The following is a 144,179-nucleotide window of genomic DNA, read 5'->3' as shown; positions in this document are numbered from 1 at the left end:
ATTTTAATTAACAACAACTTCATATAATACGTTTCTCCTATTTTATTTAACTGTAAACTTATAAACTCCTCTAGTACCATAATTATGTACATCTTATCCTCCTGCAAATACAAAATACTATTAAAATTACATTTTTTTATCTATGTAGCTTATATATAAAGACCATACATACTTTCAGATTATCCCTAATATTTATTCAATTAATTACTTAATGTCTTATAAAATTAATTAAGGCCCAACTGGAACCCTGAATAAAGACTTCTATTCCAGTCAATCTTGATGCTTTAAAAGAACAGTATTAATTTTGTTGAAGTTTTGCTTTGACAATGTAATTTTTGACTGATGTTTTTAATTAAGTTTTGTACGTAATAATTTTAATAGATTTAAAGACAGATGCAGTTTCATAGTAAAATGGTATTTATACAAATCTGTACGGATTATATTAAATTTCAAATTATAACGCATTCAACTATTCGTACACTCGTTAAGCGTGTATATAAAATGCATATTTGAACATATTTATATAGCTTTTGGTCTATGCTAGTTGAAATTGAGTAATAAATATGTCAAACGACTATTTTACTTTAAAATTCTAAACAAAAGGTTTTAAATTTTATCTCTGAAAAACTTTCTAATTTATTACACATACATACATACAAAGGATTGCGATTTACGACATGCATTCTCAAATATTTTATTCACACAAGAATAGTTTCAATTTTAAATTATAGTATGGCACATTATGTACGTTTATTCAATTATTGGAGAAAATTATATTTCACATAAATAAGTTAAAGATTTTAATCACGGTCTGCGACGCGTATAATCTATGTAAAAGAAAATCTCATTGATTCTATTTAAATTTAAATTTAATATAAAATATCCCGAGAGCAGGCATGTCGAGTTTGATTTCTTTGAATTACCGAACTTGACAAATCAATTTATAAATGGAGACTTCTATCGTATTGATCCTTATGTGTATGCACGCACGTACAATATTTTATGTGAATACACTTTTCGTTTTGAAACTGACAGTGACAGTTTTCTCAGCTGTAATAACACGTTAGTTCGGCGATTAAAAGCGTGCTCCGAAACTGTCAATCAATCGTATTTACAAGTAAAGACCCATTTAATAATAATCTGATAAGGGAAATAAACGACGCCATTAAATATACGATTATTTTAATGTGTATTTTTCTTATACTAATGGATATAGCATTCATGTGAAATTCTACAACATCTTGGGTTATAATAATGTAATTTTTCAAATCAGAATACAATTCTGAAAAATTCTTCAGAATATAAAATCGATCGAAAAACGTAAGAACAGCAATATTGGTCAATCGTTTTATTATGTCTATCCGAAGCGCAAACGCTCCGAGAGTGGATGCAAATTTCTCAGAACTCGGAACACTCTCTTTTAGAGAGATCGGTTTTGTTTCGGAATAATATAGTCCGTATTTGAAACGAGCACTCTATACCATTCGTCTGAATGAATAAAAAAACAGAAATTGATAGTCGATGAAAAATTCATACGCAAATCTAATAAAACGGGCGCGAAGTTTCGCATCAGCGAGAAATATGGGGACAGTAAATAAATTATCCCGTATCAAAAAACCGGGACTGAAACCGGTCTTCCCGAGATGACCGATGGGGATGCTAATGTAAACATATCAAATATTTTCTGCGTATCGTCATCTTTGTGTAGTAAAATTTAAGCAAACTTACCTCTACTAAACTTCCCCACTGATGGTTTTATGTCATTTATTTTAAAATTACTGTATAACTCATATCCAATTTTTTTTTTTTTTTTTTAATTTGGTACATAAAACAATACATTTTTTTTAATGAAACGAACATAACCTAGTATAAAAAATCAAAAACCAAAAGTCTTTACTGTATCTGTAAATCTTATTTACATACATACATATGCTTCCTTATATACATTACAGGCAATCATCTGAATAAAGCCTCATTGAATTGTATTAATAATTTCATGGATCAAAATTAATAAAATGGATGTGAATCAGTATCAAGTCATCAAACAAACATACAAGTTATCTAGAGACAATTAGGATTTAGAGGTTACATTGTTGTCCATTTGGAGAGGTTGTGGACCTATTTATATAAATATGTGCTCTAGTAATACGAAATTTTTGCTCGCAAATTAACCGGTTTAAAATTTACCACACATCCAATTAATCCTTTTAAACGAAATCAAAAAATAGTGTGGCCAGAACACTATTCTAATAAACATTTTTCAATAGAAAATACTCAATATAATATAGTATTAACAGTGGGAAAAAATCCCAAGTGAAAATACGTAATTTTGACTTTTGATTTGAACTGGACGACTACTTAGAGAGATTTGAAAGCTGAAAAGTACTACAAATGAAAGATAAAATACCCGACTATAGATTCTAATATTCATTTTGAACAGGAAATTAACAGATTTTGTGAAATCGACCGAACAACACCAAGATATAGAAAAATCGCGCGATTTAAAAAACACATGTATATCCCCGAATCTTGAGCCAATCAACACTTTTTATTACCAGATTCGTGTTCACTGGGCATTGATCTATAAGAAAAGTCGTATCTCGTCTCTGAAACATTTTACAAATCGTCATTTGTCGAACAGTGTTATTTAAGTTTAATTAATATAAACATCGTTCATTTTATTCTTCTTCTTCTTACATAATGCCCTCTCCGTATCCGGATGTTGGCGATTCATTCATTCGTTCATTTTATACTATACATATATACATATTTGTGTTGAAACGATACATTACACGTTCAAAATGACAATTACAAAATAAATTTGTAAATACATCTATATCAAAATAAAACACGTATATTCTATTATCAAAAAGGGCTTTTATTTCTATAGTGGATATGTGATGACCCTGACTTTATTCCGTGCGTGTATTAGAAGTGTACGTGTATATGCATATGTAGTTTTATGACACAGTACTTTTATTATTGTTACATTTCTTTGTTTATTGCGTTTAAAGTTTAACCATAAATTTTTTATACATACATAGATCCATTGGTTTCTAAAATCATGCGAATCATATAATTTGCGTTCCTTTATTTAATTTAAATTGAGGTGTTATGTAAGAATCCAAAAAAACTTCAACACCTGATAGACAACATAACATTAAGCTGCTATAATTATGAAAAATATATTTAAAAACTTCTGATGATTGCTTGTATATGAAGTTAAAACCAGAGAAATGTTATAATAATACATATAGAAGTGCCTTTACGAATAAATAAATTGTATTGTTACGTATACTAAAAAGAGCTGCCGAGTAGTTGCAAACAGATTAAGCCGAGGCGCATCCCTGAACCCCGTGCAACCATGATAATTGGTTTCAAGGATTATATCTAAACCCTAAGTGCATGTAGGCTAAACAATGGCGACCGAGTTGGCTGTTATTGGTCCTTTCTCAGAATTGACCTGTACCGTGGGACCGAATGTCGTGGGAAGACATATCCACCATAACAATAGGTAAACAAATTAGACGTCGAAGATGTCCTGAGAGATCTATCCCTTATGAGACGATACTTAGGCGATATCATGTCATTCTGGACTGAGCACTGCCAGTGTGTGTATCTCATTAATCATCAATAAATGCTGTGAATCAACTTTGACCTTTTACTTGGATCCTCCACCCACCCCTACGCAACAGTATCAATAATACGTGGTATGTCTCCATAACTAAGCTACAATGCACGGAATATGATCAGGGTCATCACATATTCACTACAGAAATTAAAGTTTTATTTTGATGTAGATTTATTTACAATTTGAGTATATGGTGGTGTTGGGCATTGGTGGCCAATCCGTTTCTTTTCCCAGTTGGCGGATTATTTTTATCCACCTTTTTGTATTTGTCTGTCCGTGGGAACTCTTAAATTAACGCGTAATGTATAGTTTCAACAAAAATATGTATAATATAAAGTTAACGATTTTTATATTAATTAAACTCAAATAATTGGTTAATAATATAATTGAGTATTCGGCGCCACAGAGAGAAATATTTTTTACATTTATTTAAAAATATTTTTTAATATTTCTATGGTTCCACCCCTGAAACTTTATGTAGAATGCGGGCGATCGCCGTGACACTTTTAAAAACTGTCAAACTATGTACGATATTAATTGAATAATATGTTGCCTAAATGATCAATTTACTTATAAAAATGTATTCCACGTTGTTTATTGTGTGTTTTTGAATGCATTTTTAACAATGCACTTGCCCATCTTGCGAGTAATATAAACAAACAGAGAAGTTTTTATCGGACATACATATGCATACATACATAAATATATACAAATATACCAGGAAGGCTTAACAGGTAAACCCTAAATGCGCCTTCCTGGTCCACATAATTATTACATAGATACATGTAAATCTAAATATCTGACATCTATGGTCAGTATACATATATTACAAACATCGTATTAATTCGATAAATAACGATGAATAACTTTCATGTAACAATACGAATTTTATATTCGATAAACAACCACAGAGACATCTAAGGTGAGCAATTTGGCGAAACCTAAGATATAACAATAACTAAAGGTTCGCAACAGAAAATTGGGAAGGAAACGCCAATTTTACAGGAGTCGTTTCAATGAAAATCAGAAAAATTGGCAAATTCTGATAAGAAACGATCGACTTAGACAAATAAGGTCTGGCCAACAACGAGACTTAGCGGGGAATCAAACTCGTAACATCAAGTACGAAATAATTCAACATTCACCACTAGACCACGCTGCTGGTTAATACGTATAATATACGTATAATATAATATACGTCGAATACCAAGCATCAAATACGACTGATGTTAAAATTATTTGGAAATGTTTGTGGATATTCTTCACTTGACAACAATAAAGTCACTTCTATTATTATAACATTTCTCTGGCTACAACTGTTTGAATGATATTTTGTTCTACGTACGTACTCATTAAACGTTCAGATGAAGATTTCGAAGGTTCATTCGTGAAATGTGATTTTTACTCCCAACCTGACCTTTTTAACATGTAAACAATAGGTTTTGATACATGAATGCATTTATACATTTGATATTTGAATAGAAAACGTGGTAGTTTTGTGCGCTGAAACATACTTGTATCCACTACACTTGTTCGAAGTCGAGTTTTTTTTTCCAGTGCCCCTGCTTCGTCTATATAAAGTGTGTCACGTCCCATTTTGCTATTCTGCTTACCTTATGCTTTCAGCGAGAGACAGAAAGAGCAGTTTTCAGAACAGGCTTTCATGTCATTAGGCACGTCGTTGAGTCTGTGCCATTAAATAGGCAACAGTTGTCAACAGTACATATTACACGCGAGGTCTGAGCTAAACGGCCATAGTTACCAGAACGCGTTCGACTATAAAAATATATTAGATATAAAAAATATATATATGGTGTCGAATTTTCACATCATCCGTATGGAAAAATTGCCCAAAATAAATGTACCGAGATATATCGATTGATAAATTAAACACAATTTGTATATAAGTATGTTCGACAGAAGTAATTTCGCATATATAAATAAATGGCATATTTAAATAAAAGCAGCGGAAACGATTAAATACATTTTTTTCTACGCATCGCTATGGGGAAATTTCATCATAATTACTCGAATGATGAAATATTCATCGCAAGACAAATTCAATTGATCATCGGACGCGCTCGCGATCGGGAAGTTTATTTCATTTTAATTTAATATTCAATAATATATTGAATCATACTATCGAATAATGATTTTTGTGCAGTGTTGTGAATAGTTTTTTGTGGGAATATATATGCATATGTATGTGAGTCGATTTATTCGATTATTTGTTGGGTGTGTGATAATTTGTTCGGTGCAGTGGAGGTTTCATCCAATTTGTGAGTACATATGTATTTTTTATCTTCTTTGTTATGTTGCAAATGTACCATATAATTTTACGCCCGATGGACATGCAATTATATATTTTGAAAAATAATTTGATTTGACAATTGAAATACTGCTCTTTTGTCTCTTCATATATGAGACAGGAATGCAATTTTTTGAAGCGGTTCGTGGGCAAAAAATGTTAGGAGCCACTACCTTACATATTTTCTTAATTAGTATGATACAAAAGTGTTTGTATCTATCTTGTCTTTGTGCGAATACCTTTGGTCAGATTTAAATCCCTATTTATTTCAACAAATAAATAATAGATTGATGAATAGATAGACGGACTTTTTTGTTTGGTAAAAATACGTTCGAATGAATTCGCAATGAAATAAGTCTGTCGGCGAAGTTCGTATCTATTTAATTTAGAGCATGGAAAAGAAGGTCAGAAAAATAAACAAAATTATTTAAGGAAATGTCTCAGACGTGTATTTCAACTAAATTTGAAGATTAATTTTATTAATCAATTTCCCGTAAATATAATGCAATTTATGTACATAAAACTACATATATCTATGCCTAGATAGAGATTAAGTATATGTGATTACACGTTAATGCATATGAGTTTATATAATATTAAATTTAATGGAAGTTTAAAGTTATCTAAACTACGTAACTGTTAGTTATATAGTATTAACATATAGTTATGTTTAATTGAAAGTTTAAATTGGAATTAAAAACGGAATTTCTGTAGAATTTCTTTATACGTATGTATGTATGCGTCTGTAGGGAGAGTTTGTAGTGAACTTGTCCAGTGGGGCGCAAAATTCGGCAAAACAATGATAAAAACTCTGGCACGAACTTGGACGCGCTTTAAAAATTCCAACGTTTGAAAAAGCTTAAAAGCTATTTGTGAGAATGAAACGTTCAGTTTTAAAGTGGGTAAGAAATTTCAAAGTAACGCGCTCGCGCAAACTTTTGCACGCGGCCCACGTCAAAAACTTCAACGGGCGAATAAATTCCGTAAAAATAAGACATAACACTTTGATATTATTTCAGTAAGGTTGGAGAGAATGAAACGGGAGGGAATAGGGGTGAAAACACGCTGAAAAGGTGGACGATAGTGGCGGAAACGAAAAAGGAAAATAATCGCGAAAACGAAAAAGCGCTCGGAAAAGCGCTCCCTAACGACGCGCGCTCAGTTCGGCGTAATATTACGCATTCCGCGAGTAACTTACGACAACGGTTTTACCCGCATGTAATAGGTGAGGATACGTGTAAAGTTTCACGCTTTCTAAAATTTTTCAAAAAGCAATTTGCGCTGAAGAGAGGGACGATCGAAAAAAGGGCGCGACAAAGACGACGCTGCTATTTTTCCTATGCAATGTGCGAGAAACTCCGAAGCAGATGGTCAAGGAATCAATATAAAAGCTTGAAAAAGAAGGCTTTAACTTTCGATGCGTATTTTGTCTAATATATCTGTCTAGCGACAAAGTTTTTCCATCGTATTCGAATAAAGAGGGGGTCGGTTTTCTGATTTTTTTTTCTTTAACTTGTCGCAGCCCGGCCATAGAGGAATATTGCTTTTGTTTTACGATACGATACGAGATGCTCTCGCGTTACAAACTTTGCCGTTTCCAAAAACAAATTGTTTTAAAAAAAGAGATTTGGAAGTTGACGAATAAATTCTATCGAAAAGAGTATGCGAATACGCTTCGATTTGAATTCGAATCTTATTGTGCGCATTTTGATATTCTACATACATAAATACGTGTACACATGTACATAAACGAAAATCTAAAAATTTAATTATTATTATATTAATTGTAATAAGACTTAAACCTTTGTAGTATAATTTAATTCAAAAATTGTGAGGTAGATTGTATTTTTTAGATGTACATATTAAATTGACAAACCTAAAACGAAAAACCTGTCATGCGTAAAAAGCTCTAATGTTACATTAAAATTTCCTAGCACATCAATCATTTAATATATAATTTTCAAAGAGACTTTGTATGTATGTATGTAATTTTGGGTTCGTAGAATCCGTGATGTTAAATTTAATAAAAATACAATAGAATATTCAAATAAATTTAATAAAATGTTTACTATAAGATTAGCTATTTTAAAGCGGTTTATATTACAGGTACCGAGTAAAGTCGGGTAAACCATTAGTTATTCATATACAAAAGCCTTACTTTCAAATTACTTTCAAAAGTCAAATTTTCAACGATTTTAAAGTAAATTAACATTGAAATATTGAAAATGAGTGATCATTATACAGTTGAATAAAAATTATGTATACAAACATATGTATGTTTTATATATTAAATATACTACACACATATATTCATTTGGATTTATAAAATTCAATGAAATCGTATATGCGTAGAAAATAATCTATATCTTTATATTAGCGTTGGTGGGATTGTTAAAGATAAGTAAGTAAAAAAAAATCAAAACCATTCAAATATAAATTTTATATTCGACGAATAATATTCCGTATATGTATGTACTTTCTGATGGGACTAAAATCTCATTTAAAAAGACATATTGGAAAATCTATATTATTATGCGAAAATGTTTTGTGCGTCATGGGTGTATGTATGTTAAAATACACTCACAAGGAAAAATCCTAGATATCTGCGAGATGAGAGAGAGAAAAGTGGCGCCAAAAATAACGTTAAAGCTCCTTCGAAGATAAGCCTGAAAGCTTTCACAAAGACGATATTAACAAAGTCTCGAAACGAAACAGAAAGGTCATACATAATCAGGGGAAAATTTATAATTACATGAAGTACTTGAAAGAAAATGTACTACAAAATGTGCACGCGTAATATAAAATACACTTTCCGAGAATCGCGCCACATTCGCGTTCAGTAAACAGGGGTAATTAATTCGACGGAAATTTCCGACAGTGGAATTTTTAGCATTTTCAAACACTGCCAGATGTGTGTGAATTTTTCAAGTTGCACAACTTTGAATGAAACGTATCTGACTTAACAATAAGTGAGATGAAAGATTGTAGAGTTGCGTGCCGAAAAGCTATCGCGTAATCCCCCTATAAGCCGGTAAAGCTTTAACAACCACGGTTTTTGAACTTTTTTTTTCAATTGAAGGCACCTTTTCGCGAAAATCCTCTACATTTATCGCACACACGCTATCGCAGAAGTATTTGATGAGAAGAATTCACATTTTTTTAAGTGCTATAGATATGTACGTACATATTTACAAAGTATTTTTATAAGCTTATAGAGATTATAGTTTACTCATTAGATCCAAATTTGTAAGAAAAATTGATTATAAAACAATACGAACAATAAAACGCCTGCCCTTTATCTTAAAATTCCCAAATTATTACTTTATTGGTAAATAATAAATCAATTTATTTATGATATGTACATTCATATGATGTATTATATCAGTCAGCCAAAAATTATTGTACGTTTAATGTTAAAAATTAAAAAACCTACTCTTTTATTTGGAAACCTGATTTAATTCCAAATATTATTTATTTAATTATTTAAAAGTTTTGTTTCATTGTGACATTACAGAAAGAACCTAATGCGCCACAATGGCCTAGCAATAATAAGATTGCTATTACGATGTGAAAATTCAAATAATGTTTATTGATACCTACGTATAAGAACGTAAATATTATAAACAGCCATATATTCAGTGGACCTAAATATTACATATTTCATATTGAGTTATTGACTATTTTGATATCAATCTTCTTTTTTAATGTGACTTATTGTATATATTTGAATGTGACGAAATTCCAAGTATCAAAAATATTATATTTAAATAAATATTATTTTAGGATTTATTACTTGCATATTCATACTCAATATGCCTGAATTATTTTCTACAAAAATAACTACAATAGGGTTTATACAAAAACCGACTTTTGAAAAAAGCGGTTATCGGTTTCGGATATTCCAGTAAAACCGGTTTAAGCCGATTGTGGGTGTAACTCTAATATTTGTACATAATTAATAATTTGTATATAACAACATCTAATAGACGTCTTATTAAATCCAATGAAAACTATTCAATAAACGTATTTCATCCATTTGAAACATCTGCATTGAATAATATGTGATTGTCTTTTTGTATTAATATTCCATCTTAAAGATGATGCTTAAAATAATATAATTTTAATCTTTATTTATTATAGAAAATCATGAAATTTTGCCGAAACTCTTTGATTTTTGATTTTTAAATGCTTTTTATTATTACGAAATTATGTTCACAATACATGTGATATCTATTTTAATAGCTACTGATCTACTGATCATTGATCTATTTTACAATTTAATTTAATTTGGTTAGTAATCATAGTATTATATTATTCTAATGTTAATCTACAGCATAATAGAAAAAAGAGCTCAAAAACCTATTAACAATCCTTATAAATGTTCATAATATATCTAATACATACTATTAATTAAAGATTCTCTAACGTAGGTGACCTAAAACAGATTGTGTTTAGATAATCTGTGAATCCGAAACTCTTTGGTTACTACATACGTTTGTAAATAAATAATAAAAAAAGTATATTTTTAAGCGTTAATTATTTAATACAGGCATGTATTACCTTTTTTGGAGTTCTGGTCACACCACTTACCTTTTGAGCATCTCTGTTCTTTCTTTGAAAATCTCTCTTTCTGTTCTTTTGAGCATCTCTGTTGAGCATTTTTGTTCAATCAAGATTTTTGAATGCATTTAAAAGACTGAAATTTATATCAAATTTGAAACATCTACGTAGGTACATACACGAACATTTTAACCTACATAAAACGCAATTTAAAACTTATTAATTACCAAAAAATTATACTGCGGCTTTTAGAAATTGGTAATTTCGCCAACTTTTCCCGAGTTGGCTCTTTGCAATAAAAATGATTGAACGACTTCTGTAAAGTTTGACTTGAATTTGTCAAAGAGCGGCATGGTAATAGTATAATATATACCTACATATACATTAGTATGAAAAACATACGAGTTAATAAACCAGCAGCGTAATGGTCTAATATCGAAAAGTTATATAAGCTTTATGTCGAATTTACAATCAATCGACATAAAAGAAAGTGCCGAAGTTCGAACAATTTACGATCGGTCGGCGGATTTACATTCAAACTTTATCACCATGGTGTGTGCCATTGACTGTATACACACGACAATACATTCTTCTTACATTCTTCCCTTACAAAACTCCTCAACGGCAAACGAAACGGCATTGTGCGTTGAAAAATGACTCTGAGCGAATCTTTTGCACGTTGCGGCCATCTTGTCGTTCACGAAATGGCGGAACGACCGCCATTTTGCCTGCGCCGGAACGCTGATAACAACGCACACCCATCTATATTATAATATACGCACTTCGCACTCCCTGCGGGCCTGTAATCATGAAAAATGACGTATTGTGAATTCAATACCCAATACCTATGTACGTAACGGACGCTCTTTCCGACGCGAAAGCATGACCCGCACTGTGGGACAATATGGCGCCCTTGGGCAATTTTTTCTAAGCCCCATAGATTTAAAAAAAAAAAATGGTTTACCATCAAAGTGAGCAGCAAAGTGGTTAACAAGATTCCCCTACCCCAGGTAGAGTAAAAATAAAAATAAATAAATAAATAGAGTTGGATAATCTTCATACTTTTATGGTTGCTCCCCACCAGATATATAGTATATATATATATATATATATATATATATATATATATATATATATTTGTATAAATAGAGGGCTACCGAGAGTATACGGAGTCTAATAGCATAGTGTCAATTTAACATTAATTGGTGATGTGCCAATCACCATACACCAGCCGGCAGTCCCTCTTCCGCAATCTCAAATAAAGGAAAGTAAAAACAAACAGAAAGGAGTAATTATTAACAACATCAAATATACATTTTTCCATGGTCCTTCGAACCGGATCGCATAGCAACCCAAATGTTCGAATATAAATCTTGTAAATTATGGTGTTTTATAAAATTTAATACAATGAGTGGATTAATTTTACCTTGAACTTTATTTGAAAGGAAGGCTTTTAAATTAACAGGTTCTTCGTGAGTTCATTACTAATAATATCAGATTTTGAATTCGCGGTGAGCTTAATTTGAAAAGCGGCTCTTTCCGGTACATTGTTTACAAAACACACAAAACCCCCACGTCTCTGAATATTTTGTTTCATTGACACTAATTACTTACCTCTTATTAAGTTCACATGGTTTTCGTGTTAGTGGTCATTTTTTATATCTCTTATCTCTTATCCGATCGTTTTCATACTTTGCCATATTGCTCATTTTGGTCATCAATATACGTTAATGTATTGTCTGCCATTACGTTGGATATAAAATATCGTATTCAATGCGTATCAAATATCCAGAATCTCGGGTACGGTGACATCTATGACGGTACGGCAAGCTACCATAATCTATCTTCAACTTTTTCGCCTTGATATAGCCATTTCAGATTTGAATTGTTTAAACGCCTATAATTCACTCTATATTTTATAAAATTTGCTCTATAGGTTCTCGTTATCTCTAATATTTAAATATTTATAGTTTTAATTCTCATATGTATATATAAATTTCATATTTGGCGTCTAGCTTCATGTAATGTAATACACGATATATATTGATTTATGACCAAATATGTCAAAACTGACATTTCACGGCTAAAAGTATATCTCTTCACTGGGTTTTATCTGCGAGATAAGTATTCAATAAGAAGTTATGTTGTATCTAATTGTTATGTTGTATCTAAGAATTAAAAATTAATTTAATTGAAAAAAAACATTGTACCAAACAATTCATGAAACAAGAAAGCTGAAATATTTTAATTGTTCCAGTAATGTGGTTGCTTCATGAGTTACACCTGGATTCTTTCTTTCAGTTTTAGATAAAGAAATTATCCCTGCGCTACAAATGATTGCAAACCAAGCGGGCGCATGCTTATTTCGCTGCATGCTCATTTCATACTTTGTTCTCGGCTTTTGCCATTTTAAACTTGCCAGAAAGATCCAACTCAATTTTGAGAATTTCCAATCATCAATGTATGTCGAAATGTCATCTAAGCAACCCCATGAATATCTCTTCTTTCGCACATGCTGAAATTCAAACAGTTAAAATTCAATTGAAATGAGCATGCAGCCGGGTGGTTTGCGATCATTTGTAGCAAACCCAGAAATTAAAGCATCATGAACGTCAAAAATTTGATTACGAACCATTATATCAGCTTATCTTGTATTAGTTTCTAGATATATAGAAAATTAAGCCAATGAAAAAACATCTAGTTTGACATTCTTAAATCGGAGACCGAGTCTTGTTTTTTACTTACCTCCTTTACGTTTCATTAACGGGTCCACAGCCATGATTAGCACACACAATGTACACGTGCATATTCACCTGTTTCAATATATATGTATACTGGGATCTTACCAGGTTACATGATAAATTGAAAATAATCAAACAAATTATAGGTTTTTCAATCCAAATTGACCCTTTTTCATTTCAAATTAAACCTTTTTCATTGGAAAAGGGGTAAATTTGATATTGAAAAGGTTTAATTTTAAATGAAAAAGGTTTAATTTCAAATGAAAAGGTTTAATTTCAAATGAAAAAGGTTTAAAATGAAATGAAAAAGGTTTAAATGAAATGAAAAAGGTTTAAAATGAAATGAAAAAGGGTGAATTTGGAATGAAAAACCTGTAAAAATTATGCATAGTAATCTGAAATCTTTAGATATCTCTATAGACATCTCTATAATTTCATGTTTATTATATGTATAAAAATTGTAATAATAATTGTACACAAAAATCTAAAAAAAAATAATCCATAGATGTCTTTATGATTATTATTTCTGTACTGATTAGTTGTTATATGCTATGTATTCTGATTGTATATGTATTATTGTATTTCTGACCGTTATCGTACACTCGTCGCATTGGAGCGATCTATAACGACGAGTGTATATTGATAGTAACAATAAAATATTATAAATAAAATAAAATATAGTTTTTTTGGCATCTATCACAACAAGTTAAAAAATCCTCTCATATTTTGCTGAGGAAAAAATCATACAGTCCGATCTTTAAATAACAACTAAGTACAATAAAACTCAAAAACTATTAAAAATTTTATTTCTATTTTCAGCCTTAGACTTTAAAGCTTACAAAAAAAATATATACACGGAATTATTTCTGCAACGTAGATCACCATTTGGATCCATAGTGCGTTGTCCCGCTTAAATATTAACATTTCGATAGAACGCGAATAATACGCGCGTATCGCTAACGTTTCTCGCCGCACACGCCAGATTTATTTATTTATTCCTCATTTCACGCACAGCCCGTCGGAAAAAAGGAGTCATAATATATGAATTTATGTCTTGCGAACCGGTAAAATATGTTTTGTGTTGTTTTGTATTTTTTCCCCCTCTCTTTGCACTCGTCCGGGAATGGGTTAAGAACGTGCCTTTGCTATCTCACACGCCTCGCTCGAGGAAATGGTAATTTTAAATAATATAAATGGCGGCGATGACATTCGAGGCGATTTTTTACGACGAAAGTAACGCCACCCCTGTCGTTTTTATTTTCGATTTACATTCATATCTCTTTGTCGGGACACAAAAGAGCGACGACACACACATTATGAAAGTGTGGTATATTTTCATTTTTTTTTTTTCAAAAAAAATTTTCATGCACGTACGCGATTTCGCATCGCGAGTTCATTCTTCGGAAAAATAAGATCGGCTATCGTGAAAAAATGTGGTCGAAAAAAAAATGGAAAAATTCGTCGAAAATACATTTTCCATAATATTACAATAATGCCAGTAGTGAAAGTTGCTTGTTCACCGCAGCGTGTATAACAAGTGTCGATTTTTCACTTATCCTATTATGTATCGCCATTATAATACGCCATTAGAATCGCATACATTACAGCTTTTCAAATTGTTATACATAAAAGCATCAAAATACCACTTTTGATCTTTTTTAAAAAATTCAGACTCATGTTTAACCAGTGTTGATTATTTTCCTTGTATAAGTAACAGTGCTACCGTTCAATGGATAAAATGTTAAAATTCCGGAGACTTGTATTTCAATATCTTAACAAATAATCATAGCAATACGTTTTTCAAATATTAAAATAGACAAAATTTAAATATAAGTGCGCTTACATCTTTGTGCACATCGATAAATAATAAGTAGTATTTTTATTTTTATTGTCATATTAGGTGAAAATTTTTGAAGAATTGTTAAAAAAAATTATAGCTATAGTATATATTAGAAGAAATCTTCGTTAAAAACCAGTTGTTACAGAAATCGGATGACTCTTTGTAACACGATCTATGTAATTTGGGAATAATTCAAATTATTTTGCAAATCAATAGACTTTTCATAGACTTCTTTCTAATTGATTTTACATTCAAAATACTTCAAGGTGGTTCGTCGTATTTTTTATAAGGCTTTTATATGCTTCACTTCGCTAATGGTTCAGGCAATATTTCCTAGATTCTTCCCATCGGTTTGAATCTTTGCTATTTACGCGGTTTGGTCACTGATAGAAATTTAAATCGCTTCTGATAGTTCATGGTGAAAAATAATCGTAATAAATACGTTTAAAAATGCAAAAATTTATCCAGTAAATATATTTTACTCTCCTCCATCCACTCGTTTTGTCAGATTTTAATTGTTTAAACGCCTATAACTTTATCTTTTTCACATTATATCTAATAAAATTTACATTATATATATATATATATATATATATATATATATATATATATATATATATATATATATATATATATATATATATATATATATATATATATATATATATATATATATATATATATATATATATATATATATATATATATATATATATATATATATATATATATATATATATATATATATATATATATATATATATATATATATATATATATATATATATATATATATATATATATATATATATATATATATATATATATATATATATATATATATATATATATATATATATATATATATATATATATATATATATATATATATATATATATATATATATATATATATATATATATATATATATATATATATATATATATATATATATATATATATATATATATATATATATATATATATATATATATATATATATATATATATATATATATATATATATATATTTGTCCCAAAAAATAACTGAGGGTTTTGTAAGGCTAAAACTTTAGAATCAAATTGATTTTGGCTTTAAATTGTAACCCCATTTAATACATGCTTTGTTAACTTTAAATTGGCAGCTTGGCATTATCAATGTTATACATATAATATTTTTGAATAAAAATTCACTGTCAAATAAAATATAAGTCACATTTTATAATTACAATTTCAAACAACTTAAAATAATGACACATAAATAACATCTGATATTCATCAAAAAGGCAAATATTTTTCCATATAAGTTTCTCGAGTGTTCGAGACGTCGACGAGGACAAAAACAATTTTCTTCGAGACACTTTTATTACTGAGAGTATCAAGATTAGTTTTCTTATAAAAACACGCCAGAACGATAAACTCGTCTCAACAAAAACACTCACAATACAGTCCGCTTTCAAGTCTAATTGAAATTTTAAACGCTGCCATTAAATTCTCATCAATATCCAAACACACTTTTCGGCACTTGCATTTTATACAACTTATCACGTTTCCACCCTCAGAATACAGCCTTCGTTCCACAAATGACCAATTTGCTTACCGGGTATATATGTATAATATAAGTCAAATTTAAAATTAAATTCAGCGATCCGTTTCACAATACGCGTCCTACTAATTAGCAGATCATTTCGGTCCGCTGATTGAGTTACGCTCGTCTCTCGCCGGCTATTGTATGTATGTATGTTTATAAGTGAGATTCAAAAGCGTCGAGGGTGGAAAAACCACTCCAAGAATCAAGAATCATGAATCAAGAATCAAGAATCGGGCAATCAGGAGGTTGACAGTCTGAAGAGAGGCGGAAAGAGCAACTTCACAGTCCGGATTTATTTCGTGTCGTTGAAAAGTTTCGTTTCAAAAGGCGGACGCCAATTGAAAAGCTCAAGTTTCGAAACACTCACTGCAGTGGATGTAATTGTACGTATCGAGCAATGGGAATGTAAAGGGAAATATAAAAAAAATATGTCGACGACAATGCTGAAGTAATTCGTGGCCTAAATTTCGCGTATAATATGTAGGTATGAATGCACATCAAGAATTAACGTAGATCGTCGACTTTAAAGTCTTTAATTAATATTATGTATTAGATGTACTATGAGCATTTATAAGAACTGTTAATAAGTTTTTGAACTGTTTTTTCTATTATGCTGTACATTAACATTAGAAAAAATTAAATTAAAATTGTAAAATAGAAAATGATCAGTAGATCAGTAGCTATTAAAATAGATATAAGATTTATTGTGAACATAATTTCGTAATAATAAAAAGCATTTGAAAATCAAAAATGAACATGGTAAAAGTGCGCATATGTTGAGGTATTTTTATAACGATTGTGTTTTTTTACAAGGTTAATATTAGCTTCACTTCATCCTTTAGTATGGACGAACTTCCTACACTCTTTCAATCGCTTTAAAACTTTGCCATTTTGCAAGGTTTGGAGTCCGCTAAATCGATAGTGAAATATATTCGTAATAAACACATTTAAAAATTCAAAAAGTTTGGAGACGGTGACAGCTAACGCATTGCCAATTGCCAGTGGCCGTTTTTTTATTTATTTAACATATTTGGAAGAGGCGGAAAATTTGATAGACCCAACGGGTTTGATTTATACATGAATGAGAAAAAATAAAATATATTAAAAATGAAAATATTAAAATAAAAATAAGAGAAATAAGATTTTGGGAAAGAAGAATTACAGAAATCCTTTAGTTTTAAAAAATTTATCAAGCTTTTTCTTAAAAATATTAACGTTATCAGAGATAACTATATCATTGGGAAGACTATTCCAAACTGAAACCACTGACTTTATTTGTTTGACTTTCCGCCCTCACTCGCTTTGTCAGATTTTAATTGTTTAAACGTCTATAAATTCAACTTTTTCACTTTATCTACAATATACCTTGTATATATAAAAATTAATGTTTGTCTGTCTATCTGTCTGTCACGTATGCGTTCCTATACCATTCAACTGATTGCAATGAAACTTACATGAGTTATTGTGTGTATGCCCACGATGGTTTCTGTAAAAAAAATGCCCAAAAACGGGAACGGAAAAACAGGAATGAGTGGCATTACAACGCAATCATTTCAAATGTTTTCACATCGCCACCTGCTTTGTTAGGGTAAAATAAACAAACAATTGAATAATTTCAAATGTGTTTCGCCGCCTGCGTTTTTCCGACAAATTATCATTACTTTAATTTAATTTGATTATAAAGCATTAATTTGAAACTGAAACATTTACTGAAGCACGAGCCAAAACGCTGGATAAGTGAGATTACCACGAGGTTAACTCGGGAACGGGAAAAACGGGAACGGGAACGGGAATTGCACGCGTTATTGTGGCATACATCTCATGCCGGGTTCAGCTAGTATCTTAAAAAATTTGCATTATAGGCTCTCATATATGTATATTTTTACAATTCGCTAATAGATTACATATATGATGAATGATAAAAACATGTTTTTATAAAATTGAAATAGGTGTTCATTATTTGGCTAAGGCGTTCTCGCTGCTTGTTTGACGTCTCTATTTTCGATCTCATCTTTGTTTTCAACTCTCTGATTTCGACTTTTTAGATTGATTTTTTTAGATGAGAGCGTCTATTCCGATCTGCGATATTTTACAAACCTTTTATCGCTTTTGTCATCCCACAGTTGAAGGTTAGAGATGTCAAAACTTCGTTGTTTAAATAGTGAAATAGAAAATAGAAAGTACATCCACACATTTTGCAATAAAACTTGCGAGGTAAACGATGTTATTCAAACCAGGCCCAGATATTAGTTTTAGTATTGTGTCATCGATTTCGTTTGACAGTCATCGGCAAATACATACATTACCTCAAGTTTTTAAATCGATCTGTTTCTTCAGTTTCTGATTGCATTGATCACTTTCAATTTTTTCCAGCATATTTATATGCTGCGTTGACCCAGAAATTAGTTTTAGTATTAGAGTATTTTTAGTATTAAATTAAAAAAATGGTATTTTAAAAACAAGGATCTTAAATTAAATATTCTAATAAGCAGATTTGTTCCTAAGCTAAATCTCAAGATTTGATTAATGAAACTACATAGAAAGGTATTTAAATTTGCCATTGAAGGCCGATTGTTATTTTATGTTTTTATAAGATTTTCAAAGAATGTCGAATATAAATACAAATAATTGTAAAAAATTATACATATTTGATTTAGTCCTCTTAAAACCATTTAAGTCACATTTTTTACAACCCAAATTCTGTTTGCTTCCAAATGTAATTAAAACTTCTGTACTTATTTGAGAAGAAAAGCATCCTGTTTACCTACAAATGAAACGTGACTCATAATAACGGCAGATTTTTTCAAACCTTATATTATTTACCGTTCAATGGATCTTAAGATTTCAAACAAAATAACCTATTTTCTACTATTAAAACATAAGAACCACAACCTTTTAAATAGATTTATGTTGATACATTTTGTTTTCTTTCAATTTTCTTTCGACAAATCCATCCAATACACACAAAGTGAACATCTGAGCGCAAACAGACATACATTCAATGTTTAGACGTACAAGCAAGCAATACAAACACAATTTTTATTCAAAAAAGTATTCTCAAAAGACAGTTCAGCCAGTTCGAAGTGACATTGTCATCATTCTGTTGCCATTTGGAATATTAAAACAGTACAAGGAAACAGTTGGAACGGTGCGGCATACATTTTTAACATCTCCATACAGAGGAGAGGCGCGGCCTTGTTTGACTTCCCATTATACTCATTAGGTCTCAGTTTATATATTTTTTATATAAAATATAGCGAAAACTCACACGTGTATAATATACACATGTGTACATATAACAATAGCATAGCGAAAACAACTTAAAACGATTTTCCAGAGCGCGCGTGTTTGTCCCCCGTGCATTGTTTTAATACCCCGCCCAGTGGCGCGCGTTAATGAATATTTATATTAGTGGTCGAGCAAACCTCTGCGATTTACGATTTTCCGACGTGAAAATCTCCGTAGGTAACTTTAAACTTTACTGGCGAGGTTCTCGTGTAAAATTTATAACCGCGTTTGCTCTCATGGGCATCGAACCGAGGCTTCAATTTCGAACACGGTTGCATCCAAGCTGTTTTTCTATGTTTTCATCTCTCGAAGCGGGCTAGATTTGTTATTTTTGATCATTTTGAATGCCATAACTTGTACAAAATCAACATTTCAAATAATTTGTGAACGTAGTGAGCAAAAACACGAATATGTTACTCCCAATTCGTGAAATTCTACAGGTCATGAACTTGTAAAAATGCTCAATTCATGAAACTCAATGCTTTTTTTAATGAATTCGACAAAAATATTTACTGCTTCAATGAAATAATGCATGATTTTTCAAGGTTTCATGAAATGGACGAAATAGACACATATAAACAATAATAATAATATTAGTATCTTTTATTCCAGACGATACGGAGAATAATGCAGTCTCTATCAGCCATATACTTAAAATATAGATAGATCAAACAAATTTTGAATAAATAAACAAATAAACATAATATAATAATATAAGAATAATGACTACACAATATATGTATATAAAATAACACAATAATCAATAAATAATAATAACAATTAATCAATCAATTAAATGTCTTTATAAGTTAAAATATTTTATTTGTGGTTAGACATGTACGACATGAAAAATTTTTATTTAATAAAATAATACATTATACATACCTATCCTATTATTTATACTAAAGTATTTCTTCTGAAGAATAATTTAAATACAATATATTTTCAATTTTTCACAATGGATGATATATTTGAGCAGCACTTTGTACGATTGTGTACAAAGTGCTGCACAAATATAAGAACAGCGTTTATTTTAGTACACAAACCACCATGGCTTTGAATCTATATTTTATAGTATAAAAATAATGTATTATAAAATTAAATTATATAATTATAAAATACTTAAAAATGTTTAAATATGTATATAGCCAGCAGAGAAGACTACTTAGTATATTATATATAATGTTTTGAACAAAGTGGTCACGGATTCAAATCTCACTGGTTTCTGCTGACCAGACTTTGGATTTGCGACTCCAGATTGATCGTTTCCTGTCAGAGTGTGCCGATTTATATAATTTTCATTGAAACGGTTACTAGAAATTGTCAACCTTACTCATTTTATTGCAAATCTCGAGTTTTCAGCAATGCCAAATTTCGCTGAATTGTATAAAATGCTGCAAAATTACATAATTGACCATACTTACAATGTTTCTGTCCAGGAAGGTGCATTGGGGTTACCTGGAAGGTGCATGGCCTTCCATGTATAAACTAAAATAAAATAACGCTCCACAATTTTCTAAGAATTCGTATGATCAATACATAGCACACAATGTGCATTGATTGTTTCACTTATTATGAAATAAATTTCTGTAGTATTTAGAATAAACATGAGTTTGAACTTAAAATTTTAGATGTATAAAATCAAAAATTTTATAATTTTAAAGAAACTGTATAATTATTAGGAAATATTTTTATTTTTTTATGATCACCCAAATATCTGCCGTGCTATGCAAAATATGGGTATATAACAATAGCGTCGAAAAATTAGATGATAACTAAAAATAATTGTATGTGATTTACATATGTATGTAAGCTTATTGTAAAAAACTAAATGTATGGAAGCTTATTGTAAATCATATTAACAATTAGATACAACATAACTTCTTATTGAATAATTATCTCGCAGATAAAACCCAGTGAAGAGATGTACTTTTAGTCGTGAAATGTCAGATCTGACATATTTGGCCAAAAATCAATATATATCGTGTATTACCTTACAAGAAGCTACACGCCAAATTTGAAATTTATATATACATATGAGAGTTAAAACTATAAATATTTATATATTAGAGATAACGAGAACCTATAGAGCAAATTTTATAAAATATAGAGTGAATTATAGGCGTTTAAACAATTAAAATTTGATATGGCCATATCAAGGCAAAAAAGTTAAACTTCAAGAAGGTCTACGTGCCCCGTTTTTAAAACGCGTTGTATACGATATTTTATCTCCAACGTAATGGCAGACGATACATTAACGTATATTGATGACCAAAATGAGTAATATGGCAAAGTATGAAAACGATCGGATAAGAGATAAGAGATATAAAAAATGACCACTAACACGAAAGCCATGTGAAATGCAAAGGAGGTATGTAAAAATTGTAACTGTAGCCTTTAAATCAATTTAAAGACATCAAAAATCTTTAAAACACCTAAAAGTAGGAGAATTGTATGCTACTTGTGTATACGAGATGAATTATATATGATTTTTCTGGCCGTAGCACTTTTGATCTTTATCAAAAATTTGAATATTCCATTCTGAAAAAGGTAGATATAAAAATTTCTATTCCGAGTTTCATACACCAGTACGTGCGTATATTATCAAATATTGATTCTGGAATCTGGCAACTCTGATTAATTTCACAGGGGGAGGGAAAGAGACGAAATGGGAGGGTTTTTTGAGGAAATCGGAAGCCCACTCTACACGGTCGTGGCGAATCTACGAAAAATTTAATTAAAACTTCAACGTCATAATAAATTGTAACAATGGCCGAAAGGCAATTCAATTTGAGCGCCCGGCAAGATTGTAGCATTAATCTATTTATCTCGAAAAACGTACGGTGCCGCCCGCGGTTTCAATAAATCGAGGGAAAATTAACTGGAGATACAATTTCAAGACACTTTTGTATTTTATATCACATTCTGAGTATATAATATAGATTATAAAATAAATTCAAAGAATACAGTTACACATAAAATATCAATGAAGTAAGTTTTCACATAAAAACTTCATACTCAATAGAATTTTTTAATGCCATTCAATTTATTGTACTTTTAAAATATATACATAAATAGAAATATTAATTTTAATTACATAAATATTAAAAATATTGGTTCAAATAGTGCTAATACTATATTATAATACGTACTAATACTTAACTCACCTTTCACAACCAAATCAAAACAGTCGCTAACATTTCCTTTCGTCGACTTGGATTTGTCTTGAGATATACTAGGTTATTCTCCAACCCTTTGCATTTTTAAATGCTTTTTATTATTACTAAATTATGTACACAATGCATCTTATATCTATTTTAATAGCTACTGATCTACTAATCATTTTCTAATTTACAACTTTAATTTAATTTTGTTAGTAATCATAGTATTATATTATTCTAATGTTAATGTACAGCATAATACGAAAAAGAGCTCAAAAACTTACTTACAGTTTTTATAAACGCTCATAATACATCTAATACATAATATTAATTAAAGACTCTCTAAAGTTGACGTTCTACGTTCATTTTTGATGATCTACACGTGCATTCATACTTACATTATTAACGTATTATATTATTCTAATGTTAATGTGTAGCATAATAATAAGAGCTCAAATACCTATTTAAAATACATCTTATACATTATATTGTCTAAAGACTCTCCAAAGTCGACGATCTAAAGCAGATTGTGTTTAGGTAATCTGTGTTTATAACCTGAAGGGTATAGACATTTCGTTATAATCACTGAGACTCTTTACAAGTGTTAAAGTATCGTTATTAGTGATTCTGTCATAAATTTACTGGTTAGTTTGTTAGTAATGTCTGTGACTAACGGAATTTATGGCATGCAGTTTTTTCAGGTTATTTTTCACTTGCTTTTCAACTGGTTTGTGAGAAGAAAGCTAGAGTATAATGCGATTGTGTGGTATCCGAGTGAAGTAAATTACTATCTGATGATTGACCCATATCTGTACCCAACTCCTTTATTTTTGGGCATGCTTAGGTATAATTCCCTAGAACTTGGGAGAAACTTCTCATTCGTTTTATGTATTCTCCAGCTACTACGTGGTAATACGTCATGCTCATTATTGCTAGATCAGTTTGGACTTTATATCCCTAATAAATTATGTGCGTAGTAGACATCATCATCTGATGGTTGTATGTACCCAAGAGATATTATACTTATCAATGAAATCGTTGCTGCTGAGCCTGATACGATATTATCCACCTTAGTGAGCGTAAATTATCGGATATTATTCTTACCTATTTATCTGGTAGCCTGCGCTCATCATTAATTTCATAATTTAATGTGATGTGTGAGTGGAATTTGATCTTCTCTCTTCCATTTTAGCCTCGCATGGATGTTATGTATTTGCAGCTGGTTCTTATTTATTGGAACTATGTAGCTGTAGGTGCAAGACATTCCCTACTTTGTATTTTATCACTTGATTTTTTTATTTATTCGCTAATATTATAATGCTTTAGTTTTTTTTATGATTGTGTATAAATGTATTTTTGTTTGTGTACATATATGTATATAATTTTATTTTTCTCATCTCTCTGTATTTGACCATTGGTGGTGCATTAGGGATTCCTTTAATGCCACAATGGTCCAAACTTAAAATATAAATAAAAATAAATTAATAAAAAAGCTTGTAAAAAATATATAATCATATATAAAGTACTTACAAGGGTGTGCGAAGCTTAAGTAAAACTACTTATGTATGTTTTATTATTAAAAAAATATTTAAATATAAGTTCAAGATAATTAGTGTATAACGCACTATTTACTAATTTGTTTTAAATAAAACAATATTTTTTTGCCAAACCTGCATGAGCAAGTATGTATACAGAAAAGTCATACTAATTAGAGTTAATTTTTCGAGTATAATGTTATGAATTTGTTATATTTAAAATACACGTAAAAATAAGCATAATACTGCTAATTATATTATACATATATTATTATGAATATCGTGTCAAATAGTGCTGATAACGTTTTATACAAAAATTTAAACACAGATAAAGTAGTGTGCGAGGTTTGCGATTGGATATACATATTTTACAAAATTTGTATATGTTTTTAAAATCGCAATTTGCCACTGAAAATTATGTAAATATAATTTTAAAAACCCATAATAATCTATAATTGCAATCGTCGAACGAAAATTGCTCCAATTAAACCTAATTATATCGCCACAAAGTGTACGCCGTGTGCTAATTTGGCGCGCGAATATCGCTCGAAATCTCTCAATTTTCAAACAACACACAATATAGGCATACATATGTATATATAGGTATGTAAATGTATTTTTAATTTTAAATTAAACATGTGTAGGGCGTTTAAATAGTTCCAAAAAAGTCGTTATTATACGCCAACAGAAATCCTATGTATATTTATGATTTTATTCTTGACATTCGGCTGGTCTGAATGTACTGATTGTTGCAAACATTATTTTTTTTTTTTTTTTTTATATATATACCAGGAAGGCCTTACAGGTAACCCCAATGCGCCTTCCTGGTCAATTTCAAACAATGCAGCATTTACCGAAAACTCGCAAATTAACGAGACATCTACGAATTTTACATAAATTTTATTGTACATTAATCATACTCAAATAGTGGTGACAAAGTTGGTAGGAAGGATTTTTAGCCAATTTTAATCGGGAACCGTTTCAACAATGAAATCAGAGAAATTGGAAACTCTGATAGGAATCTGACCAGCAGCACTACAGATATACTCAGAAAAATTCTCAGATATACTCAGAGGTCAGCTCGTGTGATCGAACCCGGCGCCTCTCAGTGTTAAGCAGAAGCTTAACCACCGACCTATGCTGCTGGCTATATTATATATGGTTTTGTTGTTTATTTTTTTACAAATATTTGTATACCATCAAATAGTGTGATTTGCGTTAACAACTAGCCATAATATCGATTTAGGGCGACAACAAAAGGCTTTCAGCTTGAATGAAACACACTTTTTGAATATTAAACCAATTTGAACATAAATTGAAAATAAAACCGAAAAATCCAAGCTAATGAATCTGAAAATGAAAATAAACAATCGTTCAGCGGTATCATCACGCCTCGGCCACGTAACACACCCACATACAGTTGAAACCGAGGGAATAACAACGAGTTAATCTAATAAACGTACCGTTTGACCCGTCTCTCCTCTGCACAATCGAGCTGAGTGAGTGCGTATGGAAAGGGATACGGAAATGGACCCCAGGGGGAGGAAAGTGGGTGGTGGGAGGGGAAAAAAAAACCGCCGCCTGCGAAATAAGATCCGAACCGTAAAGTCGGCCAAGGAATAATTCATGATCCCCTTATCCCTGCGAGTTAAATATTTAGCAGTGTCGAGTGGTCCTTGAGACCTGGCCAGGAGGTTCCAAGTGGTTCCCAACGTGTCGTTACCGCGATCCGTGAAAGAAAGGGTGGTCCAGGAATCTCAAAAAGGACCCCCCCTATCCCTCCCCCCACCACCCCCGCCCCTCGCCTCACCGTATTCATTTATATCAATACCTCTTAGGATCGGAATTTTTTTCCCCGGGACTTTGGAATTTTTATGCGTCGCCTCAAACACCGATGTAAGGATCGGTGGGTGTGATTTATTGGATAATTTTAGAGAAAGGAAGGGACGTGTCTGGATGTGAGGAATTGATAAATATGCGTGCAGTTTTCAAAATACAATTCAAACCGTAAGGTGATCTAAGAATTAATAAATAAGCTTCGAACTCTTCATCCAAGTTTCGTTTCATCCAAGAAGATAAAACTTAATATACTGTTTAATACAAAATAGAACTTTTTGAATTTCAAATTTGAAACCAACACACATATTTGTATTTTGTGTTTTCCTCAACTTATTTCCACATTTCCATGTTCCAATAATTATTTCATGATTATTACTATCCGCTATTATTTTATTGCTAAATTCCAAGCATTCTCAACAATTTATATAAATGATTTTTTGGGTCCAAAAAGCTCATTTAAGGGATGAAGCTTTGAACTACACTGAACCCCTCTATGAACTAACATATGCGTCAATGCTTAGACTACATACGAAACATATCTGCTAAAGGAAATATGTACGAGTGAACAAATGATTCTAAAATAAGTTATCGGAGATTATTTTAACCTATTTGTCTGGTAGTCTGCGCTCATCATTATTTTCATAATTGAACGTGATGTATGATTGGAGTTTTGATCTTTTATCTTCCATTTGGGCCTTCCACGGATGTTTTGTATTTGCGGTTGGTTCTTATTGTTGCTTCTTATATTGTTGATGGTTATACATAGGTGCAAGATATTCCCTACTTTTTATTTTATTATTTGATATTATTACTTTATCTGTTATTATTATAATGCTATTATATTTTATTATTATGTATAAATGTATATATTGTCTGTGTGTATATGTATATATTTTTATTTTTCTCATTTCATAGGTGCAAGATATTCCCTACTTTTTATTTTATTATTTGATATTATTACTTTATCTGTTATTATTATAATGCTATTATATTTTATTATTATGTATAAATATTGTCTGTGTGTATATGTATATATTTTTATTTTTCTCATCTCTCTGTATTTTTTGATCACTGTGGCGAATTGGGACTCTTGTAATGCCACAATGGTCCAAACTTTAACTTAAAATATAATAAAGTAAGAAATGTCCACACCAGAAAAAGATTTGACCTATCATAAATGAAATGATAAATTTCAAATTTAAAAAAATGAACTGTTATAAAATATTGTAATTCCTTGAACAGCAAATATTCAAAAATTCAAATAGACATTTGTGTTAAAAATAAATAGCAAAATGAAAAGAAATGCTCCTCTCGGGAAAATATCCTTTTACGCGCACATCTTCTGTGATAGAAAATTTTTCAAATCTGGGCATCAAGGGCACTGGATATTGGCACTATTCAATATCCAGTCGCAACAGATGTTGGCCATTTATATATTTATACTATCCACTATGCTTCTCTGGTAGGAAACGAGAGCAACTCCTTTCTGAAACGAATACGAAGCGATATGTGTGGATAAATACGAGTATGTGCCAACAACGTTGGAACATATTCCTAGCCAAATAACAAAATATATAAAAAAATAAACATCTCCAATAACCGTGTATATAAAATTTATATTATTTATACATGAAAGCTTCAATAAATTTCAAATAAATAATTCAATACATATAACTGTCAAGTCGCTTAACGTATTCCGCTAAGAAAATAGAGATCTCTAAACAAATTTTGAATTTGAATTTCTTTTACATATGTACAAAGTAATAAAATTTTATACAACACACCAGAGGGCGCCACAGTCGCCACAAAATTTTCCACACAAACCAATTGGAAATGAACCGCTAAAACATTTCATGGCGACTATCGCTCTTCTCACACTCCGATAACTTTTCGCACCGAATCGCAAATAGCTCCACGGCCTTTTAACCCCGAAGTTGCCTGAAAAGGGTTGTCAAAGTGTGGCTCGAGTTACCACACTGAGTGTGTGTTTTGTATTCGATAGCACCTCAAGTATGATACGTTGCAACGGGTTAGTTTAAATTTGCCTTTCATTGCTTGGAACAAATAAACATAAAAACACTTACTCTTATATAAGACACTTTATTAAAAAGGTCATATAAATCTTAGCCAAGTATTTTTATAAATTAAAAGTTTTTTTAAATTATATCATACATATTATATTATATATTACTAATACACGTTTACAAGTACGCATGTTCGAATTTGTTCCCCCGAGTGGCAATCTAAGGGTTAATCTCTCGCTATATCAACCCTTTTCTAGGGCTTAGTCTGGAAACAAAGTCTTAGAACCCCAAAGGATACTCCCTGTTTCAAATATTAATGAAGATTGCATTAACAGTACGCGGGATAAATATAGGTACATATGTACAAGATTTAAAATAAAGTTACAATACGTTTGTAGTGATCATTAATCGAAATCGTAACTGAAACAGAAATCGGGAATTGGGAATCGGAACTGAAACAGGGATCGAGAATCGGGAATCGGAACTGAAACAGGGATCGGGAATCGCAATTGAAATCGCATTAGATATTGATATATAATAATAATTAATAATATATCCATACATAAAAACATACAACTCGTCCGTTATTATATACAAGTGGTTTTGCCCGGCTTCACTCAGTATTTGTAATATAAACCGCTTAACCCTTTGAGTGCTGATGTCTTTTTTGTTGAAAGCCCGCCACGTTGAAAATTTCGCCAACATTTCCAGCTAGAATTGTTTAAAAATCCAATAGAAAGCAGGTATAAAAACCCTAGATCACAACTCTAGATAACTGCCGCCGAGGATTTCAAGTTTTGTAACGGTGTGTATAGACTTTCTAATATATCTTGCAACAATATAAAATAAACAAAAGAATGAATTTATTTTTCCAAAACTAGTTCCTTCTTCTTCATTGTTGTTAAAATGTAATGCTCACAATCTAAATGCCAAGCCACAATCGAAAATACTCAGCTGTTAGGGATTTCCATCGATAAATTCTGCTGTGGTTGTAAGTTCAGAAATTCCGGTGTAAACCAGTCTTTATAAACATTGACACGGATTACACGACCCATGCATTTTTTTTCAATGCTGCCTGGAAACGCTTAGCCGATAGTATTTTCACATATTTAAAAAATAACTGAAATGAATGAAACAATAAAATAAAATGCATTTAACATTTTTAAAAATCAAAAAAATTAAGATTTTATTTAAATTTCACTGAACGTCATTGATTTTATGAACCAAACAAACATATGTACAAAGTTTCTCTTTCGAAATTATATATTAAATATCTACAACCCGTTCGCCCGTTTGAAATGATGAATGAATGTATGTGTGTGTGTGTGTACGCTTCCCCGCGTCTCCTCGACATGATCGTTCATCACCCCACATTCATATAGCGGATGCTTAAAATGCACCCATTGGCCAGAATGACGATACATTCCTCTTATTGGTCCAGAGGTTTTAGTTCACGTGGACCACTTCACTCTGATTGGCTGTGCGCCATGTTCGCGTGTATTTATTTTATTAGATATCTCTAGGCACAACATATGCTTCTGGTATACTAAAATTTGTTTTTTTGAAATCTCCATACTTGTCGATGCACCGCACATACTCACAACCATACCCACAAATATAAATCGCATCCGATTTTATATATATTTTATACACATGTACATATACATATGTAAAATTGGCAAAAATGTATAATTTCTATATGTAATAGTTGCTTTCGACGGTACGTTTTTCATAATTAATACGTTTCCGAATCGGGAGTGGATCATTATTACTCTTTACTTACATAAATTAAACGAAAGGTCTGGCATATTTGCGCAAACTGGGGAATTTCCCCCAGTTTATAATATAGCACGTTCCGCAAATGTTATTTGCATTCAATTTGCCGCGTTTAAACAACGCCGAAAGAATATTGAATTTGCGTGTTAACACGGAAAAGTTCTTATTTTTATTTCGTTCCGGTAAGAAAATTATAGAAAATCGCTTAATACCAACAGCGGTTGCCGCGTCTCATGAGATGAAGATTTCCCGGGGAAAACTTCCGCGGCCTTTCGTTAGCCGTGTGCTCTGTTTGCAAAACGCTATGCATACGTATGCAACAGAAATGCACTCGCAAAAGAATATTCGTATTTTCAAATTAAACTTTCAAGCATAGCAGATGGTGCCTGAGAGCCTCGGAATGCAATATTTATCGGAGTCATTAAAAGTTTTCCGGCCAACTTTCCCTCCATTCTTTTCCCGCCTCCGGAAAATGACTGGCAGTCTTAAATTCAGCTCTACTCTTAAAAAACTTACCGACACAAAGTATTACAAGAATATTATAAATAACAAAGCATACTATTTCTAGTTAAGGTGGATTATAAGGATCGCAATACCGTGCAATGAGTCCTACTCGATTAACCATGGTTAGAGGCGCGTATTTTGGGCATCAATTTTTGTCAATTCTAGCATTTTCATTTTGCATTTTAGCGTTTTAGGGCATTAAAAGTGTTCAATTTTAGCATCTATTTTTATGAAGAGTTTAATTTTAAATAATAAACAATTTCGATGAATTTTAATAAAATTTATATACATATATATAATTTAAAGACAACACAACAATTAAAAAATAATAGAAAAATTCAAAAATGTTATGGAATTAAAATTACAATGAAAAAAACATGAATATAAAAATACAAAGACAAAAAATATGATTATAAAAATATAATACCGATTAAAATGTATTAAAACTCAACATGGAGCATATTTATACAGATTCTTTTTTGAGATTCGTGCGACGATTGGTAACAATTATATTGTATTTACTAAAATACCTTTCAGCATCCACACTATTGACAGGACACCAAATAGATTTTAGACCTGCACAACCTAATTCTTCATATTTAATTTTTGTTGCCATCAATAATAGCAATATATCCGGCGTGGATTCACTTTTTATATTCTCTATTAATTGTCTAAAAAAGTGCTGATATCCTTCCAAACATTGAACCTCTGTTAATACATTAAAAAATGGCAGGTTTCTAAAAAACAAAACTGTTTCTTTAACATTAATATTAGATTTTGTACCTGTCACAGATGGATTGAATTTACTCAATTTACTCAATGTTTGGAGGAATAGCCTTTTGGATACACAGCTCCAATTGTGTTCTTTTGTTTACAGCAGTTGCTTGGTTTCGACAGGAAAAAATACCGTCTATGGTAAACTTCAAGCTCTGTTTTATCCTCTCAATTTCTTCACATAATAAATAGGCAAAGGCACAGGAAGACCCTTCTAAATAGTCTATTTATTTTATAAATTTTATACAAATTTCACCTTTGTTTATTATTTTAGCATCTATTCGCATATTTTACGAATTTAGCATCTATTCCGAATTTTAGCATTTATGGCAAAATGCCCAATATATGTGTCTCTAACCATGCTTAATAGTTACCTTAACTTATATACATACATATGTATGTGCATGTATGCAGAGATCCTCCAAATAAAACGAATGCTTAATTTCCAGAGAAAGTAGTTTTTTCGATAGACATCACATAAGATTTATCAAACATTTTTCGGACGAAATAAATGTATTAAGGTGTATACCAGGTGACGAAAGACCGACTTTTGTAATCGAATGTTTTGAATGTGTTGAATTTGGTTGCATGGTGTTGAATATTCAAAATTTAAATAAAGGCATAAGATAAGTTATAAAATAACATGAATATAAATAAAAAAAGTTTTTAAAAACAAGTCTCTTCTATATTTTGTATATAAAATTAAGACAATATATAATAATATATCGCAAACGTCAAAACGAATATCTCGACGGGCACAGGGGAAGAGCGCACAAGTAGCGATTTTCATTTACAGAATTTCCATTTTTATTTTATTATTTCATTTAATTTAATTTTTATTTTATATTTTTTTATTTCAGTTTCCATTTTTAAAAAAGCAGCATACAAGATAAAATCAATTTTCGGTTCCACATAAGTTTTCGAATCATTGTTTTCAAACATGAATGTAATAAAATCAAAATATACATACATAGATTTCGACTCACCGATAAGCATCTTTATGATTGTTTACTAACAGGAACATCATCATACTCTCGTAAATAACTATAAAATTATACGAAATATCAGATCGATTGACGATCGGAAGTGTCCAACATCTTTAATAAAAGCTCTTAAAAACATAATCCACGGTGACGTGTTAGAGCTCTCTGTAATGTCACTGTGGCTAATATGTTAAAAATAAAATAAAATAAAAATCCTTGATAGTCTAGAGTAAGGATAGTACTTCTGGTTTGAGTAAAAATATTAAAAAAAATTGAAATATGAGTGTATAAAATCATTTTTATAGTATTGTTACGTAAACTTAAAAGAGTTAAATAAAGGACAATTTCTGTTTTTATAAAAATATAAAAGGTAGATTATTAAATAAATGCTTTATATAATATGCACAAGTATCTAATTTGGAATTCATAAAATTAAATTATACAAAACGGGTTTAGTAAAAATTAAATAATTTTTTTTTTGATTTTTGATTTTTAAATGCTTTTTATTATTACGAAATTATGTTCACAATACATCTTATATCTATTTTAATAGCTACTGATCTACTGATCATTTTCTATTTTACAATTTAATTTAATTTGGTTAGTAATCACAGTATTATATTATTCTAATGTTAATCTAAAGCATAATAGGAAAAAGAGCTCAAAAACCTATTTACAATCCTTATAAATGTTCATAATACATCTAATACATAATATTAATTAAAGACTCTCTAAAGTAGATGACCTAAAGCAGATTGTGTTTAGGCAATCTGTGTTTATACCTGAAGGGTATAGACATTTTGTTGTAATCACCGAGACTCTTCACAAGTGTGTTAGTATGGTTATTAGTGATTCTGTCATAGAATCTACTGGTTAGTTTGTTATTAATGTCTGTAACAAACGGAATATTATATATGGCATGCAGTTTTTTCAGGTTAGTATATATGGGTGTATTATAAATTATTTTTAGGGATTTATTTTGTATTACTTGGAGCTTGGAAAGGTTAGTATTCGAAGCGTTATTCCATACAGGTGAAGCATAGGTTAATAATGGTAATATGAGCGCGCGATATAATGTTATTTTATTTTTTTTTTTTGATTTTTAAATGCTTTTTATTATTACGAAATTATGTTCACAATACATCTTATATCTATTTTAATAGCTACTGATCTACTGATCATTTTCTATTTTACAATTTTAATTTAATTTGGTTAGTAATTACAGTATTATATTATTCTAATGTTAATCTAATCTAAAGCATAATAGGAAAAAGAGCTCAAAAACCTATTTACAATCCTTATAAATGTTCATAATACATCTAATACATAATATTAATTAAAGACTATCTAAAGTCGATGACCTAAAGCAGATTGTGTTTAGGTAATCTGTGTTTATACCTGAAGGGTATAGACATTTTGTTGTAATCACTGAGACTCTTCACAAGTGTGTTAGTATGGTTATTAGTGATTCTTTCATAGAATCTACTGGTTAGTTTGTTAGTAATGTCTGTAACAAACGGAATATTATATATAGCATGCAGTTTTTTCAGGTTAGTATATATGGGTGTATTATAAATTATTTTAAAGGATTTATTTTGTATTACTTGGAGCTTGGAAAGGTTAGTATTCGAGGCGTTATTCCATACAGGTGAAGCATAGGTTAATAATGGTAATATGAGCGCGCGATATAATTTTATTTTATTTAGCGTTGATAAAGAACTATGGCGATTAAATATTGGATATATTGAGGATATACCCCGCATCGCCTTGCATTTCGCTGCCTCAATGTGAGGTGCCCATCTCATTCTTTTATCAAACGTTACTCCTAAATATTTTATTACTGACTGCCATTTCAGACTTTCTCCAGAGGGGATTTTCAGATCTGAACTTGGCTTATGTTTTCTAACACTAAAGAATATGGCGTCTGTTTTGGTTTGATTAATTTGAATTTTCCACTTAGTGAAGTGTTCAGTCATTTTTTTAATTGCAAATTCAAGATTTTTAAGAATAGTGTCTGGTTTTTTGCTACTTGTGAAGCAAGCTGTATCATCTGCATATAGGGCTATGTGACAGTTTTTTGGAATAGGTATGTCATTTATATATATGGAGAACAAGAGTGGGCCAAGCAAGCTCCCCTGCGGAACGCCAGCTGCGATTATTTTTGGAGACGATAATTCATTATTTACGCTAACCACTAGCTTTCTACGAGTTAAGTACGATTTGATGATGAGAATTAGGTAGTTTGGTATTTTGTTAATAAGGAGCTTATGAATGAGTCCATCGTGCCAAACCGTGTCGAAGGCCTTTTCTATGTCGAGACATACCATTCCGGTACTTCTCTTCATATTAAAGTTCTTCGTCACGTGTTCAGTTAGTCTTGTTAGTTGTTGGGTCGTGGAATGTCCAGTGCGAAATCCAAATTGTTCATTTATTAATTTCTTATTTACGACTTTAAGTAAACGTGTGTAGATTATTTTTTCCAGAATTTTTGAAAGCGTGCAAAGTAAGCTAATGGGTCGATAATTGGCCGGGTTTTTTGAGCTTTTATCGGGCTTAAGTATGGGAATTACGTTGGCTGTTTTCCAGTATTCTGGGAAATACCCGGTGAGTAAACATGCGTTGAATATTTTAGATAGTGAGACTAAAGCTTTAAATGGAAGTTGTTTGATTGTGATGTTATCTATTGAATCTCGCCCAGGTGCCTTTTTATTTTTTAAATTACGTATTATATTTTGGATTTCACACGGATGCACCAATTTTATATTTTTAGTACTGTTAGTGGGAGTTTTTGTGATGATTTTAATGGACCGGTTGACTTTATTATGCGTTGGTATGTGATTGTAATGTTGTGTGAGTGTGTGATGTTTTTGGAAGGATTTTGATAATAGTTCTGCTTTGTCGCAATCACGCGTCACTGAGATTCCTGCATCATCTAATTGAGGAATCGAGTTTTTTGTCCTGCGAATCGCTTTAGCTAATTTCCATAGAGAGCCATCAACTGAGCTCAATTTTTCTAATTTTTTAGACCAAGCTTCATTTTTGATTTCTTTGATTCTAATTTTAATTTGATATGTGAGCTTATTAATTAATGTTTTCAATGCTGGATTTTTTGATGTTTGCCAAATTTTACGGAGTTTATTTTTACTTTTAATTAGATTTGCAACAAAGTCAGTTATCTCTAATTTGTGTTCAATGTATTGTGTCTTAGGTATGTGAAGGTGTTTGGATCGAGTTATTGATTCCGTTAGGTGTATTATGGAGCTGTCGATTTCGGTTTTGTTTGTGAGTGTGGTAGAAGTTAGAATGGTTTGGTCATTTATGTATGACTTGAACTCTCGCCAGTTAGCTCTCCCGTAATCCCAACTATGCTTGATGATTTCCTCGGGTTTCCCGTCGATTGAGAAGATTATCGGGAGATGATCAGACGACAGGGTTTGAAGGGCATTTGGTGTCGATATTTTTGGGCAGTTCTTGACGAGGACAAGATCTAGTGTGGATGGTTGTGAGTTATTTGTGGGATAGTGTGTGTATGTATCCGGATGAAGTAAGATTGTATCTGTTAGTTGAATGTATTTATAAAGAGTTGTGCCTTGTAGGTCAGTGTTTACGCAACTCCATAACGGATGTTTGGCATTAAAGTCACCAGCTACCACTACCGAACTACCAATGTTAAATATTTTGTTAAGATCGGATGCCAATAATCGTTTTTGGGGAGGATTGTAAGCGGATGCTACTATGTGATGGGTGTTGTTAATTGTTAGTTCGATGGCGGTTAGTTCTAAATTTTTTAGTGGCGGAGTTATTACGCGACAATGTTTAATTGACGATTTTATAAAAATGGCAACTCCCCCTCCATGCTGTTCTCGGTCTTCGCGATAGCAGTTAAAGTTAGGTAGGTTAATACGGATATGAGGTTTTAAGAAGGTCTCGGAGATTAAAACTATGTCAACACAGTACTCACCGATCGCCGACTCTAGTTCGTCAATCTTATTCTTAAGTCCACGAGCATTCCAAGCTAGAATGTTCAGGCGCCTCCCGTTAATCAAAGACATCGAGATATTCGACAAGCATGAGTGCCAGCTCTAGTTTGTCGGTGCAACCGCTGGCCTTGGCACGAATCTCCTGGAGGATCTTCAACATCTTCGTCATAGACGCCATGGAAGTTAGGTCTGTTGTTGGTTGAATGTTGGGATTGGTTGGTTGTTGGGGTTTTTTAGGGATATTTGGGATATTTGGTGAAGGAGTTTTAATGGTCGGTAGCTTTGGGAAGTTATGATCGTTAACGACCGGGATATTTTGTGGCTGCGCCACTGGGAGTTTCCAAGGGTTGGCTTTGACAATTGATGCTCGATTCTTCCTCGATTCCAGCATTTTCAGATAGCTCTGTCTTTTTGGACAGTCTTTGAAGTTAGCGGGGTGAGATCCTGAACAGCCTGAGCAGACAGCAGGGGTAACTATTCCTTGATTGCATTGTGCGGTGAGGTGAGTGCCGGCACATTTGACGCACTTGGCCTGCCGATTGCAGTTTTTCGCAGCGTGTCCATATTCTTGGCATCTGAAACATTGAGTAATATTTTGTGATTTACTAGTATATTTAACGACACTGACCTTTGTGTAACAGATGTACCGGATTTCTTTAATCTTCTTTGCCGATACCGATGGCTCGAAGAACACCAAGTATAGCTCGGTGGCGTTGCTCCTAGGCTCCTTCGTCTTCATCTGTATGACTTTGGTTACAGGGAATCCCTGTCTGATGATGTCATCTTTAATATCAGCTTCCGGCAATTTCGGCAAGCCACGTACGACACTTTTTATTTCCTTTTCCTCCTTCCTGGAAAAGGTATGGAATTGTCGGTCTGGTGTCAATCCATCCCGAAGTTTTTTAAAGTCTTCAAGACTTTTACATTGTATCTTGACATTATTTTGACCAATGTAAGTCATTGTGAAGTCTTTTATAAACTTCTTGATCGACTCGATCATGCTGCCGTGAGTGCCAGTAGCTGTCATGATGATGGGCGGGATTCTTCCACCGCTTCTGGGGACATCGGAAACTTCCAAGAGCCCTTCAAATTTGTTTTTCTCCTGAATTTTAAATTCAGGAGCAACATCTTTCACGTTCTTTGCCGTATGTTTTGGAAACTGCCACTCGGTCTCCATCTGAGCGGTCTGAGAGCAGCCTGGTTGAGGAGCTTCGGTTGTAGTTATCAGTGTCTTCTTAATTCGCTTTTTCAGGTTGGATCCTCGCATGGTGCCAACATGTGTTCGTTTGGTGTTCGTTTTGTGGGGGGTGTTTGTTTTGTATGTTAAAAGGTGTGGGTTTTTTGACGGTATGGCGTATCGCTGTATTATGAGCGCTCGCACAGAGAGTACGTCTTCGGCACGTCCGTTCTCACGGAGCGTCGAGTGACGAGTCCATTTTATTTGGCGTTGATAAAGAACTATGGCGATTAAATATTGGATATATTGAGGATATACCCCCCATCGCCTTGCATTTCGCTGCCTCAATGTGAGGTGCCCATCTCATTCTTTTATCAAACGTTACTCCTAAATATTTTATTACTGACTGCCATTTAAGACTTTCTCCAGAGGGGATTTTCAGATCTGAACTTGGCTTATGCTTTCTAACACTAAAGAATATGGCGTCTGTTTTGGTTTGATTAATTTGAATTTTCCACTTAGTGAAGTGTTCAGTCATTGTTTTAATTGCAAATTCAAGATTTTTAAGAATAGTGTCTGGTTTTTTGCTACTTGTGAAGCAAGCTGTATCATCTGCATATAGGGCTATGTGACAGTTTTTTGGAATAGGTATGTCATTTATATATATGGAGAACAAGAGTGGGCCAAGCAAGCTCCCCTGCGGAACGCCAGCTGCGATTATTTTTGGAGACGATAATTCATTATTTACGCTAACCACTAGCTTTCTACGAGTTAAGTACGATTTGATGATGAGAATTAGGTAGTTAGGTATTTTGTTAATAAGGAGCTTATGAATGAGTCCATCGTGCCAAACCGTGTCGAAGGCCTTTTCTATGTCGAGACATACCATTCCGGTACTTCTCTTCATATTAAAGTTCTTCGTCACGTGTTCAGTTAATCTTGTTAGTTGTTGGGTCGTGGAATGTCCAGTGCGAAATCCAGAAAAGAAGATGATATGTATGAACATAAAACAATTTAAACAGTATTACTTTAAAAATACCCGATTAAGAGAGGAGTAAGTAAAATATTATCCAAACATATATATATGTATATGAACATATGTACACATGTAGGTATACATTTATAATAAAATCGTGTCTTTTCATAGATTAAGAAAAAAATTGTAAAAATCAATAAAATGTTATGAAAATTAAATTGTTATTTATGATGCAAATTTCAGATTGCATTTCATATTCTATTGATCATTATATAAAAAAAAAAACAAATATAAGTCAATAAAACAAATAAAGATAGGTTTCAAATTGAAAAAATTAAAATACATGATATATGGCAAGTGATAACAAATACACAAACTGAGTGATTAATGATTTTGCTTGCATAAATAAAATAAAAATTTGATAATTAAATTATTCAATTTGTTTAAATTGAGTGTATATTTGATTACATGACATGACGAGATCTCTACATGAAAACTTAACAAAGTTTTAATTAGATTTATGCAATAATTAGCAATTTACGTAGAGTAAATTGAAATAAATAAACATAAAAAAAATATTTGGCATGCATTTGGAGAATGTAATCTAGTTATTTGGATAAAACAAACATTATTTTGTGTACTTGGGTACTTTCGACCGCATATTCGTATATATTATATGCGTTTGGCACACATTGCGAAACAATTTGTGTATTTATGATATGACGAAGTTCACTGGAAAGGTTCCTTGCGTTTATCATTTGCTTCATGGTTGGAAAATCTGGTTCTCCGTGACAACAAAAGCCTATAAACGACATCTGAAAAGTTTTTACATCTACATCATTGTTTGTATTGGAATTTTGCCACTGTAGTAAAAGATCATTCCCTTTGCCGACACATATTACACAAATAAATAAATCATTAAATATATTATATTATGTCTGGGTATGGAATATAATAATATGTGAACGTACATACATTTGTACAAACATATACATAAGTTATACAAAAGTAAATTCACAATGAATATAAATACAATGAAATAATATTACAACGTATAGATAAAAATATAAATTAAATAGTCTTAATTAAAAATTTTGAATAATAAAAATTGAATGCCATATAATTCAAAATATTAAATTTGGATTTTTTATTGCGTAAAATGTATGTACATGATGTATTTTATTTTAATTTAAATAAATTTTTCACTTCCAATGTACAGTCATATGTTATAAATTATAGATAGATAAAGTACAATGAGCAAATATAAACAAACACATATGGCTTTATAATAGTGCATATACGACAGAAACTCAATTTCTGCATTTTTGCGAGATCTTCATTTTAAGAATCGTTTAAATTTTGCAATTGTTTATAAATCATCACTGTATTTTCATGTTGTTCACCATAAAATGACACATAAACTTTCAAAGCCTTTTCGTAATGCATTTTGGCTGACGTGTAATTTTTGAAACAATATTCCAAACTTCCCAAATTAAAAATAGCTGTGGCCGTTTTCACATGATCTTCGCCGTAAATTTTCTCTGTCGCGGCAAAAACTTCGGAGAAATGAGATTTTGCGATAGTGTAATTTCCCAAATGACTTTCTGCTGTAGCCAAATTCATTCGAGCTGAGAGCGTTTCCACATGATCTTCGCCGTAAATTTTCTCTCTCGCAGCAAAAACTTCGGCGTAATGAAATTTTGCGATGGGGTAATTTTTCAAATCGCTTTCTGCGGTAGCCAAATTCATCCGAGCTGTGATCGTGTTCACATGATCTTCGCCGTAAATTTTCTTGAACGCGACAAAAATTTCGGCGTAATGAGATTTTGCGATTGCGTAATTTCCCAAATTACGTTCGGCGTTAGCCAAAACAATCCGAGCTGAGAGCGCTTCTACATGATTTTCGCCGTAAATTTTCTCTCTCGCGGCAAAAACTTCGGTGTAATGAGATTTTGCGAACGCGTAATTTCCCAAATCGCTTTCTGTGGAAGCCAAATTCATCCGAGCTGTGAGCGTTTTCACATGATCATCGCCGTAAATTTTCTCTCTCGCAGCAAAAATTTCGGCATAATGAGATTTTGCGATAGCGTAATTTCCCAAATCGCTTTCTGCCGTAGCCAAATTCATCCGGGCTGTGAGCGTTTCCACATGATCTTCGCCGTAAATTTTCTTGAACGCGACAAAAACTTCGGCGTAGTGAGATTTTGCGATAGCGTGATTTCCAAAATTGAGTTCAGCATTAGCCAAATTCATCCGCGCTGTGAGCGTATTCACATGATCTTCGCCAAAAATGTTCTTGAACGAGGCAAAAACTTCGGCGCAATGAGATTTTGCGAATGTGTAATTTCCCAAATCGTTTTCTGTGGTAGCCAAATTCATCCGAGCTGTGAGCGTTTTCACATGATATTCACCGTAAATTTTCGTAAACGCGGCAAAAACTTCCGCGTAATGAGATTGTGCGCTAGCATAATTTCCCAAATCGCTTTCTGCCGTAGCCAAATTCATCCGGGCTGTGAGCGTTTCCAAATGATTTTCGACATAAATTTTCTCTCTTACAGCAACAACTTTGGCGTAATGAGATTTTGCGATAGCGTAATTTCCCAAATTAAGTTCAGCATTAGCCAAATTCATCCGAACTGTGAGCGTGTTCACATGATCTTCGCCAAAAATTTTCTTGAACGAGGTTAAAACTTCAGCGTATTCAGATTTTGCGATAGCGTAATTTCCCAAATCGCTTTCTGCATTAGATAAATTCATCCGAGCTGTGAGCGTTTCCACATGCTCTTTGCCGTAAATTTTCTCTCTCGCGACAGAAACTTCGGCGTAGTGAGATTTTGCGAAAGCGTAATTTCCCAAGTCGCTCTCTGCGGTAGCCAAATTCATTCGAGCTGTGAGCGTTTCCACATGATCTTTGCCATAAATTTTCTCTCTCACGGCAAAAACTTCGGTGAAATGAGATTTTGCGATAGTGTAATTTCCCAAATGACTTTCTGCTGTAGCCAAATTCATTCGAGCTGAGAGCGTTTCCACATGATCTTCGCCGTAAATTTTCTCTCTCGCAGCAAAAACTTCGGCGTAATGAAATTTTGCGATGGGGTAATTTTTCAAATCGCTTTCTGCGGTAGCCAAATTCATCCGAGCTGTGATCGTGTTCACATGATCTTCGCCGTAAATTTTCTTGAACGCGACAAAAATTTCGGCGTAATGAGATTTTGCGATTGCGTAATTTCCCAAATTACGTTCGGCGTTAGCCAAAACAATCCGAGCTGAGAGCGCTTCTACATGATTTTCGCCGTAAATTTTCTCTCTCGCGGCAAAAACTTCGGTGTAATGAGATTTTGCGAACGCGTAATTTCCCAAATCGCTTTCTGTCGTAGCCAAATTCATCCGGGCTGTGAGCGTTTCCACATGATCTTCGCCGTAAATTTTCTTGAACGCGACAAAAACTTCGGCGTAGTGAGATTTTGCGATAGCGTGATTTCCAAAATTGAGTTCAGCATTAGCCAAATTCATCCGCGCTGTGAGCGTATTCACATGATCTTCGCCAAAAATGTTCTTGAACGAGGCAAAAACTTCGGCGCAATGAGATTTTGCGAATGTGTAATTTCCCAAATCGTTTTCTGTGGTAGCCAAATTCATCCGAGCTGTGAGCGTTTTCACATGATATTCACCGTAAATTTTCGTAAACGCGGCAAAAACTTCCGCGTAATGAGATTGTGCGCTAGCATAATTTCCCAAATCGCTTTCTGCCGTAGCCAAATTCATCCGGGCTGTGAGCGTTTCCAAATGATTTTCGACATAAATTTTCTCTCTTACAGCAACAACTTTGGCGTAATGAGATTTTGCGATAGCGTAATTTCCCAAATTAAGTTCAGCATTAGCCAAATTCATCCGAACTGTGAGCGTGTTCACATGATCTTCGCCAAAAATTTTCTTGAACGAGGTTAAAACTTCAGCGTATTCAGATTTTGCGATAGCGTAATTTCCCAAATCGCTTTCTGCATTAGATAAATTCATCCGAGCTGTGAGCGTTTCCACATGCTCTTTGCCGTAAATTTTCTCTCTCGCGACAGAAACTTCGGCGTAGTGAGATTTTGCGAAAGCGTAATTTCCCAAGTCGCTCTCTGCGGTAGCCAAATTCATTCGAGCTGTGAGCGTTTCCACATGATCTTTGCCATAAATTTTCTCTCTCACGGCAAAAACTTCGGTGAAATGAGATTTTGCGATAGTGTAATTTCCCAAATGACTTTCTGCTGTAGCCAAATTCATTCGAGCTGAGAGCGTTTCCACATGATCTTCGCCGTAAATTTTCTCTCTCGCAGCAAAAACTTCGGCGTAATGAAATTTTGCGATGGGGTAATTTTTCAAATCGCTTTCTGCGGTAGCCAAATTCATCCGAGCTGTGATCGTGTTCACATGATCTTCGCCGTAAATTTTCTTGAACGCGACAAAAATTTCGGCGTAATGAGATTTTGCGAGAGCGTAATTTCCCAAATCTCTTTCTGTAGTAGCCAAATTCATCCGAGCTGAGAGCGTTGCCACGTGGTCTCCGCCGTAAATTTTCTTGAACGCGGCAAAAACTTCGGCGAAGTAAGATTTTGCGATAGCGTAATTTCCTAAATAGCGTTCTGAGTTCGCCAAATTCATCCGAGCTGTGAGCGTTTCCACATGATCTTCTCCATAAATTTTCTTGAACGTGGCAAAAACCTCAACGTAATGAGATTTTGCGATAGCGTAATTTCCTTAATAGTTTTCGGCGTCAGCCAAATTCATCCGAGCTGTGACCGTTTGCACATGATCTTCGCCGAAAATTTTCTTTCTCACGGCAGAAACTTCGGCGTAATGAGATTTAGCGATAGTGTAATTTCCCAAATTGCGTTCTACATTAGCCAAATTCATCCGAGCTGTGAGCGTTTCCACATGATCTTCGCCGTAAATTTTCTTGAAAATGGCAAAAATTTCGGCGAAATGAAATTTTGCGAAAGCGTAATTTCCCAAATCGTTTTCTGCGGTAGCCAAATTCATTCGAGCTGTGAGCGTTTCCACATGATCTTTGCCATAAATTCTCTCTCTCACGGCAAAAACTTCGGTGAAATGAGATTTTGCGAAAGCGTAATTTCCCAAATCTCTTTCTGTGGTAGCCAAATTCATCCGAGCTGAGAGCGTTGCCACGTGGTCTTCGCCGTAAATTTTCTTGAACGCGGCAAAAACTTCGGCGAAGTAAGATTTTGCGATAGCGTAATTTCCTGAATAGCGTTCTGCGTTCGCCAAATTCATCCGAGCTGTGAGCGTTTCCACATGATCTTTGCCATAAATTCTCTCTCTCACGGCAAAAACTACGGTGCAATGAGATTTTGCGAAAGCGTAATTTCCCAAATCTCTTTCTGTGGTAGCCAAATTCATCCGAGCTGAGAGCGTTGCCACGTGGTCTTCGCCGTAAATTTTCTTGAACGCGGCAAAAACTTCGGCGAAGTAAGATTTTGCGATAGCGTAATTTCCTGAATAGCGTTCTGCGTTCGCCAAATTCATCCGAGCTGTGAGCGTTTCCACATGATCTTTGCCATAAATTCTCTCTCTCATGGCAAAAACTTCGGTGAAATGAGATTTTGCGATAGCGTAATTTCCCAAATCTCTTTCTGTGGTAGCCAAATTCATCCGGGCTGAGAGCGTTGCCACGTGGTCTTCGCCGTAAATTTTCTTGAACGCGGCAAAAACTTCGGCGAAGTAAGATTTTGCGATAGCGTAATTTCCTAAATAGCGTTCAGCATTTGCCAAATTCATCCGAGCCGTGAGCGTGTTCACATGATCTTCGCCGTAAATTTTCTTGAATGTGGCAAAAGATTCGGTGTAGTGAGATTTTGCGATAGTGTAATTTCCTAAATCATTTTCTGCATTAGCCAAATTCATCCGAGCATTAAGTGTATTCATGTCGTCTTTGCCATATTTATCCCTCATAATTGGTTCTAATCGCTCATAAACTTCCTTTCCCTTTTTATGGTTTTTTGTGACGAAATAGCAATCTCCCAAAGTCCATAATATTTCTTCAATATAGAACGTGTGTTTATCATTAGACCCAGATGCATAAATTTCGTCGACACTCAATATAAAATCCTCCAAATGAAAAGTTAATTCGCGTTTTGTATTAAAGTCACTCATAGAATCTTCTTTTGGATGAACGTGTTTCACAAACTGTAACGCTTTTTCTATGAAGGTTTCTTCCAAATTTTGCTCCTTCATCATCAGTCTCGTCACTAATTGAACCAAACTGTTAATAGTTATATTTCCAGAGTCAATCTTAATGATCGAATACTTTGATCGATCCCAAATTCTTCTTCCCATTGTTTTTCAAAAAAGCTTTGCAGCCAACAGGTTTTAATATCTTTCGGAGCCATGAAAGAAATCACGTTGATTATCTTTATGGCTTTTTCACCTAAATTTTTATATTTAGAAATTTTTTCAAGAATATTTCTGAAATTTGTGAATGTATTTTTCTTGTAAGAACTTATTTCTTCCGGTAATTTAATTTTTAATATAACCTCTGAACTTTCATTAAACTCATCAATACATTGGGAAACTGTATATTTGCTATTTTCTTCTAAGTTTTTCTCAATATACACTGCTACTTGTTGAATCGCTAACGGGAAAAATTCCAAGATTTGAACAAGTCGTTTCACGTGATATGTGTCCAGTTTCTCTTTAATACTAATTTGATTTTCGACTAGTTTCTTTGCGTTTTCGGGACTCAATACCATTAGGTCCGTTTTGTACTTCCAATCTGAATTCGATGAAGTTATAATAACAAATGGCAAACTTTTTCCAAAATCACTCTCCTTGGGCATAAATGGATCGATACTCTCCCTATTGCAAGCATCGTCGAAGACGAAGAGGCACTTTTTCGGATAGAATTCGCGATAGACATCCTCTACAACTTTGTCGATGTTTTCTAATGTTTCGTCCGATCGCTTTGTGGTTTTTTTCAATATCTCGGCCAATCTTCGAAAGGAGTCCTCCATGGATTCTCGGGATCTTGCGTCTATCCAAAGAATTTTATTTTCATGCTGGACACAATTTTTCTGAATATATCCACGAACCAATTCTGACTTTCCCATTCCTGGAAGTCCACAAATTACGTTTGTGTGTTCGTTAATTATTTTTCCCATCCGAATTTTGCTGCTTAAATCTTCAATTTCTGTGTCCCTGCCCATGAATGATTTCACAGGACTTTCGACGTTGAATTTCACCGCCTTCCATTCTAATAATTGGCGACTGTTTTCGAAGGTCTTGTATTTTATTTCTTTTCCTTTTTTCTTTTTCCTGACTACTTCCTCTCCTGTCCAATTGAACACTTCAGAGTGAAAATACTGCAATATGTCTTCCGCGTATCGGTCAATGTCTTCTTTGTGGAAGTCATCATCGCCATATTTTCTTTTGTGTTCCTGTAATATATCTTGTTTAATAATTTCCTTTAATTCAGATTGATTCGGTTGGTTTACTGCAAAAACAAATAGTCCCAGAAATGCTTGTATCTCTTCCACTTTAATGACGCTATTTATCTTGACGTCTTCAAGTGGTAAATCCCAAATGGGATACTGCTCTATTTTCTCCAATCGTTGATTTAAATATTCTAGACTAATATCATCAGTCTTAAATATTTTCTTTTTGTTTTGTTTGTTTTTACGATCAATTTCCTCCGTCATTTTCTTGTGAAACAACTGAGCTTCCTTTGTCGCGACCTTCTTATTCATTTTTAAAAAGTCGCCGTAGAATTTTCTTTGATCGACGTCAATGATTTCTTCAGTCAAAAACTTCCCATATGGTCTTATGACGTCCTCCACCTGTTGTAAACTCTTTTGTCCCGTAATCCAATCCTTTAGTGCTTGTGCAAGTCTTGTAACATTATATTCGTTGGCTTTACATGACAAAATATGTATTATTTTATCGTTAAATTTATAACGACAAGATTCTTCCTTTGTTACGTCGAGAATACTATCGTGATCAATTACGCGCTCAAATAAATCTATGAGCTTTTTGGGTTTAGAATTAACGTCAATTGGATCGAATGACATCAACTGGTCGGTCAAAATCATTTTGGGACCTATACTGCTATCCATATCTAACGGGATATTGGTGTATACGATGAGATCTTCCTGTGCTATCCCCTTAAAGTAATCGTCTTCTACCATATCTTTGTAAGCGAAAAAGTATTTGACGATACTAAAATCGCTGTCGTCACCAGTCAATAAACTCATCGAGTCGATCTTCTTCTTCCCAGTCGCATTATGTTTAGCTTGCAAACAGCGACTGGTTTGCTTTTCTCCTTCTTCCCGCAAAAAGACAAGATCGTCAAATTTTCTTGCTGCTTCTATCTCGACGCCGATTTTGAATCTGAATTTGTTAAAAACGGCTCTCATTATAAACAACATGGCAATGTATCCCTCATAATTACGACCTTCTTGAATTTGCCTGGCCGGTGCTTCTGAAAATTAAAGTTATATACTCGTGACAATCTATTCATAACTTCTTATATTCAAATTTAATTTTTGTGAAATGCTTACTTTTGTTTGTAGGTTTTTTTCCCGCATTTCCTACCGCATCCGCTGATGCTCTGTAATGAAATTAAGATTAAACATGTTATATTTACAGTCGGCTGATACATTAACCACGTAATTTTATTATGAATTCAGTTAAAACATTTGTTTTTACAAAAAATCTAATGTAACTACCCCATGACTTTATCTATGTATTTGAAGAATATAAGATGTTTAAAAAGAATTCAACAATAGCACTCATATAAATACATTAACGCATACCGCCTATGAGAACATTATCGATACAAGGTTTTATCACTGATGTAGGGAAACTCACATAAGACAATGGTTCTAGTCGTTTCGTTGGATTTTGTTCATATTTTTTTTTTACTTATAAAATATTAAAGGTTTTTAAAAAATTGGCTAATTCCTTAATAGTGTATGTGTGTGGATAGCACTGTATTTATAGGATTTTTGTAACACCGTTAGTCCTATCAAACAGAAACTTTTCAATACGTCGTCAATTATTTTTAATATTTTTTACCACATCACTGAACATATCAAGCTTAAATTTTTGTAATTTTCACGTACAAACTTATATTTGACAATGTTTTGGCTAGAATTCGTAAGGCGAAAGTAATATTTTTTTAAAACAATTATACATTATTTTTTTTATTTGACGTTTTAAATTATTTCACTTAATATATGTATTATGTTTATGATATTTATAGTGATTTTAAGTAATACTAATAGTATTTTGAACAACATGCGACAACCGGCAGTAGAACTTTTGTCTTGTGTAAGTTTCCCTACGTTTTTTCTATTTGGTCACCTTTTTTGAAATATGAACAAATAATTAATTGATGTATTTTTTTCATTTTCACTCTCAATAATCTCATCAAATAATAAATATCATGATTTATAATTTATCGTGATCGGTAGGTAAAAAATAGTGGAAGTTTTGTGTTTTTGTGGTATGGATATAGTATATACGTATTGCTAAAATTTCTATTATCATATACTACATATGTACATATATGTATGTAATACATATCTAAATACGTAAGCTTTTTAATTGAAATAAAATTTTCCGATTATTTTTTAATTTAAAAATTTAGATGGATAATATGGTCTTTATCTAAGATGTTTTATTTGTAGCTATACATGATATCTAAAGAATACAAAAGGTATGAAAATGAGAATGTTTAATGTAGAAAGCGACACATGGATTCGCGTTATCGTTTAAGCTGCAGATACACTTATAATTCAAATAATTAACATCATGAAGAATATAAACTATATATTTTTAATTAGAAGGATTGAATTCATATTAATTCGTAGATTTAAAGCATGGCGCAAAATATAGTATAAATTTACTATTAATAAGAAATAACTGTGTATAGTTTTTTATGGCAATTTAAATGTTTCTTGACCCCTTAAATTCAAAATTAGCAATAAATCAATTTTATAGAAATAATTGAAAAGCTCAGAATAAAATAATGAAATATTATTTAAAAAAAATATATTACTTGTGGTTAACAAATCTAGCTAAAACCTTATCAACTCAAATTTTATACATCTAATATATGATTTCGAAAGAGACTTTGTATGTATGTATGTTTGTTTGTTTGTTTGGTTCGTAGAATCCGCGACGTTCAATTTAATAAAAAAACAAATGAGTATTCAAATCAATTTAAATAAAATAAAACTATTCAAATAAATTGAATAAAATGTTTACTATTAGATTGGCCATGTTTCAGCGGTTTATGTTACAAATACCGAGCGAAGCCGGGTAAAAACGCTAGAGAAGACTAGAAATACAAATTTTCAGCCTGATAAGTTCAGTGCTATGGAAAATGTCATGTATTTACAACATTTTTGACTTTTATAGGAGGAAAATATCCCACTTCCGGTTTATTAAATTTTACGAGGTTTTTTTTTTTCTTCACATTGATACAAGGATCATACTTGAATTCTCTCGTGAAGAGTACACATATTTGAAGGGTCAAAAAAATTGTGGAAGAAAAATTGAACAATAGTTCACTGCAAAAATAATACATTTAATACAGCAAAACTGTAAATTCATATCAAATATGTTCACAAAATCTTAAAAATAAGGATTCTTCATAATTTCAATATGTATAAATCTATAAAATTCAGTGTCTCGTCTTTCAGCTTTTCACGACTCTATGAAATTTATGGCTATCTAATAATCTTATAAAAAAAGGTTCCAAGTAAATCAATGTATTGGAAGCTCCTTAAATACATTATATGTATGTTACCGTGTCACGACATAAGGTCCAAAGCTATAAGATCCAACGACAAGGGCACCACGAAAGATCTGCTAAGTGATCCAGACAATAAAAAGCCCAGATGATAAAACGTCCAACCGAAAATCGTCCAACCTGTTATAGGTCCAGCCACAAAAAGTCCGAAAACAAAATATAAAACATAGATAAAGTAATAATGTTTAATAAAACGCTCCATATTTACATAAATCGGATATCGAGTCAATTTGACTCGATACTAGATTGAATACTCGGCGGGTTTAAATTTTTTAAATTATTTTCCGAATAAAATAATAATGTTGGATTAAATCATTGCAGCACCTGTCATCAAGTAATGTGCTGCCAATATATTCAGCACAACGACAATTCAGCGCAAAATCATTTTTTTCAATAAGTTTTAAATGCGTTTTCGAAAATAATTACTGTATTGAAATTGTCGGCCATATCTACATGATAATTTCATAATTCTTTTTAATATAGATAATTTCGCAATTTTTTTTTTCAAATAGTTTTTTTTAGCAATCCAAACTTTTATGTATGCAGGGCTTCTGAACCAAGGTTCGGAAATCGTTATTATGAAACTTTACATTTTGGATTTGGTGGATCTTCTTTCGTGGTGCCCTTGTCGTTGGATCTTATAGCATTGGACCTTATGTCGTGGAACCTTTCTGGAGGCAATCTCGGATTGATAGCAAATACAAATGAGATGTATATACATATTTGCATCGTATGAACTAGTGTTCCTTCTCGAGATTTTCTCGAAAAAAATGCCAAATTAAGAATTCTCATTTCTCGAGAAATTTTATAAAACATTTCTTATTATACAATTTTTTTTTTAATATTTTCAATTATGTCGAATAAACTATACTTTACTGTGTTATATACTTTTTTTCATTTATCAAAATTTCTCCAGAATTCTCGAGAAATTGAAGAAGTTAAATTGAGAATTCTTATTTCTCAAGAAATGAAAATCATCGATAAATCAAAATCAGTAGTATGAACCCTTAGAAATAGACGTACTTCTGAGTCAAAACATCGACGCATCAACACATTGGCCGGTGAGAAAAAATAGTGATCCAGCAAAACGAATATACAATGTAATCCCACGATTAGCAGTCGCATTCTGTCAAGCCGCGCGTTCCAGCGGTAACTTTGCGAGTGTATGAAATTAATTCCGGATTAATTACGGCCACGAGAGGATGGCAGGTCATCCGGAAAATAGTCGAGGAGTACAAAATACGAAATTCCGACCGGATCGTATATTACTCGCGGCGTAAGTTACGCGATAAAGCAGGTTTGACATATCGCCCGAGCCTAGGCGTCAGATAGAGCGAGCTTTTCCCTGCTCCTTCTGTTTGTTCCGGTTCGCTAATATCGTCCTCGTCGAGCTTTTGAAACTCGCTAGAAAGCATTGATTCATATATTACTATATACGTGCATACATACACTTACATATGTATATTGTATATATTGTATTCAGATGGTTTAACTGTGAACGATAAGCTTTTCGGTGAGCGCCCGCCTTATCCGAAATTGCGAAATTCTTGCGAGTCCCACATCCGGAAAAAATACGACAGTGAGATACCGTATATTCTTTGTGTATGTATTTTTACTCCGGGAAAGGATTTGGACGATTGCGTCATTGCGATCATTGATTTTCTTGATGAAAATTATAAGATTATACATAGATTTTTTGGTTTTTAAATGCTTTTTATTATTACGAAATTATGTTCACAATACATCTTATACCTATTTTAATATCTACTGATCATTTTCTATTTTACAATTTAATTTAATTTGGTTAGTAATCATAGTATTATATTATTCTAATGTTAATCTACAGCGTAATAGGAAAAAGAGCTCAAAAACCTATTTACAATCCTTATAAATGTTCATAATACATCTAATACATAATATTAATTAAAGACTCTCTAAAGTCGATGACCTAAATCAGATTGTGTTTAGGTAATCTGTGTGTTATACCTGAAGGGTATAGACATTTTATTGTAATCACCGAGACTCTTCACAAGTATGTTAGTATGGTTATTAGTGATTAATTGTCATTAGTGATTAATTGGTTATTTAATTGCTTAAACGCCTATAACTATTTCTTTTTTTACATACCTCCTGGTCATTTTTTATATCTCTTATCTCTTATCCGATCGTTTTCATACTTTGCCATATTGCTCATTTTGGTCATCAATATACGTTAATGTATCGTCTGCCATTACGTTGGAGATAAAATATCGTATACAACGCGTTTTAAAAACGGGGCCCGTAGACCTTCCTGACGTTTAACAAGCGTTCGTCCCGTGTCTTCCAACATGTTCGCCTTGATATGGCCATATCAGATTTTAATTGTTTTAACGCCTATAATTCACTCTATATTTTATGAAATTTGCTCTATAGGTTCTCGTTATCTCTAATATATAAATATTTATAGTTTTAACTCTCATATGTATATATAAATTTCAAATTTGGCGTCTAGCTTCATGTATTGTAATACACGATATATATTGATTTTTGGCCAAATATGTCAGATCTGACATTTCACTGTATATCTCTTCAGTGAGTTTTATCTGCGAGATAAGTATTCAATAAGAAGTTATGTTGTATCTAATTGTTAATATGATTTACAATAAGCTTATATACATTTATTTTTTTACAATAAGCTTAAATACATACATACATCATATACAATTATTTTTAGTTATCAGCTGATTTATTCACTCTATATTTTATTACAAGGTTTTCCTAAGGTTTACTTCCCTATTCGGTCATACAATATTCCTTAAACTATTCCGATCGAATTGAAACTTTTCCATTTTTCGGGGTTTGGCTCACGTTAGAGATTTCAATTGTTTTCGCTTACTTGTTAGGCAAATATAATCGCAATAAACGTTTAAAAATTCAAAAAATTTCGAGACGATGACAGCTCTCTTCTATGTTCGGGTTTTGATTTTTAATTTTTAAATGCTTTTTATTATTACGAAATTATGTTCACAATACATCTTATATCTATTTTAATAGCTACTGATCTCATGATCACTTTTTATTTTACAATTTTAATTTAATTTTGTTAGTAATATATTATTCTAATGTTTATGTACAGCATAATAGGAAAAAGAGCTCAAAAACCTATGTACAATTCTTAGTCTATGTACATATATTCGGGTAATTGCCCAACAATGTTTGACTTACCGCCCCCCACTCGTTTTGTCAGATTGTTTAAACGCCTATAACTATAACATTTTCACATCTTATAAAATTTGCATTAAAGATTCTCATCATCTCTCAAATATATACTTTTACTTCACTAATAGGTTATATAATGAATGATAAAAATGTTTTTATAAAATTGATTGAGCAATGCGCTGTTTGTTCTTTAGCCAAGACGTGCGATTGTAGTTTGATGTTTCTCTTTCCGATCTCACCTATATGTGATTTGGGCAAACGAGGATCTTTATATCATTTGGGTCGCCTTTATATATTAATACTTCGTTTAAATTAATAATAGTATAATCAAAAATTTACATAAAATAGAATATAATCGATCTCTAATGACGTGACTCCAATTATAACAATCAAACTTACACAATTGACAAAATTATATTTTAAATAAATTTTAGTTTAATCTGTCTCTTGATTTTTCAGAAGCTGTATATATTTAAAAGACTTTAGAACAGTATTCGGGAATGTTCAACGAGCAAAGAATGAGCCAAATAGGGAAAAATCCTTGAAATTCACAAATTCCGTGTACCGCAGCATATTATTTTAAAAACTATTGTATGAATTAAGTATTATACTTTTGAATTGCATTTTACATAAACTTTATTCGGATTTAATGTAAATATTAATATTTTATTACTCGGAATATCTTGAAATCTGTTTAAAATTTGAATTTCATCTCAGTACAAAAATTGAAACATATTTTCTTAATCATAATATTGAAATATAATACAATTTTTGGAACATTTAAAATGCAATACAAATATACCTAGGACCTAAGATATGATGATGTTTCAATCAAGTTTAAAAATCTAGAAATAATACGCACGTATATATTTTGAAGCCGAAACATAATATGGTTTGAAGATCATTTCATGTTTTCAAAACTATTATATTTAATGGTTCTGTAATATAATACATAAAAAAATTATATAATGATATGACAATTATTATATAGTAAATTAATTTTGATTTTTAAATGCTTTTTATTATTACTAAATTATGTTCACAATACATCTTATATCTATTTTAATAGCTACTGATCTCATGATCATTTTCTATTTTACAATTTTAATTTAATTTTGTTAGTAATCATATTATTATATTATTATGTTAATGTACAGCATAATATGAAAAGAGCTCAAAAATCTATTTACAATTCTTATAAATGCTTATAATACATCTAATACATAATATTAATTAAATACTCTGTAAAGTCGACGATCTAAATCAGATTGTGTTTAGGTAATCTAACTTTATACCTGAAGGCTATAGACATTTTGTGAATCATTTGATTTATTCGCATATATAGAAAGTTTTTAAAAATACTTTCGTTAATACAAAATGGTGGCAGCTCTTTCCAAATGCCATTTTATGCACATAGATACTAAAATTCGTTAATACAAAATGGTGACAGCTCTTTCCAAATGCCATTTTATGCACATAGATACTAAAAGTCGAGTTTTAACACGAAAATTTATATTTGTAAGAAAGGTTTTAATCCAAATCCTCCATAATCAAATAAGGTGGGGCCAAATTGACACGAGTTGTCCCGACACAAACAAGGATACACAGGACATTAAGCCAAACCCACGTATTCGCTTTACATACGTACCCATTGAAACACAAGGGGACGAGAACGCGGTACACATACATTATTTATATTTATGAAGTGTATATACATACATATATATATTATGTAAACGTGGTTGTTTGGCGAATTTGAAACGCCTTTTCTTGAATTTTCGTTTTTGCCTCTCTCGCTCTCTGTGTAGCCTGTTTACCGGTTAAGCTTACCTGAGCTTTCCAAGCCGTGGCTCTCTAAAGAGCACTGGATACAGCCTCCTGCTTAATTAACCTGGGAAATTCGGTGAAAAGACTTCTTTGTCACGCTGAAGCGCGCGTGATTTTTTTACTGCCTTTTTATATATATGAAAATCCGTTTTTCAATTCCAGTCGCGAAACGATGCGGACTTTTTTAATGAAGTCGGATTGTGTGCGAATCTTCACACGACATGCGGATCAAAGTATATTAATATCTTATAAAATCACCTGTCAGTGTAATGCATTCAGTCATCTATGGAGCATTTCAGGATATATACGTATAAACTTGACGTACATATATGTCCGATAAAAACTTCTCTGTTCGCTTACATTACTCGCAAGATGGGCAAGTACATCGTTAAATATTGCACAATACATTCAAAAACACACAATAAACAACATGTCATAAGTAAATTATTCATTTAAGTAACATATTATTCAATTAACATCAGTTTGACAGTTTTTAAAAGTATCATGGTGACCGCCCGAATTCTACATAAAATTTCAGGGGTGGCACCATAGAAATGTAAAAAATATTGTTGAATAAATGTAAAAACATTTCTCTTCGTAGCGCCGAATACTCAATTATATTTATAACCAATTATTTGTGTTTAATTAATATGAACATCTTTCATTTTATATTATTCATATTTTTGTTGAAACTATACATTACACGTTAATTTAATAGTTCCCAAAGAAAGGCAAATAAAAAATCGGATAAAAATAATCCGCTTACTTTGAAAAGAAACGGATTGGCCACCAACGCCCAACACCATCATATACTCAAATTGCAAAAAAATCTATATCAAAATAATACTTTAATTTCTGTAGTGAATATGTGATGACCCTGATTATATTCCGTGAGTTCTAGCGTAGTTATGAAGACGTACCGCGTATTATTGACACAATGTATTTATTCGTAAAGGCACTTCTATTATTATAACATTTCTATTATATTTATAATATAAATGCACTTCTATTATATTTATAATTGCTATTGTTTTTTTATGATTATGTATAAATGTATTTTTGTCTGTGTACATATGTTTATATTTATATTTCTTTCTCTTTTTTCTTTTATAAGACATTCCCTTCTTTGTTGTTTTTTATAATTTGTAATTATGATTATTTTAGTTGTTTGTATGTATATATGCTTTGTTTTTGTTGTCTAATTTTTTTAGTTATTATTTTGTTTCTTTTCTTTCCTGTTATATTTTTGACCATTTTAGCGCATTAGGAATTCCTGTAATGCTACAATGGTTCAAACTTTAAAAAAATAAATAATAAATTTCTCTGCGTATAAATGTTTGATTAAATATTTTGCTGTTTTATTGAAACCATAGACAAACTTTATTCCATTTGAATTACTAAATGTCGAGATATAAAATCCTAATGAGCGCAAAACGTTTCTCAAACGTATATTTAAGAATGCATTGCCCTGAATTATACATGATAAATATTATACAATATGAATTAAAATTTAAGGAGTTGGAAATATGATTAATAAATTCGACTTGAATGATTTGAAAATGCACATAAATACAGATATAGAAATGTTACACAGTTGCTAAGTTACCTGTTAACTAGTTGGTCGGAATTTCGGTCGTTCCTTATTCGGTTTAAACTTGCCTGTATTCAAATCGTTTAAAAGTGTGTGCGTTTTATAAAATCTTAAATGTCTTTGATGCGTTTCAAATCATGTAAAAAAATCAGTTAATTAATATTTAATTTTGGTGATGAAATTGACAAATGAATTTAGTCAAGAAATTTTCACTACGAAAAATAATCGAAGTATTTTATATAAGTCATTTGTTTTTTCATGTAAAAATCAATTCGAATTAAACAGTGTTCATTTTAATTCTAACGCAGAAATAATTTTGAAATTGGTGATGAAGATTATGGAGACAACGAAGATGAAAAATATATATGGTCTGATTCATAATAGTATAATATATGTATGTATAAGCATTTTAAATCAACACATTCATCTACATATGATTCAAACTGACTTGTTAGTGAAAACAAACACAAAGTTTTTAGTAAAGTTTTCAAATCATCTTACAATTTTCACAGCTTCATAAAGTTTAAAACAAATCGTAAAAAAAAACCAAGACAACCGTTCTAGTTGGCTTTCATTGAGGACGTGTCCGGATTTCGCGACCGGTCCGGACATTCCGGATCTAATCCGCAATGGAGTGACCGGTCCGCGAATCGGTCCAGGGTGCCTTTTGTTCTCCACCTGCGTTTCCGAAGCTTAATTCGAAAAAGCTCCGTTTTATTGATACGACGAAAGTGTGCTTTATGGAGTCACAAAATTCTCGCAAAAGCTCTCCTCTTCCATTCATAGGATAATGCCAAAGCTTTTTCTGAACATGCCGAGAGCTTTTTTAATCTCTACAGAAACGGGGGGGGGGGGAAGGATTGCCCAAAAAATTCCCTGAAAATGCAAATAAATATATATTTCCATATGAGTTGGAACATTTTTACACAGCATCCTCACTATTCTGATCCCTTCATGTCTAAATAAGTGTTCTTTGACTGTGGGAATGTATCGGAGTCGGAGTCGTTTTTTTTTTAACGACTCTACAACCCTGATTAGCACATATACACGTGCATATTCACCTTTTTAAATGGACATACATATGTACATATTTTTTATATGATTTTATTTTATTTTTATTATATACTGCATATATACCAGGAAAATCCCAATGCATCTTCCTGGCCAATTACAAACAATGCAGCATTTTTATTAAATTTTATTACATATTGCTGAATTACGAGATATTAAAAACTCGAAATTAAAAAGACATCAAGGAATTTTAACTTATACATAAATTTTATTGTACATTAATCATACTCAAATAGTGGTGACATAGTAGGTAGGAAGGTTTTTAGCCATTTCAACAATGAAATCAGAAAAAATGACAAACTCTGATAAGAAACGATTGACCTGGAGTCACAAATATCCAAGTCTGACCAGCAGCATCACAGATATACTCAAAATAAATTCTTTTCAATCGAGGTCAACTCACGGGACGAACCCGGCGCCTCTCAGTGCCCAATCAAAAACTCAACCACTGAGCCGTGCTGCCGGCTTGTGATTGGCATATTATGCTTTCGAGCATTGTGGTCACGGGTTCAAGTCCCACTAGAGTCCCACTGCTGGCCAGATCTTGGTTTGTGACTCTAGACCGATCGTTTCTCATAAGAGTTTGCCAATTTTCATGGAAACGATTCCTGTAAAATTGTCATGTCATTTCCTATCTCTCTAGCTAATCTCAAGTTATTCGACATCTTGAGTATCGCCAATTTGATTATTAAATGCTGCGAAAATTTCTCCATAAATGTCACTGTGGATTGGCATTGTATTAAATACACTAGTAGCTTTGGAGCTATCTGTAAAGGCGAACGTTCATATTCTATGAAATAAAATAAAAATACTCGACTCTGACCAGGAGTGCCCGTATTGGACTGGATTATAAAGCATAAGCTGATGTTATTATAATATTAGTTTTAGAATCACGTGGATATGCGACATGAGCATGCTTTGTCCAGTATTTCGCCGAATGATTGATGATGATGATGTATGTTTGGCACTCGACCGTACGACAATGGTCTCTCGAGTGTGAATTCGAGAGCTGATAACAGATTAAGTTGTGGGAATTAAATGAAGATGGTGTACAATGTTAGTGATGTCTGCTTTTCTTGTTGGGTTAATCTTGTAGGACGTTTCTGATAATTAATAATAGTGTAAGTAATCCTTCGTTTTTGGTCATATCGTTAACAATAGCGTCCAGTTCAAATTAATTCATTTTAAGATTTGGATCATCGTCAAAGTTGATTTCACTTGCATGTTAAATACATACGTATTAGTTAAATCAACTTGGAATAGTGGTTAGCATATCTTGCTATGAACAGTGTGGTTTTCCCATCATAGTTTGCCAATAATTCTGATTTTCATTGAAACGGTTCCTGTAAAATTGGCTTTCTCTCCCCTATTCTTCTTGCAGATCTTGAGTTATTCTGTTATATCTCAAAGTTCACCGGGTTTCTCTCCATAGCTGTCTCTGTGGATGAGTATCGTATAAAAAATCCTATTGTTGTATAAATGTATATTGATCATATTGTAAATAAATATCAGTCCGATTTAGTTAGCGGTTTGAGAGATAATTGAATTACAAAACTTAAAAAAAGAGGTCACCTATAAAGAGAGGTATTATGTGCGGTCAACTTAAAATTTGAAAAAAATTTACATCATGTCGATAAGAATTTCAGTTACCGATACTAAGTTTCAGTTCAATAGGACTAATGGTTTTCAAAATAATCCCAAAAAAAACACACACACACACACACATGTTTTCTAGATCAATAAAACGTGATCAGTGATTGATTCTGAGTTCGAATCAGTCAAAATCTCGAGTTCGAATTTTCGCATGATTACAAAACTTCGTCTATTGGTACTACGTACATACTCGAAGATAAAGTAATAAAATATATAACTTCGCCTAATCTACTTATTTCTCAGTAAGTTTGTCATGGGCTCCTTGGGCTTTGACTCCTTAGCTTCACGTAGAAACAATCATCTTGGTAAGCTTTTTCTAAAAATTCTAAGGGGTGAATGTCATCTTCCTGAAGTTCTGTGTAAGCTTAAACTTAGGGTACCTGAGAAACTGAGAGAATCTCGTTCCAGAACTCTATTCCTGCCTATTCGGGCCAGAACTAATGTGCTTGATGACTCACCCCTTTCAAGAGCCATTCGACTATTTAACCTGCTTTCTGGGAGCCTTGATGTTTTTACTGCATCATACAGTTCTGTCAGGCAGCATATTTTAAATGACTACTAGCTACATTCATATTTACACATGTTGTTTTCATTTTGAAATTTTATTATTTAGCATAATGTGTATGTATGTTGGTTTTATCTTTATTTATATATGTATGCTATTTTTTATTTTTATATATATGAGTAATTTATCTTTATTTATGTGTTTATGTGTATATGCATGTATAATGTTTGTATGTATTGTATGTGTATATGTATATATATATATATATATATATATATATATATATATATATATATATATATATATATATATATATATATATATATATATATATATATATATATATCATCATCATCATCATCATCATCATCATTTACAGCCATTCGCCATCCACTGCTGGATGAAGGCCTCTCCAACACGCTTCCACTCGTCTCTGTTTTGCGCAACACTCATCCATCTCATTCCGCACATTTTCCTAATTTCGTTCACCCATCTTCCTTGCGGTCTTCCTTTTACTCTTTTGCCTTCTCTCGGGTACCATTCAAGCACTTCTTTTGTCCACCTTTCGTCCATCCTCCTAGCTACGTGACCCGCCCATTGCCATTTCAATCTCTTCACTCTATCCACTATGTCCACTACCCTTGTCATATTTCTCACCCACGTGTTCCGCTTCCTGTCTTTCCTCGTTATGCCAAGCATACAGCGTTCCATACTTCTTTGAGTGCATTGGATTTTATTTTGCATCTTGGCGTTCAGTATCCAAGTTTCACATCCATACGTCATCACTGGCAAAACGCATTGATCAAAGATCCTTTTCTTCAGGCAGAGTGGCATTTTTGATTTAAAAACAGCATTCATCCGTCCAAATGCACTCCACCCTAATTTCATACGTCTCTTTATCTCTTCATTTTTACTACCAGACATGTCAATTATTTGACCTAAATATAAATAATTATTTACTACTTTTACTGGTTTATCATCTAAGGGGATGCTATCAGGCATGCAATAACTATTGAACATTAGTTTAGTCTTATCTACGTTAATTTTTAATCCTACTTTAAAGATATATATATATATATATATATATATATATATATATATATATATATATATATATATATATATATATTTATATATATATATATATATATATATATATATATATTTATGTATATATATATATATATATATATATATATATATATATATATATATATATATATATATATATATATATATATATATATATGTGTAGGTGTGTATGTATGTATATGTGTATTTTTATATTTATGTATGTATGTATGTGTATTTGTGTAAACGTGTAATATTTGTGTATATATGGATGGTGTACATCTATGTTTATATAATTGTCTTTGGCCAGGAAGGTGCATTGGGTTTACCTGTTAGGCCTTCTTGGTGTAAATTAAATAAAAAAATAAAATATGTAAGCTCAAAACAGGGTTCGATCCAAATCATCCAAACTATTTTTTAACTATACAAAAACAAACAATACATACATATGTACATACGTGAAATCGGTTAACTTTGACGTTGCAACGAACGTATGTATGTAGAGACGGGTGCGAAACGGATATCCTTTGATCTCGCATTTGAAACTATGGCTCTCTTTGAATGAACTTCCACAGAGAGTACCTCTGGGTACCTATAAGGGGTAGGTATACGGGACTTTTGCCCGTTTAACACCCATCCCTCTACAAGTCCTCAAGACCCTCTCAATGTATATCCCCCTCTCAAGTTTTCACAGTTTATTCCCAAAACAGACTGAGAGCGGCAAAGGAGGATCGGGGGGGGGGGGTGGGAGGGAGGAGGTCTACAACCCCGTCGGTCCTCCGAAGCCGGCACTTAGCCCTTTTAATCTTACCCTCTTAGACAAATGAGTCGGAAAATACAGGAGTGCGCGAGAGGACCGCTACACGCGCTACCAAATGCCCCGTGCTTTATGGCTCGGAAAGCTCTCGCGGATTTTGCGGGGGAGTGGACTTAATCCAGTCCAGAGGAACGGCGGCTCTCCCTCTTCCCTTTTGGGCCATCTCCCTTTGCAGAATCAGTATTTCACGGCCGCCGGAGATTCGACCTGGCTACGTTTAAGCGTCCGGTCCTAATTGAATTATCGCCGACGAGCTTTCGGACTACTGGTGAGCAAGGCTTTCGCGATAATCGACTATACTATATGATCGTCTGTGAAAAAGTTTATCGTTCGGTTGAATTCAACTGTAATTGGATGAATGAAGTGTTCGGTTAAAAGGCCTCGTCTGGCTGTTTTTCAGTACGAAACTATTGTAGTTAACCACTTTAAAGCGATGACAATAAAGCTGTGCTATATCCATAAATAAAAATTTTGAAATCCTCACAATTAAACTAGCGGAAAAAAATCAACAAATCAACTTAAAAAAATCAGGATTCAAAATAAAAAAAGGATTAATAAACACTATAAGTCATAGGTATTTATAATTAAAAGACAAAAACAATATTTCTGTTTGACTTAATTCACAAATTTCTTGAGCTTCTTTACACAGAAAAAAATAGTTACAAAATAACAGCTAATCATAAAACTATAAAAATCTTTTCAAACCATAATAGAAGAGATGAAACCTAAAATTAGCACAATTTAATTGAGACGAAGGACTCTAGCAAGCTTTAGAAATCGGCATTTGAACTCCAAAATAAATAATTTTAACAAAAATTTTGTTTTGACATTACAAGTTGAAATTAAATTCGCTTGTGAATGGCGGCTTTTGTTCAGGGTGCTCCTTCAATTAGTTTTTTACACCCTAATTCTGTTAATTGGCAAGACATGTGATGCATGAATGATATCTTGAAAGAAAAGGCAATCAGTAGGCATGTTTTCAAAAAGGTTTGACCTCTTAAATAAATGTTTTTTTTTAATACAAAAAAAAACTATTCTAATCGACAAATTTTTGATAACTTATTGTTTTTCTAATATTTTTATATGTTGACACATATGGTTGTATTTGTTTTTATTTGATTGAATAAACAATAGAAAAACAAAAAAATAATAATTGACTGACATACAATTTTTAACTTGGGCAGTATTTGCAATTAACTGTTTACTACAAATCTTTAATTTTAAAAGTAAAATCTTACAATTTTAAAATAATTTTTGCAATGCATTGTAGAAACATCTATGGATGAATTTTTGATAAATTCGAATTTTTCGTAGGATTTTTTTAATATAAATCGCCAAAACTCTAAATTTTACGAGATATTTATCAACAAAGTTGCAGCATTTTATACGGAATTGCGTAATTCGAGAAGCTGAAAACTCGAAAATTGAAAGAATTGGGTAAAGGCTGCCAATTTGTTGGAACCGTTTCAATGAAAATCAAACGAATTGGCAAACTCTGGTAGGAAACTATTGACTTGGAGTCACTAACCAAGGTCTGGCCAGCAGGAACTAGTGGGACTCGAACTCGTAATCACACTTTTCGAAAGCATTTTATGCTAACCTATAGTCCATGCTGGTGTGTAATTCGATAGGTCCAGAATCTCGGAAAAGCAGAATAAACAAAGTACAAGCCACCAGTATTTTTAAATATTGTTTAACATTATATTTAATTAGTTTTGTGAAGTATTTCTCTTGAAAGGATTTTTGTCACTTTCAAATATAAAAAAGTCGATATAAATCAATTATCGATTTATACCGAATAAACGTATCTGTATATGTGTGTTTGGTCTTTTTTTAAATAAAGTAAAAGTTTTCTGCCGAATTATACTCGTTCGAATATGACATAAATTTACTAATACCTTAAAGATAACGCTCTACAAATATTATATATGAAGTCACGGTTCGGGCGCACCTATTTTTATGTAATCATTCAAAAGTTGTGTCATAAATAAATTCAATGTAATATACTATCTATCAATAGGATCTTGCACTTACCGGAAAAAAATCGCAAGGTAACTAGCTATATATGTATAAAAAAAACACGAAAACGATTGTGTACAATATATAAACCGAAGATGGCCAAATTATTTGTTTAGACAACGATAAAGAAATTTTACAAAATTCCCAGTGTTTGTACTATATTTTCTGTCGCCATTAAATTGATTACGTTGCGAATCTACCGAAATAAAAAAAAGTGTCACCTGAACAAATAAAGAAATATATATACATATACTTTCACGCAAATCTACTGAAATAAAAAAATAGTCTCACCTGAACAAATATGCAAATATACATGCACGTTCATGTACGCTTACGAATTTTTCTTAAAACTTTCCAACTATAAGTAAGTATGTATGTACATAAAAAATACAAATATAAATTTTCAGCTTGATACGTTCAAGGGTGTGAAAAAAATTGTATGGTCACAACATTTTTGACTTTTCTAAGACGAAAAAATCCCACTTACGGTTTATTAAATTCAATTATTTTTTTAAGTATTCATTTCATTGATACAAGGATTATACTTGAATTTTCTCGTGAAGAGCACATATGTTTAAGGGGTCGAAAAAAAATAATGGAAGAAAAATCGAACAAGAGTTCGATTGCTACTTGACGGGTTTCACCAAATTTTATATATAACTTGGTATTAAACTTGAACTTCTAGATATGAAACTTTAGGTCAATACACCCTAAGGTTTTAAAAAATAAAATAAACAGTTACCTATTTCGGTTTGAATGAGTGGATTATGATTAGTTTACAAAAAACCAGTGTCGCCATTTTGCGATAAGCCACCATACAATTTGGCACACCGAACATTGGCAACGGATATTTGCATCCACCCTTCAGAAAGTCGTCAGTTTTTAACGTTGATTCCGTTTTTATTTTGATTACAAAATTTATTCTGAACTATGATTGCCTCTATTCTGTCTGTCGTTAACATTTTCATACAAAATCGTTATCACCAATCCATCCTAATAATTTCTAATTCCTTGTAATATACCTATAGGTTGATCACACAAAGAGTTTATTTGTTCTAGAAGTCTATCCCATTGGCTTTTGTCCGTTACACTGATATCAGAAGTAAGATAAGGCCAACGTTATCATTTTATATGTATACACGACGCGAACAAAACTGCCTAAATTTTCACTGAAAAATAACAAATAAAGGGTGATCAATTTTAATACTCGTTTTCACTTTGACATGCATTGAACTCAATATTCAACAAGCAAAATGAACCGTTTCAATAATCACATATACACACACGCACAAAACACTGTGAGTGTAATTTTTCGAAATTCCCAGAATACCAATCGATCAATTCGAAACGCAATTAAAAATGGCCCCATCGCTTTGTGCGCGAATATTTCGATTGCATATTGAAAACGAATAAAAGCTCTCGACGAATTTAACACTCTCATTTACGGCCATAACTAATGCGAATAAAACAAATCTCCCCATAATCCAAATTGCGATACGTTTATGACGCCGAAAATTGGAAAAGCGACCCGTTTTAAAATTTATCAACAACGATAATTGCGTGGCGACAGACTATCGCGTTTTCCGTTCACTGTAAATATTGTATTTGCATAAATGTTTGCTTTTTTTTATTGGTATGATATGTTTTTTCATACTCGCAAATATAAGATGAATTGATTAGTTAATAAATAAACGAAACAGTCATGGTGTATGCAGTCACGTGAAATTTGCGTGCAGAATTTGGAATCAGTTTTAGACTTTCAGATTGAGACCACAGAAAGGGGAGCGTGACGTCAGTAAGGGCTTCTTGGGAATTCTAACTAGCTTTTCCGAGATGGTCGAGTTGGTGCTAGGTAAGCTAGAAAGAATTGCGAGTCCTCTTTTTGTTCGACGCTGATTTTAAAGATCGATGTTTCATTTCTATTATTTTTATACCTTACGTATATATAAAATATCAAGGAAACTGGGCTTTGCTGGGTGAAGATGTGATAAAATAAAGGGCGAATTAATAGTAGATGTGGGCAAAAATAAACAAATACATATACTAAGTCCGGACGCTACAATATTTTACTAATACTGTATGCTGATTGCACGTTGTTTTATTTTCGTGCAAGGTGTGGGATATCGAATTTCACCAATTTTTAATTAATTTTAACACAATATATTAAAATATTAGATTTATTTATTTATTTTTACATATACATATATACCAGGAAGGAGTACAGGAAAAACCCAATGCACTATCCTAGCCAATTACAAACATTGCAGCATTTTTTCTTACATAAATCTAAAGAACACGAATTAACTATCAATTCATTAATCCATAGAGACATTCATAGATTTTGGCTTGTATATAATTTTTTAACATATTGTATATAAAACAAATTCAGATATTGGTGACATACATATGTGAATGGATAGGTAGGATACATATATGGGTAGGATAGTTTATGCCTTTACATAAAAGTGTGCCTTTATTAGTTTTATTTTATTTTATTTTTACATATATAATATGTACTATATATAATATGTACATATATCAGGAAGGCCTAAAATATAAACCCTAATGCGCCTTCCTAGACAATTATTTACAATGATTGAAGCATTTTTCATTACATAAATCGCTGTATGTCGAGAGGCTGAAGAACACAAAGTTTACAATTAATCCATAGATATATCTATGGATTTATATTTGTACATAAATTTTACCGTATTGTACATAAAACAAATTCAAATATTTGTGACAAAGTGGATAGGATGGTTTTAATCGTGACAATTTGATGGAGGAACCATTTCAAAAATCAAATCAGATAAATTGGCAAACTCTGATAGGAAACGATTGACGTGGAGTCACACATATCAAAGTTTGACCAGCATCATTAAAGATTAGCACGGGATCGAGCCCGGTAACCTCTCGGTTATAAATCTACTATATAAAACACTAAAGTTTGTTCGTATATGTATGTATTTATGTACCTACGTATTTTTCGTCAACAGACTATTGTTCTGACGTCATCGAACAAAAAATTCGCTTTTTTCCGATTTAAAGGATTCGAAGTTCCCGGGGGCGTAGGCGCCGAGGGCGGAGCCTTAGGGGGCGCAGACTCCGGGGGTGTACATATATTTTTTTATAAGAGACTTACTATATATGTTTGTTTGTTCGTGACTGTCAATTTAATAAAAACAACGAAAGATTATTCAAATAAATTTATATAAAATAAAACTATTCAAATAAATTGAATAAAATGTTAACTATTATATTAGTCATGTTTAAGTGGTTTATATTACAAATACCGAGCGAAGCCAGGTAATAAAGCTAGTATTATATATTATAAAGGTCGTACTCTAATACAATACATCGTCAAATATATTTTTAATATAATACATACTTCTGGCATTAAAATTTTATATGTAGTGTTGTATTTTTAGCACGTACTTAACATTCCTATAATAGGTAGAGCTCTGGAACAACAACATAATACAACGCAAACATGCAAATATTTAACTTGGTGAATTTCCCATAAGCGATTCGACACGCTCAAAATAATCCAAGGAATTCCGAATCATCACATAGAGATAGACAGAGGCATAGTTAACAGACAGACGCAGAGAGATAGGGGGGTGGGAAAACGTTCCGGGAAATCCGTCAGTTGAAACTGCAAACGCTGAGTGGAAATTGGCAGAACTATTCGGTAAGCGTGTATATAAGATGCATTAGCAGGGGTCAATCTCGCGACGGCTGCGGGGTCAACTAACAATTACGCTTGACAAATTCCTCTCGATCTCTATTGAGCCCTTTGACAAATGGGCTTCTATCAAAGGCGTAATCCGTACAACTCGTTACTGGACAAAACTTCGCCAATAAGAAACTATTACCGAAAAACGATTAGCGGTAATGGTCGGGAGCAATAAACCTCGCAAATGGATCGCTATTACTGTTTCGGCCGTGAAAATATAATATAATACGGTCTGTGAGTGTGTGTGTGTGTGTGTGTGTGTGTAAAAAGGGTGAATGGACGAAGGACAGGTCAGGTTTTCCGGAAGCGGAAGTTCCTGGCGCTGGTAAAAATAGAATAACGATAAAATTATAACGGTTCAAGCGGCCGACGCGCTTCGGCTCGTGAAAATTTCGTCGTTTTTGATATATTTTTTTCTTGGTTATCAAATCTGATTTTATTGTGATTTTTTGTTTTGAACTGTAGTTCATAGCTGATATTTTGATAAAATGTATTTTTTTTTTTTAATTAAAAAGATTTGATTATAGTTTGCAGTCGTTGCGAATCGCCGTCTAATGAGATTGAGAATGAATAATGTATTCTTCTAGTCTAGTGGCGTAATGTTATTCTTCGTAATGTATACTATAGAATTATATATTTTTTATTATAATTAATATTATGTATTCAATTATAATCATATATTATGATTTCATATAATGATCCGTATCATATATATAAACGACGGTAATCTGTGTGTGTGTGTGTGTGTGTGTGTGTGTATGTGTGTGTGTGTGTGTGTGTGTGTGTGTGTGTGTGTGTGTGTGTGTGTGGGTGTGTGTGTGTGTGTCCTAACGCTCGCCGAACATAATGAACGAATCGATAAATTCATTTTTCGACGAGACCGACTTTGTCGCTTAATTTGTTATGTGTAATAATAAACTTTAATTAACATTTTGCTAACGTTAACTTTAAGAATTAAAAATTATTACAAATAAAGAATTGAAAACTATCTATGAGAGTCTACGAAAATAACGGTTCCGGTTTCGGATTTTTTTTTTAGTTTTATACGAGTATATAATAATTTTATACCCATGCGATGATATTTCATCGGCTTATTCGCTAGTAATATATAATAGTATTAAATTTTTCTAAACAATCGCAAAAATTTGCAGAGTTTGAATCTATTTAGAAATAGTATTGTATGCTATTTCTTCAGAACAGTTATTTAAGATTCTATATTACATATCTTTTAATGATCAGTAGTTAACTGTAAAAATTTCGAAAATCTTTAGTATGTTTAAACTGAAATCAATTGCCATTTTCATGTGTGTATGTAATAGTTTTTTTATTTATTTAAACCTTAATTCATTTAAGATTTTTTCTCTGTCATTTGAAAACTACTGCTATTTACTACTACTTTATCTAAAAACCATTAAAAAGTAATCAGGGATATATGTTCATATACTCAGTAAAAATGAATCAAATCTTCTTGTCAAATTTTCCAACGATTACAAAACATATTTTGACACATCATTCATTTATATATACATATTATATTATACATATATTTTAAGTAAAGATAGTATTCATTAAAACAATAAACCAAACCTTCTATTATTTTATTGCAATGAAATGTTTATCTTTCTATTGAAGTACGTAATAATATTATAAGCCGTGTAAGATTCAATATTTGTTTTGTAATGATCAATATTTAATTTCAAAAATCTTAAGTATACTTAAAGTGAATTTAATTGCCATTTTCATATATGTACATAATTATATCAGAATTTGTAATAGTTTTTTTATTTATTTAAACCATAATTCATAAAAGATTTTTTTTATTTGTTTTTGAAAACCATTGCCATTTATAAATTTATATAAAAATCATAAAAAGTAATCAGGGATATATGTATGTATGTATATACATATATATATTGAGAAAAAATAAATCAAATCTTCTTGTCAAACTTTCTAACTATTACAAAAAAATTTGATACATCATTTTTTTATGCATATGTACATGTATACATTATATTATATATGTACATACATATATTAAGTACAAATAGTTTTCACTAAAACAACGAAGCAAAAAGCTTTAATTATTTTATTGAAATAAAATGTTCATCTTTATCTTTCTTTTGAAGTACGTAATCTAATCTATAATTTGGAAAGAGACTTTGTATGTAAATATCCTTGGTCGTCTTCGTCGTCTTCGTCGTCGTCTTCGTCGTCGTCCGTAGATCGGTGACGTCATCGAACACGTGATTCGATTTTTTTTTTTTTTCGATCCATGGGCGCCGATTTTTTTTTTCGTTTCAATGGATTCACCCCCGCGGGGGCGCAAGGCGAGTAGCTTCATGGGGCCCCGCCAGGGGCGCCACAAGGGGCGCAGCCCCGAAGGGGGCCCGGGGGGCGCAGCCCCGTGGGGCCCCAGCCTCATGGGGCGCAGCCCCATGGGGCTCAAAAGGGGGCGCCACAAGGGGCGCAGCCCCGTGGGGCCCCGAAGGGGGCCCGGGAGGCCCAGCCTCATGGGGCGCAGCCCCATGGGGCTCAAAAGGGGGCGCCACAAGGGGCACAGCCCCGTGGGGCCCCAGCCTCATGGGGCGCAGCCCCATGGGGCTCAAAAGGGGGCGCCAACAGGGGCACAGCCCCGTGGGGCCCCGAAGGGGGCCCGGGGGGCCGAGCCTCATGGGGCGCAGCCCCATGGGGCTCAAAAGGGGGCGCCACAAGGGGCGCAGCCCCGTGGGGCCCCGAAGGGGGCCCGGGGGGCCCAGCCTCATGGGGCGCAGCCCCATGAGGCTCAAAAGGGGGCGCCACAAGGGGCGCAGCCCCGTGGGGCCCCGAAGGGGGCCCGGGGGGCCCAGCCTCATGGGGCGCAGCCCCATGGGGCTCAAAAGGGGGCGCCACAAGGGGCGCAGCCCCGTGGGGCCCCGAAGGGGGCCCGGGGGGCCCAGCCTCATGGGGCGCAAGCCCTAATAGGCATTAACTAAGGGGGGCGAAGCCCTAGACGGCAATTAATCATGGGGGCGCGGAGGGGCGAAGCCCTAAAAGGCAACTGATCATGGGGGCGAAGCCTTAGACGGCATTTAATCATGGGGGCGCGGAGGGGCGAAGCCCTAAAAGGCATTAACTAAGGGGGGCGAAGCCCTAAACGGCAATTAATCTTGGGGGCGCGGGGGGCGAAGCCCTAAAAGGCAACTGATCATGGGGGCGAAGCCTTAGACGGCATTTAATCATGGGGGCGCGGAGGGGCGAAGCCCTAAAAGGCATTTACTAAGGGGGGCGAAGCCCTAGACGGCATTTAATCATGGGGGTGCGGAGGGGCGAAGCCCTAAAAGGCATTAACTCAGGGGGGCGAAGCCCTAAACGGCAATTAATCTTTGGAGCGCGGGGGGCGGAGCCCTAAAAGGCATTAACTTAGGGGGGCGAAGCCTTAGACGGCATTTAATCATGGGGGCGCGGAGGGGCGAAGCCCTAAAAGGCATTAACTAAGGGGGGCGAAGCCCTAAACGGCAATTAATCTTGGGGGCGTGGGGGGCGAAGCCCTAAAAGGCAACTGATCATGAGGGCGAAGCCTTAGACGGCATTTAATCATGGGGGCGCGGAGGGGCGAAGCCCTAAAAGGCATTAACTAAGGGGGGCGAAGCCCAAAACGGCAATTAATCTTGGGGGCGCGGGGGGCGAAGCCCTAAAAGGCATTTACTAAGGGGGGCGAAGCCCTAGACGGCATTTAATCATGGGGGTGCGGAGGGGCGAAGCCCTAAAAGGCATTAACTCAGGGGGGCGAAGCCCTAAACGGCAATTAATCTTTGGAGCGCGGGGGGCGGAGCCCTAAAAGGCATTAACTTAGGGGGGCGAAGCCTTAGACGGCATTTAATCATGGGGGCGCGGAGGGGCGAAGCCCTAAAAGGCATTAACTAAGGGGGGCGAAGCCCTAGACGGCATTTAATCATGGGGATGCGGAGGGGCGAAGCCCTAAAAGGCATTAACTAAGGGGGGCGAAGCCCTAAACGGTAATTAACCTTTGGGGCGCGGGGGGCGAAGCCCTAAAAGGCATTAACTTAGGGGGGCGAAGCCCTAGACGGCTTTTAATCATGGGGGCGCGGAGGGGCGAAGCCCTAAAAGGCAACTGATCATGGGGGCGAAGCCCTAAACGGCAATTGCTCATGGGGCGTGGAGGGGCGAAGCCCTAGAAGGCAAAAAAAAATTTTGATTTTTTTTTTGATTTTTTAAAAAATTTTTTTGATTTTTTTTTTATTTTTTTTTTGATTTTTTTTTATTTTTTTTTTTGATTTTTTTTTTATTTTTTTTAATTTTTTTTTTTAATTTTTAAATTTTTTTTTAATTTTTAATTAAATTAGCTAAGTCATGTTTAAGTGGTTTATATTATAAACACTGAGCGAAGCCGGGTAATACAGCTAGTCTAATCTATAATTTGGAAAGAGACTTTGTATGTATGTAAATATCCTTGGTCGTCGTCGTCGTCGTCGTCGTCGTCGTCGTCGTCGTCTTCGTCCGTAGATCGGTGACGTCATCGAACACGTGATTCGATTTTTTTTTTTTCGATCCATGGGCGCCGATTTGTTTTTTTCGATTCAATGGATTCACCCCCGCGGGGGCGCAAAGCGAGTAGTTTCATGGGGCCCCGCCAGGGGCGCCACAAGGGGCGCAGCCCCGTGGGGCTCAAAAGGGGGCGCCACAAGGGGCACAGCCCCGTGGGGCCCCGAAGGGGGCCCGGGGGGCCTAGCCTCATGGGGCGCAGCCCCATGGGGCTCAAAAGGGGGTGCCACAAGGGGCGCAGCCCCGTGAAGCCCCGAAGGGGGCGCGGGGGGCCCAGCCTCATGGGGCGCAGCCCCATGGGGCTCAAAAGGGGGCGCCACAAGGGGCGCAGCCCCGTGGGGCCCCAGCCTCATGGGGCGCAGCCCCATGGGGCTCAAAAGGGGGTGCCACAAGGGGCGCAGCCCCGTGAAGCCCCGAAGGGGGCGCGGGGGGCCCAGCCTCATGGGGCGCAGCCCCATGGGGCTCAAAAGGGGGCGCCACAAGGGGCGCAGCCCCGTGGGGCCCCGAAGGGGGCCCGGGGGGCCCAGCCTCATGGGGCGCAGCCCCATGAGGCTCAAAAGGGGGCGCCACAAGGGGCGCAGCCCCGTGGGGCCCCGAAGGGGGCCCGGGGGGCCCAGCCTCATGTGGCGCAGCCCCATGGGGCTCAAAAGGGGGCGCCACAAGGGGCGCAGCCCCGTGGGGCCCCGAAGGGGGCCCGGGGGGCCCAGCCTCATGGGGCGCAGCCCCATGGGGCTCAAAAGGGGGCGCCACAAGGGGCGCAGCCCCGTGGGGCCCAGCCTCATGGGGCGCAGCCCCGTGGGGCCCAGCCTCATGGGGCGCAGCCCCATGGGGCTCAAAAGGGGGTGCCACAAGGGGCGCAGCCCCGTGAAGCCCCGAAGGGGGCGCGGGGGGCCCAGCCTCATGGGGCGCAGCCCCATGGGGCTCAAAAGGGGGCGCCACAAGGGGCGCAGCCCCGTGGGGCCCCGAAGGGGGCCCGGGGGGCCCAGCCTCATGGGGCGCAGCCCCATGAGGCTCAAAAGGGGGCGCCACAAGGGGCGCAGCCCCGTGGGGCCCCGAAGGGGGCCCGGGGGGCCCAGCCTCATGGGGCGCAGCCCCATGGGGCTCAAAAGGGGGCGCCACAAGGGGCGCAGCCCCGTGGGGCCCCGAAGGGGGCCCGGGGGGCCCAGCCTCATGGGGCGCAGCCCCATGGGGCTCAAAAGGGGGCGCCACAAGGGGCGCAGCCCCGTGGGGCCCCGAAGGGGGCCCGGGGGGCCCAGCCTCATGGGGCGCAGCCCCATGGGGCTCAAAAGGGGGCGCCACAAGGGGCGCAGCCCCGTGGGGCCCCGAATCTAATCTATAATTTGGAAAGAGACTTTGTATGTATGTAAATATCCTTGGTCGTCTTCGTCGTCTTCGTCGTCGTCTTCGTCGTCGTCCGTAGATCGGTGACGTCATCGAACACGTGATTCGATTTTTTTTTTTTTCGATCCATGGGCGCCGATTTGTTTTTTTCGATTCAATGGATTCACCCCCGCGGGGGCGCAAAGCGAGTAGTTTCATGGGGCCCCGCCAGGGGCGCCACAAGGGGCGCAGCCCCGAAGGGGGCCCGGGGGGCGCAGCCCCGTGGGGCCCCAGCCTCATGGGGCGCAGCCCCATGGGGCTCAAAAGGGGGCGCCACAAGGGGCGCAGCCCCGTGGGGCCCCGAAGGGGGCCCGGGAGGCCCAGCCTCATGGGGCGCAGCCCCATGGGGCTCAAAAGGGGGCGCCACAAGGGGCACAGCCCCGTGGGGCCCCAGCCTCATGGGGCGCAGCCCCATGGGGCTCAAAAGGGGGCGCCAACAGGGGCACAGCCCCGTGGGGCCCCGAAGGGGGCCCGGGGGGCCGAGCCTCATGGGGCGCAGCCCCATGGGGCTCAAAAGGGGGCGCCACAAGGGGCGCAGCCCCGTGGGGCCCCGAAGGGGGCCCGGGGGGCCCAGCCTCATGGGGCGCAGCCCCATGAGGCTCAAAAGGGGGCGCCACAAGGGGCGCAGCCCCGTGGGGCCCCGAAGGGGGCCCGGGGGGCCCAGCCTCATGGGGCGCAGCCTAATGGGGCTCAAAAGGGGGCGCCACAAGGGGCGCAGCCCCGTGGGGCCCCGAAGGGGGCCCGGGGGGCCCAGCCTCATGGGGCGCAGCCCCATGGGGCTCAAAAGGGGGCGCCACAAGGGGCGCAGCCCCGTGGGGCCCCGAAGGGGGCCCGGGGGGTCCAGCCTCATGGGGCGCAAGCCCTAATAGGCATTAACTAAGGGGGGCGAAGCCCTAGACGGCAATTAATCATGGGGGCGCGGAGGGGCGAAGCCCTAAAAGGCAACTGATCATGGGGGCGAAGCCTTAGACGGCATTTAATCATGGGGGCGCGGAGAGGCGAAGCCCTAAAAGGCATTAACTAAGGGGGGCGAAGCCCTAAACGGCAATTAATCTTGGGGGCGCGGGGGGCGAAGCCCTAAAAGGCAACTGATCATGGGGGCGAAGCCTTAGACGGCATTTAATCATGGGGGCGCGGAGGGGCGAAGCCCTAAAAGGCATTTACTAAGGGGGGCGAAGCCCTAGACGGCATTTAATCATGGGGGTGCGGAGGGGCGAAGCCCTAAAAGGCATTAACTCAGGGGGGCGAAGCCCTAAACGGCAATTAATCTTTGGAGCGCGGGGAGCGGAGCCCTAAAAGGCATTAACTTAGGGGGGCGAAGCCTTAGACGGCATTTAATCATGGGGGCGCGGAGGGGCGAAGCCCTAAAAGGCATTAACTAAGGGGGGCGAAGCCCTAAACGGCAATTAATCTTGGGGGCGTGGGGGGCGAAGCCCTAAAAGGCAACTGATCATGAGGGCGAAGCCTTAGACGGCATTTAATCATGGGGGCGCGGAGGGGCGAAGCCCTAAAAGGCATTAACTAAGGGGGGCGAAGCCCAAAACGGCAATTAATCTTGGGGGCGCGGGGGGCGAAGCCCTAAAAGGCATTTACTAAGGGGGGCGAAGCCCTAGACGGCATTTAATCATGGGGGTGCGGAGGGGCGAAGCCCTAAAAGGCATTAACTCAGGGGGGCGAAGCCCTAAACGGCAATTAATCTTTGGAGCGCGGGGGGCGGAGCCCTAAAAGGCATTAACTGTTTTTTTCGATTCAATGGATTCACCCCCGCGGGGGCGCAAAGCGAGTAGTTTCATGGGGCCCCGCCAGGGGCGCCACAAGGGGCGCAGCCCCGTGGGGCTCAAAAGGGGGCGCCACAAGGGGCACAGCCCCGTGGGGCCCCGAAGGGGGCCCGGGGGGCCTAGCCTCATGGGGCGCAGCCCCATGGGGCTCAAAAGGGGGTGCCACAAGGGGCGCAGCCCCGTGAAGCCCCGAAGGGGGCGCGGGGGGCCCAGCCTCATGGGGCGCAGCCCCATGGGGCTCAAAAGGGGGCGCCACAAGGGGCGCAGCCCCGTGGGGCCCCGAAGGGGGCCCGGGGGGCCCAGCCTCATGGGGCGCAGCCCCATGAGGCTCAAAAGGGGGCGCCACAAGGGGCGCAGCCCCGTGGGGCCCCGAAGGGGGCCCGGGGGGCCCAGCCTCATGGGGCGCAGCCCCATGGGGCTCAAAAGGGGGCGCCACAAGGGGCGCAGCCCCGTGGGGCCCCGAAGGGGGCCCGGGGGGCCCAGCCTCATGGGGCGCAAGCCCTAATAGGCATTAACTAAGGGGGGCGAAGCCCTAGACGGCAATTAATCATGGGGGCGCGGAGGGGCGAAGCCCTAAAAGGCAACTGATCATGGGGGCGAAGCCTTAGACGGCATTTAATCATGGGGGCGCGGAGGGGCGAAGCCCTAAAAGGCATTAACTAAGGGGGGCGAAGCCCTAAACGGCAATTAATCTTGGGGGCGCGGGGGGCGAAGCCCTAAAAGGCAACTGATCATGGGGGCGAAGCCTTAGACGGCATTTAATCATGGGGGCGCGGAGGGGCGAAGCCCTAAAAGGCATTAACTAAGGGGGGCGAAGCCCTAAACGGCAATTATTCTTGGGGGCGTGGGGGGCGAAGCCCTAAAAGGCAACTGATCATGGGAGCGAAGCCTTAGACGGCATTTAATCATGGGGGCGCGGAGGGGCGAAGCCCTAAAAGGCATTAACTAAGGGGGGCGAAGCCCTAAACGGCAATTAATCTTGGGGGCGCGGGGGGCGAAGCCCTAAAAGGCATTAACTAAGGGGGGCGAAGCCCTAGACGGCATTTAATCATGGGGGTGCGGAGGGGCGAAGCCCTAAAAGGCATTAACTAAGGGGGGCGAAGCCCTAAACGGCAATTGCTCATGGGGCGTGGAGGGGCGAAGCCCTAGAAGGCAAAGGCTCAGGGGGGCGCCGAGGGCGAAGCCCTAGAAGGCAAAAAAAAAATTTGATTTTTTTTTTTTGATTTTTTAAAAATTTTTTTTTTTTGATTTTTTTTTTATTTTTTTTTTTTATTTTTTTTTTTAATTTTTAAATTTTTTTTTAATTTTTTTTTTTTTTTAATTAAATTAGCTTAGTCATGTTTAAGCGGTTTATATTATAAACACTGAGCGAAGCCGGGTAATACAGCTAGTCTAATCTATAATTTGGAAAGAGACTTTGTATGTATGTAAATATCCTTGGTCGTCGTCGTCGTCTTCGTCCGTAGATCGGTGACGTCATCGAACACGTGATTCGATTTTTTTTTTTTTCGATCCATGGGCGCCGATTTGTTTTTTTCGATTCAATGGATTCACCCCCGCGGGGGCGCAAAGCGAGTAGTTTCATGGGGCCCCGCCAGGGGCGCCACAAGGGGCGCAGCCCCGTGGGGCTCAAAAGGGGGCGCCACAAGGGGCGCAGCCCCGTGGGGCCCCGAAGGGGGCCCGGGGGGCCCAGCCTCATGGGGCGCAGCCCCATGGGGCTCAAAAGGGGGCGCCACAAGGGGCGCAGCCCCGTGGGGCCCCGAAGGGGGCCCGGGGAGCCCAGCCTCATGGGGCGCAGCCCCATGGGGCTCAAAAGGGGGCGCCACATGGGGCGCAGCCCCGTGGGGCCCCGAAGGGGGCCCGGGGGGCCCAGCCTCATGGGGCGCAGCCCCATGGGGCTCAAAAGGGGGCGCCACAAGGGGCGCAGCCCCGTGGGGCCCCGAATGGGGGCCCGGGGGGCCCAGCCTCATGGGGCGCAGCCCCATGGGGCTCAAAAGGGGGCGCCACAAGGGGCGCAGCCCCGTGGGGCCCCGAAGGGGGCCCGGGGGGCCCAGCCTCATGGGGCGCAAGCCCTAATAGGCATTAACTAAGGGGGGCGAAGCCCTAGACGGCAATTAATCATGGGGGCGCGGAGGGGCGAAGCCCTAAAAGGCAACTGATCATGGGGGCGAAGCCTTGGACGGCATTTAATCATGGGGACGTGGAGGGGCGAAGCCCCAAAAGGCATTAGTTAAGGGGGGCGAAGCCCTAGACGGCAATTAACCATGGGGAAGTGGAGGGGCGAAGCCCTTATCGGCAACTGATCATGGGGGCGAAGCCCTAGACGGCATTTAATCATGGGGGCGCGGAGGGGCGAAGCCCTAAAAGGCATTAACTAAGGGGGGCGAAGCCCTAAACGGCAATTAATCTTGGGGGCGCGGGGGGCGAAGCCCTAAAAGGCAACTGATCATGGGGGCGAAGCCCTAGACGGCATTTAACCATGGGGGCGCGGAGGGGCGAAGCCCTAAAAGGCATTAACTAAGGGGGGCGAAGCCCTAAACGGCAATTAATCTTGGGGGCGCGGGGGGCGAAGCCTTAAAAGGCATTAACTAAGGGGGGCGAAGCCCTAGACGGCATTTAATCATGGGGGTGCGGAGGGGCGAAGCCCTAAAAGGCATTAACTAAGGGGGGCGAAGCCCTAAACGGCAATTAATCTTGGGGGCGCGGGGGGCGAAGCCTTAAAAGGCATTAACTAAGGGGGGCGAAGCCCTAGACGGCATTTAATCATGGGGGTGCGGAGGGGCGAAGCCCTAAAAGGCATTAACTAAGGGGGGCGAAGCCCTAAACGGCAATTAACCTTTGGGGCGCGGGGGGCGAAGCCCTAAAAGGCATAAACTTAGGGGGGCGAAGCCCTAGACGGCTTTTAATCATGGGGGCGCGGAGGGGCGAAGCCCTAAAAGGCAACTGATCATGGGGGCGAAGCCCTAAACGGCAATTGCTCATGGGGCGTGGAGGGGCGAAGCCCTAGAAGGCAAAGGCTCAGGGGGGCGCCGAGGGCGAAGCCCTAGAAGGCAAAAAAAAATTTGATTTTTTTTTTTTTGATTTTTTAAAATTTTTTTTTTTGATTTTTTTTTATTTTTTTTTTATTTTTTTTTGATTTTTTTTTTATTTTTTTTTTATTTTTTTTTTTTATTTTTTTTTTTAATTTTTAAATTTTTTTTTAATTTTTTTTTTTTTTTAATTAAATTAGCTTAGTCATGTTTAAGCGGTTAATATTATAAACACTGAGCGAAGCCGGGTAATACAGCTAGTCTTAATCTATAATTTGGAAAGAGACTTTGTATGTATGTAAATATCCTTGGTCGTCGTCGTCGTCGTCTTCGTCCGTAGATCGGTGACGTCATCGAACACGTGATTCGATTTTTTTTTTTTCGATCCATGGGCGCCGATTTGTTTTTTTCGTTTCAATGGATTCACCCCCGCGGGGGCGCAAGGCGAGTAGCTTCATGGGGCCCCGCCAGGGGCGCCACAAGGGGCGCAGCCCCGTGGGGCCCCAGCCTCATGGGGCGCAGCCCCATGGGGCTCAAAAGGGGGCGCCACAAGGGGCGCAGTCCCATGGGGCTCAAAAGGGGGCGCCACGAGGGGCGCAGCCCCGTGGGGCCCCGGGGGGGCCCAGCCTCATGGGGCTCAAAAGGGGGCGCCACGAGGGGCGCAGCCCCGTGGGGCCCCGGGGGGGCCCAGCCTCATGGGGCGCAGCCTCATGGGGCGCAGCCCCATGGGGCTCAAAAGGGGGCGCCACATGGGGCGCAGCCCCGTGGGGCCCCGAAGGGGGCCCGGGGGGCCCAGCCTCATGGGGCGCAGCCCCATGGGGCTCAAAAGGGGGCGCCACAAGGGGCGCAGCCCCGTGGGGCCCCGAATGGGGGCCCGGGGGGCCCAGCCTCATGGGGCGCAGCCCCATGGGGCTCAAAAGGGGGCGCCACAAGGGGCGCAGCCCCGTGGGGCCCCGAAGGGGGCCCGGGGGGCCCAGCCTCATGGGGCGCAAGCCCTAATAGGCATTAACTAAGGGGGGCGAAGGGTTAGAAGGGTTAGAAGGCAAAAAAAAAAAAATGATTTTTTTAAATTTTTTTTTTGATTTTTTTTTGATTTTTTTTTTTGATTTTTTTTTTTATTTTTTTTTAATTTTTTTTTTTTTTTTTTTTAATTTTTAAATTTTTTTTTTTTTTAATTAAATTAGCTTAGTCATGTTTAAGCGGTTTATATTATAAACACTGAGCGAAGCCGGGTAATACAGCTAGTTTATAAATAAATCAAACATTAAAGGTCACTTGTACGTCAAATAAATTAATCATATTAAATCACGTAGGTTGAAAAGTCATATCGCAAAATTCAACGACCTCATCAAACAAACAAAATTTCTTATGAAGTACAATTTGTTTTTTTTTTAATGTATAATATTATATTTGAAAGGGAATTTTCATCTAACAAATCTGTTCAATAATTCAACAACCACTACATTGCTCATTTATGACAAATTCACTGTGAGAAATTTTCCGTGGCGCTAAATTAACGTGTCGCGAATCAAATTGAGCGATCGACATTTACATTCGTCACATTTTCCGATAGAATTTTCCGAACACAAACTAACGAACGTGCCAACTTTCAGTCAGCATTTGAAACTCTTCCGACAACTTTATAGCCGCTCTGAGGATAGTTTAAATTGCCACGAAAACTTGAAATTTTCACGGAGAGAGCGAAATCTCGCATACTTGCCGGAAAATGACGACTTTATCATTTTATATACATATATTTAAAATATAAAAATGTTCTCACAGGGACGAGAGCTCGCTTAATTCGTTGCCGAAGTGCAATTTAATATCCGGCATACTTGGGGTGTTCGAAATTTCGATCAATCCGAATCGGATGCTGTTGAAAGATCAAACCTCGGTGAAAATTTGCGTGGGTGAGAGAAAGTGAGCCTTTCGAGTTTGGAATATTTTACGCTTTGAGGCTTTCGGTGTTCCTCGTCCCCATCCCCCACTTTGGCGAAAGTCTATTTTCATGGAAACTTTTCGGAACACCTCGTAGCAGTTTTACTTTGAATCTACTTTATTATTACAGTACATAAATTTAACAGCCTTATGTATTTTCAGTGGGTGCATAAATATAAACGGTTCAGAGGCGGCTTAAACGTGGGAAAGTTCAATTTGCAATTAAATTTACCTGAAAATTCGTCGATGCGAATTTGTTTTTCTCAAATACATGCTAACATTTAACTACTTATAATCATGTCAAAATATAGCACAATGTATAAATTACATTAGAAATTAAAGCGCTTACAATTTGACGGTTAAACGATTACTGATTTTAATTTAAAACACTTGATCGATTACATGGAGTAGTAAAAAGCAAAAAGTTTTTTCTTAAACAAAATAAATTTATTTATTTATTTAACATACTTGGGGGAGGCAGCAAAGCTGTTTTATTTATACATATATATTATTTATAAATTAAATGAGAAAAAAAGTAAAATACATTCAAAATAACAGTATTAAAATTAAAATAAAAGAGAAAAAAAATAAATAAGAAACAGAAATAAAATATTGGGAAAGAAGAATTACAGAAATCCTTTAATTTTAAGAAATACATCAAGCTTATTCTTAAAAATATTAAGGTTATCAGAAATTACAATTTCATTGGGAAGACTTTTCCAAACTGAAACCACTCTGTTTGAAAAGAAGGGATCTCTGATCAATTTATTAGATTTTTCTTTTAATTTGTATAAAAAAAACCCAGTAAAAGCATATAAGAAACAGGTTGCGGTATAAAATGAACTCTTACGCTATTAAAATTTTGTCACTATTTAAATTACAACTTTATTTAAATAAATATCAAATAATTAATCTTTTATCATTTGTAATTATCAAATAAATATTCTACATAGTTGGAGTAATTAAATTGGCATGTAGTGAAAGCGTTTGTTAAAAAAAATACAGCTCCACTATTTCAGTATCACTTTTAATGTATGAGAAAATAACTAAAAAATACATTTAATGTATGTTTATTGGTCGAAAATTCTAGCAAGTATTATCCTGAATGATAATTTACAAGATAATAGTTATAAATATACATTAGTATTTAAAAATTCAGTTCAGTTTAAAAATGAATGAATCGCACCTAAAATTGTAAAAGGTTTTCTGTACTTATGATAATTCATTATGATATTAATTCAAAGATTAAAACACCATACAACATTGCACATTGTTAACCCGGATGATGTGGAATTAATTGAGTTGTGAACTATTACGATAGTTTCTATCGGAATCTTGGGAAATGATGCAGTGTGTGATGTATCCAAGTGCCCTTCGGCTATGCTTAGAACATTATTGTCGGTTTATATCGGTATGCTTTGAACTCAATTGACCTGAAACTTGAAGCTTTCTAATCATATCTAGAATGTAAACAAGCACTTACTTTCAAATACACCAAATCAAATCAAGTGTGATTCGAGAAACTCTAGCGCAGTTATATTGTTCGAATGCAGGGGAATCATTTTAAATGTTTTATATATGTAGGTACATATATTGATGATATGAAAATCAAACCAATTCATCGTAGGATATTAAACCTACTACGATTGAAATTTAGCTTAAAATGTCCTGTAAGATTCAAGTTATCTAAGGTTAATTTATCTACAATCGTTCTGATATTAGTACGATAGTATTTTATGCTTGGCTTTGATTCGGTTAAAATTTATCTGGATTCATATCAATCGGTTTTCCGGCATATCCGTTGCCGCGCGCTAATTTTCCGGACCGCACAGCCTCTCGCGCCTCCCGTGAAAATTATCCGCAAAGTTTCCATCGTCTCGGAGGAAACTGAATTAGTCAAATTAGTGTCAATAGAACGGCAGCGTACAGAGTTAACACCCGAGAGGTTTGGAGATATCCAAAACCTCATCTACAAAACAAACCTCCTCTCTGAGGACCGTTTTAACTAATATGATTTGCCATAAAACCGATGAGCGCGCTTTATTCAAATCACTTACAAAACTGTGTTTGATTGAATGGAAGTTTTCCGCACTGAATTTGAAACAATTTATATCAAGCGATTGATTTTGAATGTTTAAAAATATCTTCAAAGAAAAAGTAAAGTAAAAATTGCAATGCTAAAGTAGATACATTGTAATATAAAATGTATTTCACCAGAAGCATAGATATATAGCGTATAATGGTTCCAATTATTGAGTGATTATGCGTTCTATCCCTGGCTATGCTGCTGGGCAGACCTCGAATATGTGACTCCAAAGTTGATCGTTTCTTTTTATCAGGCAATCCTTTTATGGGCAATCCTTTCATATTTTTTCACAGAATTTCAGTGTACAGCTTCTCAAAATTTGTTGATATTTAAAATGCTGCAAAAAACATTTATTCATAAATTTCTCTGTGATTGATATTTGTAATTGGCCTTGAATAATACTTATTTACAATTTTTAACCATAGATGACATCTATAATTTCGAAAGAGACGTATGTATGTACATAATTATGTAAGTTTTGGTTCGTAGAATTCGTGACGTTATCGAACAAATCAAATGACGACGATATCGATATTTTTGTTTTTTTTTTGATTGAAATAAATTTAATAAAGAAAACAAAAGAATGTTAACTATTAGATTAGCCATGTTTCATCGGTTTATATTACAAATACCGAGCGAAGCCGGGTAAAACCACTAGTGTTTAATAAAGTAATAATGGGGGGTAATCTATATAACCGGGTTTAGTACACAGGAACTTTATTTGTGAGTCGAAATTATTTGAAAAATATATTTTAAACGTGTGCTTGTACATTATTTTAATTAAAAATATACATGAAACATTATGGAAATGTGGTTTTAAAATGAAAATTATAAAGTAGTCAGTATTTTTTTCAGTTTATTGATTCAGTTGGCAACCTTACAGAAAATTCCGTTCGGGTTATTTATTTATCTAATATATAATAACATAATACAATCCTACGCATGTTTTTTCATGAAAAACGACATGAAAATCTTTGTATTTTAATCATATGAAAATATTTCGATAACTGTAAAATTTAATATTATTTAAAGTAACAAAACTCTTAAAGCTCGGAAGACTTTTATTTATATTTTATATGTTGTTTTTATTATAATGAGGTAGTTACGAAATAATTTCATACAAAATATATTTGTGTTTATATTTTTTAAACATATGAATATATGAAAAGCTTTTTCGACATTATTAAAATGAACATCTAACTGAATTTTTCAAAACGGAACCCTTTTTTTAAATTAAACAAATCCATAAATATTTTTTTATTACAAAGTATCACTGGAAATTTTGAATTTGATATTCGTTGAAGTTCGTTTAGTTGTTTTTATTAGAAATCTTTTTAAATATTGAATTTTATTAAAAAATACACTCACACACATTTTCTAGAAACCATTGAAACGCGATTTAGGATCCATACTGAGTAAAAATCAATCAGATAAGTTAATAAATGCAATATTTCGTATCATAATATTATTTAATGGTTACTAATTATAGTTTTAATTTCAATTGTTACTTTTGTTTTACATTATCAATTTGCTATAAATAAATAAATAAAAAATCTCAACGTTGAATTTTCTTACGATCTTAATATATATGTATATATTACATCTATTGGTAATTAAGATGTACATTACTATTACTCTAACCAAATTAAAAAAATATTGATACTATTATTTAACTTGGGATTTTACAATTTTCAGCATTGTTTTATCATATGCTTTACAAAAATCATCACAATTAACAAAACTTAATTCATTTTGGTCATTCAATAAATAAATTAGCATTCCTTTTATCAGGTAAAAAATTTATCTTAACCGCTTTTCATTAAGTTTGGCAGTAAGAATGAATTGTATGATTTATTTTGGTCGGCAATGAAAATATCGTCATTAAAAGTTTACTTTTGTTAGAGGATCGAAACAAAACTCATCGGTAAATAGATTCTGATTTCGCCTACTGCCGAATTGACTGAAATTATTTATATATAATATTTTATATGAAAGATGTGAAATTAAGTCAAACATACTACATACATATTCTATGCTGTTAAGGATGAGAGGCAAGCCTCTCTCCAGATAGATATTAACGCTGTTTCAGAGTTCAGTTCCAGTTTAGGGCTTGAACTGAATACTAGTAAATTTGCCATTATGAGTTATGGACGTGCGAATTCGCTCTATTGTCACGGATATTCCATTGGATCCGTATTGTTGCGCGTGGAATCAATGGTCGACTTGGGTTTCACTTTTGATTCACCTTTCACAACCACATCAAGACAGTCGCTGACGTTTCCTTTCGTCGACTTGGATTTGTCTTGAGATATGCTAGATTATTCTCCAACCCCTTGTCTTCTCGCTTGCTTTTCAACTCGCTTGTTAGAAGTAAGCTAGAGTATAATGCGATTGTGTGGAATCCGCATGAAGCAAACTACTCTCTTATTATCGAAAAAGTGCAAAAAGCATTTCTTCGTTTTCTTTATAAGAAAGAGTATGGGTACTACCCATATCTCTATCCTACTCCTTTTCTTTTGGGCATGCTTGGGTATAATTCCCTTGAACTTCGGAGAAACTTCTCGTTAATTCGTTTCGTTCTCCAGCTATTGCGTGGTAATACGTCATGCCCGTTGTTGCTGGAACAGTTGGGACTTTATGTCCCTAATAATTATGTGCGTGGTAGACATCATCATTTGATGGTTGTACCTGCTGCTCGCACACTTCTTTTTCGAATGGCTCCTATTCCAAGAGCTATTCGACTTCTCAATGAAATCGTTGCTGCCGTCCCTAAATGTGATATTTTCCACCTTGGGGAGCGTAGATTATCGGATGTTATTTTAACATATTTATCTGGTAACCTGCGCTCATCATTACTTTCTTAATTTGAATTTGATGTATGAGTGGAATCTTAATCTACTCTCTTCCATTTGGGCCTCGCTGTGATTTTATTTTTTTTTATTCATATTTTGTTTTATTTATTTTACTTTTTCTTTCTCCTTTGTACATTTTTATGTAATATTTTAATTGTATTATTATTTTCCTTTTGTTACTTTTTTATTATTATTTTATTTTACCATGTTTTCTGCTTTCTAATTTTTCTGTTTTTTACTTGTATTTATATCTTTGTTAAATGTAAGCCATTGTGGCGCATTAGGTTCTTCCTGTAATGCCACAATGGTCCAATACTATTAATAAACTATCAATGATGTTTCAAAGGGTCTATCGATCACTTTGACACGTAATATTCATTTAAAGATTCGCAAATATGATTGAATAGTCGCAGTTCAGCGTCAAAATTCATCAACCAGCCTAATCTTCAAGACGTGTCTGATATTTAAAAAAAAAATCCTATCCAAATTAAGTCGACATTAATCGAATACAAGCGTTCGAAGTTTGCTCCTCATTATCGTCGTTAATCTCACGGAGAGCGTCGTTGCAACGTTAGCCCTCCTCTACCCTTCCCATTTCCGAATCGGTGATTGATGAGTACCTTTCGAAAGCTTGCCCTCTCCCCTAATTTTCCACTGTCCCACCCCCCTCGATTTCCCACCGCCCACCCCCTAATTTTCCACCCTGCGTCCGACCGGATAACAAATGCTCGCGTTATGAATCAACAGGTTTCGTTTCTTCTTTTACTATAGTACATACATACATACATATAAGGAAGGGAGGGGGGGGTGCAGTATCGTGCTCAATTAACGTTTTTCGTTTTTGTGTGAACCCCACTCGCTTTTTCGGCGAATCAATCAACCTCCCATCTCCCGAGGATAAATCTTGTCAAGCGATCGGACGCTTTCCTTCGCCGAATAATGGGTTTTTCAACTCGTCTCAGTCGGAAAATCTATATATGTACATATAAGTAATACGTACACACGTGTGCGCTGAAAGAGCGTTCACGTAATCTTGGCGTGAAATTATTGGCAGCTCGTGTCAATCATTTTTTTTTATTATTTTTATTATACTTCGAGATATGATTTACAGGTGTGACACACTGCCATACATATGAATGAAATATTTTCGATTGAAAAAAAAATGATTGTCATGTGCAGTATTATTGCTGGAAAAATTCTCATTCGAAATATAAATAGGCTTATTTGAAAACGTTTGCATTTTGAAAGAAAGTCTTAAGTGTACTAATTGCCACGCTTTGTATAGTGTCTAATCTAATTTAACCAATGAAATACACGTAGGCTTTCCTTTGCTTCGTATAAAGTACGTCAAAGCTCGTTAGAAAGCTTCGCGTTTAACCATATTCAAAAATTTGAGCAAATAAGCTTTGTAATTTATTCTTTGAAATCGAAAGTATTATTTACATTCAAACATTCCGTATAATTATTCAACGAACTAATTTTTATAAATTAAATGAATTGAATTTCAATTCTATGTTTATTTTAAAAGGTTGTTCGAGGATTATTTGAGAGCATTTACATTTGAAAATGTGTCTAAATAAGCCTCTGAAATATTAAGTATATAATTATTATAACGTTTTATTCAAACATTCTAAATTACATTTATAAAATTTTTAGGTTAATTTTCAGCTACAGAATTTACACAATTGTTATATGAATATACAGTCTTACATAAATCATATGAATATTCTGCAGAAGTGGATAGGAAGTGTCTAGCTTATGTAAGCAAAAGCTGAAATGCGAGCTTTTAACATTTCATCGTCTCGTTTTAAGTAAGACAATACATTTTAAATGATAATATTTCGTACACGATACTTAAGTCGTCCTGTGCTTTATTACAATGAGTATACAACGTTTGAATAATGAGAACGTATGATGAATTTTCTACAAGGGGAAAATGCACGGAGTGAAAAGGTTAATTTCCGGTTTAATTTCAATACGTGAACGTTTTGCTCCGGTGCTAGTTATATATGTACGTGTGTCTCATTTTACTATGTACATATGTATGCACATATGTTATGATATTATGGAAAACTACATTGTAGGTATTATAGTAGAAAGGAAAATGTAATTGAAATACGCGTCACTCAAGGCTACGACCGTTTAATACGTTGCGTAATTTTCCCTTTTCTTTTAAACGCACGTCTTCTCACTTTTGCCCAGCGGCGTCCTCCCCTTTTCTTATTTGAGTATTTTTTTATTCTTTCATTTTTTATTAAACAACGTGTTCGTTCGTTCCTGTTCCGGCGTGAACATTCAACATCTGGTTTGGGCAAAAGAAAAACAGACGCCCGCTCCGGGAAAAACCGCGTCTTCTCTCTGCCTTTGAAGGATAGACGTCGAGTTTTCCTTTTGCCGAGGTTTTTTTTCCTCCTCCTTACCCTCACACCATTCGAATTGCCGCTCTTTTTCTATGCCAATTATTTCATCTCTAGCACGCGCAACGGCCACAGAGCGGAATAAAAGAAATGAAAAGTTTTTCTTTGCGTCTTAATACAATAATGTATAAATGGAATGTACGCGCGCTAGTGCGGCAAAGAAACGCGCGACCATAAAAGCGATTGTTTTCCAATATTTACAATAAGAAAAAAATTATCTACTACCGTAACATATTATTAATTTAATAGCGTATTAAAGTGTAAAAAATATAATACGAATGCGTAACAAAGGCTAATAATAAAATTTATTTGAAAGAAGTCAGTTTTTGTTTCATCCTTTCAGTTTCATGCATGAACGCACACAGAGTGCGGCAAAAAAATGGGCAATATAAATTTATCAAAATTAATATTGATTTATTGTTGTTAATAATCATAATAGTGCATAATAAATCAAATGGTTTACATTTTATGTGTTATATGTAAAATGCCATAATAATAGATATAATTGTATACAAAAAAATATTAGCGACGCGGTTGCGTTTATTTTCTTTTATTTTTATTTAATTTACACGAAGAAGGCCTAACAGGTAAACCCAATGCGTCTTCCTGGCCAAAGACAATTATATAAACATATATGTATGTATATACACCATCCATATATACACAAATTCTTACACGTAACACAATATATATATATATATATATATATATATATATATATATATATATATATATATATATATATATATATATATATATATATATATATATATATATATATATATATATATATATATATATATATATATATATATATATATATATATATATATATATATATATATATATATATATATATATATATATATATATATATATATATATATATATATATATATATATATATATATATATATATATATATATATATATATATATATATATATATATATATATATATATATATATATATATATATATATATATATATATATATATATTCAAATATATTTATATATATATATATATATATATATATATATATATATATTCACATATACATACATATATATATATATATATATATATATATATATATATATATATATATATATATGTATATATATATATATATATATATATATATATATATATATATATATATATATATATTCACATATACATACATATATGTATATGTTTACCACCAAGAGGTTACCGGGTTCGATCCCGTGGTAATCATTAATACTGCTGGTTAGACTTAGATATTTGTGACTCCAAATCGATTGCTTCTTATCACAGTTTGCCAATTTATCTGATTTAATTGTTGTTTCGGTTCCTGCATAAAATTGGTCGGCATAAAAAAAAAAAAATATATATATATATAAAAATAAAATAAAATAACATAATACAAATATGTTTATGTATATCTGAGGCGTGAGCTTAGGGCAAAAATGAATGCACATTTTTTTATATAAAAATTCAACATAATCAAACAACATTATTATTATTTTAGTGTAAATAGCATGCAATCTATTATATTTAAATTAATTTTAAATATTTACGTAAATTTTTAAACAAAAATTTATATTGAAAAATCGTTCAATCGACTTATTTATGTGCTTGCGCACAAAACGCGGCATAAATCTGGGTCGTTTCATCAAAATTGTCAAAATATTATATGAGATCGTGTACACACAAGTGTTATTATAATATTATATAATATAATATGTAGAAATTGTTTGAATAGATTTGCACATTATAAGCTTCGTTAAACTTGCCAAAGTTGTCTATTTGAAATCGTTTCTACAATTCCATTTGATCGCACTATTAAAATTCAATACGAATCATCTACAAATAGTCGAAGAGAGGACGTCAAAGACGAAGCGCGATATTAAATATTTAATAGGCCCAAGAGGGTGTATTCACATGAATGATTCAATTGATCCATAATAGTTTGTACGGGGAATTTCAGTACTTTTGGCAACTTTCAAAGACGACTCTACCCAGCTCTGACGAGATAAATATACATAGATGTATATACATAATAGATTGAAAAGTGGAAATGCCTTTGTTCTCACTAAACACATAACATATTAACAGTGCATATAAATTTTTCCACTAAATGTTTCAAAACAGCCATTTTCTGCCCTTAAAGTATATATACGTATAGGTATTGTATTCCTTTTCCTTATAGGTATTGTATGCCCTTAAAGTATAATATATGTACATATATACGTATAGGTATTGTATTCCTTTTCATTTTTAGATAATATACAATTTTGGAATTATTTACGATTTCGGCTTAAAATGAACATCTTTAATCATCGTTACATGATTTTGTTGAAATGGATAATATTTTAAAAGGGAACTTCAAAAAGAAAAGGTTTTCCTCGAATTCCATATAGAGTTTTTTGTTCAAATTTTTAAATTTAGCCCTTTGATGTTTATCCAAAGTTGATTCTAACATTATATCTTCTGCTATATACATACATACATATATTTATTTAAACATTCTTGGGAATGTGACAAAACCGATGACCGAAAAATTAATATATTTAAGTATAATAAAACGTTTGAACCATCAAATTAGTTTCGCATTTATCATTCTCGCGCTCGAGCAACGCCATGCAATTCAGCCAGTATTTCATATATCCTTACGTTTGAATCGTAGCTAACTCTCTCTCTCTGCGTATTATTATAGCAAAGGATAAAATAAAACCGAAACGTGTCAGCCCGCATACGCCACGCGAATGCGCTCATCGTCGGAAAATAAAAGAAAATCCCCACACACACACACAGGTGAAAAACGATGAAAAAGCCATCGATTCCCTTTTCATCGGCGAGTGCGAGAGAGCTTTTGCAGTTTTGCTGAACTCACGCAAAAGATAAAATATTCCCCACCTGGTAGCGGTTGCGCTGTAAAAAAATTGGATGTGTTCCAGGTGGTTAAGCATTGTCAAAGGCTTTTATAGACGTCGTACGTCAACGAAAGCGACCGAGGAAAATTCTCCGTATCGAGGCGAGTCCCCTCCCCCGCCCCGTGGAAAACCCGGCCAGGTTGGTGGGGAAAAAAGGCGTCGGTTTTAAAAAGTTCGACCCTCTTGGTTGGGCTAGGTGGTGTCCTATTAGCATAATGACGCCACTTTGCCACTTTATGAAAGTGCAGGACATATTCATGAATTTTATCGCATGCTTTTATTAAGACCCGCTAGATTATCGTAACCCGTAAAAAAAATGTGGCTACTATCAGAACGACTGGTTCCCATGTGAAATTATATATGAGATCTTATAGATATGTACATATGTATGTTCCATACCCGAAACAAATCGTTTCTAGATGTGATCATGAAAAATTTTAACTAGAGATTTTAAAAGTATTTTTCGTTTTATAAGATACTAGCTGAACCCGACATGCGTTACAATTCCACAATAACGCATGCAATTCCTGTTCCCGTTCCCGTGCCCGTTCCCGTCCCCGTTCTCGTTCTCATACCCGTTCCTGTTCCCATTCTCGTTACCGTTCTGTTACATTCGTGGGTGATGTGTATTTTGTTGTTATTAATATTTCCGCTGCCACCAAGCGTTTTTGCGGAACGCTACTCCGTAAATAAAACTCACTTTATTTTATAAGATGATTATCTTCTTTAATAGTAGTAAGTATACACGAGATTAGTTAGTATTACACGTTACTAGTTAGTAGTTTACTAGTTAAGTCGTCTAATCGCGAGTCACTAGTTAGACGGTTCAATTGTAAGTCAGTGATTAGTAAGAGACGGTTCGGTTGTAAGTCAGACGGTTCGATCGCAAGTGATAAGTAAGAGACGGCTCGATCGCAAGTGATCTTCCATATGTTTAACATCAGTATATATTTAATAGACGTAACAATTTGGACCAATCATAGTTCGTGATAAAATAGGGGGGAACTCGAGTTAAGTAAAACAATATCTTAAGACTTTAATACTTTGACCCTTGAGTTTATCGAGAAATGGTTTTCACACAATTAGTTACGCAGCTTTAAAAGGGTTTTTGAGGGAATACGATTCGAGTCGAGTCGTGTGAAAAATGCTGGTAAACTAATTAAAGACAATATTTTTAGTGTTTGCATATGTATCCCTTGAGGGTAGATTTCACGCAATTCGTTGTGCGGATTAAGAGTCGTGAGAATAATGCAGAAAAGCGATAAAGTTAGTTGAAAAACGATATTTTTAGTGTTAACATATGTGTCTTGAATGTATCGAGAAATGGCTGAGTAGATGCACGCAATTTGTTGTGCAGGCTTAAGAAGGGCTTTGATATTTTTGGGGGAAACATAATTCGTCTCGCAGATTGATTTAAAGGTCGTGGGAATAGAATACAGCTAACATAAAACAAATAAAGACTTATGTAGATATAACAGTTCCCATTTTTCGGAAAAACGCATGCAGTTATCGTTCCAGTTCCCGTTCTCGTTCCCGCTCCCGTTCCCATTCTCGTTCCCGTTCCCGTTCTCGTTCCCGTTCCTGTTCTCGTTCCCGTTCCCATCTGTCGGAACAACGCAGGCAGCGAACACCCTGGTCGCGACGCGAAAACATTTGAAATTATAGCGAATGACACTTATTCCCGTTTTTCCCGTTTCCGTTCCCGTTTTTTCCCGTTTTTTTTTCACAGTAATCTTTCCGGACATGCATACAACAAATCCTGAAAGTTCCATCGAAATCGCTTCAGTGGCTTAGGAGCCTATTCGAGACACACACACAGGCATTCATTTTTACATACCTCCTTTACGTTTCACATGGCTTTCGTGTTAGTGGTCATTTTTATCTCTTATCCGATCGTTTTCATACTTTGCCATATTGCTCATTTTGGTCTTCAATATACGTTAATGTATCGTCTGCCATTACGTTGGAGATAAAATATCGTATACAACGCGTTTTAAAAACGGGGCCCGTAGACCTTCCTGACGTTTAACAAGCGTTCGTCCCGTGTCTTCCAACCTGTTCGCCTTGATATGGCCATATCAGATTTTAATTGTTTTAACGCCTATAATTCACTCTATATTTTATGAAATTTTCTCTATAGGTTCTCATTATCTCTCTTATATATTTAGGTCACTCATATTGTTCTGAACGTTGATAGTGATATAAGCGATCGTCAGAAGATGCTGGCCGTACATTCGATTTTTATGACTACCTACGCTGCTAACGGTACTTTCACAATAGTTTGACAGTTCCATGCGGTTGTTGTGTTTGTGATTTTCGCCTTTAAATCTAAAACTGACCGTTCCGCAAGGATTTCTAACTATTTTTAAACTGCCTTGCGATATTTTACGATCTTTTATTATTATATGTATATATAGATAGATTCCCTTCTTTGTTTTTAATTATTACTATGCGCAATTTTATAGGTTAATATTTTTTTATGATTATGTTAAATGTGTTGTTTGTGTATATATATATATATATATATATATATATATATATATATATATATATATATATATATATATATATATATATATATATATATATATATATATGGAGTTCGGTCTTTCGTGTCATGCGGGGAAGACGTGCTTCTGCGTTCTTCCCGCTATTACTCGCTTAAACCCGGCTATTGCACGAAATTTAATCTAAAAACTTAACCATCTAATCACTTATTTTACTAATTGCATCCTAGTATAATTTAAGTGTAAAAATAAACAGCAAATCGGTCGTAAAAAGCGGTTTTATATCAGTTATTTCGAAAAATTTTGTGCTAATTTTTGTGTCAAATCTGAGCAAAAGCATATACGAACGAGATACATCTCCTTACCTGAATACAAAAAAGGGTCCTTCAGTCGGTCCCACAGAAGCAATAAATCTTCCACATAATTGCTTCCAGCCAAAAATCTTTAACGAACTTTACTTAATAGAATAATAGCAAACAGAAACGGTGTTTCCCAACTGTCTATCAGTTCTTTTTCATATTTAAATTATATTAAAGTAATTCGTGTAATTTTATATTCTTTACTAAAGTTATTATTAAAATATTAAATTGCAAACCGCACTCACATATATAAATCCGTTGTCTCCAAAGAGGCGTCTCACGATAAAGATCTATAAAAAAGTAGTATAACAATTGCTAATCTATTATTATCATAACTAACTACTTTCACTTACAAAGTAACCCTGTTAAATGGCATGTAATAACTCATAAGTGATCCAAGTGATACCTAGGATGACTATCTGTCAAAGCTGACCACAGAAAAGAGTCTATGGCGGTAAGAACTCACTCCTTGAATGGAAATCTCTCTCAAGTACCGCCTTTTTCTCAACACATCTTGGATAAATGCGAGAAAAATAATATCCAAACCTCCAACAAGGTAAGAGTGACGATGGATGATAGCTTAGCTAATAGAAACCTGTATTTAGCCACGTACAATGTAAGAACGTTATCGAGTGAAGGAAGTGTGCTTGCATTAGAGAATGAATTAGAAAATATCAAATGGGATATAGTAGGACTTAGTGAAGTAAGACGAAAACAGCAAAACCAAATAATCCTAAAAAGTGGTAACTGTCTCTACTGGAGAGGGCTACCAAATGGTAGAATAGGAGGAGTAGGGTTTCTTATCAATAAGAGAATAGAAAGAAAAATTATAGAAATAAGCGACATATCGGAACGTATATGCTATATAGTATTAAGAATCTCGAGCAGGTACACTTGTCAAATCTTCCAAGTGTACGCCCCCACATCTAGCCACCCAGACGAGGAAATAGAAGACTTCTACGAAAAAATACAGGACGCATACGATAATAGCCGTCACCACTTTAAAATAATCATGGGCGACTTTAACGCAAAAATAGGACAAAAGGCAAATACAGAAAGAGCAGTAGGCAATTTTGGTACCGGCCAAAGAAACGACAGAGGCGATCGCCTCATAGAATTCGCAGAACACAACAGGCTCTTTATCACTAATTCATTTTTCAGGAAAAACACCAACAATAAGTGGACTTGGGAGAGTCCTAAAGGAGACAGAAACGAGATCGATTTCATCCTAACAAATGCCCTGCACTCCGTTAAAGACGTTAGTGTTTTAAGTAAAGTAGATATAGGTAGCGATCACAGATTAGTCCGTGCCAAGATGGCCATTAATATAAATTGCGAACGTAGGAAATTAATAAAAGGATGCAGTAACTCTCCAGATTTCGCTCAACTAAGGTCTAGGAAAAAGGAATTCGAACTCGAACTTGGAAATCGATACGGGAAATTAAACCCAGAAGCAGACATCGAGGAATTGAACACTGTAATTAGTTCGGTTCTAACCTCAACAGGTAAGAAATTAGGTGGATTCAGGAAACAGATTAAATTAAGCAAAATTTCAGCGGAAACAAAAAACCTAATTAAGCATAAAAGGAATTTAGATAGGGATAATAATAAGCAAGAATACAATCTAGTAAATAAGGAAATTAAAAAGAGAATAGTCAGGGATGTCAGGGATTTTAACAGCAAGCTAATAGAAAATACCATTAAGAATAACCGTAGCCTGAAAAAGTGCAAACAGGATCTTTTCTTAGGCAAAAACCAAATGATCGCAATCAGATCAGAGAGCGGAGTAATAATTAGGAATAGAGAAGAAATCATAGACAGAGTTTACACGTTCTATGCAAAACTATACGAGAACGACAACGGCCAATTCCCCGCTCTGGAATCGACACACGGCCAAAGGGTTCCTGCAGTATTGCCTAGCGAAGTAGAGGCCGCGCTAAAAACTGCAAAGAACGGAAAAACCCCAGGGGAAGATAATATTCCCATTGACTTACTAAAATGTGGCGGCCCCCCCCTAATTAATATCTTAGCTAGGCTTTTCAGCAAATGCATCCAGAACCAAGCTATACCAGAAGGATGGAATAACGCAACTATCATTTTAATACACAAAAAAGGCGACAAAAGCGATATCAAGAACTACCGACCCATTAGTCTACTTTCAGCGGTCTACAAGCTCTTCACGAAGGTTATTACAGAAAGGCTGAAGAATATCCTCGACGAGAACCAACCTATAGAGCAGGCAGGGTTTAGGGCAAATTTCAGCACAATGGACCACCTCCAAGTAGTTGGCGAACTAATCGAGCGCGCCAACGAATATCAACGGCCATTGTGCCTAGGTTTCGTCGATTATGAGAAAGCCTTCGATACAGTTAGTCATAATGCAGTACTTAACGCTCTACAAACACAGGGAGTGCCGGAACCCTATGTGGGACTGTTAGCTGCAATATATAAGAATGCCACAGCTTCGGTTAAAATTTTCTCAGGTACAGATAGATTTAGCATAGGAAAAGGAGTAAGACAAGGAGATACAATCTCGCCCAAGTTATTCAATGCGGTGCTTGAGAAAGTTTTCAGGAACTTGGATTGGGATACAGCCGGAGTAAGCATCAATGGTCGCTTTTTGAGTCACCTTCGGTTCGCAGACGATATAGTTTTAGTAGCTCGTGATTCAGCTGACCTACTTATCAGACTAACACAGCTGGACAGGGAAAGTAGAAAAGTAGGATTAAAAATTAACGTAGATAAGACTAAACTAATGTTCAATAGTTATTGCATGCCTGATAGCATCCCCTTAGATAATAAACCAGTAGAAGTAGTAAATAATTATTTATATTTAGGTCAAATAATTGACATGTCTGGTAGTAAAAATGAAGAGATAAAGAGACGTATGAAATTAGGGTGGAGTGCATTTGGACGGATGAATGCTGTTTTTAAATCAAAAATGCCACTCTGCCTGAAGAAAAGGATCTTTGATCAATGCGTTTTGCCAGTGATGACGTATGGATGTGAAACTTGGACACTGAACGCCAAGATGCAAAATAAAATCCAATGCACTCAAAGAAGTATGGAACGCTGTATGCTTGGCATAACGAGGAAAGACAGGAAGCGGAACACGTGGGTGAGAAATATGACAAGGGTAGTGGACATAGTGGATAGAGTGAAGAGATTGAAATGGCAATGGGCGGGTCACGTAGCTAGGAGGATGGACGAAAGGTGGACAAAAGAAGTGCTTGAATGGTACCCGAGAGAAGGCAAAAGAGTAAAAGGAAGACCGCAAGGAAGATGGGTGAACGAAATTAGGAAAATGTGCGGAATGAGATGGATGAGTGTTGCGCAAAACAGAGACGAGTGGAAGCGTGTTGGAGAGGCCTTCATCCAGCAGTGGATGGCGAATGGCTGTAAATGATGATGATGATGATGATATATATATATATATATATATATATATATATATATATATATATATATATATATATATATATATATATATATATATATATATATATATATATATATATATATATATATATATATATATATATATATATATATATATATATATATATATGTATATGTATATATATATATATATATATATATATATATATATATATATATATATATATATATATATATATATATATATATATATATATATATATATATCTGTTATATTTTTGACCATTGTGGCGCATTAGGAATTTCTGTAATGTGACAATGGTCCAAACTTTAAATAAATAAAATATTTGAATCATTTTGACGGTGTGATTTAAATTCACAGCTATTCATTTACTTTTTAGTAAGGACTTTTTCACTAAGTATTCTCCAGCTTTCTCCTCGGTTCGACGAATATGTAGTTTTTTACAGGATTTAGTACACATATAGTATATGCTACAGTGAAAGCATACTTCAAGTGAAAATATATTTTCACTAGTAAAAATATATTTTGGTTCCAATTCAAACAGTGAAAATGTATCAAACAATGAATTTACAACTCAATATTAAATGAATAGGGCCAACCCTAACAACCTAATCTTAAAATGAATAAAACCAACCGTGAAAATGTAACTGGTTATGATTTCAATGAAATGTCTGTGAAAATATATTTTATATAATTTCACATATATGTACATATACATAATATTTAGATTATTCAATAAGGAAAAGTTGTTTAAGCAAATAATGCAGTTGTTTATTTTTCATATTGAAAAGTAATATTTCATTAAAATATTTTCAAACAGCTACTAGTTTGAGTCGAACCGTGACCACTCTGCTCGAAAGTATAATATGCTAACCACTAGTCCACCATGTTAATAAAACAATTGTGTTAATGACTGCATGTACATATGTATATCTATTACAAGTCAAATGTAAAGACAGTACTTTCATTAACAGATTTGTCCTTATTTGTAAACCATAAAAAACATAATTTGTAACAAAGAGAAGGCCACTTAATATCACACAGTTTCGATTCTATAGACTCTCCTATAACTCGGATTATTTGTAACTTCGATGTTTAATTGAGTTTCGAGCGCTAGTTATCAGAAACGAATTAAACGGAACTCGGAAAACTTGAGTCGCGAGCTCTCGAGCGAATTTGCGAACTAAATATTATTATGATCATTGTTGTTCGGAACGTTTCGGTAATAATATTATGTATTTGTTCGAGAGCAGTTTCTCGGCGCGCGTTTGTTGGTTTCTCAAACAAAAGTAGCATACCATTTGCAAATTGCAAATGCATACCATTTTGCCCGGGTTGCACCGACGACCACGCATTCTTTTAATGCGAAATTAAAATTCTCCGGTTGCAATCCATTTTCGTTTTTCGCCTTTTCTAGCACACCCCGGTACGTATTTTGCGAAGCGAAAACGGGCGACCGTAATTAGAAGTTGTCGTCGGAAAGTTTAAAAAATAAATAACGCGTGACTAACTGCAACACGCTGTACGTATGTATTTACGTTTAACCGTGCGCTAAAAGATATAACTGAAACAGAATTTTCGTTTAAAATGCCCTTGCAAACTGACTGTTTAATATAATTGAGAACATATATATACATATGTATATATATAGAATTTTATTTAAAAAATAAAGTGAAATCAAAAAACAATAGAAATTTCGATGTAAATATAAAGCTGTAGAAAATCCGATGGGCCGATTTCAAAGCAAATCTATATACCTATATACAGAAAAATGTTATAATAATAGAATCGCTGTTTCGAACACACTTTTTGTTTCAATAACAATCGTCCATTTTCGTAACTACGCAATATATGTAGAATCAGGGTCATCACATATTACTACAGAATTAAAGTCCTTTTTGATAATTAAATATATGTTCGTGTTTTATTTTGATTAAGATTTATTTACAATTTATTGATTTATTTTTTAAGGGATATGTATTTGTCTGTCCTTGGGAACTCTTAAACTAATCAGTAGATTCTATGACAGAATCACTAATAACCATACTAACACAATTGTGAAGAGTCTCGGTGATTACAACAAAATGTCTATACCCTTCAGGTATAACACACAGATTACCTAAACACAATCTGCTTTAGGTCATCGACTTTAAAGAGTCTTTAATAAATATTATGTATTAGATGTATTATGAGTATTTATAAGAATTGTAAATAGGTTTTAGAGCTCTTTTTCCTATTACGCTGTACATATTAACATTATAATAATATAATACTATGATTACTAACAAAATTAATTTAAAATTATAAAATAGAAAATGATCAGTAGCTATTAAAATAGATATAAAATGTATTGTGAACATAATTTCGTAATAATAAAAAGACTAAAAACGTTTATATTAATTAAACTTAAATAATTGGTTATTAATATAATTGATTATTCGGCGCCACCAAGAAAAATGTTTTTACATTCATTTAAAAATTTTTTTTTTTACATTTCTCTGGTGCCACCCCTGAAATTTTATGTAGAATGCGCGCGACCGCCATGACACTTTTAAGAACTGTCAAACTACAATTTTTTACTTTACTCTTGTTCGAGTTTTCCTCTTATTTATTTTTTTTTTACCTTTTATACATATGTACATGTATATATGTGTGTATATGTTAATCGGATGTAGAATTTTTCCACACCACTGAACCTACCAATCTGAAAATTTATATTTGTGCTATTTATGTACTAACTTAAATTCGATACGGTTTTAGCTAGAATTCGTAGACTGAAAGTAGTAATTTATTTTAAAACAATATTGCAATATTGTTGTATTGTAATTTTATTTTGACCTTTTAAAGTATTTCGATATTTTTTCTATTTTATGTTTATAATATTTATAATAATTTTAAGTAATAACAAAAAATCCGATGACCGGAAGTAGAACTTTTGTCTTGTGTAAGTTTCCGTACATTTGCACTCAATTTGTTCTTATAGCCGGTATTTGTGTACGTTTTTTTATGTTTCACTGTCGAATTTTGTATTTTACGCTTTTTATTTTCCTCAAATACATAGATAAAGTCTTGGGCTAGTCACAACCAAATTTTTATTTTTCAGGTGTGACTATTTTTTTATCTCGGTAGATTTGCAACGTTATTGATTTAACAGCGACGAGTAGTAGCGAGTAGTACACGCACTGTAAATTTTCTTTATCGTTGGCTAAATTTCTCATCTTCGGTTAAAATATTGTGCATAATCATTATCATGTTTCTTATTTATATTTAGCTAGTTACCGAGTGATATTTATCAGTAAGTGAATGATCGTATTGATAGATAATATATTTTATTTGTGACTCAACGTTTTAATAGTTACATAAAATAGGTGCGGTGCGCTATAAAATATTTGAAGAGCGTTATCTTTAAGAGATTAGTATCTTAATGTCATATTCGAATAAATAACATAAATGTAAACATACATTCATACAAATATTGTGATGAAAAATCTCAATTTCGTGCTAATAATAACACATTTTTTTGTAAATACGAGCTAACATAAAGATATGTATATAAATACAATGATTTATACCTGCTATAAAGAAGTAATAAAAAAAATTAAACAAAATCTTATTGAATTTTATTAAAATTAAATACTTATTTAATTCTTTGTTATAATTAAAAATATTAGAGATTTATTTTTTGTACAATTTTCTATAAAAAATTTCAAACGAAGCAATTCAATACTACTTTCACACATTTGCGATATCAATTCGGTTTTAAATATTTATACAAATATAAATGTATATACACGCCATTAATAATAAATTTACGATATAAATTAGGGCCGGGAATCACCGCGCACTCTCAGCAAATACAATATAAAATTCTATTAAAACACGTCGCCTATAAAAGTCGAGTGTTTTCCACGCAATATCGCGATTTTTTATGCATAGAAATTAATATAAAATTACGACTGTATCTGTTTGTATCTCTAAAGGGTTTACGACCGTAATAAAATACTATGCAGCGTAAAAAACTGAGAAACGCTGACTTGACCATAAAATTTCAAATATATACATACATATTATATAAAATATACATATTATATACAGCCAGACAGAGAGAAAGAGCTTAAAAAATTACAGATGCGAAAGCTTCATTTTTACCGGGTTGAAAATGTACTGTAAAAGTCTAGCAAAAGCACCGTGCAAATTAAAAATTACCACACGTGTTAAATGTCGCGTTAAAATTAAAGTGTATGTTCGAATTGTTAAGGGTGATTCAGGGGTTGAAATATTTACTGAAATTAAACGAAAATCTTTATCGTACCTGAAAGTTTGATTATCTAATCTATAATTTGGAAAGAGACTTTGTATGTATGTAAATATGTAAATATCCTTGGTCGTCGTCGTCTTCGTCGTCCGTAGATCGGTGACGTCATCGAACACGTGATTCGATTTTTTTTTTTCGATCCATGGGCGCCGATTTGTTTTTTTCGTTTCAATGGATTCACCCCCGCGGGGGCGCAAGGCGAGTAGCTTCATGGGGCCCCGCCAGGGGCGCCACAAGGGGCGCAGCCCCGTGGGGCTCAAAAGGGGGCGCCACAAGGGGCGCAGCCCAGTGGGGCCCCGAAGGGGGCCCGGGGGGCCCAGCCTCATGGGGCGCAGCCCCATGGGGCTCAAAAGGGGGCGCCACAAGGGGCGCAGCCCCGTGGGGCCCCGAAGGGGGCCCGGGGGGCCCAGCCTCATGGGGCGCAGCCCCATGGGGCTCAAAAGGGGGCGCCACAAGGGGCACAGCCCCGTGGGGCCCCGAAGGGGGCCCGGGGGGCCCAGCCTCATGGGGCGCAGCCCCATGAGGCTCAAAAGGGGGCGCCACAAGGGGCGCAGCCCCATGGGGCTCAAAAGGGGGCGCCACAAGGGGCGCAGCCCCGTGGGGCCCCGAAGGGGGCCCGGGGGGCCCAGCCTCATGGGGCGCAGCCCCATGGGGCTCAAAAGGGGGTGCCACAAGGGGCGCAGCCCCGTGAAGCCCCGAAGGGGGCGCGGGGGGCCCAGCCTCATGGGGCGCAGCCCCATGGGGCTCAAAAGGGGGCGCCACAAGGGGCGCAGCCCCGTGGGGCCCCGAAGGGGGCCCGGGGGGCCCAGCCTCATGGGGCGCAGCCCCATGAGGCTCAAAAGGGGGCGCCACAAGGGGCGCAGCCCCGTGGGGCCCCGAAGGGGGCCCGGGGGGCCCAGCCTCATGGGGCGCAGCCCCATGGGGCTCAAAAGGGGGCGCCACAAGGGGCGCAGCCCCGTGGGGCCCCGAAGGGGGCCCGGGGGGCCCAGCCTCATGGGGCGCAGCCCCATGGGGCTCAAAAGGGGGCGCCACAAGGGGCACAGCCCCGTGGGGCCCCGAAGGGGGCCCGGGGGGCCCAGCCTCATGGGGCGCAGCCCCATGAGGCTCAAAAGGGGGCGCCACAAGGGGCGCAGCCCCATGGGGCTCAAAAGGGGGCGCCACAAGGGGCGCAGCCCCGTGGGGCCCCGAAGGGGGCCCGGGGGGCCCAGCCTCATGGGGCGCAGCCCCATGGGGCTCAAAAGGGGGTGCCACAAGGGGCGCAGCCCCGTGAAGCCCCGAAGGGGGCGCGGGGGGCCCAGCCTCATGGGGCGCAGCCCCATGGGGCTCAAAAGGGGGCGCCACAAGGGGCGCAGCCCCGTGGGGCCCCGAAGGGGGCCCGGGGGGCCCAGCCTCATGGGGCGCAGCCCCATGAGGCTCAAAAGGGGGCGCCACAAGGGGCGCAGCCCCGTGGGGCCCCGAAGGGGGCCCGGGGGGCCCAGCCTCATGGGGCGCAGCCCCATGGGGCTCAAAAGGGGGCGCCACAAGGGGCGCAGCCCCGTGGGGCCCCGAAGGGGGCCCGGGGGGCCCAGCCTCATGGGGCGCAGCCCCATGGGGCTCAAAAGGGGGCGCCACAAGGGGCGCAGCCCCGTGGGGCCCCGAAGGGGGCCCGGGGGGCCCAGCCTCATGGGGCGCAAGCCCTAATAGGCATTAACTAAGGGGGGCGAAGCCCTAGACGGCAATTAATCATGGGGGCGCGGAGGGGCGAAGCCCTAAAAGGCAACTGATCATGGGGGCGAAGCCTTAGACGGCATTTAATCATGGGGGCGCGGAGGGGCGAAGCCCTAAAAGGCATTAACTAAGGGGGGCGAAGCCCTAAACGGCAATTAATCTTGGGGGCGCGGGGGGCGAAGCCCTAAAAGGCAACTGATCATGGGGGCGAAGCCTTAGACGGCATTTAATCATGGGGGCGCGGAGGGGCGAAGCCCTAAAAGGCATTAACTAAGGGGGGCGAAGCCCTAAACGGCAATTAATCTTGGGGGCGCGGGGGGCGCAAGCCCTAATAGGCATTAACTAAGGGGGGCGAAGCCCTAGACGGCAATTAATCATGGGGGCGCGGAGGGGCGAAGCCCTAAAAGGCAACTGATCATGGGGGCGAAGCCTTAGACGGCATTTAATCATGGGGGCGCGGAGGGGCGAAGCCCTAAAAGGCATTAACTAAGGGGGGCGAAGCCCTAAACGGCAATTAATCTTGGGGGCGTGGGGGGCGAAGCCCTAAAAGGCAACTGATCATGGGAGCGAAGCCTTAGACGGCATTTAATCATGGGGGCGCGGAGGGGCGAAGCCCTAAAAGGCATTAACTAAGGGGGGCGAAGCCCTAAACGGCAATTAATCTTGGGGGCGCGGGGGGCGAAGCCCTAAAAGGCATTAACTAAGGGGGGCGAAGCCCTAGACGGCATTTAATCATGGGGGTGCGGAGGGGCGAAGCCCTAAAAGGCATTAACTAAGGGGGGCGAAGCCCTAAACGGCAATTGCTCATGGGGCGTGGAGGGGCGAAGCCCTAGAAGGCAAAGGCTCAGGGGGGCGCCGAGGGCGAAGCCCTAGAAGGCAAAAAAAAATTTTGATTTTTTTTTTTGATTTTTTAAAAAAAAATTTTTTAATTTTTTTTTAATTTTTTTTTATTTTTTTTTTAATTTTTTTTTTTGATTTTTTTTTTATTTTTTTTTTTAATTTTTAATTTTTTTTTTAATTTTTTTTTTTTTTTTAATTAAATTAGCTTAGTCATGTTTAAGCGGTTTATATTATAAACACTGAGCGAAGCCGGGTAATACAGCTAGTACATAATAAAATAGCATCATAGTTTCGTTTACAGGCAACCTAAATGCGATTGTTGGACTATTAATCATTTTACTTATTAATCATTTTACGATTTTTATTTATTAATAAACTCATTGAATTGGATGTAAATCAGTTCTGGTTTTAAAAAGATGGCGCCATATTCCATACAACTGATCGAACAAACGATTCTTTTCCCGAAACAGCGAGATCGATTGGCCTGCAAAATCATGTAATTTGACTTCTACCTATATTTTACTATACTAATAATCTACAAACTCTGCAAGGACATTCCATAGATAAAAATTGATCCATTTTGAATGCGAAAACTTTGACTTTCGGATGATCGCCTGTAAACAGAGACAAAATTGAATCACTTTATTGAACTTTCAGTGTAGTAAAGCGATCTTTTAATCATTTGTATGGAATTTGGTGCCGTCTAATTGAAACCAAAGGTGACTTACATCCATAACATTCAATAACATGTCATTTTTTTTTTAAATACACTTTTAAAATCTTGGTAAAAAACGCTTGGAATCAAATCAATGGTGGTTATGTGAAAGATATTTAGTTCCACTCAACGAATCAATATTTCCGATTTTTATTAAAAAAATATGCTATATTAAAGAATAAATTTTAAACCTTATATCACCTTTTATATATATACATATGTATGCATATTTATATATACATATATTGTACTGTGCGTATTTTAATTACGGGGCCATATTATATGGGCGAATTACCCTCGTCAGCGGGACGCAAGCTTATCCGATAAATTCGAAGTGTAAATAATATGAAAATAAAAAATATATATAGATATATAAATATGTATATATCTGTATATAATTTGGGGATAATTAACGCAACGTTGGAGCTGTGATATCAGATATCGGACAGTAGTCGCTCTGGAAGCTTTTTTCTTAGGGATTAGCATAAATCAGATCGGCGTTTGCTGTGAACGGTAGAGGATTACACGCAAATTTTGCAAAATTGTGGAAAAATTCATTTGAATATACATATGTATATGTATGCAAAATAATCAAGAAAATGTTAAATTGACTCTGATCTACATATAAGAATGAACCAAGACTGAGAGGTTAGAATTTGCTTTTAATGTATGGATTTAATTTTTTTTCAATATATCAAACTATCGAGTTACTATGTAAGAGATTAGCCAATTTTCTTTATGTTGAATTAGATTAATAATATATTTTATTACATTTTTAAAGAAAACGGAATTCTGAAATGTATGCAATTTTTATACTTTACTAGCTGAACCCAGCATGCATTGCAATGCCACAATAGCGCATGCAATTCTCGTTCCCGTTCCATTTCCCGTTCCCATTCCCGTTCCCTTTCCTGCTCTCACTCCCGCTCCCGTTCCGTTCCCGTTCCCGTTCTCGTTCCCATTCCCGTTCCTGTTCCCGCTCTCGTTGCAGTTGCCATTTGTCGGAAAAACGCAGGAAGCGAACAAATTTGAAATTATTGCGTTGTAATGACACTCATTCCCGTTTTTCCCATTTCTCTTCCCGTTTTTTGGGATTTTTTTTCACAGTAATCTTCCCGCACATGCAAACAATAAATTCTGAAAGTTCCATCGTAAACGGTTCAGTGGTTTAGGATCCTATACGAGACACACAGTAAGATAGACAGACACTCAATTTTATATACAAATATAGATTTAATCAAGGTTGAAGTATTACAATTAAGAATGACGAAAGCGATGCAATTTATATAAAATTTTGTTTCAAATCATAAGAAATAGTCCGGATGCCGAATTTATTTATGTATATTTATTTATAAATTACCGTGAATAATTGTCGAATGCACCCTGTTCTATAAGAGTGAACCAAGTGTGTTTGATATTTTCACTTAATGTATGCGTGTAATTTTTTTTTCAAAAGGTCAACCTTTGAGTTTCAAAAAGTTAGGCCCATTTTTCTCTAAACAAATTAAATAAAATGTGTAAATTATTAAGGAAATAAGTTAAAAAATCAAATTTTATACAGTTTTAAATATTATAATTATAATTAAAATTAAAAGTTGAAATATTATAATTAAAAATGTTGGAATTGTGTCTATATAAATGTGATGCGATTTATATAAAACTTCGCCCAAAATTTGCGAAATAATTCTATGCCTAATTTATTTCATTATCTTTATAAATTACGACAAAAATTGTTAACAATATATTTAGCCGTCGAATGCACTCTGGTCTTTAAAAATGAAACAAGTCTAGGTTGGAATTTGCATTTTCTATTATAGATTAAAACTATATAGTTATTTAATGTTTATCCGATTTTCTTTAAGCTATGTTAAATCAAAAATATATTTAAATTAATTATTATACCATCCACAATGATTCAATATGTCTAATATATTTAATTAACTTAAAATTACAGCTAGTGATTGTTGGAAGAACCAAGTTAAGATAAAAATTGCATTCATAGGATGTATTTTTATTACAATTGCGTTAAATTTGAATCAGTCGGTATTTTTTTTTTAATTTCACTTAAATTTAATAATAAATATGTATGTAAATGAATTGTAATTTATAAAACTCAATTAAAAATAAAGCTCTTTAAATTTAAAATCCTAACAAAAATGAACTTTTACATGAGTTTTGTATTAATTTTAAATATGAAAGTTTGAGTAATTGAAATTGTCGCAAAATTGTTAAATATGAATATAATTTTTTTTCAAATGAATTTTTTACTTTTACAAAATTTTTATAATAAAATTTTACGACTACATAAGCATTTGCAAATGCCTAAATTTATTTTTTTTAATTAGTTGAATAATTTGTTAACAAAAATAAATTTTTGCGCTAGGCAAAATTTTCAGTGATGAAATCATCCAAAATACTCAATTCAGACGCGTCATTTATTTAATCACTTACAGCATTCACAATTAATTAATTGAATTATCCTTAATTTAGCATAATTAACGACCGTCACAAAATTAAAATCGCATAATAATATAATATAATACGAGCAAATATTCGAAACACGACGTTCGCATTTATCACACAAAACGTAATGATAATTTATAAAAGGTGGGTACATAATTTGAAGAAGAATAATAAACAACGAGAGGGACCCAGTATAATTAATTAAACAATAATACAATATTTAAACGTTTAATATAATAAGATATATTCTTCCGCTTCACTTGCGGAGATATTAATTAAGATGACATTTAAATTTTAAGAAAATATCCTAGTTGATTAAATTCCAACTGTCGCCGTTTGCGTCGTTGGTATTGTATTAAAAATGGAAGACTAAGTGAAATTTATGTATATATTATATATTTTTTGTATTTATATATTGAATATATAATTGAAATGAAAAATTGCCGCTCGTTACCGAAACGACCCCACCTTTTATATAATATTATACAATCGAGGTGTAAGAAGATAAAAGGGTAATTAGTAATGGAGACCGTTATTGTAAAAATTAGCGTAGATTCAGGTTAATCAGGATTAAGGCAGCATCTCTGAAGTACTTTGGCCTGAAAGGAGAGGCTTTCATAACGACAACGATTCTATCGATTCATGAATAATTTGAATAACGACCTATTTTCGTACTGAAATATAATATTAACCGCATTGTTTTCAATTTGTTCACAGGTCGAGTCGACATGAGCATCGGTGAGTACAAATCGTTTATAATTTATTTTTGTGCGGCTGTTTTCAAATCGTAAATCCCCATACTTATTAAATTAGTTCGTAAGCTGTGCATTTACCTAAATAATGACGGATAAACACACTTACCCGGCGTTCCCCGGGAGATTTGATATGGGTAACCCTTCGATCACGATCCAAGTTAGGCAATTGTGAAATTGCATATCGGAAATAACACTTTCTCGGCATTGCCGGGCGTTTTTATATATGGGCCCTTTGACCCCGGGCTCCAAAACCTTTCTAAACACGTCTACAAACTAAGCAGATCTACTGTGATATCGAATATTTGGTGGGTATAGTATATGTATATGTATGTTGAAAAGTTTGGAATTTCATAGCAGACAAACGCGTTTACTCAGCGTTTGGGGTACCATGACCTTATATAACATATAATACATTGTATGTACGTATTTAACGATTCTATATTAAAAAAGTTTGGCATTTCATGTATGTATTATACAAATAAGTTGGGGCGTTGTTAGATAGTATATAATGTATTTGGCGGTTCTATTATACATATGCTGAAAAGTTTGAAATTTCATAGCAGTCAAACACGCTTGCTCGGCGTCGCCTGGGATATTTTATATGGAGAGCCTTGAACCTGAATTTAAATTGGAGTGCCGTGATCTAATATACCATATGTACGAATTTAGCTGTTCTATTGAAAAGTTTGGCATTTCATAGTCGACAAACACTCGCTCGGCATTGCCCAGGCTTTTTTGTATGAGGGCCATTGGACCCCGTGCTCCAATTCCTTCCAAAAGTTCCACAGTTTCCAACTATAAACTGTGAGATAGTATATCATATATATTTGGCGGTTCTATTATACTTATGTATAAGTACTGAAAAGCTTTAAATTTCATAGCTGTCAAACACGCTTGCTCGGCGTCACCCGGTAATTTTTATATGGAGAGCCTTCGACCTCAATTTAAATTGGAGCACCGTGAACTAATATATGTAAAATATGTACGTATTTGGCTGTAGTATTGAAAGGTTTGGCATTTCATAGTTGACGAACACTCGCTCGGCGTTGCCCGGGAAATTTTGTATGACGGCCCTTGAACCCCGTACTCCGATTCCTTCCAAAAGACTTTGAAAAAAAGATTTTAGACAGAATTATTTTCTTAACTAAGATAAAACTATTAAAACGTGATTAGTGATCAATACTGAAAACAAGTCAGTCAACATTCCAAGGTTAAATTTTCTCACATACACAATACTTTACCTATCAATATTTTCATATAATACTTTTTTATATACTTAGTTAAAAGATTAGTTGATTAGTTGAAGTAAAGTTCGGCTTTGAGATATAAATTTGAACGTTTAATAAAAATCAATTGAAGTTGATGTATATGTAACTAACTAAACAATATAAAAAGAAGTTCAGTGTTACCAGTTTAATATACATACATGTACAGTATATAATATATACGTATAAATAGTTTTATCCTTATTTATTTTATCGTCTCAATTTGCGATTCTAAACTTTCGTTTTATATACGCTGACGCGAGAATGGGATTAGATGGAGTATCAATTATAAAATGGCGAGTGCACTTTTGCTGAAATCGACTCTGATAGTAAGCCGTCGATGTGGGTAATTCAAGTCGATTCGTAATCCGGATAGTTGAACTGACTGGATATTTAACTTTCGAAAGCTTGCTGTCGGTGAAAACGTTGACTTAAGATAAGCAAAATCGACGGAATCGAAACGAGATTTAATTCTAGTTGATCGTTTGAAGATGTGGATTTTATTTTTTGCATCGATCTAAAGAGCTTAGTTAATTGTTGAAGATGTTTAGGTTATATTTTATGTACATATTGTATGATAAATAAACCAATTTTTGCGGATTTTATAGATTTTTTTAAAATTAACTTGAAGCAAAGTGGTTTATGCTAAAAATTTTGCTACATTTGTTGTTTATGATGTGAAAACTTCTACTTTTTTTTATCAATATTGCAACTCTTTGTTTTATTAATCTGTATATTTAATGAGAGCGGTCGTATATTTACATAATTTTGCGTTTACTTTAAATTGTGTGTGATACAATTGTAATATTGAAGTTCTTTTTATTTTACTGAAAATGTAATATTTTAGCATTGAAATTGGTCTAATCTCTCATTCTTCAAATTATATAATTAAATTTAATGAATTTTGAAAGTAAAAACCGTGCTTAATCATTTTAAAGTTTGTTAAAGTTTTCACTTTACAAATTTTAGTCCAGATTAGTTTCAATGTTTTTTGCCGTAGCAATAATGGCAAATGTTGAAATATTCGAAATTTCGTTAGAGACAATTCATATTTTAGATTTAAATACGCGGATAAATATTTGCACAATTTTTTCTGTTCAAATGTTATCCATGGAAATTTCCTTCAGTTTTTAATTAAATAAATTTCAATTTCAAAAACAGTTTGTAAAAATAAAACAAGTGATATAAAAAAATTCAATTAAAATTTTCATTTTAATAAATACAAATAGAATACTTTTATTGAAATTATAAGTATAACTAGTAAATATGATAGCAACTGCACAGTATGTATGTTACGTACATATTGATGTTGAGTTGACCCAATTAGTCAAAAGTTTACACACATTATATAGGCGTTTAATTTGACCTGCATATCTCCAATCAACATATAGATATATTGATTCAACTGAATGTGAAAATTCAATGAAAATCATTAGCGCCTAACTGAAAACTTGACTCATATTGAATAACTATCGCATTATAAATACAATCAACCACAACACGTCAAAGCAACCTCATCGAATTTGTATAAGAATAAATCGTTAAATCGTTACAACTCAGGGTGGGGGGTTCGTGTAAGCTTTTCCGGAAAATTCAATGCGTAAGAAAAACCTCATGTAAATTTCAGCTCGCGCTCAGCTCACGTGGGGTAATGAAAAGTAAACTTCGGGTATCAGAAATGGGGATCAATATTCGATATTCATTAATTTGTCGGTGTGTGTGTGTGTGTGTATGTGTTTTGATTGAATTTTCCGGACATGAAAATTTACTTTGACGGATGATAATATTCATACGTACAGGTCAAAGTAACGCGACACAAAATTAACTACGAATTCGAGTGAATAAACAGTCGCGTGAGCGATTATAATGTAAACGTATATAATGGAGTTGTCAGTTGTTTACAATTTGATAGGTGAACGATTTCGGGAAAATTAGGTTATACTGGAGGAAAATTCGTACTGTGATTAATTTAGGTTTATCAAAAATTCAGGTCAATGTTAAACGTGGAATAATTCAAACGGACCACTTTTTGTATGAAATATATGACATTGAGTCGAAGTAAACGACTGCAATTAGCATAAAAACACACTTTAACAGTCAATTCGAACGAGTTATAGATCAATTTGTTTGCTAGCTTATTTTCGTATAAGTTGAATCATCACGTTAGATATGGAATATTAATTGGCATTATGCTAGAATAACATCTTTGAAAAGCTTAGTTTGAAACTGTTTGTTCGGTGCGTGAGTATGTTATTTCATCTTGAAATTAAATTGAATTTGAATACGTATGGACTGTATCAATAGAATCCCTTTGATGAGTAAACAAATGTACCAATTTTCATATGAAAGTACGTTCTGTTTCATTAGTTTCCCATTATTTTGGACTCATATATATGTACACCTAAAGAGCTCATTTCTATAATGTTGAAAAAATGCTGATAATCTATACAAAAAAAATCTACCCGAACACATTTGAACATATTCCGAATATTGAATTTATTTTTTATGAATGGTCTAATATGAAAATTCTGCTACTAATTATTGTCATATATGTACATTTAGATGTAAATGTTTCTAGAAATTGAAATAGAATGAAAGATTACAAAAAATGGACATAAATCGTTTCAAAATATGTTTTGGATTAGGGGTTCCAAAATACCACCCGAAAGAAAAAGCCGGTTTTCATTTTTTCACAAATTAAAAGCCGGTTGGTCAGCTTTCATCAGTTTATACCTGAACTTGTGTAGGTCATTTAAAATACTTTCAATAAGATTTTATTAGTTTATGACCTGGTCTTCGTCCATTACTAAATCTCAAAGAAACCGCTAAGTGCTGTACCTTTTTTTGTTGTTCAAAGAAATATACGCCTATTACCTAAAAGAGTTTAGATATACACATTTTTGTGATCTTTTATAGAAATTTGAAATTCATAATTGTTAGTTTTGAGAAAAAAAAATATATTTAAGAAAACCTTAAAAAGCCGGTTGGTTTTAGCCAAAAAAGCCAGATTTCGGTTTTTGAAAAATGGTCAAAAACCCTGTTTTTTGGTTTCGGTTTAAGCCAGCCTTGAATAGACATTAAATTATTATTATTATTAGACTTATTATTATTGTTATTTATTTATTATTATAATTATTGGAAAAGACTTCGATAATGGTTTGATGTAGTTTATTGAAATGTAAAATTTGCACGTGGTGGTTCAGCGGAGCGTACGGAACACAAGTTGTCCGTACGCCGTCTGCTCGAACTCTCTGTCGACCGTCGCGTATTTCCGCTTGGGCCGACACTAATGCCAACTCGTCAATAATGCCAATCGACAATCAGTTAATAAGACTGTTTGCCACACGTCATTACAAAAGTCGGAACATAGTCCCACATAGGAAAACTGTTGAACAATACAGTTATTCTACAGAGTTACAGCATTACTGACGAGTCGTTTACAATAAATCATAGTTCTTAAAATAATTAAATAGAGGGTGAATAATGAAACCTTTGCCTCATCCAGTGTGAGGATAAAATCAATTTATTGGTTCAGTAATATTTCAACTTATAGGTATACCTCTGGCGAATGTTGTTTCTATTTACATTAAAATTTTTGAAATCTCCTTTGAAGCTGTGAATAAGCATTACAAGATAAGTTTACTTTAAAGAAGAGAGAGTGGACTGTATATGGTTTAAAACTTAAGCATTCCTCATCTTGATGTTAACTTAGACAATACAATGTTGACACTGTTACAGTTGTCAAGACAGATCAGCTATTACCGATCAACTAAACTTGATTAGTGAGTGTAATGCTCCTAAGTTAACTTGATTTCATCAACAAGTAGCACAAACATTGCTAAATTAAAAGTAAATTGGAAAGTCATTCATTCATTCCTACAAGCAGGAAATGAAGGCGAACTATGATTATAGATGTCTCTACGTTAAACATCGAAATGTTCAGTATTATAATATTTACTTATTCTATGATTCACATAAATACTATAAACAGTAAGAGTTAACTTATGGTTTCATAACAAGAAACATAAGACCTGCGGATGACTCCCGGCAGGTTATAATTAAGTAGACATGAAATAATTTAAGATGCTCCATTAAGTGTGGCTTGGAGACTAACATTAACAAATCATGAATCTAATTTTAACTGTCAAATTTGAACAGTTTATTTTAAACTCGGATATAATCCTTCCGAGTGATGACATGAGACAAGTCTTATATTATAAAGACAAAATGATTAAATTAAATTCGGAGATATATATTGCCGAATGTTAAAATGAAAATAGCTTAAATTATACACACAACACAATTAAAGTGAATTACGGAGTACTACTATTAACATTGAATGATTTAAACTCATGATTACGTCTAATAAGTAATATGAGTTGGGGGTAGTGTCTTCGGGTTAAACTAAGCTACCGAAGTTGACGGAATTGAAGCTGCTGTTTCTCCTCCCTCTTGCTGATCTTCCTTCCTGTCAAGTGGTCCTTGTGGTAGAATCGGCAATGGCGCCACTAGATGACTGGACCGACGAAACTCTCCGCTGGCAGTAAAGACGTCGACGACTCGAACTCTGCCATCTGGTCCGGGATACAATTTAGTGATTCGACCCAAGACCCATCGGGTTGGCAGCATGTGTTCCTCCTTTAACAGGACCATTTGACCCACACTCAGATTGTTGCTCGAGTCCTTCTTCCATTTGTGTCGTAACTGCAAAGAATGTAAATATTCCGCCGACCAACGTTTCCAAAATGCTGCTGTGGTCAATTGTATCTGAAGCAGATTGGCATGGACATTAGTGTTATATTTAACCTCCATTGGAAGAGCGAGTAAGGATCTGCCAATTAAGAAATGTCCAGGTGTGAGGGGTAAAAGGTCTAGTGGATCCGAAGACAAGGGACTAAGAGGACGGGAATTCATGCAAGCTTCTATTTGAGTCAATACCGTACAAAATGATTCGAAATTTAAGGTGGTGGCCTTTAACACCTTGTTTAAATGAATCTTCATGGATTTAACCGCTGCTTCCCACAGCCCTCCCATGTGAGGCGCCCTTGGCGGGTTAAACTTCCAACGAATCCCTTCGGAGGCTACATACCGTAGTAGCTTCTCCTCATGAGGACGTTCGTAAATTAATTTTACTAAATTAACGAGTTCACGACTTGCACCGACAAAATTAGTAGCATTGTCGGAATATATCGTATTGGGCCTGCCACGTCTGGCTACGAATCTTCTTAAACAATTTAAGAAATTTGAACTCGTTAAGTCTCCGACAAGTTCCAAGTGAACTGCCTTACTGGAAAAACACACAAAGACACAAACGTAACCCTTAATTATCTTAGAATTCTTATTGCAACCACTCTTCACAGGAAAAGGTCCTGCGAAATCTATCCCCACATGACTGAAAGGAAAATTCGCAGTGGTACGTTCAAGCGGGAGTAATCCCATTAATCTATTGTGTGACAGTGGTTTATTTCTGAAACAAATGACACATGAACGCACCACTCCTTTGACAGTATTATGTCCGGCCAATGGCCAATAGGTCTGCCGCAATAACGACAGTAAGGCTTGAGTACCCAAGTGAATATATTTCAAGTGCGCATCTCGGACAATCATGTGTGTAAGTTTATGCTTATTTGACAAGATAATGGGTGACGTTGATAGAGTTGTTCCCAGAGGAAGTCTACTTCCAACACAAATTAAATTCTCGTGGAATAGAGGGGACAATTTAGCTAATTTACTGCTACTGGGAATTGGATGTCCCTTGCTCAGCAAACGATATTCCAATGGAAATGATTCCATTTGCGATAACCTTATCAAATTATTTAAAGCATCTTTTAATTCTAAAGCGGACGGTTCGTTATTTTCTTTAACGTTTAATTGTTTATTCCTTAGTGGCCGACGAACATATGATAAAACTCGAAGGAGTCTTGGAAGATGAGAATGTTTATCTATCCAATTATTTTCCCTCACAAGGGTAGCGTTAGTGACTACCCTTCTCTCTGGAAGATCTATTGTGATCTCAGGAGGTCTTCGAGGCCATCGTGATTCGTCTAATTTCAACCAACTAGGGCCGTCCCACCATAACGAATTATGATTTAATTCTGATGGTTGAGTCCCTCGAGAAATTAAATCTGCTGGATTGTCTGTAGAGGAGACATGGTACCACTCAATGGGTTGAGATATTGATTGGATTTCGGCCACTCGATTGGCAACGAAGGTGGTCCATTTACATGACTCTCCTCTAATCCAATGCAATGCGACGGTTGAATCCGTCCAATAATATTTTTCATTAATATGAATTGTTAATTGGTCTATTGTTGACTTCATTAACTTTGATAATAACATAGCGGAGCACAGCTCTAAACGCGGAATAGTTACAAAACTGAGCGGAGCGACTCTCGAACGAGAACACACAAGATGACATTTGGAATTTCCCAATTGATCAGTACATTTTACATAAATACAAGCACCATAAGCTTTCTCGGATGCGTCACAAAATCCGTGTGCCTGTATATTAATGACATTATTTAGTATTATCAATCTAGGAATTTTATAAAGTTTCATGACTGTATTGGATAATTGACAATCTTTCCATTTTTTGAAGATTGTCTGAGGAATGAATTCATCCCAACCAATGGTTTGTTGCCAGACAGATTGCATTAATATCTTATAATTAATTAACAATGGAGATAATAGTCCTAATGGGTCGAAGATCTGACTAATTACTGATAAAAAGTTTCTTTTTGTTATATTTTCAGTCTCGACTTCGGTTTGAACCTTAAATACAAAAACGTCTTCCCGCGGTTTCCAAAATAAACCTAAAGTTTTGTGTGATTCGTTAGAGAAGTTAAAATCTGAACAATCGTCAGCTTTAACATCCGTGATTATATCGGAGTTGTTCGATGTCCATTTGCTTAAGGGCATACCGGCTGATAATAATATGGTTTCCAGTTGAACCTTTAATAATTTACCAGCTTCAATAGTATTAGTTCCCGTGAGCAAATCGTCAACATAAAAATCACGTTCGATCACTTTACTAGCGATGGGATATTTGTTTCTATTCTCCTCTGCTAACTGATTTAGACATCTAGTAGCTAAAAATGGGGCTGAAGCAGTTCCGAATGTTACTGTATTAAGTTTGTAATGCTTGAATTTACTCTGGGGATCTGTTCGCCAAATGATTCGTTGTACATTTTTATTTTTCTCTGCTATTTGAATCTGTCGGTACATCTGCTTAATATCCGCAGTAATCACGTATTTATGGAGTCGAAAGTTGAGTAGTAAACTTAACAAATCTGATTGGACACTAGGTCCCACCATCAAAATATTATTTAGTGAGATATTGGACGTTGTCTTTGCGGACGCATCAAAAACTACACGATATTTAGTGGTAAGGCTAGACTCCTTAACCACGACGTGATGAGGTAAATAACAATGAACCTCATGTGCCTCCGGGGGTTCACACTCTGACATATGTCCTAAATTTATGTACTCTTCTAAAACTTTATTGTATTCCATTTTTAAATTATTATTGGCTAAAAAACGTCTTTCCAAAGTTTTGTGTCTTTTCTCCGCAATGTGCAATGAACTTCCTAATACTACCGGGGAATTTTTATATGGTAAAGCTACACAAAATCTACCGTTTTTATCTCGTGATGTGTGTGCTTGGAAATGTTCCTCACATCTTTTCTCCTCAAGAGATTGATGTTTTACCATAGGAACCTGGTCGATCATCCAAAAGTTTTGAATGTGACTGTCTAATTGACTTAAGCCTATGTGGCTCTTCCCTGGAGCATTATTTACTTCGGGATATGGACCAACTATTGTCCATCCGAATTCGGTATCCTTTAAGATAGGCATACCTTTTCCTAACTGGATGGTTCCTGCTTTCATAGCATGAACGCAAATCTCGGCGCCGAGCAATAAATCGATTGGCGTCGGTTTATTCCAAAGGGGATCTGATAACTTGATTCCCGCTGGTATTGAAATTAACTGTTGATCCAGTTTCACAGTTGGAATTTCGCCAGTAATTTCTGGTAATACCAAACACAACACTTTGGTTGAGTAATTAGTGGTTGAAGACCTTATGGTCACCTTGGTGATGTGACGAATGCTACTTTCTTGATTAGCGATACCTACAATTTTTTGAGAGATTTTCTCTAATTTGAAGTTATTCTTCTTAGCGAAAGATGTGGTAACATAGTTGACTTGTGAGCCGGAATCTAATAATGTGCGACCCTTAACGACCGTTCCATTGGACGTTATAATGTCTACTTGTACCGTCGGTAAAATTATCTCCCTTTGAGAGAAATGAGTAGAATGAGCATTAATTGACTTCCTTCCCGTATTATTGGAACTAAATGTATCGTCCTGATGCAACAAAGTGTGATGGTTTTGTTTGCACCTTAAGCAATTATAGTTAGACTTGCAATTTGTTATCTTATGCGATGAATTTAAACATTTAAAACACATGTTATTAGATTTAACGAATTCATTTCTTTCCATACTGGATTTTGCTTTGAATTTATCACATTTGCCTATGAAATGATTATTTCGACAGAATGCGCATGCGTTTACCTTACTTGATGGGTTTTTGTTCGCGACATGAGTTCTCATGATTCTTTGACGACTATGAGGGAATTCCTTCACCGTAGTTACAGATGCAGTAGATTGTAATACATTACATCTATTCTGCAAGAATGTCTCTAAACTTTCATATGGTGGCATTTCTCTGCTAACCAGCGATATTTCCCAGTCTCTTACTATATTAAAAGGTAATTTCCTTAGAACTAAACATGTTACCCATGGATCTAAAATTTCTCTCGCGTAACCCAACGATTCAATGTTTTTAATACACACTGTTACCTGATTCAATAGATTTCTCAATTCGATATGTGATTCTCTTGTGATTAATTTTAAGTCACAAAGTGAATTAATCCTAGTTTTGAGATTAAGTCTTGGTAAATTATATTGCTTGTCTAAAATACTCCAAGCTATTTCGTAATTGTCTGAGCTAATATCTAAACCTGATACAGCTGCCAAAGCGGGACCGATTAAGGATTGATGCAAATATTGCAATTTCGTGACATTCGAATATTCCGTTTTGTTTCCTATTATATTCTTAAAAGCTTGTTGAAACGATTGCCATTCAGATGGATCTCCCTGAAATGTGGGAATGGTTAACGTCGGTAACTTATCTCTAGCAAATTTAATTGTTGCTTGCTCTACCTTCAGTTTACAATCTTGAATGGATTGTCTCTCTAATGCTGCTTTAAGATTTTGAATTGTCATTGTGATTATGTAGAACTCTTCGTCTATTTGATCCGCCTGCTCTATATCTGTGATGTTGTCTAAATACTCATAATGGAGTTTTTGGAGATAGTCGTATGCTTTTTCAATAAATTGATACTGTCCTTCATTTATTTCGGAGATTCTGTCTATTTTCTCCTGTAGTCTTTTAAACGCGCCCGAATACCTTAATTCTATTGACGTCATTGTAACTTCTACTTTATTTTCTTTCGCTAATGTTTTTATCGATTGAGTCTGACTTCGAGTCTGATGTATTCTAGAGCTTGACCTGTCTCTAATAAGTTCTACGTCCCTAGTTGGATTTCGACCTTTATGCGACTTGGAAGTCGAAGCTTCTATTTCCTCGTTTTCAGCACTTGACATTTATTTCAGAAAGTTGCACTATTTCGTCTCATAAATACAGTTATTCTCTACTATAGCTGTCAATTGAACTATTCGTAGAGATAAGGTAATAATATTCAATGATTCACCGTGAATCTTAATATTCTACTTTAACTATTATCACCAGAATCTATCCAACATATTTTGGAAGAAATAACAACCCTAAATTGGTGGGTGCTTGATTTAAACCACTTTGGGGCTACAAGTCTTGTGATTTAATTTAAATCACCACTGTTTCATCACACATTATGAAACAAAGAGATCTACCGATGTATGAATATGCCGGTATGTACTTGATTTAATCCACTTTGGGGCTACAAGTGTAATTCCACATTTATCGTGGAAGGGGGGGGGGGGGAGGGTGTTTCTACACACATTAAGAAACAAAGATCTACCGATATGCATATACCGGTATGTACTTGGTTTAAGCCACTTTGGGGCTACAAGTATAATTCCACATTTATCGTGGAAGGGGGGGGGGGGGAGGGTGTTTCTACACACATTAAGAAACAAAGATCTACCGCTATGAATATACCGGTATGTACTTGGTTTAAGCCACTTTGGGGCTACAAGTATAATTCCACATTTATCGTGGAAGGGGGGGGGGGGAGGGTGTTTCTACACACATTAAGAAACAAAGATCTACCGATATGAATATACCGGTATGTACTTGATTTAATCCACTTTGGGGCTACAAGTATAATTCTCCACGTGCTTTGCTAATTTTACACTACATCTGATTTTACACTTTTAATACGAAATTCGATGCGACCGATGAAACATTCCTTCGTAGCGCGATATTATTTTATACAATCGCGTTAATTAATTGTTATACTTTAAAACATATTTTAAAACTGACCTACCCACATGATTGCCTTTTGAACAGATTGCCTGAGATTGAATACATTCACTTACTTGAATATCCTTTACGATGTTTATGTGATCGTTCCGATAATTTTGGATTACCTCTGTGTCCCATGCGTCTTTGTAGGTTATGTTTTTATTTATATATTTTCTGCGTCAATCACGCGGTCATGTACCTCTGTACATCAATCAATATATTGCTGAAATAGAAGCAAACATGTTATTAGTATTGGAAAGGTATGGATAGTAACAAAGGAACGATACCGATTTCTTAATTGACATCCATTTTTTCTCGACCACGTTTTTTCCTATTGGTTTGTCCGTTTGGTGTTGTGGCCTAGGTTACTGGTGTCCGGTTCGAAGTGACCATCATGGAAAAGACTTCGATAATGGTTTGATGTAGTTTATTGAAATGTAAAATTTGCACGTGGTGGTTCAGCGGAGCGTACGGAACACAAGTTGTCCGTACGCCGTCTGCTCGAACTCTCTGTCGACCGTCGCGTATTTCCGCTTGGGCCGACACTAATGCCAACTCGTCAATAATGCCAATCGACAATCAGTTAATAAGACTGTTTGCCACACGTCATTACAAAAGTCGGAACAATTATTATTATTATTTATTTATTATTATTATTTCTTTTTATTATTATTTATTATCAGTAATATTTTTTTATTATCTACATATGTATTATTTATATGGGCGTTGGGGATTGCACTTTTCTCCTCATCGTCTGGAATAAAAGCTTTAATTATTATTATTATTATTAAAGCCCTAGTTTTGGATAATCTTGAAAAAAAGTATGGTTATCGATTCATATTTTTTATTGTTAAAAAGCAATCAAAGTTTTTGATAATTATCTATCAATACTTCGTGCATATAAACAGGGAAAAATAGTAGTTAAAAATAAAAGAATAAGATATAGAAACAATGCTTTGATTTTTACTCAATAACCGTAGATTAATACTGGTATTAATTATTTAATTATTCCCTCAAAGAATCTTTGAATTCCACCTATTGAAACTCGCTGCTTTATTTTTTTACTATACATTTAACCATATGAACCTATAAATCAAATTCGATTATTAAACAAAATCATTACAATTTTATCATTTATAAATGGTTCTTTAGAGAAATCAATATGGACTATATTTTATCCCTAGTCATTACACGTTTCTTTCTTACCTTCAAGTAAACGTAAAAATACACTCTCATGACTATTTTATGGAAAGCACCGTAAAAAAATTCGACACGATGAAACAGCAACACTCCAAAGAAAGTTTAACATATCTAAAGTGACTGCTATCTGTAATGAAGGCGTCTCTCTCGGGAAAATTTTCCAAATTTGTGTAGTTTTCCTCTATCTCCCCTTTGCCTATACACATATTTTTATTGAATATTTAATATGTATAGATGAGAGTGTAAGTAATGCACGGTCGTTCGAGTATATTGATGGAGTCGGGACGCGTGTTGAAATCTTAACGTCATCCGTTCTGACGTCGTCTCGATCCGATTCGTCATCGGTCTGTGAAAATTCGACGAGCTTTTCCGAAAATTTCCCCGGGGATTTCAGAGGCGTCCCGAGCGGCTGAAAAGGCGTCGTGTTGCCGTAGACATCTGCCGTGTAAACCTCCCCTGCTTTCACTTTTATTCTCCCCCCCCCCTTCACTTAAAATGAGGTGGAAAATCACGGGAAAATAGGGGGGTAAGAGGAGTCGTCATAAAACCATCAATTATGTAATGTTTAATAACAAATGTGAAGTATTTTGAACCTAAAATGTTTGAGTTTCAATTTTTGATGAGTGATTGAATTTTATTGTGATTTCCAACATCTACATCAAATCAATTCACTAATCAACTGTAAACATTGTCTAAAAGGAAAATATGTAATGTAATTGAAACATATCTAAATGGGTTGCGTCTTTTTTACAAGCCTCTTCATACTTCACTTACGATTTCTTCATGTGACAAAATTTGGCTTCTTTTCCACACTCTTCCGCTCGTTTTGAAACTTTGCCATTTTGCTCGGATTTGTTATTAATATATGTGGACATCAAGTCTGCAATTACCATTGTGAAAATGATCATAATAGACACGTTTGAAAATACTGCATCATCTATCGTCCACAGTGTCGGATTTGTCCATACTGTTCTGATCGTTTTTTCCCTTTTCGCCACCATTTCGCTATGTCAGATTTTAATCGTTTAAACGCCTATAACTTTTTCTTTTTACATACCTCCATTACGTATCATTTTCACTTTATTTTATAAAATTTTCTTTATGGGTTCTCACATTTTATATACAAAATATAGAAGAGGCTTGTTTTTAAAAAACATATTTTTAAGAACAGATTTTTTTATTATGTTTATATAGCCAGCAGTATGGCTCAGTGGTTGCGTTTATACTTAGCACCGAGAGGTTACCGAGTTCGATCCCGTGCTAATCTTTAATGCTGCTAGTCAGACTTGGATATTTGTGATTCCAAGTCGATCGTTACATATCATAGTATGCCAATTTATCTGATGTCATTGTTGAAATGGTTCCTCAATCAAATTGGCAAATACTATCCTACCCACTATGTCACAAATATATGAATTCGTTTAATGTACAATATGTGAAAATGTATGTACAGGTTGAAATTTATAGATGTCTCGTTTAGTTCGAGTTCTCGTTATACAGTGCCTTGTGTAATCAAAATGCTACATTATTTGTAATTAGCAAGGAAGGCGCATTGCGGTTTACCTGTTAGGCCTTCCTAGTGTACATACATCTTTGTAAAAATAAAATAAAATAAAATATATATGCTCTATAAATTTCAATTTGCATATTTGACAATAATTTTTATAGTAACTATAGGCTATGTTTTAAAAAGAACATCTTTGCATAGCATTTTGAACAAATGACTATTATTGAATTATTAAACTACCATTCTACATGAACTTTCACCGGAAATATCAAATTTAAATTCGCGAACGCGTTATTGTTATATTTTTTAATTCCGTTAAGTCGGAAAAGTGTGTGAAGTTTTTTTCAGATAGAGCACACTTGGGAACGGTACGATCGTTTGCGAAACTTTCGAAACAAAACGGGAAATTTTAAAAAGAAAACTTAAAATAAAAGTTAAAAAAAATTGGGATAAAGAAAGAAAGAAAGAAAGAAATACAGATGCGGTATCTCGTCGGCTGTATTATATTATATAATATGCCACACGAAGAAGTATTTAGAAATGGCGAGAAAAGTTTCGGAAAATGCCACAATTGCTCTCGACTTTCGGACATGAGATTTCCCTTCAATATTCTACACGATATATAAATATATGTATACACCTGAATATCCAAAAAAAAATTTACGAGCAATAAAATACATACAAATATTATATTTATAAATAACTTTTCATGCATATAACTTGCAACATTCAAACTCTAACTCCATTTTTTTTTCTGATAACGAAATTGGCATGCTACAAATATAAGCATAATTTTAAGTATGGTTTCGATAGTTGTATATTTTCTCAAGAAGTTATGAAAGCCAATTTTTCAAAAGCATGTCCCATTTAATAATACCCAATAAGCATAAACCCTTTTCACTCAATAAAAATGATCAAATCCTTCACCTTTTTAAATCTTTATAACTTTGAAAGAACTGTAAGATTTTCTGCAGCACAAAGTTTGAAAGCCAGCGTCCTGGTACAATATTGGAACAGTATTGTTCAACAAAATCCAGTACATAATAAACCTTTCAATATTTTTCATTAATTTCCAGTCTCGAGGGTGACTCGGTTTCAATAGCGATGTCTTATAAATTTGTCCTGCAGGAACTTTATGAGCGTACGTTGGACTTGGAAGTAGGTGTTTGATTATTTTATTACTTTTTAACAAGTTTATAATATGACAGAAAAGTCACCTTTCCTTGCTAAATAAATATTACGAAATATTCATTACGATTGCAATATACTAATATAAAATTTGTTTTAATTCATTCCGATGTTTTTCTGTGACTCAATTCTCAAGTTGAAGGAAATTTCGATAGTCGAAGCATTTTGATACCTGTCAAAGTGTTTCTGCGATACATTTTAAGCTTTTACGCGAACGTAAGCTCCATATAATTTATTATATTACGTAATGATATATTCGTAAACATAAAGACACTCAATGTGATCGTATTTTATGCTTTGACAATGAACGGATTTGTCCCGACAATTTATGTAAGAAGTTTTTACTGGGAAAAACTTTGAGCCATATAAATGGTCTGACAGGTCGCGAAACTTTTAAATGAAACTCGACTGCTTAATTTGACAACCATAATTAATGTTATGTACTGAACATATTTGGTATTTTATTAAGTGTATATTTGCCTTTACGGTTCTTCATTCGGTATAAATAATTAACAATTTGACTTGGCAAAGTAAATTTATTTTCAATTTATTATATTTTTTAATGTTACTAACTAATTTTGAATCATAATTATTATGCAATATTATTATAACTTGGACTTAACAACACATTTATGTATTTTAAGTAGACTAATATGTGAAAATTTGAGATATCAACATTTTTATCTATGTATATATGTAGGTATAATACAATTTGATTTATATGATATTTTTATTAACTTATTTTGATTGATATTGAATCACTGTTTTTAAGTTTAAATAAAAACCTAGGTATCTTATTAGATTTTTTCTTAAAGGTGTCTGTATATATGATATTTAGAATAACAGGTTTTTCATCTGACATTTATTATGATCGTTAATGATTTTGTTAACATTTTATTTTGATTTAACGATTTTTTTCAATCTTGGTATGAAATTATTTTATTTGCTTATATATTAATCTTCTTCAATATCTCCAAAAATAAGATCTTTAGTTTATGCTTGTAAGAAATCTATGGAATTTCTTTTATAAAACAACAACCCCTTTTTTTAAGATGCTTGTATATCAATAAGTTAAGAATATATGTACATATACTATGCTTTAATTAGACACTTCTTACTCTTAAAAATAGTCGCATAATTAAACTTTTCTTATTTAATGTATGAAAAAAAAATTGTTTTCAAAAATAAACATTTCGCATTTTCGATATATTTTTTTTTTACATGTTTATTTAAATTAAATTAAAGAAAATTTAAAACTGTATGAGTATATTTTATACATAAAAGTATAACCAAGTTTGCTTCAAGTATTTGTCAAATTTATATGGAGCAGGTTGAAATTTGTAAAATATGTATATCTACGTGCAAATAAACGATGAGGGGAACGTTTTGTATATAAATCCTATTTTGAATTAATCACCATCCCCCGTACTTTCGCAGTATGTGTATGATTTTCGTCAAGGAAAATGCTTTTTTCACGCCTACTACGTCGAAGGGTTTTCCTCGCCATAAAAAATAAGCCTTCTTCCAAAGTCAGTTTTTCCTCCCCAGGCGCGGAAATTTCATCCCCGTGAAAACTACTAGTACGGTGGCCATCGTAAAAGCGTTATGGACGATAAATCTATGATAGTAAATTTATAATATAGCTTTTGGTGTGTGCACTTTTATACGTGTATGAAACTTTCCACATTATATCACATAAACTGGGATTCTTAGGAATTTTATAAATGCTTAAGTATTATCATATACAAAGTACATACTACAGATAGCAGTATATCTAGATGTTTGAAGCCTGATATTAAAACTACGTCTGCAAGTATTAGTGAATCTTCTATGGAAACGGTCGCAGTGACGTCGATGTTTGCCTCTTCTCCTACATCTGCCTGCTCAAATGGTCCTGATAGTCGTGATTCTGTTGTGACTGTGTTGGCTTCTTCTTCTGCTTCCTCTTCCGTTTCGTCTCCATTGGCTCAACCTCCGTTGGCTCAATCAAAACTGCCATTTCTTGTCTCAAAGAAAGTCACGCGCCAAACTGGGAGACCGAAAATTGGTAATTTATTACCAAAATGTACGAGGTCTCAGGACAAAGCTGGCTGCGTTTAATTCAGCCGTTTCTACTATTTGTGATGATATGGTAGCACTAACGGAAACATGGTTGACTTCATCATTTTTTGATGCTGAACTTTTTGATTCTTCCTGGAGGGTGCATCGTCCCGATAGAGTAGATCGACGTGGTGGTGGTGTATTATTTGCTTGTCTTGATTGGTTTCGGTCAGTCCGGATGACAAATTTTGAAACTCTATCTGGTGAGGACTTATGGAATTCATAACTTGAAAATCATAATCGAGAAAGAATATTACGAAATACAAAAACCTTGTAAACATAGAATGAATTCAAGACGATAAACGATATATAATAATAATAATTATTATTTTTAGTTGTTTGTGTATATATATGTTTTGTTTTTGTTATGTCTAATTTATTATTTTGTTTCTTGTCTTTTCTGTTATATTTTTGACCATTGTGGCGCATTAGGAATTCCTGTAATGCTACAACGGTCCAAACTTTAAATAAATAAATAAATAAATAAATCTACATAATAAATAATAGTCTTCTTATGATTGAACCAAGACCTCAGAAATTCATGTCAAAATAAAAAAAATATTTTTCTTCAACAAAAGTGATATTACACATAATAAAGAAAAAAGAAAATATTCAGTGAGGTTTTTTAGATAAATGAATTTCTAATAAAAGATAACTAATTTTATCAAATTTTTGTATCTAAATTGAAGCTACTATAAAAATAACAATAAATTGAACAATTTGAGTGAGTGATTATAAAATTAATTAATTGTTATATAAAGAACTTTTCAATTCTGATAGCTACTACCAATTGTGTGTAAAAATAAAACTAATACGATTCTGCGATGTTTAAAGTTGATTAAAATGTATATATAAATTGCTTATTTTGTATAATGTTAGTTTTTTTCGACCTGTACAATTTAAAATTTTTTCAACCGGGAAACTGCCCACTTGTATCATTATGTATACATATTTGAAAATTTTTAACGTCGTTCTTATCGAAAAAGCACAGAAAAAGTACAGCGGAAAAAAAGCAAAAAAAGAACGACAGTAAAAAGAAAAAGTTCGATATAAAAAATAAAGCCTCTTTTCTGTCGTACTTATTTTTACAGCTAACGAACCCTTTTCTTTTTCACAGTTTGCGAGATAATCCGCAACGATCGCATATAACTCATGAAAATATATCTGCGTTGTATAATACAATAATATATAATAAATCGACAGCGAAATTCTAAAAAAAGACGAAACACTTTTTTTCGACTAGATAAATGGACAATGTAAATTTTCGAATCAGCGAAATAAACTATCTAACGCCAAAAGCGATTTTTTCGCAATTTTAATTGGATTTTTTACCACTGTTCCGCTTAGGAAAATAGTTAAGTCAATCGTCGAGGAATAGACTAGTGGAAAAACCTAAGGTTAGCATTCACGGAGAGATATTTCAGTATATGTATAGAATATATATATATGTATATATGTATATGTATGTAAGATTCAGTATTTCAATCCATTTGTCGCATCTACCAGAGATATATCGAGAGAGATCGTTCGTCAAAAATGTTTTGTCTTCATTATTTTATACGAAAAATCCGTGTATATCATAAATTAAAGTCCCAGTTATCGATTTAGTATCATCTCAAATTAGACCATCAGTTCAGAGCCCTTAAAATATTTTTTTTCTTTATTTCATCCCCTTGAGCAACACCTGGTAAGCTATTCGCTATGATGAAGATGAATCTGTTACGTTTTTCCAAGATACAGATCTACTGTTTTTAATTCAAAACTACAATACTTTCTAGCCACATACATACTATCTCAGAGTACCCTAATTTGAACCATAGATGGACTTCGAAATGGTTTGGAGCCTTTAGAAGGTTTTTTTCTTAAATTCACACGCTTGATCAACGCCTGTTAATCTATTCACTGTAAATAGATAAATATTTTACTGATTTAAAGACTGAAAATTTCAAACCACGAAGTGCTCTATCTAGTTTCTATCTCGTAGAACCCTAATTTGGACCATAGGTGGATTTAGGAAGGTCTTTTTTTAACTCAAGCAACGCTGGGTAATTCTACTAATACGTATGTATATGTAGAATTGATTTTTAAACGAGCCGAGATAGAGTGTGTGTGGTATGCCTGGAAAAGACCGGATGCGTTATGTTATGGTCACTTGTTGGAGAGCAAGCCCGAAGATGTGTTAATAAATACATAGTTCTGACTTAATCTGCGTTTCACTTGGAATCCTTCACATCCGGATCCTATATTTGGGGGCTTTGTCCGGGATGCCTGAAGACATTTCGAGTGACAGCCGGGAGCGGTCAGACGACGACGCGGAGTTTTGACAGTTGAGGTTAAGGACGCGCGCGCCATGACGCGTACGAACATACAGACGACGCCGGTGGCGTCACGTCAGCGAACACGCCACACGACGATGATGATATCCAGAACGATAGCGCCATTATCAGCGTCAGTTTTACGTCGGCTAACTGTCGTGGAGATGCAGAGGTTCGCGGACTTAGACGAAGATGATGACGACGACGATGAAGAGGAAGAAGAAGACGAAGTGCCATATTTTGACAGAGACAAATTCGAGACATACGCGCCACGGTTTAAGGGGATCGGCGGTGTGCCAATCAGCCAGTGGATTGTGCGCATGGAAGAATTTGCGAAGTTCTTCCACTGGACGCCCCTGGAGCAACTGGTCTACGGGAGAATATATTGCGTAGGAACAGCGAGAATGTTCCTGGATTCAGAAGGGATAATTACATCATGGACTATCCTTAAGCAGAAACTGATAGAAGAGTTTCAGTGGGACGACGAACCCAGGGTGACGGGGCCCGTGAGAAACCGTGAAAACCGAGAAAGACTGAGTTCACGATGCTACAATTGTGGTGGACGTGGACACTTAGCAGCCGACTGTAGGTTTAAGACGAGAGGAACTCGTTGTTTCAATTGTAACGAGTTTGGGCACATATCAGCTCAATGTAACAGCATCAAAACAAAGACTGTCTTGACAATACAAGAAGAAATAAGAAAAGAAGTCAGTATTCCAACACAAGAGGACGATGCGAACATGGCTGATGGAGATGTAAACATGGCCAATGTAAGTGTGAACAGTGATGGTTTGCACAGAAAAAGACCTTTGCAGCAACGGGCTTCACGAGAAATGTCTGCTCAAAGAGAACTCATTGTTTCCAATAATGAAGAGGACGATGCGAACATGGCTGATGTAAGTGTGAACAGTGATGGTTTGCACAGAAAAAGACCTTTGCAGCAACGGGCTTCACGAGAGATGTCTGCTCAAAGAGAACTCATTGTTTCCAATGATGAAGAGGACGATGCGACCATGGCTGATGGAGGTGTGAACCTGGCTGATGGAAGTATGGACGGTGATGGATTGCAAAGAAGAAGACTTTGGGACTACGGAGACATACCGTCTTCAAATACAGATGAACCACCCGATGATCAATTTAGAAAAGGATCTAAGGATTATAGTCATTTGAAGAATTCTGAAAATGAGAATAAAGAAGAGGAGAAACATAAAGACAAAGAGAAAGATATGGCTAAATCACAAGAAGGATTAAGGGACCCAGTCAAAATTTCAACACCAAAAGACACTGTATTCACTTTCAAGCTCGGTCGTAGTCGGATTGATGTTAATTCAATGGAAAAGAAAATAGAACCATGGATTGGGAAAAGACTTACTGGATGTATCAGTGAGCTAGAACCAATATGTGTTGACTTCATTTATGGTAAATTACTAGCAGAATATCTGTGGGGTGACGGCAGATTCCTCGGACAGTCACAGAGAATCGCCGAGGGCATTGGATAGAATTTAAGTTGCACCGATGGAAGTGAAGTGTGCGTTTGTGAATTAGAGAATAAGTGAAATGCCTGGAGGGTTTTTAGTTAAGCCTTACTTGTAATTTGATGATTGAAAAGTGTAATGTTTTATTGCTTATTCTAGTATTTTTGGGAAGTGCTTTGTATATTGAATCATGTTTTAATTTGGTTACATGCTTAGAAGAATATAAGATAACTTTATTGAAATGTAATTCTAGTAATGTTTTAAAATGTGATTGTTTCCGATGTAAAGATTTAACCTGTCATTGTAAAGGTATTGATTTTAATGTTTTATTGCTAATTCTAGTAATGTTTTGAAATGTGATTGTTTCCGATGTAAAGATTTAACCTGTCATTGTAAAGGTATTGATTTTAATGTTTTATTGCTAATTCTAGTAAAGATTTAACCTGTCATTGTAAAGGTATTGATTTTAATGTTTTATTGCTAATTCTAGTAATGTTTTAAAATGTGATTGTTTCCGATGTAAAGATTTAACCTGTCATTGTAAAGGTATTGATTTTAATGTTTTATTGCTAATTCTAGTAATGTTTTAAAATGTGATTGTTTCCAATGTAAAGATTTAACTTGTCATTGTAAAGGTATTGACCTTTCTGTTTTGTATTGCTTGAAATAATTTTAAATTTTAATTGTGATGATTGTGATGTGTAACTTTATTGAAGATTGAATTGTGTTGAAATGAAAAAATTGATTTGTAGTGAAATGTGTAACGATTAATTTGTTATAATTGTAATTGTTATGTAAATTGTGAAATGATTGATGTATAAGTGTATTGAAATGTAGTTGTGATGATGATTGTAATTGTGATGATGATTGTAATTGTGATTTAAATTGTAATTGTGACAATTGAAAGCATGTTTAGGAGAATATAAGATGATTTTATGGAATGGAAGATTAAACATTGTTGAGGATGATAGAGGAAATGTTTTAAAAGAATGTAAGATGATACATTGTATAGAGTGGAAAATGAAATGTAAAAGAATGTGAGATGAAACATTGTTGAGGATGATAGAGGAAATGTTTTAAAAGAATGTAAGATGATACATTGTATAGAGTGGAAAATGAAATGTAAAAGAATGTGAGATGAAACATTGTTGAGGATGATAGAGGAAATGTTTTAAAAGAATGTAAGATGATACATTGTATAGAGTAGAAGATGAAATGTAAAAGAATGTGAGATGAAATGCTGTAAAAATATAAAAGACGAAGAATGTCATCCGAGGGCGAATGACAGTCAGGAATGACCGAATGTAGAATTGATTTTTAAACGAGCCGAGATAGAGTGTGTGTGGTATGCCTGGAAAAGACCGGATGCGTTATGTTATGGTCACTTGTTGGAGAGCAAGCCCGAAGATGTGTTAATAAATACATAGTTCTGACTTAATCTGCGTTTCACTTGGAATCCTTCACATCCGGATCCTATATTTGGGGGCTTTGTCCGGGATGCCTGAAGACATTTCGAGTGACAGCCGGGAGCGGTCAGACATTAAATCAGACGAACATTAGTCAGACATTAGTCAGACATCCGGAGTCACCGCACGTTTGAAAGTGGCGCAGCAGGAGGACGAACACCTCGTGACCATTCGAGAAATACTCAAAGAAAGCAACGTGCCGCATGAGTCTTACTTTCTTAGGAACGACATTATATACAAATACACCGATGGCAAAGAATTAATTTGCGTACCAGAAGTCATGCAGAAGGAGATTATTAAGAACGCACATAATGTCGGTCATTTCGCAGTGAAGAAAGTAGAGGATGTCATACAAAGGGAATTTTATATCCCGAAATTGAAAGACAAGATCGAAACTTGTATAAAAAATTGCGTTCCATGTATACTGGCCAACAAGAAGTTGGGAAAGCAGGAGGGATTACTACATCCGATAGCTAAGGGAGAAAGTCCCTTGGGAACATATCACATTGATCATCTGGGGCCATTGCCGTCGACAGCAAAGAGCTATAATTACATACTAGCAATCATCGACGGTTTTACTAAATTCACGTGGCTGTATCCAACTAAGACGACAACGACAAAAGAAGTGTTGGATAAATTAATGATACAGCAGAGAACGTTCGGGAATCCATCGCGCATTATCAGTGACCGAGGAACGGCTTTCACGTCAAAGGATTTTGAAAATTATTGTACCGAAGAAGGGATCGAACATACACTTATCACCACTGGAGTTCCAAGAGGAAATGGTCAGGTGGAGAGGGTTCACCGCACTGTTATTTCTATTTTATCCAAGGTTAGTGTTGAGGCACCAAAAGCCTGGTATAAACATGTCGACGCCGCACAAAGGGTTTTAAATTCCACACTTCATCGCAGCATCGGGATGACTCCTTTCGAGTTGATGACTGGAGTCCAGATGAAGTCTAAAGAAGAATTGAGATTGCGAGAACTGTTGGAAGAAGAAGCGATCGAAGAATTTGTTCAAAATCGAGACCATCTAAGGGACGCTGGTAGAAGACAATTGCTGCATGTGCAGGATGAAAACCGGAGAACCTACAATAGAACACGGAAACAGGCGCGGACATACGCCGTTGGTGACTTGGTGGCGATCAAGAGGACCCAGTTTGGAACGGGATTGAAGCTATATAGAAACTACCTAGGCCCATATGAGGTCACTCGGGTTAAAGCACATGAACGATATGGAGTCCGGAAGGTCGGTACATTCAAAGGACCGCAACTCACATCCTCTTGTGCTGAGTACATGAAGCCGTGGTCGAAAGAAATGTAATTCGAAGCTGTTATATAGAGATAAGTTTTAGAGATATAAGATAAGTTGAAGTATGGCCGAGATACGAAGAATGTTTTATGTTATTTAAGATTATGTTTTAAGTTGTACCGAGGGAAGTGAAGTGTGCGTTAGTGAACTATATGTAGAAGTGGAATACACGGAGGGGTTTTTAGTTAAGCCTTAATTGTTTTATTGATTATTCTAGTATTTTTCGGGAAGTGCTTTGTATTGCTTGTAATAATTTTACATAGTAATTGTGATACCTTTCTGTTTTGTATTGCTTGAAATAATTTTAAATTGTAATTGTGATGATTTATGTGTAACTTTAATTGTTATGTGTAACTTTATTGAAGATTGAATTGTGTTGAAATGAAAAAATTGATTTGTAGTGAAATGTGTAACGATTGATTTGTTATAATTGTAATTGTTATGTAAATTGTGAAATGATTGATGTATAAGTGTATTGAAATGTAGTTGTGATGATGATTGTAATTGTGGTGATGATTGTAGTTGTGATGATGATTGTAATTGTGATTTAAATTGTAATTGTGACAATTGAAAGCATGTTTAGAAGAATATAGGATGATTTTAAAAGAATGTGAGATGAAACATTGTTGAGGATGATAGAGGAAATGTTTTAAAAAATGTAAGATGATACATTGTATAGAGTAGAAGATGAAATGTAAAAGAATGTGAGATGAAATGCTGTAAAAATATAAAAGACGAAGAATGTCATCCGAGGGCGAATGACAGTCAGAAATGACCGAATGTAGAATTGATTTTTAAACGAGCCGAGACAGAGTGTGTGTGGTATGCCTGGGAAAGACCGGATGCGTGTTGTTATGGTCACTTGTTGGAGAGCAAGCCCGAAGATGTGTTAATAAATACATAGTTCTGACTTAATCTGCGTTTCACTTGGAATCCTTCACATCCGGATCCTATATTTACCATAAATGAAGTCAACACATATTGGTTCTGGCTCACTGATACATTCAATAAGTCTTTTATCAATCCATGGTTCTATTTTCTTTTCCATTGAATTAACATCAATCCGACTACGACCGAGCTTGAAAGTGAATACAGTGTCTTTTGGTGTTGAAATTTTGACTGGGTCCCTTAATCCTTCTTGTGATTTAGCCATATCTTTCTCTTTGTCTTTATGTTTCTCCTTTTCTTTATTCTCATCTTCAGAATTCTTCAAATGACTATAATCCTTAGATCCTTTTCCAAATTGATCATCGGGTGGTTCATCTGTATTTGAAAACGGTATGTCTCCGTAGTCCCAAAGTCTTCTTCTTTGCAATCCATCACCGTCCATACTTCCATCAGCCAGGTTCACACCTCCATCAGCCATGTTCGCATCGTCCTCTTCATCATTGGAAACAATGAGTTCTCTTTGAGCAGACATCTCTCGTGAAGCCCGTTGCTGCAAAGGTCTTTTTCTGTGCAAACCATCACTGTTCACACTTACATCAGCCAGGTTCACACCTCCATCAGCCATGTTTGCATCGTCCTCTTCATCATTGGAAACAATGAGTTCTCTTTGAGCAGACATCTCTCGTGAAGCCCGTTGCTGCAAAGGTCTTTTACATGCCTGTTGCCACACTTCCTTACGATCCCTCATCTCTTGCTCTTTTTTCCTCCTCGGCAGACTCCGTTCTAAGTTAACCTCCATCAAAACACACGGTTTTTTAACACATTTCACTTTGCTGCCGTCAATGCACATAAGAACGGATTCTGTGATAGGGCTACCCAACAGGGCGGCACCCGGGATACTGACTTCTTTTCTTATTTCTTCTTGTATTGTCAAGACAGTTTTTGTTTTGGTGCTGTTACATTGAGCTGATATGTGCCCAAACTCGTTACAATTGAAACAACGAGTTCCTCTCGTCTTAAACCTACAGTCGGCTGCTAAGTGTCCACGTCCTCCGCAATTGTAACATTGTGGTCTCTCTCTTTCTCGGTTTTCACGGTTTCTTACGGGCCCCGTCACCCTGGGTTCGTCGTCTGGTGTTTCACCGGCCCCACTTGAATCGGAGTCAATGGGCTCTGCTTGAGCAAGCATTTCTCGTTCTTCAAAGACGAGCTCTTCGTCATCCCACTGGAACTCTTCTATCAGCTTCTGCTTAAGGATAGTCCATGATATAATTATCCCTTCCGAATTCAGGAACATTCTCGCTGTTCCTACGCAATATATTCTCCCGTAGACCAGTTGCTCCAGGGGCGTCCAGTGGAAGAACTTCGCAAATTCTTCCATGTGCTCAATCCACCGGCTGATTGGCACACCGCCGATCCCCTTAAACCGTGGCGCGTATGTCTCGAATTTGTCTCTGTCAAAATATGGCACTTCGTCTTCTTCTTCCTCTTCATCGTCGTCGTCATCATCTTCGTCTAAGTCCGCGAACCTCTGCATCTCCACGACAGTTAGCCGACGTAAAACTGACGCTGATAATGGCGCTATCGTTCTGGATATCATCATCGTCGTGTGGCGTGTTCGCTGACGTGACGTCACCGACGTCACGGGCTTCCGCGTTCTCGTCATCGCGCGCGCGTCCTAACCTCAACTGTCAAAACTCCGCGTCGTCGTCTGACCGCTCCTGGCTGTCACTCGAAATGTCTTCAGGCATCCCGGACGAGCCCCCATTTGTAGGATCCAAAGATATAGGGAGGATTGCGGGAGAGATAATCAAAGACGATGTTGGTCCATCAATGTACGTTTATTGTACCATTGAGTATAAACACGTGCGCGTACGCACCACCGGCGGCCGCCCGGCCAACGGTTCGACTACTCACCGTCAGTTGGCGTCACACTTCTGCCAACTCACAAACAGTGTACACTCATGTGTACCACTGTTTGTACATCACTCCTTAACATTACCCATTACATAATTCGCTCACACACATAAAATCCCACATTCGGCCATACCTGACATAAATACGTCTCGGATTTACAGTAGTACATAAACAATAGAACAGGTGATATGTAATAATTGAAGAAAACACAAATCATCTTTCATTCTTTGTAGTGTTTCATCTTTCATTCTTTGTAATGTTTCATCTTTCATTCTTTGTAATGTTTCATCTTTCATTATTTATTCATTTAAAATAAAAATAGTTTATCAGCATTAAAAATAACATATTTCGTCGTAAACAATAAAAATATTCGTGGTTCGCAGCTATACATTAGCGTTTCTTCGTTCTTCAGCGTCACCTCACACGTGGCACCACCGACCCTTGACACCGATCCCCTCTCCAAACCCTCAGGTACCGTCAGGTCCAACCGTCTGTTGAAACCTATAGAAGAGTGACCGTGCCAACAAGCCGTCGTGATAGACCACCGTGGATCGTCAGCCTTGGAATTCGACGCGCCTCTGCACCGCCAACAAAACGCGTTTACCTTCACTATATTCGCAATGAACAACACATTCAAACACACACACAATCACACTATGATTCTCAGCTGATGGTCGTCTGTAAGCTCGTCTCGTCATCTGTCATCGTCGCGGCGATGTCAAATTGCGCGCGGCTTGTGACGTCACGCTCCGTCCTCGACGCTGACGCGTCATACTCCGTCGCGGCTGATGTCATCGTCGATGTCCTTGTCATCTTGGTAGTCGTTGGTCATCACAGTCATCAGGGTCCTCGTAGCACACGTCCGCCACTATGTTATGATGATAGCCGCCGACTCCAATTTCTCCGGAACACCCGTGGAATATTCTCGAACACGAATGGCCGCCATCTGTCAGATTGCCGGCGTCTTCTCCTCTCTCGCAATCTTAATCCCTATCCCGGAGCCGAGCCCCCATTTGTAGGATCCAAAGATATAGGGAGGATTGCGGGAGAGATAATCAAAGACGATGTTGGTCCATCAAAGTACGTTTATTGTACCATTGAGTATAAACACGTGCGCGTACGCACCACCGGCGGCCGCCCGGCCAACGGTTCGACTACTCACCGTCAGTTGGCGTCACACTTCTGCCAACTCACAAACAGTGTACACTCATGTGTACCACTGTTTGTACATCACTCCTTAACATTACCCATTACATAATTCGCTCACACACATAAAATCCCACATTCGGCCATACCTGACATAAATACGTCTCGGATTTACAGTAGTACATAAACAATAGAACAGGTGATATGTAATAATTGAAGAAAACACAAATCATCTTTCATTCTTTGTAGTGTTTCATCTTTCATTCTTTGTAATGTTTCATCTTTCATTCTTTGTAATGTTTCATCTTTCATTATTTATTCATTTAAAATAAAAATAGTTTATCAGCATTAAAAATAACATATTTCGTCGTAAACAATAAAAATATTCGTGGTTCGCAGCTATACATTAGCGTTTCTTCGTTCTTCAGCGTCACCTCACACGTGGCACCACCGACCCTTGACACCGATCCCCTCTCCAAACCCTCAGGTACCGTCAGGTCCAACCGTCTGTTGAAACCTATAGAAGAGTGACCGTGCCAACAAGCCGTCGTGATAGACCACCGTGGATCGTCAGCCTTGGAATTCGACGCGCCTCTGCACCGCCAACAAAACGCGTTTACCTTCACTATATTCGCAATGAACAACACATTCAAACACACACACAATCACACTATGATTCTCAGCTGATGGTCGTCTGTAAGCTCGTCTCGTCATCTGTCATCGTCGCGGCGATGTCAAATTGCGCGCGGCTTGTGACGTCACGCTCCGTCCTCGACGCTGACGCGTCATACTCCGTCGCGGCTGATGTCATCATCGATGTCCTTGTCATCTTGGTAGTCGTTGGTCATCACAGTCATCAGGGTCCTCGTAGCACACGTCCGCCACTATGTTATGATGATAGCCGCCGACTCCAATTTCTCCGGAACACCCGTGGAATATTCTCGAACACGAATGGCCGCCATCTGTCAGATTGCCGGCGTCTTCTCCTCTCTCGCAATCTTAATCCCTATCCCGGAACCGAGCCCCCAAATATAGGATCCGGATGTGAAGGATTCCAAGTGAAACGCAGATTAAGTCAGAACTATGTATTTATTAACACATCTTCGGGCTTGCTCTCCAACAAGTGACCATAACAACACGCATCCGGTCTTTCCCAGGCATACCACACACACTCTATCTCGGCTCGTTTAAAAATCAATTCTACATTCGGTCATTCCTGACTGTCATTCGCCCTCGGATGACATTATTCGTCTTTTATATTTTTACAGCATTTCATCTCACATTCTTTTACATTCCATCTTCTACTCTATACAGTGTATCATCTTACATTCTTTTAAAACATTTCCTCTATCATCCTCAACAATGTTTAATCTTCCATTCCATAAAATCATCTTATATTCTTCTAAACATGCTTTCAATTGTCACAATTACAATTTAAATCACAATTACAATCATCATCACAACTACATTTCAATACACTTATACATCAATCATTTTACAATTTACATAACAATTACAATTATAACAAATTAATCGTTACACATTTCACTACAAATCAATTTTTTCATTTCAACATAATTCAATCTTCAATAAAGTTACACATCACAATTAAAGTTACACATAAATCATCACAATTACAATTTAAAATTATGTCAAGCAATACAAAACAGAAAGGTATCACAATTACAATTTAAAGTTATTACAAGCAATACAAAACATTAAAATCAATACCTTTACAATGACAAGTTAAATCTTTACCTCGGAAACAATCACATTTTATCAATGTAATCAATGTAAATCAATGTAGAATTGATTTTTAAACGAGCCGAGATAGAGTGTGTGTGGTATGCCTGGGAAAGACCGGATGCGTGTTGTTATGGTCACTTGTTGGAGAGCAAGCCCGAAGATGTGTTAATAAATACATAGTTCTGACTTAATCTGCGTTTCACTTGGAATCCTTCACATCCGGATCCTATATTTGGGGGCTTTGTCCGGGATGCCTGAAGACATTTCGAGTGACAGCCGGAAGCGGTCAGACGACGACGCGGAGTTTTGACAGTTGAGGTTAGGACGCGCGCGCGATGACGAGAATGCGGAAGCCCGTGACGTCGGTGACGTCACGTCAGCGAACACGCCACACGACGATGATGATATCCACGACGAGAAAGACGACGCCAGTGGCAACGACGACGAGGGAGATACCACAGTTCAATTTCCGAGATCTGGAGGTTGATTTCGGTCTGCCGAAATATAACGGCAGAAATAGCCCTATTGCAGTGTGGATTGAGCGCCTCGAAGAAAACGCGCAAATCCTCGGCTGGACGGAGACACAACAGTTGGTGTATGGGCGGATGCTGTGTGAAGGAACTGCCAAGAACTTCTTGGACTCGGAAACGGGCATAATCACGTGGGCGATATTAAAAGAACGATTGACCAGAGAGTTTGGCCATCAGTTGAATAGTGCGGACGTGCACAGAGAACTGAGGTTAGAGAAAAAGGGAAAAGCAGAAGACAGTTTAAGCTATATCTACCGGATGAAGGGGATTGCAGCCAAGTGTAGTTTTATTGAGGAAGAGGCGATTATCGCGTACATAATTGGTGGACTTGGGTTTGATAAGTACGAAAAATTGATTCTGAGCTGGGCTGGATCTATTAAGGAGCTGAAGACGCGAATTACGCAGTGCGAGAAAATTAGAGAGGACGACGAACCCAGGGTGACGGGGCCCGTGAGAAACCGTGAAAACCGAGAAAGACTGAGTTCACGATGCTACAATTGTAGTGGACGTGGTCACTTAGCAGCCGACTGTAGGTTTAAGACGAGAGGAACTCGTTGCTTCAATTGCAACGAGTTTGGGCACATATCAGCTCAATGTAACAGCACCAAAACAAAGACTGTCTTGACAATACAAGAAGAAATAAGAAAAGAAGTCAGTATCCCGGGTGCCGCCCTGTTGGGTAGCCCTATCACAGAATCCGTTCTTATGTGCATTGACGGCAGCAAAGTGAAATGTGTTAAAAAACCGTGTGTTTTGATGGAGGTTAACTTAGAACGGAGTCTGCCGAGGAGGAAAAAAGAGCAAGACATGAGGGATCGTAAGGAAGTGTGGCAACAGGCATGTAAAAGACCTTTGCAGCAACGGGCTTCACGAGAGATGTCTGCTCAAAGAGAACTCATTGTTTCCAATGATGAAGAGGACGATGCAAACATGGCTGATGGAGGTGTGAACCTGGCTGATGTAAGTGTGAACAGTGATGGTTTGCACAGAAAAAGACCTTTGCAGCAACGGGCTTCACGAGAGATGTCTGCTCAAAGAGAACTCATTGTTTCCAATGATGAAGAGGACGATGCGAACATGGCTGATGGAGGTGTGAACCTGGCTGATGGAAGTATGGACGGTGATGGATTGCAAAGAAGAAGACTTTGGGACTACGGAGACATACCGTTTTCAAATACAGATGAACCACCCGATGATCAATTTGGAAAAGGATCTAAGGATTATAGTCATTTGAAGAATTCTGAAGATGAGAATAAAGAAAAGGAAAAACATAAAGACAAAGAGAAAGATATGGCTAAATCACAAGAAGGATTAAGGGACCCAGTCAAAATTTCAACACCAAAAGACACTGTATTCACTTTCAAGCTCAGTCGTAGTCGGATTGATGTTAATTCAATGGAAAAGAAAATAGAACCATGGATTGAGAAAAGACTTACTGGATGTATCAGTGAGCTAGAACCAATATGTGTTGACTTCATTTATGGTAAATTACTAGCAGAATATCTGTGGGGTGACGGCAGATTCCTCGGACAGTCACAGAGAATCGCCGAGGGCATTGGATAGAATTTAAGTTGCACCGATGGAAGTGAAGTGTGCGTTTGTGAATTAGAGAATAAGTGAAATACCTGGAGGGTTTTTAGTTAAGCCTTACTTGTAATTTGATGATTGAAAAGTGTAATGTTTTATTGCTTATTCTAGTATTTTTTGGGAAGTGCTTGGTACATTGAATCATGTTTTAATGTGGTTACATGCTTAGAAGAATATAAGATAACTGTATTGAAATGTAATTCTAGTAATGTTTTAAAATGTGATTGTTTCTGGTGTAAAGATTTAACCTGTCATTGTAAAGGTATTGATTTTAATGTTTTATTGCTAATTCTAGTAATGTTTTGAAATGTGATTGTTTCCGATGTAAAGATTTAACCTGTCATAGTAAAGGTATTGATTTTAATGTTTATTGCTAATTCTAGTAATGTTTTAAAATGTGATTGTTTCCGATGTAAAGATTTAACCTGTCATTGTAAAGGTATTGATTTTAATGTTTTATTGCTAATTCTAGTAATGTTTTGAAATGTGATTGTTTCCGATGTAAAGATTTAACTTTTGTCATTGTAAAGGTATTGATTTTAATGTTTTGGTTATAAATGGGGGCTCGGTTCCGGGATAGGGATTAAGATTGCGAGAGAGGAGAAGACGCCGGCAATCTGACAGATGGCGGCCATTCGTGTTCGAGAATATTCCACGGGTGTTCCGGAGAAATTGGAGTCGGCGGCTATCATCATAACATAGTGGCGGACGTGTGCTACGAGGACCCTGATGACTGTGATGACCAACGACTACCAAGATGACAAGGACATCGACGATGACATCAGCCGCGACGGAGTATGACGCGTCAGCGTCGAGGACGGAGCGTGACGTCACAAGCCGCGCGCAATTTGACATCGCCGCGACGATGACAGATGACGAGACGAGCTTACAGACGACCATCAGCTGAGAATCATAGTGTGATTGTGTGTGTGTTTGAATGTGTTGTTCATTGCGAATATAGTGAAGGTAAACGCGTTTTGTTGGCGGTGCAGAGGCGCGTCGAATTCCAAGGCTGACGATCCACGGTGGTCTATCACGACGGCTTGTTGGCACGGTCACTCTTCTATAGGTTTCAACAGACGGTTGGACCTGACGGTACCTGAGGGTTTGGAGAGGGGATCGGTGTCAAGGGTCGGTGGTGCCACGTGTGAGGTGACGCTGAAGAACGAAGAAACGCTAATGTATAGCTGCGAACCACGAATATTTTTATTGTTTACGACGAAATATGTTATTTTTAATGCTGATAAACTATTTTTATTTTAAATGAATAAATAATGAAAGATGAAACATTACAAAGAATGAAAGATGAAACATTACAAAGAATGAAAGATGAAACACTACAAAGAATGAAAGATGATTTGTGTTTTCTTCAATTATTACATATCACCTGTTCTATTGTTTATGTACTACTGTAAATCCGAGACGTATTTATGTCAGGTATGGCCGAATGTGGGATTTTATGTGTGTGAGCGAATTATGTAATGGGTAATGTTAAGGAGTGATGTACAAACAGTGGTACACATGAGTGTACACTGTTTGTGAGTTGGCAGAAGTGTGACGCCAACTGACGGTGAGTAGTCGAACCGTTGGCCGGGCGGCCGCCGGTGGTGCGTACGCGCACGTGTTTATACTCAATGGTATAATAAACGTACATTGATGGACCAACATCGTCTTTGATTATCTCTCCCGCAATCCTCCCTATATCTTTGGATCCCACATATATAAAGATGAAAGTTTGTTTTTTTTAGTTTATCTGCTTAAAAAATCTACATACATACATACGTATATATGTACATATATATAAAGATTAATATTTGACTGATTTAGAGACTGGGGATTTAGAACCACAAAATGTTACATATAGTTACTATCTCGTAGTATCCTAATTTGTACCCTAGGTGGATTTCGGAAGGTTTTTCTTAACTCGAGTAACGCTGGGCTATTTTGTATACTACTATTTATATATGTACATATACAAAAATGAATGTTTGTTTTTTTCGTTTATCTGCATACATATATGTATATAAAGATGAATATTTGACTGATTTAGAGACTAGGATTTATAACCACAAAATTGTATATGTATGTAGTAACTATAATACCTCATAGTACCCGAATTCGAACCATATGTGGATAAGGTTTTTTTTAGCTCCAGCAACGCTGGGTTATCTACTATTTTTTATCAGTTTTGTCATTTTTCTGCATATAAAATCTATAGAATTAATTTTGAAACCAATTATACCATTATTTCTTTAATTGAGATTTTAGATTACAGAATTTTACTAGAAAGAAATCTTTTTTACAAGATTTATACTACATAGGTTTACTTCGCTTATCGGTCAGACAATATTTCTTACATTCTTCCAGTCGTTTTAAAACTTTGCAAACCAACGGAGATTAAAATTGCTTCGGCTATTTCGATGGTGAAATATCGTAAATCTCTTTCATGGCTACAGTCTAGCCTGTAGCCAAGAAAGAGAGCGACGATCCCAGCCTATTGTTTTGTTTAAGTTTTTAGATATTGAGAAAGAGCTAGGGCTGTTAAATTGCTGAAGACGTTTGCCAATTTATCAGCAAACAAATTCTACGTAAATGCCCGCCTTTAAAACGTTCTATTTTCGATCTGAAAAGTCACGAGTATTAAGGATAGAGGCCTACAGCGGTCGACGAGAGCTTTCGAAATTGGAAATTCAAAGAATTTGGGCACGTTTGATGGGTCTGTGGGAAGGGTTGGAAGGGAGGATGGGAAGGTATAGGTAGCTTTTTGTCTTTGTGGCCCTTTGTCGTAGCCATTGTTTGCACAACGTCTTTGCTTGAGGGATATGGGGGCCGTTTAATGTTTGACCACTCGTTCAATAAAATCGATAACGAACGTTCAAATGTTCTATTTGTTCAAACTATCTATCGTATATACTTATATAAATACAAATGTATGTGCATCCTTATATGCGTATAAATTTATCGTTTTAAAAAATTATGAAAATTCGAATAGTCCTGGAGTAGTGCCAAGTTCGGCGAAAGTGTTCCGAGTGTTTATTTTAAGCTATTAATTTGATGAATTATTAATTGATTGCCACTCTCTATGTTTTCGAACAATGGAAATGTGTGGTTTGAAAATTATTGTGTTAGAATTTAAATTAATTATCTGAATTGTGTGCAAAATTTAATGAAGTCATTGTGACATCATTTTGAAAATGTAAATATGTAACTTTTTTACTAAAATTATGTGATTTTTTTCTATACAAGAAATGCTTACAATAGGACTTTTAATATATGTATGTACATATGTATATACATACAATATTAAAAATCAACATACATTATATTTGAAAGTGGCATAAGTCCACTTTTCTTCATTAGAGAAATATCTCGGAAAACATTAAATATATTTTTTAACAATATTTATAAATGGTGGCCTCTTATACACTAATTTTACTTTTCCAAGATTCTGGATATTTACGAAAACATAAACGTTTTCTTATATGGCCTGTAATATGTACGTTTATTCTGCTTTTCCGAGATTTTGGACATATCGAATTCAAATAAGTGATAAAAATTTGTGAAGGATCTCAAACAGAAAGAGTATTTTTGGAACTAAAAATTGGACTTCTGCCACTTTCAAATATAACGGTTCTGAGCAATACAAGTATAAAATTAGTAAATTTTTTTATTACATATACATGTGTATATTAGAACAAACTTCACTATACAATTTGTTTTTTATTTATATTTAAACAAAATCAATCATTACTCGCAAAGTGAAGACCATCATAATTATAATCGTTTGAAATTGTCTTATAGACTTTAATATAAGACATATTTATGTATATAATATAATATTATAAATGAATATCGGAAACATCTAGCTTTGCTCGATAAAAAGACGATGCAATATTAGCTCGTAAAATATTATAAGATAAAATTTCATACTCTGAAAAGCAGTATGGATAAAAATCATATTGTAAATTAAATTGTAATATAGATTACGCAATAGTTAGTTAATGCTATGTGAGATTTGGCTTAATTTTTTTTTTACATCTAAAAATTTATAGAATTTAAAAATTTATGGTAAAATAGATTTTTTTATATAAATCTTATAGAGATACTATAACAATTGAAAATATTATATTATCGTTTAGTACAAGTCTAATGATTTTCCTTTTATCTTGGGGATTCTCTGAATGACTTTCATATTTAATAACATTCCTCTTTTCAAAGCATATTCACAAAACATTATTTAAAAAACGCCACCCAGAAGTCTAACAATAATGTCCTTAATAAATTCGACTTGTGATACTCAAAACGAACATAAGGTTGCCTTCGATGCTGTGCATTGTTCATTTCAATCGTAGCGAGATAACTTTCAGCCTTTATTTATTATACACAATGGCTTTCCTTCAAGATAAATTCAAATTTTGACTCGACTCTTCGAACAAACAACCCAAAAAATCAGTTTGGTTAGTGCGCATTTTTAACATGCAAAATGGCGCTTTTGGTCTTAGCATGGGATAAACCCATGGATTTTTTATTCATTGCGGGAATTCTCAGTCTCGATTTTCATCACGAATAAATCCGTCGGTCTCAAAGAGAGAATAAATCTTGCGAAAAAAGACACACAAATACCAATAGGTGGTCTTTAAGAAACTTTTACTTTCTCCACTTTATTGCAAATGGTCTAATATATTCGCGCTGGGTTTGCGGCTTTCGGAAGAATGTCGGCTTTGGGGGTTTTTGGCCGGGCCTAACCCCTTTTCGACCGGATATTTGAGACCCCAGAGCCCACCCACATGTGACGCTGTGGTATGCAAATGACTATCGACTCTGTCCTCCATATAATATATATTCGGAAAAAGCGAATATAAAAGTCGATAGAGCGAACAGCGCGATCCGATCCCTCTCTGAAACAATTTGAACTTTATAGTGAAACGCGTAGATAAAATGTCGCGATATCGACGTGAAAAATTGCCGCAGAATTGGAATTATTCGATTTGCAAAAA

The 144,179-nt window shown here is 35.6% G+C and overlaps 1 protein-coding gene across 1 annotated transcript; it reads right to left on the bottom strand.

Annotated features, from left to right (window-relative positions):
- Positions 1–46,002: 46,002 nt before the first annotated feature.
- On the bottom strand, positions 46,003–119,310 carry LOC143920586 (uncharacterized). Its single transcript, XM_077443522.1, has 3 exons — positions 112,694–119,310; positions 47,245–47,294; positions 46,003–47,165 (listed from the first exon to the last, which is right to left on the bottom strand). The coding sequence occupies exons 1-3, from the start codon at positions 117,944–117,946 to the stop codon at positions 47,132–47,134; spliced, it is 5,337 nt and encodes a 1,778-aa protein (XP_077299648.1). The 5' UTR covers positions 117,947–119,310; the 3' UTR covers positions 46,003–47,131.
- Positions 119,311–144,179: the final 24,869 nt, after the last annotated feature.

The sequence above is a fragment of the Arctopsyche grandis genome, chromosome 12 (genome assembly GCF_051622035.1).
Source record: "Arctopsyche grandis isolate Sample6627 chromosome 12, ASM5162203v2, whole genome shotgun sequence".
NCBI classification, from domain to species: domain Eukaryota; kingdom Metazoa; phylum Arthropoda; class Insecta; order Trichoptera; family Hydropsychidae; genus Arctopsyche; species Arctopsyche grandis.
The sequence above is the reverse complement of the archived record's forward strand: the minus strand, read 5'-3'. Positions and strand labels throughout refer to the sequence as shown.

Excerpts from the sequence above, each read along its gene's own strand:
- LOC143920586 (XM_077443522.1), bottom strand. The coding sequence starts at position 117,946 with ATGTCAAGTGCTGAAAACGAGGAAATAGAAGCTTCGACTTCCAAGTCG. Across the intron at positions 47,295-112,693 it reads CTTCAATTCCGTCAACTTCG|AGCATCAGCGGATGCGGTAG; the intron begins GTAGCTTAGTTT and ends ATTTCATTACAG. Across the intron at positions 47,166-47,244 it reads AAAAAAACCTACAAACAAAA|AAGCACCGGCCAGGCAAATT; the intron begins GTAAGCATTTCA and ends TTTAATTTTCAG.